The 144,179-nt window shown below is 46.4% G+C and overlaps 2 protein-coding genes, 1 long non-coding RNA gene and 3 other non-coding genes across 14 annotated transcripts; 5 read left to right on the forward strand and 1 right to left on the reverse strand.

The window, feature by feature from the left end:
• Nucleotides 1-30,247: 30,247 nt before the first annotated feature.
• c12h11orf54 (chromosome 12 C11orf54 homolog) lies at nt 30,248-46,115 on the reverse strand. 5 transcript variants are annotated; one of them, XM_038814091.1, is made up of 8 exons: nt 45,830-46,115; nt 44,300-44,398; nt 41,169-41,242; nt 40,263-40,364; nt 37,714-37,890; nt 35,108-35,257; nt 33,132-33,245; nt 30,248-31,909 (listed from the first exon to the last, which is right to left on the reverse strand). In XM_038814091.1, the coding sequence occupies exons 1-8, from the start codon at nt 45,960-45,962 to the stop codon at nt 31,739-31,741; spliced, it is 1,020 nt and encodes a 339-aa protein (XP_038670019.1). In that variant the 5' UTR covers nt 45,963-46,115; the 3' UTR covers nt 30,248-31,738. The 5 variants fall into 5 exon arrangements, with proteins under 5 accessions (XP_038670019.1, XP_038670022.1, XP_038670021.1 ...); XM_038814094.1 differs by having other exon boundaries at nt 44,295-44,398; nt 45,830-45,884; XM_038814093.1 differs by lacking the exon at nt 45,830-46,115 and adding an exon at nt 45,723-45,762.
• Nucleotides 46,116-47,437: 1,322 nt separating this feature from the next.
• On the forward strand, nt 47,438-68,711 carry LOC119974825 (TATA box-binding protein-associated factor RNA polymerase I subunit D-like). 4 transcript variants are annotated; one of them, XM_038814097.1, is made up of 6 exons: nt 47,438-47,519; nt 49,930-50,494; nt 54,493-54,886; nt 62,520-62,692; nt 64,572-64,629; nt 68,090-68,711. In XM_038814097.1, the coding sequence occupies exons 2-6, from the start codon at nt 50,196-50,198 to the stop codon at nt 68,408-68,410; spliced, it is 1,245 nt and encodes a 414-aa protein (XP_038670025.1). In that variant the 5' UTR covers nt 47,438-47,519; nt 49,930-50,195; the 3' UTR covers nt 68,411-68,711. The 4 variants fall into 4 exon arrangements, with proteins under 4 accessions (XP_038670025.1, XP_038670026.1, XP_038670028.1 ...); XM_038814098.1 differs by lacking the exon at nt 47,438-47,519 and adding an exon at nt 47,620-48,089; XM_038814100.1 differs by lacking the exon at nt 47,438-47,519 and adding an exon at nt 48,096-48,240.
• Nucleotides 68,712-85,084: 16,373 nt separating this feature from the next.
• On the forward strand, nt 85,085-93,244 carry LOC119974826. Of its 2 annotated transcripts, none has more exons than XR_005462579.1 (9): nt 85,085-85,204; nt 87,939-88,035; nt 88,327-88,370; nt 89,447-89,516; nt 90,414-90,483; nt 91,359-91,409; nt 91,860-91,906; nt 92,321-92,417; nt 93,014-93,244. It is a non-coding gene; the product is annotated as an uncharacterized LOC119974826 (long non-coding RNA). The 2 variants fall into 2 exon arrangements; XR_005462580.1 differs by lacking the exon at nt 85,085-85,204 and adding an exon at nt 85,207-85,279.
• On the forward strand, nt 88,061-88,187 carry LOC119975309. The gene has a single exon (XR_005462726.1). It is a non-coding gene; the product is annotated as a small nucleolar RNA SNORA40 (small nucleolar RNA).
• LOC119975308 lies at nt 90,173-90,306 on the forward strand. Its single transcript, XR_005462725.1, has one exon. It is a non-coding gene; the product is annotated as a small nucleolar RNA SNORA18 (small nucleolar RNA).
• On the forward strand, nt 91,649-91,780 carry LOC119975305. The gene has a single exon (XR_005462722.1). It is a non-coding gene; the product is annotated as a small nucleolar RNA SNORA8 (small nucleolar RNA).
• Nucleotides 93,245-144,179: the final 50,935 nt, after the last annotated feature.

Here is a 144,179-nt window from a genome sequence, read left to right on the forward strand (position 1 = left end):
CAGGAGTCTTGCAGTACCCGCCCCCATCAGGATTCCACAGATCTGGCCAGAGGCCCTACCCCCCCCCCCCCCCCCCCCCCCCAATCCCTGGTGGGACCAACTCTCACCCACACAGTCCCCTATACTTGACCGTACAAGAACCAACAACCCCGACCTGAGGCCCAGCAGCCCCCAAGGCCCAACACGAACCCGCCCGATCCTCCCCCACCCCCCCCACCCCACTGGCCAGATTCTCTCTCCTGAGGCCTGAAACCACCCACCCCCCCAAGACGTGAGCCTCTCCCCCAACTCCTGCCCATCCCCAACCACAGCCCGACCCACCCACGATTCGCGACCACTCACCCTTCCCCACCCTCACTGTAGGCCCAACCTGACCAAATCCACCCCGACTTCTGATCCCCCTCCCTAACCTCCGATCTCCCCTGACCCCAAAACCTTATCCACTTACATCAAACATGTAACTTCTCCATGGCCTATCAAGGACCTGTATATTTCAATGGGCCTTTAACCTTACCTGTTTCTTTGGCAGTTCGCGCCAGAATAAAATGTTGTGGCTTCCTTCACTTCAACTCTCCTGGACTTTGACATTGGGCCCAGGGTCACAGCGCACCACTCAGATGTCACCCGCCCTGAGTTGGAAGGTCAGGTAAGACAGGCTGGGAAAAAAATTTAGATAAGTAATTGGGCAAGGAGTGGCAACCGGACGCTATTTGCCACACCAAGAAAGTTTAGGCCCATTAAATTAATGACGTAAAAATGGAACTCTGTAAATTTATAAGATTACAATTGTGAGGTTAATAAGATTATTATGTTTTGGGATTGCTCATTTTGGTTTATGATATTACTCTATTTTGGAATAAATATGACCTGCGATGGCATCTACTTGACTGTAAACTACTGTGGTTTAATTGTTAAAGATCTGAGGAAGACTTAGATCATTTTATTGAGAGGGAGTGCAAGATATTTATGCTTGCAAACAATTACATCAGTTTCTAAGTCTGCAATGAGTCTTGAGGCTCCCAGAGTCCCAGAAAGATGTTAAAGGTATCAAATTATAAACAGTGGCACTGCAAACCATCCATTAACTTCTAAGATGAAAGGGATTTGTGATCAAAAATAATCAATTACATTTCTACTTAGATACTAAACTAATATATTCCTGGTGCTGTGGCGAAAAGGGTAGAGGAAGCCATTTTGAGATCAGGTTAAAGACTTCCCAGCAATATCACAGACAACAGTTGTAGATGTGTCTCGTGCAGTCTACAGCTAACCAAGAGGTAGAGAGATAGCAAAAAAAAAAGCAGCCAGATCTTCACCGTAAGCAGAGAAAATGCTGACTCTATTGTTCACCATACAAAATGCAGCTCAGTGCACACCCAGTTTGTGAGGAATTAAAGAAACCTAGAAGATTTGCCTAGCTTGGAGCTAGAGGAAGAAATCTAAAGTTCAACTACCACAATGAGAGGTAGCTCTGGGATTAGAGGTTACATAGAACATACAGTGCAGAAGGAGGCCATTTGGCCCATCGAGTCTGCACCGACCCACCTAAGCCCTCAATTCCACCCTATCCCCGTAACCCAATAACCCCATCTAACCTTTTTGATCACCAAGGGCAATTTATCATGGCCAATCCACCTAACCTGCACGTCTTTGGACTGTGGGAGGAAACCGGAGCACCCGGAGGAAACCCACGCAGCCATGGGGAAAACGTGCACACTCCGCACAGACAGTGACCCAGAGGGGAATCGAAACTGGGACCCTGGCGCTGTGAAGACACAGTGCGATCCACTTGTGCTACCGTGCTGGGATAGTAAAAACAACGCATCCCACTGGAAACATATGTGGACTATTTGCAGTAGGAACTATAATTTTATGGAGAGTGTGAGGAGTAAAAGGAAACATTTACTTCCAGAGTTTAAAGAAGAAGTAGTGTTTAGTCATTAATGTTTTCGCCATTTGTTGCAGTACATTTTAAAACAGAAAACCTCGACACATTATTCTTTCAGCTGTTGCCTTTAAAATCAGAGTTTCTATGGAGATTGTAACAATAGTTGAACATTCAAATATTCTCAACAAACTGAATCCAAAATTAGTTGACATTGTGGCACAGCACGTGAGAACACTAATCCATGGTAACAGGAGTTAGAGGGGTATTGCTCAACAGAAGCCATCACTTGCATTGTAGGGAAGCGCTGGATGGGTGTCAGGCTCTTCCATATTTCAGCGGGGGGGGGGAAAGATCAAAGGAAAAGCATCTGCAGGCTAACCCCCTGGCTTGTTTCAGTGGCTAACCAAAAGAGTATTGGCAATAAGCTGCAAACTGGTAGCCGGACTGTACCTTTCGGCCACAGTTGGTGCTTGGCCAGGGTATCAGGAAACAATTTGAAAAGAAAAGACCCTGAATCTCACACAAAAAGACACAGATAAATTACGATTTGCCTCATCAGCTGCGGTTAGTTTGGTTTCAAACAGGAGTCCTCTCATAATTACTGATTGCTTTCACTACCTCATTATACTTGCAAACAGTAGTCTCTGACCTGACAGCTAAAGTTCCCATTCTGGATGCACCGCCATCCTTCAAGAGAGCCCGTGTGTATTCTGGAAATTGTATAATTAAAAATACCAGAAACAGGCCAGCAAAGGTTCTGGATAATTAAGAAAAATAATTACATGTATTGAAGTTGAACGAGCTACCTAGTAAACAAACTAAGAATACAAAGACCTCCATTACTGTGACATGTAATTGTTAAAGCAAATTACTTATATTGCTACTTGTTTGTTGTTGGCCTTTGTCAAATGTGTACACAGTACCTAAATTGGTATATTTTAAACACAGTTAAACAATGACAATTCTCCACAGCTGTATACTTTTCACTCCTTCTCCATGCTTCATATTTCTCCTCTTGTCTTTATGGTTATTACCAAGACAAGGTTCTATATTGAATGCCATTAATATTAAAATAGCTGCTAAGGGATGACAATCACACATACTAAACCAATTAATAAAGAGATAGCAGAGTCATTATTATGTACTTACAAAAAAAATAGAAAATGATATGTTGCAAGAGGACTGGAGAATCGCTAGTGTTATTTCAGCATTTACAAAGGGAATCAGAACAAATCCAGAGGACTATAGAGTAGTGAGCTTAATATCAGTTTAGGAAATGTAATGACATTTTTATTGAAAGATGTATTGGGAGGGGGAAAGGCAAAAATACAGTGACGAATAAGCAATGCTGATTTCAAAAGAGAAGGTCATGCTTGACCAACCTTATTGAATTCATTGAACGACAGAAAGGGTGGACAAGGGTATTGTGGTAGCTGTACTACATTGGGATTTTCAGAAGGCCTTCAATAACGTACGCATGCTAAACTCATGTTTAAAGTGGAACATACGGGATGGGATTCTCTGTCGGCTGATGCCAAAATCGAGAAAAGCAATTGGGTGGAGATTCGGTTCCTACTCTGAAATCGTGGCAGACGCCGGATTCCCACCAAATTGCAATTCTCCGTTGCCTCGACAGCAGAGTTAATGTGTTCCACTCTACACATACAGTAAACACCATTTACATATCATTAGCAAGCCTGACCCAGTATTCTCCGGGGCCTGTGCGATTCTCCGCCTCCACTGGGGGCAATTCCTGATGACAAGGTTCACTTATGCTTTTGATAATCGAGAAACAAGTGCCACGGCTGAGAGAGAGAGACGAGGTAGGACACACAGAGGCATGACCTTTGGCTGCCGGTCCTGACACTGGCCTGACTGGCTGGTGGGCAGGGAGACGGGGTGCTGCCAAGGCTGGGGGGGGAGGGGGAAGTGACGGGAGCATTGACTGTTGGGCAGGGTGACCCATCATGGGACTGGGATGGTGTAAGCACGGATTGCCATTACTGCAGCCTGCAAGGCAGCCATCTTGCTGACCACACCACTGACCACCCACCTCGGCCCCTGATTCTGCAGAGTGCCAACGCCCATATGAATGCTCCCTCCCCACCACCCCTGCACCCCAGCTCCAACCCCTGCACCCCAGCCTCAGACACACCCCCACAACCGGTCACCACACGCCAGCGGGGCATTACGCAGCATGCCCAAGGGCTATGCCCACAGTAGCCCCTACAGGGGGGTGCCAGCCGACGGGACCCCTAGCAGCAGGGATGGGCACTAGGGCCAGAGGCCCCCACGATGCCAGGCACCGACAGAGTCAGGGGTACGGGGAGGAGTGGGAGAGGCATATGGAGGCAGGGTCCGTGTAGCCCAGTGGACTTGGTTGGGCACTTGTGCAAAGGAGCTGGTTATCGCCGACAACACCTCATGCAGTCCCTGGCTCTCTGACTGCATCTCCACAATCGGTGGGGCTGTCCAGCTTGTCCCTGGGGTCAGCCCACCCGCCGGCCATCCACCCATCGGGAGTTCCCACCTCCACCTGTTGTACCAGAGAGTGCCCCAGGAGCCTGATCACTAACATGGCCCATCCAAGGTGAGTGCTTCTGGGGTGGTGGACGGTGTTGGAGACAGCTGTGATGGGAAATCTGTGTCATCTTCGGATCGAGCTCCAGGGTGTCCTGGAATTCGGGTCGATGGTTTCCGTCCATGTCGGCATCATCCTCGTCACAGGTCGGCACCTGGGGTTCTGGCGGTGGCTGTGGCTGTGATCGGGGGCAAGGGACACCACAAGGGCCCGCCCCATCACCAGCAGGTCTTGCAAGACACAAAGCAAGATGCATGATTAGAACATGGGCCGGGGGGGTGTGGGGTAGTGGAGGTGGTGGGGGTGCATTGGGGAGGGGGGAGGGTTGTGTTCAAGAAGGAAGGGGGAGGTGGTGGAGGAATGGTGGTGGTTGGCTCTTACTGCAATTCGATCAGTGTTTGGTGATTTCTAGAGCTCTTGAAAATTGCTACAAGTCTGGAATGGTACAGGGTTTTATCCTGATTTTCTGCACAAACCACAATGGTGGATGCAATCGTAGGCATTCCCTCTTGCAAAACTCATTTGATCGAATGAAACAAACCTACCAGCATTTCTTCCTGTATAATTATATGAATTCAAAACAATTCTCTCCTGTTATGACTGAGGGAGGAAAGACAAACTGTGTCCCCTTTTTCCAGCCTCCTCACTTCGTCAAAACAAAGGTTTTAAATTTTATTTTCCCCAAAGATGCCTTTTCCAATCCAATTGTATTTACTTTTTAATAAACGTTAATCAAATCATGTTTCCTTGAGCCTCAGACAAAGTTTATTAGTAACTAAATTCAAGAGAAAAAAAGTAAAAGACACAATGAAACACACAAATATTAGAAGTAAGAAAAGTGAGGGTCTAAATAAATAGGAATATACAATTGAGTTCTTTGCTAGTCTTTGAGGCATAGCTTGGTGAACATTGCAGCCGTTTGAAGTTAGCTGGTTGCATTTAAAATCCTGAAGTTGAATTTAACTGCTCTATGCTGCATTTAATTCTGCGATCCGTCTCCAATAAATTAATGGGTTTCTCCTGAGGTTCTTTCTGGTGGACAGTCATTGCCTCTGTGAATGATTTTTAGACTGTTAAGAGATAGGAGGATACTGGGACTTCCGGTGGCGCTTGAGAGCGGGACAGCCGCATCGGGAAGAACTCCTGCCGGTGGCAACACTTTGCGGAGCTCTCGGGGGTTTCCCCGATTTTTCGATCCCCACCCCCCTCCCAACTATTGACGGCCCTGGGGACCGTCACGGGCAGCTAGCGGGGCCGGTTTGAAAACCAGCGAAGAACCTCACGCGGGTGTCGGGCGGCGGGTGCCGAGGCGTCAGGCCCAGCACGCGCACGAAGGGCAGAGCAGCGGGAGCAGAGCCAAGTGGGGGCTGAGGCAGTAGGCCCGAAGGCAGGGTGGGATGTAAAAGAGATGTCCCACGTCGGATGTCTCCCATCAACAGCGTGCTAAGAAAGTTGAAGTCCAGTCCCAGGGAAAGTCTGGAGGGATGCAAAAAAGAAGAGAAAGAAGAAGTTTTAAATAAGTTTGGTGAAAGTTTTTTTTTTCTCCCCCCCCCCCCCCCCCTTTTGAAAAATTTACTGTTTCAAAGGAAAAAACAGATTGAAGAAGGACAGGAGGGTGAAGGGGGGAAAACAAAGGGAAAACAGTACGCCGTTAAAGGATGCTAAAAGCAGCGTCGAAGAAGGGAGGAAACGCAGGCCTCGTCGCTGAATGAGAAGATGAGCAAAAGTGCTGACAGGATGGCGGAGGCTGAACCGCATGGTGGCGCCGCACTACCTACGGTGGAGAAGATGACCGAGGTGATGGCGGTAGAGCTGGAAAAACAGTTTGGAGGCCTTGAGGAAGGACACGGCGGCCGTATTGAAACCAATGGTGGAGGAGGCAATCGCCCCGGTGAGGGTAGCTGTGGCAAAGACATCGGCCGAGGTGAGAGAGCAGGGTGAGAAGATAAAGGAAGTGGAGGAGGCCATGACACAGCACAGCGACCAGCTCACCTTGATGAGGGACGACTGCGGAGGGTGGTGGAGGTCAACAGAGGACTCCGAGCAAAACTTGAGGACTTGGAGAACCGCTCGAGACCGCTTGAGAATTGTGGGCTTGCCCAAAGCGACAGAGGGCACAAGGCCAACATAATACTTCTCGAAGTTGGCGGAGCTGATGGAGGAGGGTGAGAACCCCTCCCAGTATGAGCTAGACCGAGCTCACCGGCCATTAAGGCCAAAGCCCAAAGTGAACGAGCCGCCGAGAGCAGTAATTATCTGTTTCCATAAGTACTGCATGAAGGAGAAGGTGTTAGCTGGGCGAAGCAGAAGCGCGAGGTGCAGTGGGATGGTGCGGTAGTTCGGATTTACCGGGACTTGATGATGGCGTTGGCAAAAAGACGAGCGGCGTTTTGGCAGAGCTGGAAGAGAGACTGTGGACTGTGATTGGGGAGCTGGCAAATGTATAAATGCTACAGCTTTCTGTTTACTGATGTGTATTGTAATTTACTTCTCTTTACATTGTTATAGAGTTCAAGTTAATGGTTGGGTTGATCGGCGTTCTGTGTTGCGACGGTTATATCTTATTTTAGTGAATTGTATGGATTAGATCATTGCTTTTGTTTTTTCTTGCTCTGGGACTGGGTGGGAGGGGACGATATATTTTGACGGGGGGAGCCACCCGCGCTAACTAACTAAAGTCGGCTAGTGAACGGAGGTGAGGTGAAAGGAGGACTGCGGACATTGGAGCCTGGTTAGCAGGTTTCAATGGGCCTACGAGGCGAGCGAGGGGAGGGGAAGCAATTGAGGTTGGGAGATGTTTTTTCAAGAGGAAATGTAGGGGGGGTTCTTGGGAGGGGGGGAAGGGGTTCGATGTTAATAATGGATAGGGGCGGGTCAGGCTTATGAGTCAGGGCCCGGTGGTATGATGATTGTGGATAAGAAGGGTGGGGGGGGGGGGGGGGCAGGGGGTGAGAGACCCCCAGTTAGGATAGTCACATGGAACGTGAGAGGGTTAGGAGGACCGGTCAAGGGTGCTTGCGCATCTTAAAAGTTTGAAAGCCGATGCAGTAATGCTGCAGGAGACTCACTTGAGGGTGAAGGACGAGGTGAGACTTAAAAGGGCCGGGTTAGTCAGGTGTTTCACTCTGGATTTGATGGAAGGGCTCGAGGGGTAGTGGTAATGGTCAGCCAAAGAGTACATTTTCAATTGGAGAATGTGGTGGCAGATCAGGAGGGGTAGATATGTGATTGTGACAGGGGCGCCGGAGGGGAGGTTAGTGGCGCTGTTAAGTGTATACGGTCCCAATTGGGACGATGTAGGATTCACAAAGAAGGTGCGTGGGGCCATCCCCGACTTGGACACACACAAACTGATTGTGGGGGAGGGCTGGAACTTGGTGCAGGAGCCGAGGTTGGACAGGTCACGGCCGCGTTTGCTGGTCCCATCATTGGGGGGGGGGGCCGAAGGCGCTGGCTGGGCTAATGGTGGAAATGGGAGGGGTGTACCCTTGGAGGTTTCTGCACACGAGGGAACGGGAGTACTCGTTTTTCTCAGCAGTCCATAAGGTATACTCGCAGATCGACTTTATCGTGGTGGGGAAGGCTTTGTTTGCTGGGGTTAAGGAGTCAGAATATTCGGTAATTGCTGTGTCAGATCATGCTCCGCATTGGGTGGATAGGGTACTGGAGAAGAGGGTCGCGCAGAGGCCGGGGTGGAAACTGGATGTGGGGCTTTTGGGGAACCAATTGTTCTGTGAGAAAATTGAAAAGGTAATTAAGGAATATGTAGGTTTCAACTGTACGGGTGAGGTGTCAAAGGCAGTTGTCTGGGAGGCTCTAAAGGCAGCGGTGAGATGATTTTGTTTAAGGCCAGTGTGGACAAAGAGGAGAGGGTGGAGCGGCAGAGGGTAATAGATGAGATGTTGGAGGTAGATAGAAGTTATGGAGAAGATGGGGACCCAGCGAAGCTGGGAAAGAGGAAGTAACTACAGGCAAGCTTCGACCGTCTGTCCACCAGGAAGGCTGTGTGCCAACTGAAACAAGCAAGGGGTGCAGTTTATGAACATGGAGATAAGGTATGTTAGCAGGTCAGCTCCGGAGGGAAGTGTCATAATATACACACAAGTATATGATGGTGCACAAACAGGCATTGATTGACACACAGGATGACCAATGAACACACAGAACACAGCAGCCAATCACCAGACAGGACACGACCACTATAAAGCCAGAGGGCAAGGGTTTTCCCGCTCTCTTGGGATCGAGCCTCTGAGACAGTCAGAGCCCGTGAGCAACAACTAGAACATACACCATGTGGCAGTAAGATAGTCTGTTCAGATTAGCCTCAGGTCTCCAGTCAACTCAGCATAGTGTCAACCCACAGCCTGTCTCTCTCACTACTGCAGTAAACGCAGTCCTCGCAGACCCAGCTTACCCAACACATCATGGTACCAGTGAGTCATGCTCGAGTTTGACAGACCGACCTTGAGATAGTCTGCCTTTGACCAGCAATCAACCAGCTGGTAATATGGACAGTGTTCTCCCTCCCCCGCCACTCCGCATCGCCGACAACCTCAGTGCAAACTGGAAGATTTTCAAGCAGAAGTTTCATCTGTATCTTGAAGCCACCGACCTCAAAGCCGCATCGGATGCCAGGAAGATCGCTCGCTTCCTCTCTACAGCCGGGAACCACGTTACCCACATCTTTAACTCCCTCACCTTTGCTGAAGGCGAGGACAAGGCAACGTTTAAGACAGTCCTGCTGAAGTTCGACAGCCACTGTGACATCAAAGTCAACGAGAGCTTTGAACGCTATGTGTTCCAGCAGAGGCTTCAGGGTAAGGATGAACTTTTTCAGTCCTTCTTTTTTTTTAAATTTAGATTACCCAATTATTTTTTCCAATTAAGGGGGCAATTTAGTGTGGCCAATCCACCTAGCCTGCACATTTTTGGGTTGTGGGGGCGAAACCCACGCAGACACGGGGCGAATGTGCAAACTCCAAACGAACAGTGACCCAGAGCCGGGATCGAACCTGGGACCTCTGCGCCATGAGGCAGCTGTGCTAACCACTATGCCACCGTGCTGCCCTTTCAGTCCTTCTTGACCCATCTCCGCATTCTCGCGCAGTCCTGCAACTACGGCTCTACTTCCGACTCCATGATCCGCGACCAGATCGTTTTCGGGGTCCACTCCAATCCCCTTCGCCAGCAGCTCCTTAAAGTTAGGCAGCTCACCCTCACCATCGCCATTGAGACCTGCGTCCTACATGAGCACGCTCATAACCGGTACTCCCATATCAAGGCGGCAGAGACGGCGCGGCAAGGCCACCATGATGCGGAGCGGGTGCAGGCCTTAAAACAGCTCCAGGGCCTGAGTTCGGATGAGGGTGGCCATTTTGCGCACTTTTCCCGGGCTCCTGCGCATGCGCGCAACGACCAAGGGGACGTCAATGCCGACGACCGAACTGCGCAGGTGTGCACATCGTTCGACCGCACCGCGCATGCGCGGTGGTGCACGGAGCGTCCTGACGTCGGCGCACGGAGCGTCCTGACGTCGGCGCCATGACGTGCAACAACTGTGGCTCCGCCCATTTAAAGCGGCAATGTCCCGTGAAATCTCGCGCTGTCTCCAGTGTGGCAAGCTTGGCCACTACGCAGCCCTCTGTGCAGATCTGCTCAACTGCCCAACACACAGCGATCCCAGCTGCAACGCAGGAACGTCCGGTCAGTACAGCAACCCGTTGCAGACTCTGACTCCGACATGGTTCCAGATCCCGACACCGAGGGCCTCACATCCCCATTCCGGGTGGGCATCATCACCGCCAAAAAGGTGAAACAACTCCCAGTGATGAGCATTGATCAGGACGACGAGTGGTGTACCACCCTTACGGTCAACAAATCTCGCATACGCTTCAGGCTGGACACCGGCGCTTCAGCGAACCTCATTTCAAAGTCTGACCTTGATACCATCCGCATCAAGCCAAGCATTCTTCCACCAGCCTGCCAGCTTCTCGACTACAATGGCAATGGCATTGCTGCCAGTGGCTCATGCCAGCTTGCGGTATCCCATCGTTCTTCAAAAGCAACCCTGCGTTTTGAAATTGTAGGATCCAACAGAGCTTCCTTGCTCGGTGCTCAGGCCTGCAAAATCTTGAATCTTGTGCAGCAGGTTCAGACCATGTCACCCACTGAGGCAACGGCCTCGCCAGATGTCAACTTCCAAACCCAATTAGATGACATCATAGCACAATACCATAGTGCCTTCGAAGGTATGGGCACACTCCCCTTCCGATACAAGATACTTCTGAAACCGAATGCCACCCCCGTGGTTCATGCACCGCGTCGGGTGCCGGCACCCCTTAAGGACCGCCTCAAGCAGCAGCTGCAAGACGTCCAGAACCAGGGCGTCATTTCTAAGGTCACGGAACCCACGGACTGGGTTAGCTCCATGATTTGTGTCAAAAGACCGTCAGGGGAACTTCACATTTGTATCGACCCCAAAGATTTGAACCGTTACATCATGAGGAAACACTACCCTACACCTAAATGAGACGAGCTCACCAGCGAAATGGCTCATGCCAAGTTTTTCACAAAGCTGGACGCCTCCAAGGCGTTTTGGCAAATACAGCTGGACGCGTCCAATCGAAAGCTGTGCACATTTAACACCCCGTTCAGTCGTTACAGTTACAACCGGGAGCCCTTTGGCATCATCTCCGCCTCGGAGGTGTTCCACCGAATAATGGAGCAAATGATGGATGCATCGAGGGGGTGCGAGTGTACGTCGATGACACCATTGTCTGGTCCACAACTCCTCAGGAGCACATCGATCGCCTTAAGCGGGTGTTCCACAGGATCCACGAGCATGGCCTCCGACTCAACAGAGTCAAATGTTCGTTCGGTCAAGCAGAAATAAAGTTCCTTGGCGACCATATTTCGCAGTTCGGTGTGCAGCCAGATGCAGACAAGGTGTCGGCGATCAACACTATGAAGACCCTGGAGGACAAGAAGGCGGTCCTCCGCTTCCTAGGGATGGTCAACTTCCTTGGGAAGTTTATCCCCAACCTTACATCACACACCACAGCTCGCCACCATCTTGTTAAAAAGACTACCGACTTCCAGTGGCTCCCCGCTCATGAGCGAGAGTGGCGTGAGCTCAGGGCGAAATTCACCAAGGCCCCGGTACTGCCGTTTTTCGACCCTGCCAGGGAGACGAAGATCTCCACCGACGCGAGCCAGGCTGACATTGGGGCAGTTCTCCTCCAGTGGGATGAATCCTCCTCCTGGGCACCAGTCGCATTTGCATCGAGAGCCATGACACCTACTGAGCAACGATATGCTCAGATTGAAAAAGAATGCCTGGGCCTCCTCACGGGGATTGACAAATTCCATGATTACGTGTATGGACTCCCCAAATTCACGGTCGAGACAGACCACAGGCCACTGGTTCACATCATCCAGAAAGACCTCAATGATATGATGCCACGCCTACAAAATCATGATCCTCCTCAAACTCCGCCGCTACGATTTCGACCTGGTCTACACCCCGGGCAAGGAGCTCATTTTGGCCGACAATATGTCATAATATACACACAAGTATATGATGGTGCACAGACAGGCATTGATTGACACACAGGATGACCAATGAACACACAGAACACAGCAGCCAATCACCAGACAAGACATGACCACTATAAAGCCAGAGGGCAAGAGTTTTCCCGCTCTCTCGGGATCCAGCCTCTGAGACAATCAGAGCCCGTGAGCAACAACTAGAACATCCACCATGTGGTAGTAAGATAGTCTGGTCAGGTTAGCCTCAGGTCTCCAGTCAACTCAGCATAGTGTCAACCCACAGTTAAGGTATGTATGATAGTTAAGAGTTCAATAAAATAGAGTTGCATTTCTTCAAGTGTTGGAAGCCTGTCTCTCTCACTGCTGCAGTAAACGCAGTCCTCGCAGACCCAGCTTACCCAACACATCAGGAAGCAGCAGCAAGGGAAATTCTCCAGGTGAGGGATAGGGCCGGGAAGTTGGTGGTAGCGCCGGAGCTGATTAACAAGGTTTTTGAGGAGTTTTATGAGAGGTTGTACAGGTCAGAAGCACCCGGGGGAGACCGTGAGATGCAGGAATTTCTAGATGGGTTGGAGTACCCAAGGCTAGGGGAGGGGGACAGGGTTACATTAGAAGAAGCAATAGTGGAGCAGGAGATAAAGGATGCAATTGGGAAGATGCAGTCGGGGAAGGTGGCAGGGCTGGATAGGTTTCCTCTGGAATATTATAAAAAATTCAAGGATAAGCTGGCATCCCTGATGGTGAGGATGTTGGAAGAGGCGATAGGGAAGGGGTGTTGCCACAAACCTTGGGGCGAGCATCGATTTCACTGTTGCTAAAAAAAATAAGGATCTGGGTCGTATAGGCCCATATCACTTCATAATGTGGACGCAAAAGTATTGGCGAAGGTACTGGCGGGTAGGCTGGAGGAGTGCCTCCCGAAGGTGATAGGTGAGGATCAGATGGGGTTCGTGAGAGGGAGGCAGTTTTTTCGAACGTTAGCAGGGTTTTGAACATCGTTATGGCACCGGCGGAAGGGAAGGAAACAGAGGTGGTTGTGGCATTGGATGCCGAGAAGGCATTTGACCAGGTAGAATGGGGGTACTTGATGGCAGTGGTTGGGATTGGACCAAGATTTGTGAACTGGGTAAAGCTATTATATAAGGAGCTGAACGCGAGTGTCCGCACAAACAACATCAGCTCGAGATACTTTTCTCTCCGCCATGGGACGAGGTAGGGATGTCCTATGTCCCCCCTGCTGTTTGCACTTGCGATTGAGCCGTTGACCATCGCATTAAGAAGTTCTGGAGCATGGAAAGGAATAGTGCGGGGGGGTGGGGGGGTGGAGGGGGCTGGAGCATAGGGTGTCCTTATATGCCGACGACGTGCTGCTGTATGTGTCGGAACCGAGTGCGTCGATAGGGGGAATATTGGAGCTACTGCGAGTATTTGGGTCTTTCTCGGGGTACAGGCTAAACCTGGACAAGAGTGAGTATTTTGTGGTGCCTTGGCCGGGGGTGGGGGCGGGGGTGGGGGGGGGGGGGGGGGCTGTTGCCATTCCGTAGGGCAGAGACTCACTTTAGGTATCTGGGGGTGCAGGTTGCCCGGGAGTTGGGGAGGCTTTGCAGGTACAATATCACTAGTTTGGTGGGGAGAGTGAAAGCTGATCTGGCAAGGTGGGATGGTCTCCTTCTGTCACTGGCGGGTCGGGTACAGGCGGTTAAAATGAATGTGTTGCCATGATTTCTGTTTATTTTTCAATGCGTACCGATTTTCCTGCCAAAGGCTTTTTTCAGGGAGATTGAGGGAAGGATTACCTCGTTCATATGGGGAGCGAAGGTGGCCAGAGTGAGAAAGGTGCTGCTACAGAGGGGAAGGCACGCAGGGCGTTTGGGTCTCCCACACCTGATGTACTATTACCGGGCGGCGAATGTGGAGAAGGTGCGGGGCTGGGTCAGAGGGGTTGATTCCCAGTGGGCCAGAATGGAGGAGAGTTTGTGCAGAGGGTCGGGACTGAAACCACTAGCAACAACGCCCGCTCCCGATAGCTCCGGGGAAATACTCAGGGAGTCTGGTTCTCATAGATTCATTGAAAATCGGGAGGCAGTTTCACCAACACTTCGGGTTGGGGGCAGGATCACAGATTTGAGCCAGGGAGGTGGGATGGAAGTTTCCGGAAATGGGAAGAGAAGGGGATTAAGACGCTAGTCACGTTCATGTGTTTTGGTCCTGTCCAAAGCTAGAGGATTACTGGAAGGAGGTGTTTCGGGTAATTTCCAAGGTGGTGCACGTGAAACTGGACCCGGATCCCCGGGAGGCCATATTCGGGGTGTCGGACCAGCCAGGGTTGGAAACGGGTGCGGAGGCAGATATCGTAGCCTTCGCCTCATTGATCGCCCGAAGGCGGATCCTGCTGGGATGGAGAGCAGCCTCACCACCTTGTGCCCTGGCCTGGTGGGGGGTACCTGTTGGAAAACTTGACCCTTGAGGAGGTTAAGTTTGAACTGAGGGGAAGGACAGAGGGATTCTACAAGTGATGTGCATTCATTATGCACTTTCAAGAACTGGATAACATCAAACAATAGTTTGGGGGGATGGGTGGGACGGTTGGGGGGGAGGGGTCTGTGTGTATTAAGGGTGACTATGGGTAATCCCTGATTCCTTTTTGTCATTTGTTTATGTAAACATGTGGGTTGATGTTTGGGGTCGGTGGGAGGATGGGATCGTTGTTGTTGTTATGGGGAGTGACATATTTTTTGCTGATTATTGTTTATTGTTGGTGGGTGTAAATTCGAGAATAAATGTGAAAAAGGAGGAGAATAAAAATATTTTTTTAAAAAGAGATAGAAGGCGGGATTCTCCGTAGCGCGACGCCAAAATCGTGATCAGCAATCAGGCAGAGAATGGATTCCTACGCTGAAATCAGGACTGGCGCTGGTTTCACGCCCATCCGCATGCTCCATCCCCTCCAAACTGCCGTCATCGTGACGCGCGGTGCACACCGTTTCGACGGTTGGCGGGTTGGGTTCGCGCATGGCTGGTGCCATGTTGTACGGCGCAACCAGTGCAGGTCATCGGCTGTGCGAATGCGCAGTCCGGGACCCAGCCATTCTCCAGCCACTTTCGGCTAGGTACGCGGGAGTTTCAGGCGGCTAGCCCCTCACCAGTACCAGAATCGGTGAGGGTTTCATGACGATTTTTTAGCCGCGAAAGTCCACACATGCTCCGCTGGCGTCAGCAATTAGTCTCCCAAACGGAGAATCCAGCCAGGCTTTTTCTTCTGAAGAGATAGAGAGATTCCTTACAGCCCCCTTGAGCAGTTTTTCCACGTGACATCACTCTGTTTATGGCTTGGCAAAACCAGTTCTTAAACATCCTGTCTGTATATTCCAAGAAAAGACTTGCATCATTACTGGAGAATAAGGGGCGAAATTCTCCGCTCCCGCGATAAATCGGGAAGGCCGTCGTGAACTCGGCCAAGTTTCACGACGGCCTCGGAGGCCGCTCCTCGCACCTAATTCACCCCCACCCGGGGGGCTAGGTGCGGCGCTCCGTAAATCTCGGCCGCCGGGCCTTGACGCTTGCTTCAAGGCGGCGGGCCGAGAATGACGCGACGGCGGCGCCTATGTGACATCAGCCACGCATGCGCAGGTTGGCCGGCTCCAACCCGCGCATGTGCGGCTGATGGCTGACGGCTCCAACCCGCGCATGCGCGGTTTCCGTCTTCCCCTCCGCTGCCCCACAGGACGTGGCGGCTTGATCTTGCGGGGCGGCGGAGGGGAAAGAGTGCATCGCTTTGAGACACCGGCCCGACGATAGGTGGGCACTGATCGCGGGCCAGTCCCCTCCCGTGGACGGCCGTGGTGCTCATTCCCCTCTCCGCCCCACAAGCTTCAAACCAGCATTTGGTGCCCATGTTCACGATGGCAGCGACCAGGTGTGGTTGCCGCCGTCGTGAACCGGTCGGGAACGGCAGGCCGCTTGGCCCATCCGGGCCGGGGAATCGCCGGTCGCCGTGAAAAACGGCGACTGCCGATTCTTCCGAGTGGGGGGGGTGGGAGAATCGCGGGGGGGGGCGCCATGGGGGCATGTCGTGTGTCGCCCGGCCCTCCCGCGATTCTCCCACCCGGCGTGGGGAGCGGGTAATTCCGCCCAAGTAATCACATTTTTGATATTTTATCTCAGAAACCTTTGACACATTTCAAGATAGCAGGAACCAACAGGAGATCGTATTATTTCATCCTCTTGAGTGCCTGTTGGCTGTATGTGGCTAATTAGCAGTTCCCATTGTCTTGACAGAATTAGAGTTAATTAAAGTCCAGCATGTCGCATTTTAATTCCTTCTTTTTAAGAGACCCATTTTGAAGTGGTCCTTGACACCTCCAAGATGTGAAATTCCATGCAATATGTCAGGGCAAGTCTGCAATGCAATCCATAGAGGACATTTCCAGAAAAGTGGTAAACGTACAAAATCAGATATCAGATGACTGGTGGTAGCCATGTTTGGTCAGATTTTTTTGTCTTGTTATTTAAAAAAAGGTCATAGAATATAGAACATAGAACAGTACAGCACAGAACAGGCCCTTCGGCCCTCGATGTTGTGCCGAGCAATGCTCACCCCACTTAACCCACGTAACCCGTATACCCGTAACCCAACAATCCCCCCATTAACCTTACACTACGGGCAATTTAGCATGGCCAATCCACCTAACCCGCACATCTTTGGACTGTGGGAGGAAACCGGAGCACCCGGAGGAAACCCACGCACACACGGGGAGGACGTGCAGACTCCACACAGACAGTGACCCAGCCGGGAATCGAACCTGGGACCCTGGAGCTGTGAAGCATTGATGCTAACCACCGTGCTACCGTGAGGCCCCCCAAGTCATCTTTAAATACTTTTTAGTTCGCTCGTGAAGTTATTGGTAGATCTCACCCAGTCATATTTCTTCATGACAATACTTATTCTGAATAAGCTTAATAACAACAAAGTATCTGCCAGCAAAAGTTGAAGCAGAGCATATTAGTGTATTAGACCGCTGTACAATGGGAGAGTGAAATATGAATTTGCTCCCATGCCGTGAGGCTGAGACTCTGGAGCCATGTAATTATTCTTTTGCTTGAAAGGAATTAAATACTAAATTTTGGGCTGCATTAAACAGCCACATCCAAATGATAGCTACTTCCAATTTAGGTTCGGTGATTGGTTGGCATGAATTTAAAAACATTTGAAAGGAAATCAGGCAATCTTAACATGGCTTTGCTAATGCTATTTCACACTTCTCAGGTCGCTATATTGGCATGAAACCAAAACAAATGGTGAAGATGTCATTGAGCTCTGAAGTGCACAAAGGTTAGTCACAAAAGCACAGCGCTTATTTAGTTCAGACCATTTTAAAGATGTGAATTTAGTGGTGCTTTTACATGCTTTGAGGGAAATGAATGGTGCCCCAACCTGATTCCCTCTGGTCGGCCAGGTCTGACGCCCCCTGATCCAACTCCTGCCAGCTGTCTATGTGAAGAAATGAATAGATGTACAGCTGAGACGTCAGTATTATTAAAGACGGAGGTATATTTGACAATAATATCATAAGAATTACCGGATTTTTGACGATTTAATTGGTGAAAATAAGTCTATCAGGATTTTTGACTATTTTGGTCGGGATTCTCTGGCCATAGGGATTCTCTGTTCCCGCCAGCAGTGCACCCCCACCCACTGGTTTCCTGACGGTGTTGGGTCTCTCCAATGGGAAATCCCATTGATAAGCGGTGGGGACAGTGAATCCCGCCACCAACGAACAGCGCTCACCAAGAAACATGTGGCTGGGGGTCCGTGGAATCCTGCTCTGCCCAAAAGTGGACATTTAGACATTTTTATTAAAATATTACTTTAAGATAAACATTTTTCAAGGGCTGAAAAGTGCAGAACACACACATTGAGAGTGCAAATTAGACATATTTGAAGCATCAATGCAGGATGATGTTTCGATCTTACTGTGGGAGACGATGAAGTTCATGAACACATTTCAAAGAATAACCTTGGCTATAATGCATTGAAATGGTTACATTAAAATAACCTTGGCGAGTGGCTGCTCCCAGGGAAGTTCTTGCCATGAAGGACTGTGTCAAGTATGATTGGTGCCTCAGTTGGCCAACTCCAAAACATGGAAAGCTAGCAGAGGGTCAGAGTTTAAATCTGTGGTCTAGTTGGTACAAGCTGGAACACAGTCAAGAGAAATTGGTGCAGAAGTCTGGCACAGAAGCTGGGGTCGCCCTTCTTAAATGTAGTGGTTGCTAGTTATAGAGAATAGCTCTTTAGATAAGTATACTTAGCCTACTAACAAAATTATCAGGGCATTTTAAATTATCCCTCCTCATCCTTTTTGACCTATGTGCAGCCTTTAATACGGTTGACCACACCCTCATCTAATGTCTCTGCATTGTACCACTGGAAGGGATTGCCCTCACAGTGTTGCATTCCTAACTATTCAGTTGTAGCAAATTTGGGAATTTCAGTCCACCACCCCCTCCCACTACACCTCCCCTCCCCCGCCCCCACCTTCACTGACTACATGAGTGGCTGGAGCACGGAAAATGCATCCCACTGTTTTTCCCGTGGTTCAAGGACTTCTGAGGTCTTCATTTCTTGATTCCTTGAAACTGGTACCTTGACTCACAAAGTTCTTTGAGGTTTCAGCTTAGCTCTAACGTACATGCAACAACAATTTGCAGCTGTCAGACTTAGGGCGCGATTCAGTGGGAAAGTTGCACCCCGCTTGATGACGAGGCTCTTCAATCTCACGAGAGGCCTCTCGCAATATTCGCAACCCTCAAAACGTCTCGCGAGATCCAAATAAAATCTCGCGAGGTGTCACGATCTGGATCTCGCTCTTGCTGGGCAAGATCTAGACCAACATATTTAACTGACCCAGTAGGTTCATTTAAATATGCCTTCGCCGGATTCACCCAGGGATCCATCAGCCACTCCTGGGAGACCAAAATGTGGACCAGTCATAACGGCACCTGGGCAGGGGGGGTGGGGGTGGGGGGGGGGGGGGGGGGGTCTCCCAGGCAATTGGATACCCCCGACTGGTTGGACACTGGGGAGGGTGGCATGCTGGCATTCCCTCTGGAATCTTGGCACTGCCACCCTAGCGCCATGGCACTGCCACATGGACACCCTGGCAGTGCCACCTTGGTATTAGGGGCACTGTCAAGGTGCTTTGCTGGCAATGCCAAGGGGCCCAGATGCCAGGTTGCCCATGCCAGGGGTCGGGCCTGGGACTCCTTGCCCCTAAGAAGTGGGGTGAAGGGGGGGTGAGGCTTGAGGACCCCAGAAGAGGTAAGTTGGGTGAAGGTTAGGAAGCCGCAGTAGGGGTGCTAAGGGCTGCCGAAAGATTGGGGCTGCCTTTAAAAATGGCACCACAATCCGCCAATAATCTTCCTTCAGGAAATAACTAAAGTGTAGCCTCGACTGGGAGTTCCTCACCAAGGCCAAAAAAAATGTCAAAGTGCCGTTGAATAGCCGGGTCTTTCTCAGCGCTACATGCGCCAAGAAACACCTCGCTAAATACGCCATTCAGGGACTTTAACTCAACTGAATCACACCCCTCATCTCTAATTTCCCAGCCTACCTTAACTGCTGTAGCTGCATGTTTCACAGCTACTTGCTGGGTGCCTTGCTCTCTCTCCCTCTAGCTCAGGAGTTCTCAACCTTTTTTAACCCATGGACCCCTTTTCCTCTTAATTTTTTTTTGTGGACCCCCATAGCCATTCCACAGAAAAAAAAGCTTCTTATATGCGTGGTAAACTAATCCTAAAGTCCATCTACCTTACCGTGAGGGTTGGAAACGGATTACCGGTATTTTCGTACGTTGCCAAACTTACTCTAATATGAAAAGTAATGAAAAAAACTTTTTACTGACTAAATTGAATTAATTTACTCGAAAAATAACCAATTCATATCAAATATACACAGTTTCTAGTGATTACTGTGTTAAATCATTCATTAAACTTGTCAAGGAGAAACGTGGCATAAGCGTCAGGTCAACCGTGGGTATTTAATAAGCTACTTCTGTCATTAAAGATCCTCCGGGCTGTTCCTAGGGGACAATAGCCCGGGCAATCTTCAACAACAACTGTCATTAAAGCACAATAAACCCATCTGTCATCAACCGGTATGGATTTTTTTTTTCTCAGAATACAGTACCACAAAAATAAACACAGCAAATGCACCTTTTTTGGTTCTGAGCCCCTTCAGCCCTCAAGGTAAATTAGATAGATTATAATCTCTCTTTGACCTTTGTCAGTGCGAGAGAGAGAGAGAGAGAGAGAAAGGTGAATATTCATCATGAAAACAAGCATTTTTTTCTTCTACTTGATTCTCAGTAATAACAATTGTTCTGAAGTAGAATTGCTCTATGGACCACCAAAATATCACCGTGGACCCCCAATTCGGTATTTTTTTGTGTGGACCCCCAGTAATGTTACATGGACCCCCAGGATCCATGTGGACCCCGGCTGAGAACCACTGCTCTAGCTGAAAGCAGCTTCCTGACAGAACTGTTCACTTTTTCTTAAGACAATTCCTTTTGCCCTAATATTGGATTCTAATACCGATCTGGATTCTTACCGCAATCCCCAACCTTGTGACAACTACAGTAATGACCTCTGGATTCCATGGCAATCCCCAGCCAATGACAATTTAGTCACTTGTGGAACTTTCCAGCAATCCCCATCCTATGACAACTACTAGTCAACTGGCAATGTCCTCTCTGAATGCTAACTTCCAAGCAAATGCACGACAACTGTCTCCTATCTTTCTCTCGCGGCAAGATTCACTTGAGCAAGTTTCCTGTGATTAATGATTTCCTCTCGCCAGTGCAAAGACCCCTGGCAAGTGTCCCATTTTTATACCTTTTTGTAACTTTCAGCCCAAGTTGAATAACTTCTACCCAAATGTTTGAATCCTTCACCGGTGGGAAGAGTGCTTCTGGTTCCCTACAGCAACGAACATTAACTTATACCCTTCAATATAAATTTTAACTCTCAGGCCATCGTCTAGCCAACCAGCTTCTGTTTACTTCTAATGTCAAACTCACTGGAGCCCAGATGACCATATGTGCCCCAGTTATAACTCCATGTGTTCCTTCATTTAAAAAAAATGTATTCATGGAATGTGGGTGCCACTGGCTAGGCCAGCATTTATTGCCCATCCCTAATTGTCCTCGAGAAGGTGGTGGTGAGCCACCTTCTTGGACTGCTAAAGTCCACATGGTAGGTGTCATAATATATACCAATATATCATGGTGCAGACACACATTGATGGACACACACAGGGACCAATCAACATGTACAAACACCGCAGCCAATCACCAGTTAGAATACACACACTATAAAGGCAGAGGGTACCACGGTTCCCGTTCATTCTGGGTACTGCCTCTGAGTGTAACAGGAACTTATTCAGCCCAGCACGGACTCACAACAGGGGCTAGTTTAGCTCACTGGGCTAAATCGCTGGCTTTTAAAGCAGACCATGGCAGGCCAGCAGCACGGTTCGATTCCCGTACCAGCCTCCCCGGACAGGTGCCGGAATGTGGCGACTAGGGGCTTTTCACAGTAACTTCATTGACGCCTACTCGTGACAATAAGCGATTTTCTTTTCATTTCAACTGGTTCGGACAAGGCTTAGGTCTCTAGTTTAAGTTAGCATCATTTAGACCCACAGTCTTCATGTGTTAGTTAGTTAGAAGTAGTTAATAAAATTGAGTTGAACCTTCAACTGTGTTGGAAGTGTCTGTTCATCTCTCAAGCCTACACAAGCCAACACATCAGTAGGTACACCCACGGGCTGTTAGGGAGGGAGTGCCAGGATTTTAACATAGCGACAATGAAAGAACATTGATATATTTCCAAGTCTGGATGGTGTGTGGCTTGGAGGGGAACTTCCAGGTGGTGGTGTTCCCTGCATCTGCTGCCCTTGACCTTCCAGGTGGCAGCAATCATGGACTTGGAAGTTGCTGTCGAAGGATCCTTTGTGAGCTCCTGCTATGCATCCTGTTGTAGGTACACACTGTTGCCACTGTGCGGTCGTGGAGAAAATCAATGTTTGTGGATGGAATACCAATCAAGTGAGCTAGTTTGTCCTGGATGGTGTCAAGATTATTGTGTGTTGCTGGAGTTGCATTCATCCAGACAAATGGAGAGTACTCCATCACACTCATGACCTGTGTTTGTAGATGATGAGCAGTTTTGGGAAGTCTGGAGGTGACTTATTCGCTACAGGATTCCTAGCCTCTGATCTGCTCTTATCGCCACAGTATTTATATGGACAGTCGGAATTCAGCGATGGTAATGCCATTGAATGTCAGTGTGTGATGGTTACATTTTCTCTTGTTGGAGATGGTCATTGCCTGGCACTTGTGGTGATGTGAATGTTACTTGTCACTTTCAGCCAAAGTTTGGGTATTGTCCAGGTCTTGCTGCACTTGAACTTGTCCTCACCAATCCACTTGTCGCTGTTGCAGCTGTTCGTAGTAGGAGTGACCACCTCAGAGTCCTTGTGGGGCAAAGTTCCATCTTCACATTAAAGATACCTTCCATAGTGTTGCGTGACACTACCATCATGCTAAGTGGTAGAGATTTTGAACAGATCTAGCAACTCAAAACTGGGCAGAAGCAGCAGTAACAGTATAACCATAATGGCCCAGCATATCCCCCACTCTACCATTACCCCCAAGCCTGGGATCAATCCCGGTTCAATGAAATGTGCAGGAGACCATGCCAAGAACAGCGCCAGGCATACCTGAAAATGAGGCGTCAACCTGGTGAAGCTACAATGCAGGATTACTTGCATGCTAAACGGCAAGAGACATCCATGTAATAGATAGCTAAGCAATTTCACAACCAATGGATCAGATCTAAGCTCTGTAGTCCTGCTACATCGTGATTGGTGCTGGACAATTAAACAACTAACCGAAAGAGAAGGCTCCACAAATATCCCCATCCTCAATGAAGGGAGAGCCCAACATGTCAGAGCAAAAGACAAGGTTGAAGGATTTGCAATAATCTTCAGGATAAACTACCAAGCGGAGGATCCATCTTGGCCTCCTTCTGAGGTCCCCAGAATCACAGATGCCAATCTTCAGCCAATTCAATTCACTCCACATGATATCAGGAAATGTATGAAAGACTGGATACCACAAAGGCTATTGGCCCGAACAACATTCCGGCAAGAGCACTGAAGACTGATGTTCCAGAACTTGTCGGCCCATAGCCAAGCTGTTCCAGTACAACTACAACACTGGCAACGTGGAAACTTACCCAAAAAGCAGGACAAAGCCAACATGGCAATAACCGCCCCATCAGCCTACTCTTGATCATCAGTAAAGTGATGGAAAGTGTTCTCAACAGTGCTACCAAGTGGCATTTACTTGGCAATAACCTGCTGACAGACACTCAGTTTGTGTTTGCCAGGGTCACTCAGCTCCTGACCTCATTACAGACATAGTCCAAACATGGACAAAAGAGTTGAACTCAAGAGGTGAAGTGAGAGTGATTGCCCTTGACATGAAGGCAGCATTTGACTGAGTGTAGCAACAAAGGAAAATGGTTGTGGTTGTTAGAAGTCAATTATCTCAGTCACGGGACGTCACTGCAGAAGTTCCATAGGGTAGAATTCTAGGCTCAACCATCTTCAGCTGCTTCATCAGTGACCTTCCCTCCATCGTAAGATCAAAAGTGGGGATGTTCATTGATCATTGCACAAGGTTTAGTATCATTCTTGATGAGGCATATACTGAAGCATTCTATGCCCATATACAGCAAGACCTGGATAACATCTGGACTTGAGCTATTAAATGGCAAGTAACATTCATACCATACAAGACCAGAACAATATTCAGACTTGGGTTGTTAAGTGACAAGTAACATTCACACCACACAAGTTCCAGGCAATGATCATTTCCAACAAGAAAGAATCCAACCATCTCCCCTTGACATTCAATGGCATTACCCCATCACTGAATCCCCAGAGCAGATCAGAGGTTGGGAATTCTGTGGAGAGTAACTCACCTAATGACTCTCCAAAGACTGTCCACCACCTAGAAGGCACATGTGTGATGGAATATGCTTCACTTGCCTGGCTATTGCGCATCTCCAACAATACTCAAGAAGCTTAACACAATCCAGGACAAAGAAGTCAATTTGATTGGCACCCTGGCCACCACCTCGAACCCCAACTCCCTCCATCACCGACACACAGTGGCAGCAGTGTCTACCATCTACAATATGCAGCAGCTTACTTAGACTGCTTGGACACCACCTTCCAAACCGGTAACCACTCCACCTAGAAAGACAAGGGCAGCAAATGCATGCTGAAAGTTTTCCTCCAAACACACATCATCCTGACTTGGAAATATATCACTGTTCCTTCACCATCACTGGGTCAAAATTCTGGAACTCCCTTCTGAACAGCATTGTGGATGTACCTATGCCACAAGGAAGAAGGCAGATCACCAGATCTCAAGGGCAATTAAGGATGGGCAATAAATGGCAAGGCTAGGCCGGAACACCCACATCCCTGAAAGACTATTTAAAAATCTCTTTTAAATCCTTTACTATATTTTAAAAATTAACTTCCGGACTTTCGGTGGGGGCATGGAGAAGGGAAATCGCATGTTGGGTGGCTCTTGCTTGAGGCATATTTTTAGGAGTTTTGTAGTCCGGTCCTGGGGAAATTTGTGAATGATTGGATGTAGGAAGATACAAGGAAGCAAAGAATGTCAAAAGGTTTGAGGAAAACAGCCGTGAAGAAGGGAGGGAGTAAGTGTTTACCATCGAGTGAGAGGGCAAACCAGGGAGCTAGCAAGATGGCGGAGGCTGGGCTGCTGGCTGGGGCTGCACTGTTCACAGCAGAGAGGATGACTGAGGTGATGTCGTTGGACCTGGAGAAGCAGTTTTCCAAGCATATGGAGGTGTTGAGGAAGGAGATGGCAGTGGCCTTGAAGGCGTTGGTGAAGGAGGCAATTGCCCCGGTGAGAGTGGCTGTGGCGAAGACACCAGCCAAGGGGAGGGAGCAGAGCAAGAAGGTGAAGGAAATCGAGGAGGCCATGTCGTAGCACAGCGATCAGCTCACCTCGATGGGGGATGAGCTGCGGAGGATGGTGAAGGCCAATAAGGGGCTTCAAGCAAAGCTTGAGGACTTGGAGAACCGCTTGCGGCAGCAAATTCTGAGGATTGTCGGATTGCCCAAGGGGATGGAGGGCTTGAGGCCGACGAAGTACTTTGCCAAGATGTTGGCGGAACTGATGGGGGAGGGAGATGATCCCTCTCGGTATGAACTGGATCGAGCCCATCGGTCGCTGAGGCCGCAGTCGTGTAAAGCCCCGGGGCTGGATGGGTATCCGGTGGAGTTTTACAAAACATTTGCTGGGGCCGGTGCTGGTCAGGGTCTTTAACGATGTTGTAGGCCACCATCTCGCTCATTCTGAAACGGGATAAGGACCCGGAGGCCTGTGGGTCATACAGGCCGATCTCCTTGATCAACGTAGACGCCAAGTTGCTAGCCAAGATTTTGGCAACCAGAATTGAGGACTGTGTACCGGATGTAATTGTGGAGGACCAAACCGGGTTTGTAAAGGGGAGGCAGCTGGTGGCTAACATAAGAAGGCTGCTCAACGCGATTATGATGCCCCCGGAGAGTAGGGAGGTAGAGATAGTGGGAGCCATGGATGCTGAAAAGGCTTTTGACCGGGTCGAGTGGGATTATCTGTGGGAGGTACTAGAACGGTTCGGGTTCGGGGCGGGGTTCATCAACTGGGTTAGGCTATTGTATCAGGCCCCGGAGGCAAATGTAAGGACGAACAGGACGACATCGGACTACTTTAGGCTGCACCATGGGACAAGACAGGGCTGCCCTCTCTCCCCACTGCTGTTTGCGCTGGCCTTAGAGCTGCTGGTAATTGCACTGAGAGCTTCTAGGGGCTGGAAAGGGCTGGTCCGGGGGGGAGTGGAACATAGTGTCTCGTTATATGCGGAAGATCTGCTGTTATATGTATCGGACCCAATGGTGGGGATGGACGGTATTATGGCAACCCTGAGGGAATTTGGCCGGTTCCCCGGATACAACTGAACATGGCTAAGAGCGAGTTGTTTGTAATTCAGGCGAGGGGGCAGGAGAGTAGGCTGAAGGGGTTGCCGTTCAGGCTAGTGGGGGAGTGTTTCCGATATTTGGGGATTCAGGTGGCACGGGACTGGGGCAAGTTGCATAAGCTCAACCTGTCCCAACTGGTGGAACGAGTGAGGGAGGAGGTCCGGAGGATGCGCTCCCACTGTCATTGGCGGGGAGGGTGCAGACTGTTAAGATGACGATTCTCCTGCAGTTCTTGTTTATTTTTCAGTGTCTCTCCATCTCTATCCCGCGGTCCTTCTTTAAGAGGCTGAATAAAATTATTCTGGGATTTGTATGGGCAGGGAAGTCCTCGCAGGTGAAGAGGGTGATGCTTGAAAGGAGCAGAGGAGAAGGGCGGCCAACATAGCGATGATATGGAAACGGATGGTGGGTGCGGGGTCGGGTTGGGAGCGGATGGAGGCTGCTTCGTGCAGGGGCACGAGCTTAGCAGCCCTGGTCACGGCGCCTCTGCTGCTTTCGCCGGCACGGTACTCCACCAGCCCGATAGTGGTGACGGCTCTTCGGATCTGGGGCCAGTGGAGGAGGCATGTAGGGGAGGTAAGAGCATCGGTGTGGACCCCAATCTGCGGCAACCACTGATTTGTCCCGGGGAACATGGACGGGGGTTATCGACTGTGGAAGAGGGCGGGGATTGTGAGGATGGGGGATCTGTTCCTGGAAGGGAGCTTTCCGAGCATGAGGTCGCTGGAGGAGAAGTTTGGGCTGGCAGGAGGGAATGACTTTAGATACTTGCAGGTGAGGAATTTTGTATGCAGACTGATGCAGTCCTTCCCACGTCTCCCGCTAAAGGGGAGGCAGGACAGGGTAGTTTCTAGAGGAGAGGTGGAAGAGGGTAGAGTTTCAGACATCTACAAGGAACTAATGGGAGCTGAGGATACACAGACCGAGGACCTGAAGCTTAAGTGGGAGGAGGAGCTGGGGGGGGGGGGGGGGGGGGGGGGGGATGGAATTTGGGCAGAAGCCCTGAGCAGAGTAAACACGACCGCAACATGCACCAGGCTCAGCCTGATCCAGTTTAAGGTCATGCACCGGGCCCACATGACGGTGGCCCGGATGAGCAGATTCTTCAGGCTGGAGGACAAGTGTGCTAGATGCGCTGGAGGGCTGGGCCGGCTAACCATGCACACATGTTCTGGTTGTGCCCTAAACTCAGGGGTATTGGCAGGGATTCGCAGATGTCATGTCCCAGGTGTTGAAAACTGGGGTGGTAATCTTTGGGATTTCGGAGGACCCGGGAGTCCAGGAAGAGAGGCCGACGTTCTGGCCTTTGCTTCCCTGGTAGCCCGGCGACGAATACTGTTAGCATGGAGGGACTCAAAGCCCCCGAGGGCTGAGGTATGGCTATCGGACATGGCGAGCTTTCTTGGCCTAGAGAAAGTCAAGTTCGCCTTGAGAGGTTGGCTACCAGGGTTCGCCCGAAGGTGGCAGCCATTTATTGACTTCTTCGCAGAGGAGTAAGCGTCAGCAGGGGGTGGGGGGAGGGTGGGAAGGGGGGTGGGGGTGGGCAAGGGTAGAGTAGAGTAGGGGGATATTGAGGCACGTCCATGCGTGAACAGAGCCTTGGTTCGCACTATGTTTAATTTGTAATTTGTGCCTTGAATTCTTTTTTTTGTACTGTACAATGTCACTTTTTCTATATGCCTAAAATACCTCAATAAAATTGTTTGTTAAAAAAAAAATAATAATTGTCACATTCATCAATCAATGGAAATACAAGAATTAAAAGCTGGAGCAGCCTCAAACTATCTTCCTACTCAGGGTTCCAATTTATCCAGTTGCTAAAAGGAAACTAGCTTTTCAAGATAATATGAACACTTAACAGAGATAGCAACAGCAGGAAGGATTATGTCAAACGCAAAGCAACCTCAGGTTTATTGTAACGTTTGCATCTTTTGATCCCTGTAATGTCCCCGTATCAAACACGACACATGCTGGAAAAACTATCGCTTCGTCTCCATTAATTGTGCTCGACATGTCTGGATTTGAATCGCAGTAGGAATTTAAATTGCTTATTTGTTAGACTTGTTTCTCCTGGATCTGAATTGATAATAATCCCCCTGCTGTGATCTTGACATGTGCTCCCCTTTTTGATCTTCTTATGAACAATTCTGTATGTTTTATTGCATTTTCTACCAGCACAGCTGTAATCTGCGTTTCAAAAAGAAGTACTGTTTGTAAACCTAAAGTAATGTCACACAACACTGCTGCCTCACGGCGCTGAGGACCCAATTTGATCCTGGCCCTGGGTCACTGTCCGTGTGGAGTTTGCACATTCTCCCTGTGCCTGTGAGGGTTTCACCCCCACAACCCAAAAAGATGTGCTGGTTAGGTGGGCTGGCCACTCTAAATTACCGCTTAATTGGGAAAAAAATAATTGGATACACTAGATTTATTTTAAAAACAATGGCACACAAAGTGTGACTGAAGTCATGTGACTGAATGGAAAAGCTAGAACCCAGTTTCCAGAGTTCACAATTATAAACATTTTATTAGCTTTGACTTGATTATTATTAACCAATTATCAATCATTCTTTGAATTATTTCATAAGCATATTCAGTAATAAATGTTTGCTTCAGTCAAGATCTGTACAAAGGAATTTTGCAGACCTCGTTTTCCAACATTTCCTCAAAATAACTAGAAAAATAAAAATGGCTAATAACAAAAACTAAGTAGTTCAAAAGAATTAATCCAAATCACTTATCTGGATTGGATTGGATTGGATTGGATTTGTTTATTGTCACGTGTACCGAGGTACAGCAAAAAGTATTTTTCTGCAAGCAGCTCAACAGATCATTAAGTACATGGGAAGTAAAGGGAATAAAAGAAAATACATAATAGGGCAACACAAAATATACAATGTAACTACATAAGCACCGGCATTGGATGAAGCATATAGGGTGTAGTGTTAATGAGGTCAGTCCATAAGAGGGTCATTTAGGAGTCTGGTGACAGTGGGGAAGAAGCTGTTTTTGAGTCTGTTCGTACGTGTTCTCAGACTTCTGTATCTCCTGCCCGATGGAAAAAGTTGGAAGAGTGAGTAAGCCGGGTGGGAGGGGTCTTTGATTATGCTGCCCACTTTCCCCAGGCAGCGGGAGGTGTAGATGGAGTCAATGGATGGGAGGCAGGTTTCTGTGATGGACTGGGCTGTATTCACGACTCTCTGAAGATTCTTGCGGTCTTGGGCCGAGCAGTTGCCACACCAGGCTGTGATGCAGTCAGATAGGATGCTTTCTATGGTGCATCTGTAAAAGTTGGTAAGGATTAATGTGGACATGCCGAATTTCCTTAGTTTCCTGAGGAAGTATAGGCGCTGTTGTGCTTTCTTGGTGGGAGCGTCTACGTGGGTGGACCAGGACCGATTTTTGGAGATGTGCACCCCTAGGAATTTGAAACTGCTAACCATCTCTACCTCGGCCCCGGGATGGAGTCTTACAGGGAGCAGGGTGTGAGGAGCCGTTGGTTGAGGGAGCAGTGGGGAGTCGGTGGGTTTTTAAGTTTTTCCAATTAAGGGGCAACTTAGCGTGGCCAACCCACCTACCCTGCACATCTTTGGATTGTGGGAGTGAGACCCGCGCAGCAACAGGGAGAATGTGCAAGCCCAACATGGACAGTGACCTGGGGCTGGGATTGAACCCTGGTCCTCGACCGCATGAGGCAGCAGTGCTAGCCACGGTAATGAATATTGGTGGTCAATCTATCCCTAGAAATGGAGACAGAGAGGTCAAGGAAGGGAAGGAAATGGAGCTGTCAGGGATGGTCTATGTGAAGGTGAGAGGGGGAGGGATTGATTTTGGAAGCAAATTGTGCCTGGGGCAGTGTAGGCAATGTTCCTTGGTTGGGGGAGGGGGAGGTTGCATGGGTAGGTGTTCCTCAGGTAAGGGCTGCTCCATGTCCATGGGAAACCTTCACTGGGTGGGGGGTTGTATTTTTTTAAATGGGGAGCCATTTTGAAAACCTACATTTCTGGCTTAAGCAGAGCCCACACTGCCAACATGATATTGTAGGTCCCACCCCTAAAGGATCTCTTAATCTATCTTCTAATAAGAGTCAAAAGTCCAGTTGATTGGAAATGTCCAAAATACAACTTTTATTGCTGATTATTCACCTTAATACACTTGCATCAAAACTGAATCAAAAATGTAGATCAAAATGGTACATAAACTGGTCAGAACATAGTGAAAAGCATCAACATAAAGCATAGGAAAAGTGTAAAGAGATTACTTAAAAACAAAGTAAATCGATAGATGGTTCAAAAGATTCATGAAAGCATAAATTCGGAACAGCCGCTTAACCACGAGGAAATTCTTATCGCTGGTCTCATCCCTCATTCATTCTCATTGGTTTCTAATTCTCGGCTCCTGGTTTGTTCAAATAGATGTCTGTCACTTAGAAGATGATTTATTAATTAAACATTGGTCGTCACTTAAGATTCACTGATGCCCATCAAAATGAATTCAGTATCTACGTGCGCCACCTTACGAAGATAAGATGCTCACGTCACGGCTAGCCATTAACCTTGCTATTGCTAATTATTTGATACATTCCTATTTCTAATTGCGCTGGAATACAATGGTCTATTCATTATATGAAACATTTTATGAAACAATGTCTGAATTTCTGCAGACACGACACCAAATTTCAATAGTTTACTCATTATCTGAAACAGTGATTATCCTTTTGCAGACAGGGGGCTGGATTCTCCGCCCCGCCACGCCAGATTTCTGCCTCGACCCGCTGGCGGGATTCTCCGTTACGCCGGCTGGTCAATGGGGTTTCCCATTGTGGGGCAGCCCCACACCATCGGGAAATCCCAACGCGGCGGCAAAACAGAAAATCCCGCCGGCAGAGAATCCCACCCAGGATGTTTTGAATTATTTTGTTCTCTGGGTATACACTCAATAAATCCTTAAAGGCACCAAATAAATCAATGAATCAATAATCTAGCAACCCCTTCACTCGTTTTTTTTTTAAAGCTAAGAGCCGAAAGATATGGCGGAGGAAGCTGCACTTGGGGCCAGCAGCTTCCACTCTGTTTTTCATGCCCGCTGGTCCACTCTGCAAAAAAAATCTGAAGCGCCCGCCCAACATACCCACGTTCTTTTCATCACAAACATAACTTTCTGCAAAATTCTGAAGATTATTCATTACAAATCAGAGAACTATATATAATAGTGGTCCGGTATTGTCTTGAAGCTTCATGTGCTGGCACCCATAATCCACTGCAGAAATTACACAATAACGTGCACGGATTCTCCTCATCCCCAGTGATAAAGCCTGTAACCACCACTCCTCCTGCCGTTCCCACTTATTTCACACAAAATTCACACCTTTCAAAATGCTCTCTCCAAACACAAAGAGGATAAATGCGCCATTATACTGTTGACTCATTTTCACAACTCAAATTGACATAGTAGGAAAATTTAATATATTCATCATAGAACATACAAATCATCACACTTTTCTGATATCCTAATGACTTTGCAGCATTATTGAACAAATCACCCAGGGCCTTGTTACATTTCCAAAATGATTGTCTGGAAGTGTAACTAATCACCACCCTAGTTTGTGAATTTGCTCCGGCCGATCAATTCGATAAAGGTGTTCTGCTGGCAGGAAGTAGCCCAGGTATTCCACAGTGTCTGGGGTAGTGTCGTAGTGATAGTGCCCACCTTCTCCATGATGGCTGAAACAGTGGGTATGCTCCACTCGCAGGTCAAATCCCTTGTAAAGGAAAACAGGTCAGCTGGTACAGTTTAAAACTGGAGGCAACACTAAAACGGCATACAGTGAGTTCCCGTAAAAGTTCTAGTGGCCCATTCCTGTATTTTGCTTCTAAAAATATTGCTAAATTACCACTCCGGTCTTGCACATCATCTTTGTTTAACACCATTAGGGAAATGGCAACATGGTTCCATTTTTATCAATGCTAAGAAGTGTAAGGAAAACAGCAACAAGTATTGAAACAATAATGAAGTATTTTAACCTTGACTGATCTCAGTGTTACAGTTTTAATCTCTAAACAATGTCCACCCAAATGATTGGAGAGTGCCAGATCAGCTAGAAACCTGGGTAGAGTGCTCTTTCAGAGGGTCAGTGCAGACTCGATGGGCCGAATGGCCTCCTTCTGCACTATAGGAATTTTATGGAGTAACATACTACCAAATGGACCTCTATCTGAAAGACAAAAATATAACTAAAATAAGATGATTGTGTGTAAAAACACATTTATTTAAATGGATTCTGCTTGCACAAGAGTTGAGTCCCAACTTTTCTCCTGTTGTTTATGAGGTGAATAATCAGGTAATACAGCTGCATAAAGCAAATGTAGTTACTGCAACAAAAGGTTTAAGTTCCCATTGTAATCAGTATGTTCCTAAAAATACTTTTTTCCCCCTTTTAATTTCCAGTAGTCTCCCGCCCTTATTTTGCTACATCCTCTCATTGAAGCACCAACACTTGCTGGGTTATCACAGGCACTAACATCTCTGACGTACTGACATCTACACAGGCACACAATTAAGCAAGAATTGTTACATGGTTGTGGACAGCTGGAATGGGAACTTATAATATTCCCTCCACAGCCCTGGAGAACCTGAACCAACTATAGCCCACCTGGACCAATTAACTGCTGCCTTGGCTGAGATCTGCTAACTCAGCAGAGACAAATATTGAGTCTGATATCTTCTGATCTGCATGGCTTTGTGTAACGACACATGTTGCATTTACCCATCAAAAAAAACCTCGTAAAATAAATTGTAGGAAGTATACTCTTCACTCATAAAAGATCACATCAAATTAAAAAGGTAATTCAATTAAAATAAACCCTGAAAAAATATAAATCAGATATGGATTAAACATCAAATTGAATCTTTACTTTAAAAGTTACTGAAGGACAATAGGATACCTGACAAACATTTACAAATGTCTAGACTTTAATACATACCAGATCCCGGGACACATACACCGATTGGCAGATGAGAGGAGCACTCATGTCAAAGAACTTCAGCCAATTGTTTACAGCCTCATCGCCGTTCAGAGGACAGGGAGAAAACTCAGGCTAGAAATAAAGTTCAACAACTTTAAAACCAAAAAACATGGCAACTAAAAAAGTCTGTGTATATTTGTACAGCTTCCATTCATTAAAAAAAAAGATAGTCCTTCAAAATCCCTCTCCATCCCAGTTTAAGATCTAGCTATTGGCAGGATCCCTCCACCAACAGGTTAGCTTCCAATACAAGAAGCCCTTGTTCAAGAGGAGTTCATGGGAGAGTCAAGGGTGTTTCTCTGCACCTAGCAACCAGTCCAATTTTGAGTACAACACTGATCATCAGCACTGCTTCTGACAGTGTGATTCAAACTGGACAACCATGGGAAAAACAGGTCTAGGAAGCTTTTTCCTTCAATAAATTTAGAGTACCCCTCAGTTCTTTTTTTTCCAATTAAACACGGGGAGAATGTGCAAACTCCACATGGACAGTGACCGGAGGCCGGGATCAAACTCGGGTCCCTGACGCCATGAGGCAGCAGCAGTTCTTGGAAGCTACTTGACTGCAGCTAGATCAACTCCAGCTGTATTCCAGGACACACTTTCAGACATGAACAGCGGCTATCAACTTGCACTGAAGCTCTCCCAATTTCAGCAAGTAAGATGTGTACTTATAGAGAAAGGATCTGTACTCCCTATTTGGGCGACAGGAATTTTGTAGGTCGGAGTGGATGCCTCCACATCTTGACTTGGGGGCTCTTAAACATAATGTATTTTGATGTGTCAGGCTGACAATAAATACAACCGTTGCGAACAATAAACCTTACGGATGAATGATTGATTTTTTAGAAGTTATACAAATTATTCATGACTCCAACTAATATAGGAGTGTAAAAAGATTTGCCTGAAAAGTAAAGAGCTTCAACATCAACCGTTCTTACAGAGGGCATCGTTTTCAATTAACCAGAGGAACTTGCAGGAGTTGTAGATGAGAGCATCTTGAATTCAACCATATACGGTTTAACTAGGCAATTCAGGCGTATCATAAGTAAACCTTCAGGGGTAGATGCTCCTTTTGTTATGCGGTTGTGCAATATAATACTTATTTAAAATGTGGTATTGATTTTTTTTTGTAAAGAACACTTCTGTAAACCAAAAGGACACTGGCTTACAGCAGCTCCTATGTTGTGATGCGAAGGACACAGGCTGCTTTGCGGAGACACAGGCCAGGATTTTCCGTCCTCAGCAGATGTGGCAAGCCGGTCAACGATCCGTTGTCTTCCGCGGGACCAAAAAGTCCCGTCAGTGGGCAGATTGGGACAATCATGTCCAGATTTTAAGGAGCCTAAGAGACAGTGGCTAAGATAAGCCTGGAAACTGGAGACCGGTCACATCACCCAGCTCTCGGGTGTAAGGTACACTGGATTTGAACTAAACAATCTGGGGACTGCCACAGGGACAGAAGGAGCAACAGCCTTAACCTCTGCCCCCCCCCCCCCCCCCACCCCGCCCTGCCCAGCTCTTGAGACCTCTTTATCAAAGCTGAACTATTTGTGGTCTGCAAACCCACCAGAAGACCTCACAGCTGCAAAACAAGAGCTCTTAAAGGATTATTTCTAATCAATACCACTGTGTCCAAGAGAAAAGCGAATCAGCCACAATAGCAGAACAACTGCTGTAGTTCTGCAGTGCACCGCAGTGATTCTAACTGCACCAGTGAGAAACCCAATACCGGCAGCTACTGTGGATAGTTCAGCTAAAAACCAGCGTCCAGACAATCCATGAATAAGGTTTTTTCTGGGGCTTTACCTTTGATTTCTGGTCCGAATAGAAATCTGTACCCTCTCTGCGATATTCATAACCACCTTACTCTGCCTGTCCCTCATATCCAATTGCAGTACTATGTAGAAAACACTACATGCATTGGTACTCACCATAACATGAATCTTGGCTTTTCCTTTTTGAATGAGGAAAGTGCCCCCCATTCCTACAGGCTTCTTTCCATAGTGCCGATCCAGTGCTTCCCTCATACAGCTCACAAAGTTACTCTGCCCTGTTCTTCTGCTGCTTCTTACTTCAACAACCTAGTTAACAACAGTAGTGATCTGGTTATACCATAAGTAAAAATATCCCTCTGAAGAATCCTGTACATTTTATTTATATCCTTTAATATATTTTGGATCCATGCATTGAAGTTGCACTGCGCAATATGAAACATAAATGCACCACCCCATTTCTTAAAACCATATTATACAATATAACTTCAAACCCACATAGAGAAAATTTGCTAATGCAACCAAAATTGACCACCACAAAGGAATAAGTACAGTAATAGGATCTAAACCTGATGCAAAGTGTGGCAAAAGCATTAGATTTGAAAATACAATGCAAAATCCAAATGCCTTGGGTGCTGGAAATCTGAAATAATAACAGAAGGTGTTGGAAACATCCAGCAAGTCTAGCAGCATCTGTAGCAAAGGAAACAAGAGTTAATGTTACAGGTTTATGATCTTTCACCAGAACTGACTTTATTTTACAATAGCTGGAGGCATGGTGGTGGAGTCATGGACTGGATAAACAGGAGGCACCGTCAGAGGGGATCGGGAAGTGTTTGGCCCTCTGCCAGTCACAGCTCCGTTTGCCAAACAACAGCACCACCCTCGTCAGCATGAAACATTAACTTTGTTTCGTTCTCTTATAGATGCTGCCAGGCCTGCTGAGCATTACTGGCATTTTCTGTTACCTATGATATAAAATGTACAATGCAGTAGCTATTAACTGCCCAGTGCAATACACAAATCAGAATACCAATAGAAAAGTCTGTGGCAAAAAATTATGTTACCCTTTTGAGGTAATATTTTATTTCCATACACACAAACATTCAACAGCAAGGACCATTGGCCCTTTTAAGAGTGGTGCTACAGCACAGCGGTTAGCACTGTTGTTTCACAGCACCACCGACCCGGGTTCGATTTCCAGGTTGGGTCACGGTCTGTGCGGAGTTTTCGGGCGGCACGGTAGCACAGTGGTTAGCACTGTTGCTTCACCGCGCCAGGGTCACAGATTAGATTCCCGTCTTGGGTCACTGTCTGTGCATAGTCTGCACTTTCTTCCAGTGTCTGCGTGGGTTTCCTCCAGGTGGCTCCAGTTTCCTCCCACAAGTCCCAAAAGACGTGCTTGTTAGGCGAATTGGACATTCTGAATTCTTCCTCAGTGTACCCGAACTGGCGCCCAAGTGTGGCGACTAAAGGATTTTCACAGTAACTTCATTGCAGTGTTAATGTAAGCCTACTTGTGACAATAATAAAGATTATTATTATCTTTGACATGTCATTCCCTGCACACCATCTAGATCGCCAAATCCTTCAACCAATCGCTTCAGCCGCATGTCCAAACTCTCAGGCAATGACACGGCCTGCAAATCATTTACATGCACACTCTTCATTTTGCTTCCCAGATCACATGCTGAGAGGGATGGCAGAGGAAAATACAGCCTGCCCCATTTCCACGGGTCAGACAACAGGAACGCAAGCATGTATAATTTGAAAGGTCGCTTTCTGGAGCTGTAAAGTTGAGTAGTGGTTGATTTCAAAGGGTCATAAGAAACCTACCAAACCCTCTAACACATCAGGAGCAACAGTTATATTCAGCACTGCAATATTATTCCTCTACATAAAGCTCAAATATTGCGGGTTCCTTATAAGTGGAGGCTTTCCAGAAAAAACCTACTGTAAGTATTCACTCACTCACTCATTCAGGTTAAACTGGATTATCTATTATCTTTCTAGGCATGATTCTAGACTCTGAACTGAACTTTATACCACACAAACTAACTCCATCATCAGAACTATTAACTTCCACCTCTGCCAGATTACACTCCTACTTCAGTCATCCTACCACTGACATTCTTATTCATACTGATTCCTGGTCCCATCCTCTGCACCATATATTCTATCCATACCTAATCTACTCACCTGTGCCCTCCATTGGTTTATACGGAATCCTGGTCTCCCAGCACCTTACATTTAGAATCTTTGTGCTCTTATCTTAACTCCTTACAAATTCTTTTTGCAATTTCTGACAGACATACATCTGCCTCCAAGTGATCTGTCCCCCCCTCGCTCTTGCCTTCTATGTCTCTTTGTCCCACCAATGGTAGCACAGCATTCAGCTGCCTTGATTATTATTTTTTAAGAACTCCTATCTAAACACCTTTTTCTTTCACTGAAGTTTTGGTCACTTCTTCTCACTCACCCTTCCGACTTGACAGTCACCTGTGACGCGCCTTGGGGCTTTTTCCTCACATTCAAAAGGTGTCATAGAAATATGTTGCTGCACTTGTCTGACCTCAAAATCATTCATCTATGAAAAGGAAACGCTGGGGATTTCCCCATCCATTTGGATAAGTAAAATCTGAATTTGACAGACATTTAACTGAAGGTTTGTGTCTTTCATTTCATTTTTTTTTAAAAACACACTGATATAGAACTCGCAACCACATTAACAGCATAAATGGAAATATGAAAGGAATTCCACTCGCCTTTCCTGGTTTCCCTTCACTAATGTACAGGTTTGCCAGCAACGCAAAATCGCAGGTCTTGTACTTTTCACCATAATTCTCCAGGATACACTCACCCGTTGCAGGGTTTAATTTGGCACTATAACTGTGGTTCACTTCAGGTTTACCATCTCCTCTGGTCGAGACATTGGGCATAAGCTAAAGTGAAACAAAACGCACAGAAATCAGTGAGCAAATGATCTTCCATCAGGAGATATATAGAATGACATTCCAACTGTACTCAGTTACCAGTAAACCATATGAACTGAAATGGTCTCAATACAAAGAAGAACAAAGAAAAGTACAGCGGGGGGGGCGGCATGTGGCGTAGTGGTTAGCACTGCAGCCTACAGCGCTGAGGACCCGGGTTCGAATCCCGGCCCTGGGTCACTGGCCGTATGGAGTAAGCACATTCTCCCCGTGTGTTTCACCCACACAACCCAAAGATGTGTAGGTTAGGTGGATTGGCCAAGCTAAATTCCCCCTTAATTGGGAAAAAAAATTGGGGGAAATAAATTTATAGAAACAAAGTACAGCACAGGAACAGGCCCTTCAAGCCTGTGCCGATCATGATGCGCTAACTAAAAACAAAATATTCTGCACTTATTCAGTCCGTATCCTTCTATTTCCTCCCTATTCATGTACCCATCCAGACGCCTCTTAAATTATGCTAATGTACTAGGTCCCACCACATTCTACGGCAGCGCGTTCCAGGTACCCCACACTCTCTGTGTGAAAAACTTAACATAACTTCATAATCACTGGAACTTAAATTGCAGCCACTGCAGTCCTCACCATGATCACAAAGGGCATCTGTTGGAGTCCTCACTTTGTGTACAAAAATGCTAGACTCCCCTTATAGTGAGCTGACAACTTTATAATAATCTACAATTTTTTCTCCGTTCTGCGTGGGTCTCACCTCCACAACCCAAAGATATGATGGGTAGTTGGATTGGCCACGCTAAATTGCCCTTAATTGGAAAAAAAAATAATTGGGTATTCGTAACATTTTAAAAAAGTAATCTACAATTTTTACCAATTTACAAATTGGGCCGGTACATATTTCATAGAATCGTAGAATTTACAGTGCAGAAGGAGGCCATTCAGCCCATCGAGTCTGCACCGGCTCTTGAAAAGAGCACCCTACCCAAGCCCACACCTCCACCCCATCTCCATAACCCAGTAACCCCACCCAACACTAAGGGCAATTTTGGACACTAAGGGCAATTTAGCATGGCCAATCCACCTAACCTGCACATCTTTGTACTGTGGGAGGAAACCGGAGCACCTGGAGGAAACCCACGCGAACACGGGGAGAACGTGCAGACTCCTGAAAAGACACAGTTGGTTGGCCAGGCCATTAAGAAATCGTCGCAGACATGCCCATAAAAACAAGAGTGCTGCTTAGCTGCGACAAGCTAACTCAAGGATCAAACTTGAAGACCTGCCTCCTTCGTTTGGTTTAGCCAGGTAGTGTAATCTCCAACCAAATCACTGGAACATTACATCTAACTGAATTTCTACAATGATTTGAAGCCTCTGTTAATGTCTGACATAATTTTCTTAAGAACGTACGAAACAGGAGCAGGAGTAGATGATACACCCCTCGAGCCAGCTTTGCCATTCAATACGAGCACTATTGATCTGTTGCCTCAACTCCACTTCACTGCCCACTTCGCATGTCCCTTGATTCTCAGAAATTAAATATTTCTCCCAGCCTTGAACATATTCAACGTTGGAGCATCTACGACCCTTTGGGATAGAATATTCCAAAGATTCACAATCCTTCGAATAAAGAAATTTCTCCTAATCTCAGTCCATAATGCCATTGAATGTCAAGGGCCGATGGTTAGATCCTCTTTTGTAGGAGATGGTGATTGCCTGCCACTTGTGTGGCACGAATGTGACTTGCCACTTGTCAGCCCAAACCTGGATATTGTCCAGATCTTGCTGCATTTGGACATGGACTGCTTCATTATCTGAGGAGTGGTGAATGGAGCTGAACATTGTCCAGTAATCTGCAAACATTCCCACTCTGGCCTTATGATGGAAAGGAGGTAATTGATGAAGCAGCTGAAAATGGTTGGGCCTAGGACACTACCCTGAGGAACTCTTGCAGTGATGTCCTGGAGCTGAGATGATTGACTCCGACCATCACAACCATCTTCCTTTGTACCAGATATGACTCCAACCAATGGAGAGTTTTCCCCAATTCCCATTGACTCCAGTTTAGCTAGGGCTCCTTGATGCCATACTCGATCAAATGCTGCCTTGACGTCAAGTGCAGTCTCTCACCTCACCTCTGGCATTCAGCTCTTATGTCCATGTTTGAACCAAGGCAGTAATGAGGTCAGAAGCTGAGTGACCTTGACGTCCATGAGCAGGTTGTTGCTGAGTAAGTGCTACTGACTGTGTCGCATGTAAACTTATGATGGAATTAATTTGCATTATGAGGTATTTTCAATGATGACCTAAAATACAAGGTAACAATAAATAGTTATCATACTTAATGGAACATTTATAATGTTTACCTCTGCATTCACACCCACAGCTTTAAATGATGCTGCTCCCGCTCCAAGGATGAAGGCACCAGGTAGTTCCACTTCCTCAGCAACAGTGTTGAGATTATAGATCTGTAATGGGAAATAAAAATATACCTGTTACTTTATATTGGAACAAACCTCTTACAGTGTTATATGCTCTACATTGAAGAAATATGTGTGTCTAAGATCAGGAACGTTGTACCATGGTGTAAGTTTGTGTTCCCTTCAGGCAACTAAATATGGATATATTGAGTACATAGAGTTCAATTAAGAATGTACTGCTGCTATGGCCTGATACATTTTCGTGTGTTAAAAGATGTTATATGAAGGCAGGTTCTTGTAAAGTCCTCTTAACAGATTTTCTGGGTGGAATTTAATGGCTTTCCCCCATCGGAGGTAGGTTTGGTGGAGGGTGGGGCAGAATTTAATCACTGGAAGGGTGGTGGATGGGGGCCCCACTGCCTTCCCACCAGTGCGCTGATTAAGTTTGTGGCGGGAAGGCTCATGGAGAGCTTTCCTTCCCCGTCGCCAATTAATGCTTCACCCTGCCACCACTGGCATTCACCCAGTAGATGGCAGAGGACTCACCACATGGAAAGATTTCCTTGTGGGCTTCGCAAGGTGGCGGGTTCCTTTGCACCCCTGCCCTTACTGCCAATCTGCCCCTGTGCCTGGGTCCCTCGGCAGTCCTCATCCTCGGGTGGGTGTATTACCAGCAGCACCCACCACCTCCCAGTGGTGCTCCTGAGCAATGCAGAGCTGCCAGCCTCCGAGTGACCAGCAGGTCTCGGCAGGAGGGGTCCTTGATCCTGCGGCTGGTGCTGCTGCTCCCCAGTTAAGTGCCTGATTTGCACTTGCCAAGCCCAAAGAATAAGATTTATCAATTCCCTTCACCTTCTCAGTGTTTGGAAGCGGTAAAAGATAAGCAACTCCTCCCACATCTGCTATTCGAGGTTTCCCACATAGCCCTGTCAAATAAAAACAAACTGCAGTGAAGGTTAACTCTAAAAATTCAATAGGTCAAATAACCTTTGATTGAATTAAATGCTAATGTCAACCCTGATGGAAAGCAAAACTAATTATGTTAGAGCAATGGGAAACCGAATTTCTCTTACTGTGTTTGGAAGACCCAACTCAACTGAACTGATAAACAAATATATTATAGGTACATGCCGATTTTCTCCATGGGTTTTGTCACTCATCATTCATGTCTTCGTCACTGGCATATTCTTCACCTCCTGCTCTACCATGAACACCAATTCTTTTAGCCACCACTCACATCTGCTGCAATAATGTTTAAAATGTGATTTGCACAACATGCAATGATTAACAAGTTAGTGGAACAGGCAGATAGTTTTCAAACCACTAACAGATCAAAATGCATGCGATTCAAAGATCTTTTTCAACTTGAGTCAGCAGTGTACTAATACGAAGAACATTAATGCAATACAATGCAATATGGATGGCATGGTGGCAGAGTGGTCAGCACTGCTGCCTCACAAGGCCAGGGACCCGGGTTTGATTCTGACCTCAGGTGACTGTCTGTGTGGAGTTTGCACTTTCTCCCCGCGTCTGAATGGGTTTCCTCCGGGTGCTCTTGTTTCCACCCACGGTCCGAAGATGTGCAGTTTAGGTGGATTGGCCATGCTAAATTGTCCATAAGTGTCCAAAGGTTAGGTGGGGTTAAGGGGATGAGGTGGGGGTTAGGCCTAGGTAAGGTGCTCTTTCAGAGGGTTGGTGCAGACTCGATAGGCCGAATGGCCTCCTTCTGCATTGCAGATGTTCTATGAATACAATTTTAGTTCAATACCGCAGCTATGTGTTAACACAACAGATTCTCAACTAACAGAGAAGAAGTTCAACTGTAGACCCAATGTCATGCCAATTAACCCCTCCCTGTAGAATAAGACTGTCTTTAACAGGACAAATATAAGTGGGAATAGTTCCTTCCAGGACCAATCGGCCATGATCCAAATTAGGCTGATCAAGACACACCATTAATCGTGTCCCCGGAAATAGCCATAGATTATAATATTTTACAAACCAGACTCTGGGATCAGACATTAAATGGAGAAGGAAAATAGGATACATTTACTAAAAATATTTAATTATTTCTTGTTTTCACAAATGACAATTCTATATTCAGTAACTAGTACTAGTTTTACTCCCTTTTACAGATAAAAAATAAAGACGGCACGGCGGTGCAGTGGTTAGCGCTGTTGCTTCACGGTGCCGAGGACCCGGGTTCGATCCCGGCCCCGGGTCACTGTCCAGGTGAAGTTTGCACATTCTCCCAGTGTAGGCATGGGTCTCATCCCCACAACCCAAAGATGTACAGGGTAGGTGAATTGGCCACGCTAAATTGCCCCTTAATTGGAAAAAAAAACAGATAAAAATAAAACATATGGGGCGCGATTCTCCCAAAACGGGAGAAATCGTAAAGCTGGCGTCAAACCCGGGCGGGTTTGACGCCAGCGCGCCCCTTCCCGACCGGGAACCGATTCTGGTCCCCGGTCGGGGCTAGCAGCCCGACGCCGTAGGCTCCGGCATGACGGGCTTAACGAATATCGTTAAGCCCGCTTGCCGGAGTTAGCGCCGGCTGACGCATCATATGACGTCAGCCGCGCATGCGCGGATTGGAAGACTCCAACCCGCGCATGCACGGATGACGTCATCGCGTATTTGCGCGAAACCCGCGCATGCGCGGGCCGGGTTGCCCCTCAGCCGCTCCGCAAATGGATACTGCGGGGCGGCGGAAGGGGAAAGAGTGCGCGGGCATCGGGCCCGCGATCGGTGCCCACCGATCGCGGGCCCATGGCACCCTTGGCACGGCCGTGGTACTGCCGTGCCAATCGGTGCCATGGTTATGAAAAGCGAGTTTGTGACGCAGTTTTTACGAATGGCCAGACCAGGTGTGTTTGCCGTTCGTAAAAACGGCGTAAAGGGCTGGGACTTCGGCCCATCGAACAGCTGTGAATCGCTGCCGTCCGTAAAAAAACGGCGGCAGCGATTCGGGTCGGGAGTTGGGCGGGGGGTGGGGGAGAATAGCGGGAGGGCGGGAAAAATGTCGGGAAGGCCCTCCCGCTATTCTCCGACCCGTCGTGGGGGTCGGAGAATTTCGCCCATGATTGTCATGCTGACTGGACACAAGTGCACTGCTTAGGCAAATTGATGACCGATTCTGGTGAAATTCCTCTGCACGCTATTTTAAGATCTAATAATGAGTTCATTTTGAACAGATTTAAAACTGTTAATACAGAGAGTAATTTATACCTACTGGTATTGTGTTTCATTGCATCTATATCTGTGTGCCAATGCTATATTCTTCACAAATATATGATGCAAGTCAGATTTGCAATCCAACTAACATTCTGTTTAGAAAACAATTGTCGAGGCAGCATGATGGCGCAGTGGTTAGCATTGCCGCCTCACGGCGCTGAGGTCCCAGCTCTGGTTCATTGTTCTCTTGGAGTTTGCACATTCTCCCCGTGTTTGCATGGGTTTCGCCCCCACAACCCAAAGATGACCACGCTAAATTGCCCCTTAATTGGAAAAAATGAATTGGGTACTCTACATTTATTTAAAAAAAACAATTGTCTTTTTTTCTCTCGCAGAAGGGCTCATTAATTCTTTGTTATCTGTGTCTTGCATGGGCGGCAAGGTAGCACAGTGCTAAGCACTGTTGCTTCACGGCGCCAGGGTCCCAGATTCGATTCCCGGCTTGGGTCACTGTCTGTGCGGAGTCTGCATGTTCTCCCTGTGTCTGCGTGGGTTTCCTCCGGATGCTCCGAGTTTCCTCCCACAAGTCCCAAAAGACGTGCTTGTTAGGCAATTTGGACATTCTGAATTCTCCCTCTATGGAGCCGAACAGGCGCCGTAGTATGGCAACTAGGGGATTTTCACAGTAACGTCATTGCAGTATTGGTGTGAGCCTACTTGTGACAATAAAAATTATTATTTAAAGTTAAGAATTTTCTAAAGTGTCGTCACTTTCAAATGCTCTGGTAATAGGAACTATACCTAACCTGCAGCAGCAAAACCGAATGGCTCCCGTGAGAGGTCGGGGCAGTCCACTACAGACACCTGAACATCTGCAAAATTTCTCTTCAGCCCATCCTGCAGCACTGAAAGATAAATAGCAGATCTGAAAAGACATATTTTACCTTCAAGTATTTTTCCCGTCCATCCGCAGTAGTCCAGAAAATAATGAACCTCTTTTGCATCCAGCAATGTTATTATGATCCAGGTTAGCACCCTTAACTTTGCCTCACACAATGATCATCATGGGTTTTTTTCTTGACAATTACCTCACTCCTCTCTTCTGAAAGTACAGACTCTATATTGAGACAGAGTTTCTTGATCACCAGATAGCCGTAAATGTCTGGCTTGGGGAGGACGAATGTTCACATACCTGTCTTAACAGTGAGTGCTGGAAGACTGGCCAGCTGCTGAGTACATTTCTACCTCGTCCAACAAACATGAGGAGTTGCTAGCCTTGGGGTGTCATTATCCCCTCTGTAACAAAGTGGAATAAAGGCCAAATTTGTGTCCTATCACAGCGTCGGCTGAGATCAGCTAGTGCAGCATAAACTAGCGATCAAAATGCAAATCTTCCTGGCCTCAACTATTATTGAACAAACCCGTTGAGCCATCCAGAGAGCTCATCGCTAGCATGGATTCAATCAGATCTAGGAGGTTTCAGTTAACACCCTGCCATTATATATTTGCCGGTTAGGTAAATCTTCCGGGGTTCTTTGGGGACAGGGAAGTTGGCATCGCAAGTCATTCACGTTTGCACAGTGGTTAGCACCATTGCTTCACAGCGCCAGGCACCCAGGTTCGATTCCCAGCTTGGGTCACTGTCTGTGCGGAGTCTGCACGTTCCCTCCGTGTCTGCGTGGGTTTCCTCCGGATGCTCCGGTTTCCTCCCACAAGTCCCGAAAGACATGCTGTTAGCTTAGGTGAACTGGACATTCTGAATTCTCCCTCAGTGTACCCGAACAGGCGCCATAGTGTGGCGACAGGGGGATTTTCACAGTAACTTCATTGCAGTGTTTATGTAAGCCTACTTGTGACAATAATAAAAGATTATTATTATTATTCATAATTGCAATTTCTATCTGAGTTAACTATTATTAATCACATTTTGCTTGTCGCAATGGTAAACATCTACGCAGTTTACTCGGTTCAGAAAACTGCAGAAAAAAAAGCCACAGTTGCAATGTTTAAACTGCAGCCCACGGGGCTAATCCAGCCCCCAAAAGTCGGGCAAATCAGTTCTATTTGCATCAGAGGTTAGAAGCAACCATCCTCATTCCTACAGAACCACCAATGAATAGAGACGTTGCATGTTATTGTTAATAGCAAGGGTTCCAGGATTTTGTGCTGGTTTTGTGAACCCAGTCTAATGATACCTGGATCCCCGATCCTGAATACGATCCGACCCACTGTTATTATTTCGTTTGCATTGCATCCGCATTAAAAGTATTTTACTTTTACTGCATGGTTTCTTGCGGCACTGCAAATAATGCACGAAAAAAGATCCAATGCTTCACCTTCACAAAGTTCCTCCAATTTTGGGACATGAAATGCAGATTTCTCAATCCGTGCAGCCATTGCACTTAATCCTGACCGACCATGAGATTGCCCAGCAAAAGCCAAGTGTTTCATTGGACCCTGGTTAATCATTGCTGGGTCTGGTCAAACTTGGTGCAATCTGGACACTCTTGGTCAGACATCGTAATTTGGACTAGGGACTCCGAGGTGGTTCTTAATGAGAGAGGTAGAATTTGGAAGACTGATTGGAGGAAACACCCAAATTGAGAGGAAGCAAAATGAGATGGACTGATGAGCTGCTGGATTCAGATACTTAGCATAGACAAGTGGTAACCACTGCGCCACCCAGTGGTACCCCAAAGGAATGTTTCTTTATTTGTTCTTTGGATATGGGTCTGTAATTCCTCCCAATATTGGCAGGCAAGATGGTAAAGAGTTGGAGTTTCCTGATCAGCCATACTGCCAGAAGTCAATGGCAAACCACTGCAATACTTTGCCAAGCATAATCATGAAAGCCCATGATCACCGATGCTCTCTTGGGGCAAGGTACCAGAATAAAAGAGGAGGAAGGTACTATATCTGAACAGCTGGTATTCATTGACTATACCAGCAATATTTGTTATAGAAGTTCAATAAATTTGTTTTTAAAATAAACAACAAATGGGGAAGGCAAAGTCCTTGTACTTAAAATGTTAACCATGATGTGGAGATGGACTGGTGTGAGCACAGTAAGAAGTCTTACAACACCAGGTTAAAGTCCAACAGGTTTGATTCAAACACGAGCTTTCTCCGGTGAATGGCGAGGTATGTTCCAGAAGCATTTATATAGACAAAGTCAGAGATGCTGGACAATGCTTGGAATGCAGGCATTTGCAGGTAATCAAATCATTACAGATCCAGGGAGAGGGATAATCACAGGTTAAAGAGGTGTAAATTGTCTCAAGCCCGAACAGTTGGTAGGGTTTTGCAAGTCCAGGCCTGATGGTGGGGGGTGGATGTAATGCAACATGAATCCAAGATCCCTGTTGAGGCACTTAAAATGTTAAGGGAGAGAAAACAACTTACAGCGATGAGGTACTTTTTGAAATGCAATCACTGTAAACTAGGTCAAAAATGTAGCAACCAGGATGCTCACAGCAAGCTCCTAGAAACAGCAATTAAGACAATGGTCAGGTAATGTGTTTGGGATGAGGGAATGGATATTAGCCAGGACACCAGGGAAAAGTGAGAATTCCCCTCCTCTTCTGCAAAATACTTCTGCATCCACCGAGGAGAGCACAAGGGGCCAAAATCCACCAAGGACCATTCGAAAATATACCCCCAGCCTTGTTTGCCAGATGGTGCAAGGGTGAGAAAGGAGAGGGGGTGGGGGGGCACTTTGGTGGAACTAATTAAATCACCAAGTTTCTGACCAATTTTTCTAATTGAGTGGAAAGCTGTGCTTTCATGTCCAACAGCTTGGGTGGGGGGGGCGTTTGAAACGAAGGGACGTTCTCAGTTCATCTTCAATAAAGCGCATTGAATCTCAATGACTTTGTCTTTTTTTAAATTCTGCCTTAAATGATTTTGCTCTATGGCTGCTCACTCGTCCGTGTGGGAAAAGTCATAGTCGGCCGAATGTTGCAGCGGCGAGGCGTTGGGAGGCGGCGCTTGGATCCGCTGCAGTTGGGCAGGAGGGTGAACCGCCGGGTAAGGTTTCGGTCGTGCGGTTCCTTCGGATTATAGGGGTAGGAGGGGGAGGGGTAGGGGTAGGGGGGGGGGGGTGTTTTTTAAAAGATTGATTTAGCCTCAAACCTATATACAGCTCTCCTTCTGTGAACATAGGAACAGGCCATTCGTCCCGTCGAGCCAACCCCGCCATTTTAATGCCATCGTGGACCCCCCCCCCCCCCCGACAATGCAGAGGGAGACCATTCGGCCCGTCGAGTTTGTGCCGACCCTCTGAAAGCCTTTCCCCAAACCAAGGGAAGCATTTTACCTGCACTAACCTTGTCTATTCCTTTTAAGTATTTTGAACCATACAATCCCTACAGTACAGAAAGAAGCCATTTGTCCCATCGATTCTGCACCAACCTTTTGAAAGACCACCCTTCCTCGGCCCTATTCCCCATCCTGTAACCTCACCCTAAGGGACAATTTAGCATGTCAAATCCATCTAACCTGCAAGTCTTTGGACTATGGGAGGAAACTGGAGCACCTGGAGGAAATCCACGCGGACACGGGGAGAAAGTGCAAACTCCACACACACTGTCACCCAAGGTCAGAATCGAACCTGGGTCCTTGAGGCAGCAGTGCTAATCGCTGCGCCACAATGCCGATTCAATGAGATCACCTCTCATTCCTAGAAACTCTCGAGAATACAGATGCAGTTTGCTCCAATCTCTTCTTAAGACAGTCCGGGACAAGTCTGGTGAATCTTTGTTGCACTTCCTCTACGGCAATAATATCCGGAGCACCCAGAGAACCTATGTGGACACGAGGAGAAAGTGCCTTCCTAATAGCTTGCTGCACCTGCATGCTAGTCTTTAGTGATTTATGGACAAGGACACCCTGGTCTCTTGGGACATCTACGCTTTATAATTTCTTACCATTTAGGAAATGCTCTACACATTTGTTCCTTCTACCAAAATGGGTTACCTCACATTTTTCCACATTATATTCCATCTGCCATGTTCTCGCCCACTCACTATGTCTTCCGTATCTGCTTTATATCTTCCTCAAAGCACATATGCCCGCCTAGCTTTGTATTATCCCCTAACTTGGAAATATTACATTTGGTCCCCAGATCTGGGTGGCATGGTAGCACAGTGATTATCATTGCTGCCTCACAGCTGTGTCTGCGTTGGTTTCCTCTGGGTGCTCTGGTTTTCTCCCACAGCCCAAAGATGTGCAGGTTAGGTGAATTGGTCGTGTTAAATTGCCCTTTGGAGTCTAAAAGGTTAAGTGGGGTTACAGGGATAGGGTGGAGGTGTGGGTTTAAGTAGGGTGTTCTTTCCAAGGACCAGTGCAGACTCGATGGGCCGAATGGCCTCCTGTACTGTAGGGATTCTATAAGAGATCAGTTCTAAATCATTGATATATATGTTGTGAACAGCTGGGGCCGTAGTACTGATTCCTGCGGGACCTCACTATCCACATGCTACCAACGCGAGAATGACCATTTAAATGATTTGACCAGGTCTTCTGTCTCACATGCAGAGTGGTGAATATAAGGGATACTTCCCCTTCCTCTGTCATCGTGTGAAGTAGGCAAATGATTTGTTGTAGATGTCCTGTGCCTCGAGCTGGGCAGTAAAGTGTGGTAACATCCAAAGGGAGAGAACATCCTCAACATAAAGCTAATATTGTTAGAAGTAAATTGTTGGAATAGAGCTGTCAGGTCTCAATCCTTACATTTTGATTTAAGAAATGTTTCTTTATTTTTGACTAACTCATTAAACAACACTTCACATGTTTACAGTGCACTTCCTTCTTTGGGATCATAAATCTCATTTCAAACGTTTGATATTGACGGCTTTGCATTTGGATTATTGCTGGGCCAAAGTACACAAGTAAAAATTACATTTACTGTGCAACGTTTAATGAAATGTTAGCCAATTTCCACAAATATCCCATCATTGCAAGCCTTATAATAGATTATAGGCTGATCAGATATGTTGTGCTGCAATCTTCTCAACATTCTGACATCTGCACCTTTATATATAACACAATTCTGGTAAAGAGCGGGATTACAGGCATTAAGTCTTGCTTGTTACTGTACTTCAACCTGTAATTTTTAAATAGAAGTTGTTAGCAGTACTGTTTCAACTCTCTAGTTCCAGTTTAGCAATAATTGGGGATTACAAGATCCACACTGTTGTTCATATTGAGTGTGTATATACAGAAATACGTATATATATATATATATATATATATTACACCAAACCAGCTGTAAATTGCTAGACCAAACTACTAAAAAATGCTGTAAAGATAACTGCATTGGGATGAGAAAATGTATTGGAATGTCTGGATGATTGACAGAAAAGCCATTGATTTAAACTTGAGTTTTGCATTAAATACAGGTTTGTACTGGCAGTAATTGAAGTTTATTTTTCTCCAGGTTCAGCTCAAGAGGGAAGGACTGTGTCTGCAAGCTTACTTGCTCAATCTTTCCATGAAACTGCAATGAGCAATTGGAGCAATTCAATCTGCAAGAACATCAACCTTGTTTACCTCCCACTGTACAACAGAATATAGACATCTACATTTTCACTGTTGCACAAAATGTAATTTAGATCCCTTTTATATGAGTTGCAATTCTAAAATTAGAAATACCTGGCTTCCTTGATCAGATTTGCCCACGGCTGAAGAAAACTGCAGAAAGAAATGGAAGATGAAATGAACATGACGGACTCAAAGGGCGAGAGTGAAAATAGCGTTTTGTTATTTTCAGAAGGAGAGGATGAGATTGAGCAGTTGCTGCAGAAAATTAGCAGGGAAACAGTGAAAAAAGTTACTGAGCAAGTGGACACGACGATCTCCATACACAGCTCAGAAGGAGATTGCATTCCTGATACTGTTCAACATGAGTCTCAGCTGGATGTGTTGAATTATCAACCTGTGTGCCTCACTTCATTTTCTCTTTCTGCCCACGACGGAAAGAATGCAGTGGAGTTATCAGAGCAGTAAGTCATTGGATACTTATAAGAATGTAACTCTTGGTTGCTCATTGTTAACTAGTGAGCAATTGAGTAATTTTTTAAATTGTTGCAAATATTTTTCAAGTGTGCATGATTAAAGGGTCACATGTAATATACAGTGCATCCCAAATGCTGGTGCCATTAAATGATCAGAAAGCCTAATCCTCCTCCTTCAGGTACCATGCCCTAAGAGGACATTGGCAACAATGGAATATCCATTGGATTAGTCCATGATTATGTTTGGCAAAGCAATTCAGTGGTTTGCCGTTGCCTTCTGCAGTATGGCTGACCAGAAAACACTCTCGCTTACCGCCTGACATTAGGTGCATTGCAAGGATCTACTGGTTGATAATCAACTGGTTTGACCACAGTATGAATGGCCATCAAGTTCTTAAATGGGACTTGAACCCAGAGCTTCTGGCCCAGGGATAGAGACACTACCCAATGTGCCACATTGAAAGTACAATCTGGAGTTAAAACGGCCAGAATTTAGGATGGTGGGTATTTGCTTGACTATCAAGCTTTAAAATTTTATCGAAGTAGGCCATTGTGGTAGATCAAGGTTTTTCAAAGTGGTGGGTCACGGGCAGGTGTTGGGAGGGTCGCAGAGTGATCGGTCACTGTGTTCCCGTTGTGGTCCCGATCGCTGGAGAAGCATTCAATGGCTGCTACTGGCATTTTTGTTGAGAATGGCAGCTGCTGCCGTCTTTTAAATAAGAACAAAATTATGCTGTGTTCAGTCTTCCGGCCATAAGTGGCAGCAGTGAACAGATCAGTGCACCCTGCACGTACACCTGACGACAAGTGCCCTGTACATGCATGTTTTTGGCACCAAATCGCAGAGGAAAGCTTCTTTCATTTTCTAGCAGCTGGCAAACAAGGCAACATGACTATGAAGATTAATTGTTTTCTTACAAGTAAGAGATAGCCAGAGACTCTCACAAGGTAGTGTACCTACTGTCCAGGAACTCTCATCTGAAACTGCTGGAGAGAAGCTCAGGAGAGTCCATGGCAGGACAGAGCTCCAAGGCCTTTGGTTTACCAGAACCAAACTATATAAAGATGATGTCTTGAGGTATGGTTTTGTCAATTGTGCCAATGCCAATAAGGATACAGATCCCATGGGTGTAATATGCAGGGAAGTACCGGCAAATGAGAGGCAAAGTTTTAGATTTTGAAAGAGGAGTAGTGGATGAAAAATCCCTTCATGAGATTGAGGCCCCAGAGTCAGTTATTAATTTAGAGCTTACTCCAAATGAAGATTACGCTGCTGTACCTGACCTGTGATAGCACATTTAAAACATGCCAAAAGCCCATGAGGCTGTCAGCATTCTGGAGGAGCATCCAGTGCTTAGTAAATCGAGCATTTTCTTGCCATTACCCTTCACGGCGACCTATATGTGTGCGGTTGGATTTTCTGTTCTGACAAAAGATGAAGAGGGCAGAAGGAATGGGCTGAAGTCTGCATCAGATATGTGCAATGCCCTCGCCCCCTGTGAACCTGATTGGAGTGAGAATGTGAGGACCAAGCAGGCTTCTCTTTCGCATTGAAGCTCAGCCAACGTGGGTCTTGAAGATCAGCCAGTTGGCAAAAGTGTGTCCCAAGAAGAAAAGTTTTCATTAGAACTAGGACAAAATCAAATTATGCTCCATCATACTTTCCAGAGGTTAAAGTAATAAAGGTATTTAATCAGGAAGCGAATGGAATCCAGGGTGAATTCATTTCAAATCTGAATGAAAAGGTTGCATTATTCACAGGGGTTTACAGAGTATGAGCCCTCAAAGTATTCTGGTGTAAAATGTTTGTTAATTTCCCCTGGAACCCAAGCTCATCTCAATCTTGAAGTGGATTGTGGATAGCAAGCATTTTGGGACATTTACTTATATGGTTTTGAAGTGATTTATTTTAACCTACAAATTTTCTGTAGGGGACAGTTGTTTTACAAAGGGTTAACTCATAATGTATTTTCTTTAGTTAATACTTTTGAGTTAATATTTGTCAGTAGATGCCTGAATGATTGGAGATGTTAATATGCTACCCAAAAAGAGGGAGACCAGCCATCCAGCTGTTTATTTTTGCATATTGCTTTAGTTTTCAGTCATTGAGAATTGTTGTCGGTTGTTCTTATTTCTTGTCCTTATGACGGAATGGTTTTCATTCACTGCTAGTCTCAACTAAACTACTTCAAAAGAAACAGAGTGATGACAGACAGCTTGGTGTGCCAATCCCCTACATTCATAGTTAAGGGAAGGACCGTCAGACTGGCTCCCTTTTCCATTCTTCCTCTTTCTTGATGCAGAGACTTGAGGTGGACACATACAGCTGGTAATAGGACTACAAGAGCAGTTAGCTTAGGAGCAGCTAACTTGTAAGTCGCTTTTTTTGTCACCGACAGTGGAGAATTAAATTTTATTGTGTTTCTGATAAGAGGAGCTGCAGGAAATTAATGAAACGCAACTATGAAAATGATGAGTGTCAATTTGTACATGTAAAACAGTTTATTGATTTGCGTTTTCTCACGAGAATACTCTTCAGACTGCCTTCCATAAAGCCAGAAAAAAGCCGGAGGTGAGATATACAAGAACAAGATTACAGATCCCAGTAGATGCAACAAGAATTCTATTTTACAACCTTTGGATCACAAAACTGTTAAACTAGATATTTGCTAATACAAGTTAACAGAAGCTCACAGATGATATGAGCTTATGGGATTAGTCGCCGAATGGCCTCCTTCTGCACTGTAAATTCTATTCTATGTTGAATGTAAGGAAATATCCAGCGCTAAAACTAGAATTTGTAACCATAATCATGGTCAGATTTCCTGAAGTGGATTTACTTTGCTCTTAAAATCTCTTTCTGATGGACTGTTGTAAGATGTCTACTTGGGTGGTGTTATGGACTGGAGGGCTGAACTCAAACAATACTAATTGCGCTTATGTGCTCATCCATAAACAGAAGGGTATTTCTGATTTGTTTCTTTCTTTATAAGCAGCGGTGTATCCCAAACCATTGATTCTTTGTGTAATCCAAAGGTCTATTAATAACCCCACAGCTAGAGATAGGATGAACTCAAAGGGTTAGTTTATTTACACACACTGAATGTGGGAAGGAGGGTTCGCAACATCACCTCCACACTCAGTAAAGAGAGGGATAGAGAAAAGAAAGTTTCACCGTACATAGAGCACAGAAGAAATAAATGTTGGTTTACATGTGTTCCAGAGTCCAGAATCAAAGTCCAATGTGGTATTCCTCCACGCAGGTCAGCAGGCTGAAAACCGATATTGTAGAATTCACTTTTCCATCGGTGTTGACTTCACAAGATGAGATGGGCATGCAGAGATGAAGCATTTTTGTAGGCGATGGCACAGAACTTCCAACAGAAGCGGTGTAATTGGGGCCAGTTGTCCAGCCTGGCCAGAACTCCGCCTGTGTGACCTGCTGGTCAAATGTTAAAGCAGCAGACTTGGCTAATCAGCTCAGCAAAGTAATATTAACTTGTTCAACAAGCCAGAGACCTGGCTCACATGAACCCAACTGTCCACCAGGTCTTCAACAAGGGATGTGTATCTATCGTCTGGAATTCGGTTGTGCCTCAAAGACTGCTAAACGTCCCAGCCATAATGATTTGAAAGGAATGCTTAAGGGAATTTTTGTCTCAGTACACTCTGTCTCCTACAGGCCAGCTGGGTTATCAGACGCAAATGGCCTTCCTGTATCATTATCTTTGACATTGGACTGTGCAGTCCCCGGTGATCATTGGTGGTTCTTCAGATATTAAAACGTGTGTGTTTCCCTAAATCTGAAAAGTAGCTTATTTTGTTCAGAGGTCACAGACAGAAGTAGGTTCAACCAAGGATCTTGTCCAACCAAGGTCCAATTTTAAAGTTTAGAAATAACAATGAGTACATATATGTACAGTGTGATGTCTTAGTCCATCACAGCCATGTAGTTCTTTGTTCAATTCTTTTATTTTTATTTCTAGGGATAGCTCCGATTCGTTGAGCAATTTATTTCTAACGCAGTGTCCATCCATACCAGTAAGAAAGGCAAGAAGACGAGGGAGAGGACAATTTCCAACCAGATCAGCCATCAGGAATCAAATTGTAGAAACTACTGACAGCTCGTCTGATTCAGATGGAGCCCTTGGGCATCCAGATTTTGTGATGGTTGGTGAAGTAAGAAGACGCCGACGACGCAAAAGACCCAAAGTAAATCCTATCTATAAGAAGACTGGGCGTCCAAGGGGAAGGCCTTGCTCATCCACAACTAGAGCAGAGAAGAGGAAGAGGTTGCGAGAACGAGGTTTGCAGTTTCCATTTGTGCACAAGGAATATGGAAGGAAGGATTTGCCATTTAAGATGATTTTTACATATGAGGTAATAGTCTAGTGTATTATGTAATAATGGTTATAGTCATTTTCCTTATTAAATATTTTTTCCAGAAATATTCTTCAAACTATTGAATCACAACAGTTTTTCACAATTGTTTTCATTGAAAATAAGAGGAGTTGGCCATTCGGCCCTGCAAGCCTGCTCCGCCATTCATTATGTTCATGGCTGTTCATCTAATTCAGTAGCCTGTTCCAGCTTCTCTTCTTCCCCCCCCCCCCCCCACCTCGTCCCCCCACCCCATATCCTTTGATCCCTTAGAACCACAAGAACTATATCTAACTCCTTGAAAGCATACAATGTTTTAGCCTCAACTGCGTTCTGTTGTAGATAATTTCACAGGCTCACCACTCTGGGTGAACAAATTACTCTTTATCTCTGTCGTAAATGGTTTACCCCATATCCTTATACTGTGAACCCTGGTTCTAGACTCCCCCACCAGTGGGAACATCCTTCCAGCATCTACCCTGACTAGTCCTGTTAGAATTTAATATGTTTCACATTTTTCTTTGTATTATTCAAACTTTTTAAAAACATTTTGTGGTTAATTTTGTTATAAGAATCCATTGCAAGCTATTCCGAATTGCACTTTTGACCAGATTTAGATTTTTATTTGCATGTTCAAGTCCCTAGTGATAAAATGGTTTTCAAGGTATGCATTTAGCACAGACAAAATGGTCTAACTTTAGGGTATACAAGTTGAGCACCCCTTATTCGAAAGTCCAAAACTCAAGAAGCTCTGAAATCCGCACTTTTTTTGAGTACCAAAATCATGTTTCTCGTAAAAAATAACATGGTGTTCACCTGAGATCCGCTAGCTATGCGACGTTTCACAACTATACCTAATACAGGTATTCCAAAATTCAAACAATTCTGGAACCCAAAACACACTCAGTCCCAAGCATTTCAAATAAGGGATGCTCAACATTTCTTAAAGCACTCAATGTTATTTTCACTGCAGAAGTTGCTAATGTGTTATTTTATTCAGAGGATGATGAGGGTCAGGAGGACGTTGCTTGTTTGGGGCTTTTCACACAGCACCACAAATTTTCATTTCATCAATAGGTCCGTTTAATGTCAGCCAAATTTACTTCCATTTGGTGGTTTGCTTGCTTTGAATCCTCGCCTTCGGGTGCTGTTCTCAGTAAAATAATCTTTACTATCCTCAACTTCCCTACAGTGGCGGAGATCACCGTCCTTTGCTTAGACAATCACTTGGGCACTCCATTGCTGTCAGAGCTAAAACCTGAGAAATTAGGTTTTTACACTGCCTTGCTTTACAATTCCTCTCATTTCTTTCCTTGCTGGTGTGTTTGCAGTGTCAGTTATGGATCAGTTGGTAGCACTCTCAACTCATGAGTCACAAGATTTCAGTTTAAGACCTACTCCAGACATTGAGCATAAAAATGTACGGCTGCCGACTTTGGGATAAGATGTTAAACTGTGGCACCATCTGCCCTCTTTGACAGATGTAAACTCTTCTATGCCACTATTCCATAGAAGAGCAGGGGCGTTATCCTTGGTGACCTTGCCAACATATATCCGTCCATCAGCAAGACTAAAACTGATTATCTGATCATTAGCACATTGTTGTCTGTGGAAATTTTCATTGTGCAAATTGGCTGCCGTGTTTCCTATATTACCACGGAGAAAATATCAAAGAAGACATTGAGGAAAGTCAAGAGGGAGGAGTAACCCTTCCCAGTACGAATCCTAGTGGGAATATGCTTAAATATACACAGGACCTAACAAAATTTGAGGAAAAGGATATAGAGGCATTCTTCATGGCATTTGAGAAAATAACAACACGAATGGGGTGGTCGAAGGAAAATTGGACATTACCCATGCAAAGTAAACTGACGCGGCAGGTGCAGGAAGTTTATGCTTCCCTGTCATAGTGGGTATCTAAGGATTACGACGAGGTAAAAAAGTCTTCAGGGTGCATATGAATTAGTTCCAGGCGCATATGGGCAAAGCTTTGGAATTTAAGGAAACAACTGGGACAAACTTCTTATGTTGAATTTGAAAGGGTTAAGCAGAATAATTTTAATAGGTGGGTATGAGCATTGGGAGTCAAAACTACCTAATGAGGCTCTAAGAGAAATAATTATTTTGAAAGAATTTAAGAATTTACTACCCTCTGTGATAAGAACCCATGTTGAGACAAGTATAGCCGCTAGACAAGCAGCAAAAATGGCTGATGATTATGAGCTGATCCATAATGTTTCGTCAACTCCATAATTTTGAAAGAGATAAGAAGTGGGAAAGCGAAAGGAAGGCAGGTAGCCATGGTAAGGACTGGATAACTGGGAATGCTCCGAGATCCCCTCCTCAGACCAGGAAGGAAGATACTGAGAGTGGAAGTGAGACTCGAAGGCTTAAGTGATACCATTGCAATAACATGGGACACGTTGGTTCGGCAAGGTGGAAGTTACGAGGAAAGCTTATGGGACTTGTTGTGGTTCATAAGGAGGATTCAGAAAAGGGAGCAAAGGTGGAGAATACTACAGGGCATAATATAGCTCTGGCGAGAACTAGGAGACCTGAGGTAAACATTGCTGTGGGGACAGGTGTGGCAAATGAGGTGGGAGATATGCAGGGTTTTTGTCTAAGGGGAAGATCACCCCATTTCCATCCAATGATGTAGCCATACCCAAAATTATTTTCAAGGTCACCGGTGTTACGCAAGCTATTTTAAAAAATATTTAGCGTACCCAATTAATTTTTTCCAATTAAGGGGCAATTTAGCATGTTCAATCCACCTACCTTGCGCATCTTTGGGTTGTGGGGGTGAAACCCACGCAAACACGGAGAGAATGTGCATACTCCACACGGCCAGTGACCCAGAGCCAGGATCGAACCTGGGACCTCAGCGCCATGAGACTGCAGTGCTACCACTGCGCCACCAGGCTGCCCTCTACACAAGCTATTTTGCTGGAGATTGATTTGTTTTTTCTTCCGGAGAGTTCACTGGAAGCTAAGGTGTTAGTGAACGTGATAAATAGAGATTATACCCCAGTTCCATTCTATAACGCAGGGTTTTAAACTGCAGTTCTCGATCCACCGGTGGGTCACACGTGGGTGTCGGGCGGGTCGCAGAGCGACCAGTCGCAGCTTTCCCCCAGTCATCCTGATCACTGGAGAAGCGCCCAACAGCCGCTACCGGTATCTTTATTGAGAATGGCGTCGGCTGGCCCCTTTTAAATAAGAACAAAATTAGGCTGTGTGCGGTCTTCCATCCAGAAGCAGCAGCAGTGAGCAGATCAGCACATCCTGCGTGTACACTTGACATCAAGAGCCTTGTACGTATGTGCTTTTGGTGCTAAATCATGGAGGAGAGCTTATTCCATTTTGTAGCTACTAGCAAGCAAGGCAAGAGGATTATGAAGATTAATTGTTTTCTTACAAGTAAGAGATGGCCAGAGGCATACATAGGCAGTGTACGTACTGGCCAGGATCTCACATCAGAATCTGCTGGAGAGAGTTCTCAGGAGAATCCTGGGCTGGATAGAGTAGTGCTAGTGTTAGCAATGTACAGAGCTCCAGGGCCTCTTGTTAACAGCCTACAAGGAAGAAACATAACCTGGGAACCAAGCAGTATAAAGATGATTTCTTGAGGCATTGTTTTGGCAATTGTGCCAATGCAAATAAGGATGTAAAGCCCATATGTGTTGCATGCAGGGAAGTACTGGTAAAGGAGAGAAGTTTCAGATTTTGAAAGGGAAGTGCTGGGTGAAAAATTCCTTTTGAGGTTGAGACCCCAGTGTCAGTAATTAACTTAAGCTAACTCCAAATGGAAAAACTACGCTGCTGTTCCTAACCTGAGATAGCACATTAAAAACACATCAAAAGCCCATGAGGCTGAGGCTGTCAGCATTCAGGAGTAGAACCTCTCATGAGTATCCAGTGCTGAGTAAAACGAACATTTTGTTGTTATTGCCCTTCACAACGACTTGCACGTGCCTGGTTGGATTTTCCATTCTCACAAGAATGAAGGTGGGACAAACAAACTGGCTGAAGTCTGAAGTTTGGGGAATGATTTGGCGGTGATGAAGGTTATAGCTTCACCCATGATTAGGATAGTCCAAGGGAAGATAAAGAGACAGAACAGTTACAGGAACTGTCTCCAGATATATTTCCATTACATGTGGTGACAAGGGCAATCAATGGCAAAACAAAGTCCACCACCAGGGATTGAAGTCACACCACCATCGGATGGTAGAATAGCTAAAACTATCCTTAAAGATAATTCCGTGGAAATATCCTCATAGATCTGCGGACGAAGAATGGACAGGTGTTCATCGGTTAGTGGTACCACCAAAAATATGATCGGGAAATACTACGGGTGGCACAATGGCAGGATATGTGGGGATTCAGAAAGCTCAGGCAGCAGTCAACAGACATGTTTCCTGGCCAGGTCTGCATAAGGATGTAGTGTAATTCTGTAGAACCTGTCTATACTGTCAGATAATCGGTAAACCACAACATGTGATTGGACCAGGACCATTGATACTCATACCAGTGTTTGAAGAACCATTTAGTCATGTGCTGGTAGATTGAGTAGGACCATAAGGAAGGACATAAGTGCATTCTTACGGTCATGGATATGACCACCCAATTTCCGGAAGCCAAACCTGTAAGAGCAAGTATAGCTAAGGTTGTAGTGGAAAGGTTGAAACAGTTCTTCACATGCTATGGCCTACCCTTAGAAGTAAATCTGACCAGGGTTCTAACGTTGTCTAAAATTTTCCAGGCCATAATTCGTACTTTAGGTATCAAGCATCTAAAGTTGACCGCCTATCACCCACAAACCCAAGGAGCTTTGGAGCAATATTATCAGATTACTTTCACCTGTGTAGCGAATCTGGGTCGAGTGAGGCTGGAATTGACTGTGGACTGGCCCAGGGTATTGTGATAACAGTGGCTACACTCCCAAAGTTCTTCGTTGGCTGAAACTGATTCCAGGTATTCCATGGTTGTGAAAAGGTCTGGGGCGGCACAGTGGCTGGCACTGCTGCCAACGGCGCTGAGGACCCAGGTTCTATCCCTGTCCTGGGTCCGTGTGGAGTTTGCACATTCTCCACCTGTCTGCATGCGTTTCACCCTCACAACCCAAAAGATGGACAGGTTAGGTGGACACTAAATTGCCCCTTAATTGGAAAAAATTGCGTCCTCTAAATTTATAAAAGAAAAGTGAAACGGTCTGAATAAATACGAGTCTTTAACATGTATAGTGTTTGACAGCTCCCTCAGTTATTTAGCTGATAAGACAGTAAGTAACTGAAGCCCCAAAGGAATCCCCAGTTTGTCTGAATTAGTTTGTTTCAGCTGCGAGAAAGGGGAAATTTGACCAGAGCTCCTCTGCTTATTACCGTCCAACCAGACAGATTGTTGAGTTCACAAGTATAAATGTTCTCTGTGTCTCTTGCCAACACAAGATAGCCACCTTTATCCGTCTGCTCGCGCCCACTGGTCAACGCATGCACAGAAATCCAATGTCATCACTCCTCTGTACATGCATCAATGATGTCACCATCCTCTTTCTCCTCGTCACACCATATCCACCTTCTCCTCATGCCCCCACCCCCCTCCTCCTCCTCCCACCGCCTACTCCTCTCACCGCATCCCCACCCCTAACCTCCTCATACCCCCACCCCCTCCTCCTCCTCCCACCGACCAGTCCTCACACCACATCCTCATCCCCCCCCCCCGACATTCCCTCCCTCCTCTTCCTCCCACCACCTCTCACCGCATCCTCACCCGCAGCCTCCTCCCCTTCCTCCTCCCGTCTCCTCCTCACCTCCCCACTCCCTTTCCTCCTCCTCGCACCGCATCCACCTCCTCCTCACACCCCCACGATCTCCTTCCTCCACCCCCCAATGCCCCTCCTCCTGCTGTCCTACTCCGACCGAACGACTTCTTTGAGGTGCGGGTCTGACTAGGGTCACAACCCGGAAATCTGTCACCTGAGTGTGACAGGCTCTCAGGCCAATCTATTTCAATTTGGAATTCAAGGATGCTGCCTAAAACACAGCTGTGATGAATGAGTAACACCATCTTTGTTCCTGGCTGCTGCCTACTCTATCGCTCACAGTGATATATTGGAGTAAAACACTAGAACTGTGCACGTCCAGCAGTGGCAACAAAAACAACCGTATAACCCGACAATAATTAACCTATCAGCAATCAGTATTTGTATTTTATGTACGAATGGTCAATTAACCAAATAACCCGTGAAACCAGGTTCTCTACCCAATTACCACGTGATCTGAAATTTCCATCATTTCCCTGCAGTATTTCTCAAGCACTTACTGTTCTTTTGGGTAGGTTGTGGTCTCTCAACCTCTTTTTTCCCCTCCTTAAAGTCCTCGTGTCTGCTAACCCTTTTTTAAATTTAAATTTAGAGTACCCAATTATTTTTTTTTTCCATATCAGGGGCAATTTAGTGTGGCCAAACCACCTAACCTGCACATCTTTGGGTTGGGAGGGTGAAACCCACGCAGACATGGTGAGACAGTGACCCAGGGCCAGGATTCAAACCCGGGTCCTCAGCGCCGTAGTCCCAGTGCTAACCACTGCGCCACATGCCACCCTAACTCTTTGGTGTTCTGTAACGTTTTCCTCCCGGAGACTGTTCTCTGTTCTCGTCAGTGAAACTCTACAGCAACTGACTTTTCTTCTACCTATATACTTTCAACCGTCACCTAAGTTCCCTTGTGATTTTCCTGCTTTGCGTTCCTCAATAACACTTGTTCCTATTGTCTCCCCTACTCACAGTACAGGCATTCCTCCCTGATATTACTGTCATACATGACCATGCCATTACTGTGGTCACGATCACTGACGAGGCCTTTCAATTATTACCTTTAGCTCTCCTCACCATTCACCTCTCCATGCCTATCACTACCTCTGCTGGCCTTGCACTTGTTCTCAAAAAAGAACAAAGAATGTTTATAGAGTTCAAAGTACAATTAGGAACATACGTATGTTTGCCTGCACCCAACCTGCTCACTTACCACTCTTGTCATTTGCCAATCCCGTGGTTTCTCATCTTTCAGCATGCTGATTCCAAAATTCACTGGTTTAATAGTTGTCCAGAAATTGCTTCATAGTTTTTTTTGCCACCCTACCTCTGCAACCCTCCTAAAGCCTTCCTTCTGATTTATCACAGACTCACCATGGTTAAGAAGGAGGCCATTCGGCCCATCACATCTGCACTGGTTCTCCAAATGAGCATAATGACTTCAAGCCATTCTCTTGCCTTTTCCCGGTGCCCTGCACATTGTTTCTATTCAAATAATCATCTAATGCCCTCGTGAATGCCTATAAGACCTATCTATTCGATCTACTCTGCCCTATGCACTTGCAAGCTTTTCACAAGTTCATGCATTCATATGAAATGGCTTTTTGCCTATTTATAAAAACATTAATAAGCTAAAAATAAGTGACTGTACTCTGTTAACAAATGGACAAAAGAATTTCACAGACAATTGTTGATATATTTATTACTAATATCAATATTACAGTGCAATTTCAAAGCATGTAAAAATAATAAAAGAGCCCTGGAACTTGGAGGATATTTTGAAAAAGGTTCTAACATTGAATTTCTCTTACTTTATAGCATGCGGCTTTGTGTGGATTATTTACTTACATGAAGGAGTTAAAATATCAAAAGAAACTCATAAACTCTTTAAAAAAAATTAATGTGGACAATCCAGAGGGAGACAACCGCCCAGTAAGACAACACAAGTACTTGGATGAGAAAAGATCAATTTCGCCCATACCAGAAAGCGGGTAGGCCTGTACTTTGACGTGTAAAATCACACCTTCTTTCCTGCTTGTCTGTGTTTATGTACTGTGTTAAGGATGCCATAATGCCAACAGATCAGAAGAGGTACTTTAGCTAGTCTTAATTATGTTCAGGGTATAGTTCAGTTGCCTCTCCGTAGGAATTGAATTGTGCAGAGCGGAAAGGTCCAAGCTCTGACCCCAAGTCGCTGCCAGGTTAACTGATGTCAGCCATGGAGGTGAGGGGAACACTCCACTTGTTCTGCACACTACTGGGCCAGGGAGAGGAAAATGACCCACGGCTCCCACTTCTGATCATTAGCTAGTGGTTTCAGCTGGGAAATGCACATATATCTGATGAAGAGAGAATTGTGCCCAGCAATAATGTTCCTGCAGTTGAATAGCTCACTGACACTCAACATTTAGTTGTACAAATGAAAAATGGCCTCTTGGGTGAGATATTCAGACAGCTACACCTGTTTGAACTTACTTCAGTGTGAAGCAATGGTCTCTGGACAGGAGTGAAGCAAGTTGGCTCGGAAGACTCTTAACTTGGTGGCACAACTTAATGCAATACCAATGCATCAGTAGGGATAAATTCAGTCTCCCTTGTAATTAAGACTGCAATAGGGGCAAATACTAAGCATATTATTGGAGAATGATGGGGGTACGTGGATCTGGAAAAGTATTTTTCCCGAGGTTGGCTAAGACCAATATTGGGAGAAGCAGGTTGGGTATCCTTCCACTGATTCAGACACCAATTAATCCCTGTACCAAACTGGCAATGGGAAGAGTAATACTGACCGATGACTAGCTTCATGTTGTAGTCACCAATGCGGATGAAAAATGGTGTTTCCTGTTTGGGGGCCTGAAAAATGTATTTATCTGTCAATATCTGGATTCACTATCGTTAATGTGACATTCGGTGAACCATGTCTAACAGATATATGTACACAGTGGACTCCTGTGCCCTGCCACTCTTTAATCTGTATCCTCAAATTTGCACATTTGCCATTGTACCAATTTTGAATCATTTGAGTTGGGAGCAGTAGTTCTTGATAAGTCCTGGCAAAATTGGTTAATATTGATTTGATGTGTTAATTACAATGGTATTCATTTATCAGGATGAATGGTGCCGCGAAAAAGAAAAACATTTCTGTTCTGTTGGAAGTATCATTCAGTTGTTTGTGTGGTGCTCCAGTATTTTGCACCAGACCACTCGAGTATTGGTATCATTAACTCACTGAATGACAGAACAGGCTTGAGAGCCTAAATGGCTTACTCCTGAACCTCGTCGATTTAATTTCTACCTTTATACATTGGGATCCCAGTTTGCTGAGGGTGATTCCATACTGCTATTGGATAACTATTGTCAGACCTAACCTTTGTTGACTTATCACGTTATTTTCTCTTGTGTATCAATACATATATTTTTTAATACCTTTTGGGTAGCTGACATGTTTTTATTTATAGAAAAATTAAGATAGATTGGTACATACATGAGTATTTGCAGTGGTCCACAAGAGCATACGGGCATTTGCAGGGAACAGCGATAAGTTTGGAGCTGCTTTCAGTTTAAAGCATTCAATCTCAATTCACTGAAAGAATCACTGAATGATATAGTTTTTTAAAACGTCCATTGCAGTCCAACTATATAAATAAGGATTACATCCTGTTTTACGTTGTCAGGCCTGGTTTACTTATTAAGGCGACACTGCCTCAGGAATTTCGTTTCAGGCAAACTTTTTTGAAACAGTGTACTGCTTGTTGTTCCTACCTGTCAATTAAGTAGCAGGCCCTAAAGTTAAAGGAACGTTTTAAGTTATTCTGTCAATAAATGCACTTTCATATAAATAACCGTGACAGTATTTTTGTATTATTATAGTGATGAAACTTGCATTGAAGACGCTGAAAACGAAGACACATTTGATGTGAAAATTGTGGTGACTAAATTTTTTACATTGAAAACATAGTCTCTGGAGTATGAAGTTTAATGGTACTTTGTATTTCTAAGTGGAGTAGAGCAATAACTGATCCTATTCTCAAAAGCCGTGTCCTAGATTTATGAATTAAGTACATTGGATCACAAAGTTTATCTGCATGTAATTGGGTTTTGTTACCCACCTTCAAAAATATACCCAAACTTACTGAAGAACATTTATTTAAATATTTACATCAGGATGGCAAGCATCGTCATTTGAATCCAGGTATCAGAAAATGTATTCTGTGAATGGTCTGCACAGTTATCCTTGTGCTTTGGCCCAACACAAGCCACGCAAAACAGTTTTGTATTTGAAGAACTGTCTCACACTTAATCTTTGGACTTTTCAGCACTTTTTGCTTTACTCCATTTAGTTTACTGCTGCTTTTCGGTAAACACTCCCATCAGCCTGCTCCAAACTCTGCTGTTTCTTTCCCATTCTGTACCCAGTTGACCCATCACCCCTGGCCTCGCTGACAAGCATTGACTCTCATTTTGCCCAACTCGTAATATTTACAATTCTCGTCTTTGTCTTTAAATCCTTCCATGGCGTTACCTCTAGCTACCTCTGTAACATTCCCCAGTGTGACGATTTCCCATTTTGTTTTGGGTGACGGGGGAGGGAAACAAGAGGTGGAGAATTGTACAACAGATTGATAGGGAAATGCTTTTTTTTTTAATGTCTATTTATTGAGACTTTCAATTTTTAACAAAAAATGTGCATCAAACAAGCAAAAGCCGAAAGGTAGCTATAGGTATCGATGTACAGCACAAAACAATAGTCATTACATAATTGAGAACCTATAAGACCAGATAAATTAGGGACAAAATCCGCAACCTGTTCCTTCCATGGGTAAATGACCTATCTGCACCCAAACAGTATACAAGCGACATTATAGACCTATAGCTATAAAACTAAATGACAGAAGAACAATATCCCGAGAACCCCAGTGCTGAAGGGGAATTGACTAACTCGTAAACAGCGCAATTTAAACTCTTCTCCAGATCTAGACAGGCTGCCACCCTATACCATCAAGATAGCAAAGTGACAATAACAAAGACAAAGAGAGTACCGGACACAACAAACCCTTAATACTCAGCCTAGGGTGTCCCATGGATGAATTAAAAAGAGCGCAAGTGCAAGAATCCAAACTTCTATAATCTCATCTCCCAGCTCCAGATCAAAGGATAAAACAGATCACTGGACCACCAGTACCACCCTCAGGAGAACAACAGGATATTGCTGGGTCAAGAACCAAAAGGAATATAAACTGGTCCCAATCGTAAATGTGGGGAGGGGCCATCAAGAACAACGGGAGCGCTTTGGGAGGGAGGGACAACTACCCCCCACCCCCATCCGCGCACAACTAGAACCACAAAAACAAAAGATTTGGCCATCCAAAATCTAATGTAGATCCGCAACTGAGTGTCCCTGACACCAAAGCTCACCATCCAACTCCACTACAACCAGTCCTCACAGGCAGCAACACTAAGAGAGAAGTAGAAGGAACGGCGGCAAAACCTCAAAGTCAGGAGAGTGAACTAACCCCTCGGACCTTACGTCACCTCCTAAAATATTACGACGAGACAAGAACTGGCCAACCGACCACTAAGTGGGCCCCTTCTAACTCCCAAGACAAAAAGAATAAAGATAATTTTTGGATAATTACTGATGATTCGCACCCTTCCCCAATCTTCACCTCTCGGATGTGGACCTACCCATATCAGACTCCCTTCAAGAAAGGAACCAACGTCCAAGGCGCAATAAGATACTGACCGCGATGCTGAGCCTGGCCTCGCACAGCATCGCCACAAAGAAGAAACATCGGAGAACCAGCTCCAAAGACTCCCATGACACCCCAGTTCCTATACCCCTCTGAAACTGAACCAGTTCATTTATGTAGAGGGCACAATACCTCTCCTCCCCACCTACAAAACCACCAATATGTATACCAAAAACAGGACCCACGCCCCAACAGGAGAAGAGAAAGAAGAAACTCTCTTGGAAAGGACAGGCTGGACAGGGTTCCCTCCGTCCTCATCCAAAATCCTCAAGATGGACAACAGGCCATGTAACAGGAACTCAACTGCACAGATGTAAACCTCCATCAGAGACAGTGCTGTCTGCTACAAGAACCTGCTCGTGTGCTGCCATCACCTCCATAAAGACGCCTCGCAACTCTTGAAATTGAACTTTAACGTCCTGCACCACAAGAGCCAAGACCATCAGACGGATCACCTTCGTCGCTAGCAGCCATCATCCGACAGTGTACACAGTGTACAGTGTGTATCGCCAGGGCGGAAAACCTCTCAATGGCAACTGCGCCACCAAAGACAAGGCCCCACACCAACTTCCTCCAGCCACCACGAATCAATGAGGATTAAAGCATAATGTCTCAACTCAAAAGTGCTGAAACATTGAAAAACAAATCTCAGTACATAGTAAAAGCCTCGTAAACTGAAAAAAACCGTAAGAGAGATGTACACAAGGATAAAAACAAAGACTGAAAAATGAGCAAAGCCGGAGCTCGTGAAAACGCAACTGCTACCCCCCTCACATCACGTGATCTTCCCATCAAAATGCTTTCGATTTGAAAGTCTAGATAATACTCTAATCACTGGAGCTGTGTAAATGATCCAGTGTGAAAAGATAGCATTTTAAATATATGTTTTCAAAATAGGGCCCACATGATCATAAGACTGTCTGGACTGGATATGTCTTGAATTATATAATATATTTTTTCTTTCCCTATTCTGGTTAACGTACTGGCACATTTATTTAGGTTTCTGTACACTCCAACACTGTGTTACAGTACATAGGTAGCTCATTCTTGAGCAAAGGGTCTCAGGGAGTGTACAATTATTTCCAAGTTTTCCCTAGGTGTGTGCAGAGGCTGCCTCAAACAAAACGTTCTAAGCCATTGCCGATCAATCGATGCATAACTGAGCTTAGAACTAAAATTTAACCAATGATTTATTTTGCCCGATTGAATTTAAAATTTATCATTTGTATTGAAACTATTGGATTAGATTTTACCATACTTTTCTCAGTGGCAGCTGTCACAGATTACAAACTTCTACTCGAGAATCATGATTCGAATTGGAAAAACTTTGGGTTTGATTTCACTGAATATTTAGTATATGCTAATTTTTAATACTGGATGATTTAGAAACATTTGAATATGTGTATCAAAAATACACAACATTATGGTAATTTTTGTTCATTGAGACTTGATTATCATGATGCTTTGCAACTTATTCAAATCTTCATAGCTTGTTCTGATTCCTGATCTGCGGGTATTTTGTTGTCTAGCCCTTACCTTGCTAAATCTACCTCAAGGCTAATGGTCATAGACACTATTTAAGCAATGTAGGTACACAGCTTTTTTGATGTTTGTTCATAATGTTTGTTTTATTTGTAGGAGAACAGCTGTTTCGTAATGGAAAATAGGTTTCTAAAGAAGAAAAAATGTCTTCGGAAAAAGAACTCCAATCACAAAAATAATCACAAAGGCAAGCATGTAACCAATGCCAAAAGTAAAGACAATCCAAATAATAAACGAGTAACAGTTCAGCTAGAAAAATCGCGCTCTGCAAAAACTTCTACTCTTAAACATTTCAAGCACAAAACTAGATGCATTATGGCAGAACAACTATCAGACCAGGTTACACCAGACAGCCCATTGCTAAAATCAGCAACTCAACAAAGTACTTGTGAGCCACTGGAAAATGAGAGAACATAGGCTTCCCTTTTTGCTGAAGAATCCCGAAGACCAGTAAACGCTCAAAGAATATAACAGAATGGAGAAAGCATATCAGCACAGGAAGAAAAGATTAAAGAGGGAATGGAACGTGAATCAATGTACCAAGTCCTTTTGCAACAGCATCTCTGCAAGAAATGTTTCCTTGGAGCACAATGACCCAATGGAACTGGTTAATAATGCTGTAAAGAGAATGAATAAATGCTTCTGGGAATAATTATTTAATTGGCTAACCATCATAAACTGATTTAAGAATGTGCAGATTTCCTGCTGCACTGAAAAATTTAATGAATGTATGTCATGAAGACACTCCCGTAACATTCTGGCTAGCGATGGCTTTTCACTGCAGTGTGCGCATGTTCATAATTGAGATCAATAACTTTTAGTTGGTTAGACGGTCAGGAAAAAAAATATTTTTGTATTCATTTTGAGGACATTCTATTGTCGGAACATAGCAGTAAACAAGCTGTGCAGCTGAAATATACAGGTGTCATGTTGTGGGCGGGCCTTGTGCAAGATGTAGAATATACTCGTACTCAACACACTGAAAACCTGATGTGCTGTACAGATTAGTGGTTTGACAACAAGAGACAGCACCTGAAACTTTGTCCGAAAACTATCGTGAAAATAAACCATCAAAAATTATAATCCAGTTCTACAGATCATGGCAGTTAATTATTTAACATTTAACTTTATTTAGTATTTGACCACTAATCATTTTAATAAGAGATTTATTTTGGAAGAAGTCGATTTAAAAACTAGGACTGCAAAATTAGAGTTTGGATTAGATTTGGTGTGGTATGCTTTTGCCGGCACTGTGGTAGACAGTGATAGATAGATAGCAAGTTCTTCTTAATGACCCACGTCATTTGAACTTGGAGTGACACTCAATTTTATTATTTTGAAAGTTACAAAGAATCACCACGAATAGCGGACAATGAATAAATAGATGATTAATATGGGCGGCACAGTATCACATTGGTTAGCACTGTTGCTTTACAGCGGCAGGGTCCCAGTTACGATTCCCGGTTTGGGTCACTGTCTGTGCAGAGTCTACACGTTCTCCCCGTGTCTGCGTGGTTTCCTCCGGGTGTTCCGGTTTCCTCCCTCAAGTCCTGAAAGACGTGCTTGTTAGGTGGATTGGACATTCTGAATTCTCCCTCTGTGTACCCAAGCAGGCTCCGGAATGTGGCAACTAGGGGCTTTTCACGTCAACTTCATTGCGGTGTTAATGTAAGCCTACTTGTGACAATAAAGATTATTATATAAAGGTTATTTTTTGAACTTATGTGGGTTATTTTGGTTTTGTGTGTGCACATCATAAACATAATACAGTTGAGACCATTCTTTTCTACCTGGAGACGTCATTTATAAAATGTGGTTTTAAAGATTGGAGTGGAAGTGCTCTAATTCTGAAGACTCCACCATAATATCTTTCTCCTTTCAGTTTACTTTTCAATACAGTAGACAGGACGGAACTCAGCATTTTTAGTTTGGGTTTGTAATGTTTAAAATAGCCCACATCAATTGTAGTGTCAGAATGTTATTAAGATGTAGCATGTCATTGTTTCTCGACCTTTTGGCTAAGATCAAGCGTCAGATCAAGCCCAGGATGAGGTGCAATGCCTTTTCTTGTCCGCTTGGATCTTGTATGTCTCTTATGTGGAGACCATGATTTGGATTCAATTTGAATTGATTTTTGGAGCAAGCAATGAGATGGATTAAAGGTTTGCCCTGTCCACTCTGTGCATTGACTTTGTAGTTTTAAGGATGACATTAAAAACATTTTTTTAAAGATGCTGCATGTCATTAGGTAAAATCGACAGTTACTTCATGTTTTACTTTTGCACAGCTCTCTGGGGGGGAAAACAAATCTCCTGTTTCAGTTCTGTCCTTTGGATTAGCTATTTTGCTTTTTGTTTATACTGATTTATGTAATGTGCTTACTTAATTTACACATTAAGGTTGTGAATTTGCCTGTGTTTCTTTGGGGTTCCACATCTATACATAAAGCATTCCTGTACTAAAATGTGTAAGAAAACATGAGAAATTAGTGGAATGATAAAAGTTAATTTGCTCCATCAAACCTGTTCTTTTTCACAAACTACGTACAATCTGCTTCAGATGTAACTGCTGTAATTCCATGATATTCAATGCCGTCATTGTTTACAATGAATAGCTTCCACAGCCCTTAAGTCAGCAACCCTTTAATCCGAGCATTACCCATTTGGTGTTCCTAAAGTAATATTGTGTTGTGCTGAGGAACTCTTATTTGATGTCCTCAAAAAATGTCCTGCAAGTTGAATGAAACTGCAGTGCGCACATCTGGCAGACTTTCTCCTTTGCCTTTGACATTGATATTCATATATTTAGAAACTATTTGCTTCTAGCCTCCAATCCCTCGACTTTCTTAAAGGCCATAAGATATAGGAGCAGAATTAGGCCATTTGGCGCATCGAGTCTGCTCCACCATTCAATCATGGCTGATATGTTGCTCATCTCCATTCACCTGCCTTCTCCACATAACCCCTGATCCTCTTATTAATCAAGAACCTATCTATCTCTGTCTTGAAGACACTCAGTGATTTGGCCTCCAAAGCCTTCTGAGGCAATGAGTTCCACAGATTCACCACCGTCTGGCTGAAGAAATTCCTCCTCATCTCTGTTTTAAAGGATCGTCCCTTCAGGCTGAAGCTGTATCCTTGGGTTCTAGTACCTCCTACTGGTGGAAATATCCTCTCTGTGACCATTCTTATCTAGTAAGAAGTCTTACAACACCAGGTTAAAGTCCAACAGGTTTGTTTCAAACACGAGCTTTCGGAGCACGGCTCCTTCTTCAGGTGAATGGAAAGGCTTGTTCCAGAAATGTTTATATAGACACAGTCAGAGATGCCCCGGAATGCGAGCACCTGCAGGCAATCAAATCATCAAAGATGCAGAGAGAGAGGTAACTCCAGGTTAAAGAGGTGTGAATTGTCCCAAGCCAGTATCTAGGCCATTCCGTATTCTGAGTTTCAATAAGATCCCCCCCTTATCCTTCTAAACTCCACTGATTAAAGACACAGAGTCCTCAACCTCTCCTCATATGACAACTTCCTTCCGGAGATCATTCTTGTGAACCTCCTCTGGACCCTCTCCAAGGCCAGCACATCCTTCCTTAGATATGGGGTCCAAAACTGCTCACAGTGTTCCAAATTGTGACTGCCCAGAGCCTTATACAGCCTCAACAATACATCCCAGCTCTTGTATTCTAGCTCTCTCGACAAAAATGCTAACATTGCATTCACCTTCCTAACTGCCAACTGAACCTGCATGTTAACCGTCAGATTCCTGAACTAGGGCTCCTAAGTCCCTTTGTTCTTCTGAGTTCTGAAGCCTTTTCCCATTTACAAAATAGTCTATGTCTCCATTATTCCGACCAAAGTGCATAACCTAATACTTTTCCACATTGTATTCCTTCTATCACTTCTTTGGCCACTCTCCTAGCCTGTCCAAGTCCTTCTGCAACCTTCCTGCTTCCTCAACACTACCTGTCACTCTACATATCTTTGTATCATCTGCAAACTTAGCAGCATTGCCCTCAGTTCCTTCTTCCAGATTGTTAATGTGAATCGTGAATAGTTGTGGGCCCAAAACTGATTCCTGCGGAACACCACTAGTCACCAGCTGCCATTCTGAAAAAAAAAACCTTTGTCTAACTTCCTTGTTAGCTCCTCAAAGAATTATAACAGATTTGTCAGGCACGACCTCCCCTTAACAAAGCTGTGCTGATTCAGCCCTATTTAACCATACACTTCCAAATACCCCGCAACCTCATCCTTAATAATAAACTCTAAAGTCTTACTAACAACCAAAGTCAGGCTAACTGGCCTATAATTTCCGTCTTCTGCCTCCGTCCCTTTTTAAATAGGCGTGTTACATTAGCCATTTTCCAGTACTCTGGGGCCCTCCCTGCCTCCAGTGAACCCTGAAAGATCGCCACCAATGCCCCCACGATCTCGGCTATCTCCTTCAGAACCCTGGGGTGTAGTCCATCCGGTGCAGGTGGTTTATCCACCTTCAGACTTTTCAGTTTCCCCAGCACCTTCTCCTTAGTGTTGGCTCTCCTCTGCTCCGGACTCTGGAAGTTCTGATATACCACTGGTGTCTTCCACTGTGAAGACTGATGCAAAGTACCTATTTAGTTCCTCTGCCATTTCTTTGTTCCCGATTACTACTTCTCCAGCCACATTTTCCAGTGGTCCAATGTCCATTCTTGCCTCTCACCTTTTATATATTGAAACAAACTCTTGCAATCTTCACTAGCTACGTCACACTCATATTTCATCTTCAAACCCCCCCCTCCCCCCTGCCTTATTGCTCTGTTGTTTGTTTTTAAATGCTTCCCACTAATCCTTGCCATCTTGAATACTTTTTCCTTTGCTTTGATGCTGTCTTTGACTTTCCTTGTCAGCCATTGTTGCCTTGTCCTGCCCTTAGCATGTTTCCTCTTCCTTGAGCTGGAATTCTGTTGTGCCTCCTGAATAACCCCCCAAAACTCCTGCCATTGCTGTCCCACTGTCTTCCATGCTCGGCTCCCTTTCTAATCAACTCTGGCCAGCTCCTCCCTCATGTCTTTGTATTTATCTTTGTTTAATTGTAAAACTATTACATCTGATTCCAGCTTCGCCCTCTCAAACTGCAGGGTAAATGGGGTAAATTCTATTATATTGTGGTCAATGCCGCTTAACAGTTCCTTCACCTTTACTTCCCTAATCAGGTCTGCCTCATTACACATCAGCAAATCCAGAATTGCCTGTTCTCTCATGGGCTGTACCACAAGATGTTCCAAAAAGCCATCATGTCGACATTCCACAAATTTATTTTCTTGGGTTCCACTACCAATCTGATTTTCCAAGTCCACCTGCATATTAAAGTCCCCCATGATTATTGTAATATTGCATTTCTTATATTTGCCTTTTCTATCTGATTTATTTTCTGCCCCAGATCCTGACTACTGCTGGGGGGCCTGTACATAACTTCCATCAGGGTCTTTTTCCCTTTGCGATTCCTCAACTCTACCCACACAGATTTGACGTCTTTTGTTCCTATATTGCTTCTTGCTCTCGATTTAATTTAATTCCTTACTAACAATGCAACCCCGCCCACTCTGCCTGCCCTGTCAATAGGACCAATATCCTTGGATATTTAGATCCCAGCCCTGATCCCCTTGCAGGCACCTCTCTGTGATGCTCACAACATCGTCCCCACCAATTTCAATGTGTACAACAAACTAATTTACCTTGTTTCGTATACTGCACACATTTAGGTACAACACCCTGTCCTGCATTGACATGTCCCTCTTCTCATAGTTGTCCCCTTTTTTGCTATGCCTGAAGTTAGATTCCTACAGCTTTCTATATTTTATATATTACGTGTTCTGGAAACTTTGCAAACCAATCCTGAGACCTTAGCCACTTCACCTAGTTTAAAGTCCTCATCATTAACTTGCAATCCCATCTTCTCCTTTAACTTTGATTTTCTAATTTTCCACACAACTGACCCCCCCCCCCCCCCCCCCCCCCCCTCCCCCCACCCCGCCATCACCACACTATTTAGTTTAAAGCTCTATCTCCAACTCTGGTTATGTGATTTGCCAGGACTCTGGTCCCAGCATGATTCAGGTGAAGACAGTCCCATCGGAACAGCTCCCTTCTTCCCCAGTACTGGTGCCAATGTCCCATGAATTGAACCCCATTTCTCCCACATCAACATTTGAGACACCTGCTGTTTCAAAAAGTTGGTTTGCAGGTGCAGCAGGTGGGGTAATTAAGAAGGCAAATGGAATTTTGTCCTTCATTGCGAGAGGGATGGAGTTTACATACAGGGAGGTTATGTTGCAGTTGTATAGGATGCTGGTGAGGCCACACCTGGAGTACTGTGTACAGATTTGGTCTCCTTGGGAAAGGATATACTGGTACTGGAGGGAGCGCAGAGGAGATTCACTCGGTTGATTCCGGAATTGAGAGGATTGGCTTATGAGGAGAGACTGAGTAGACTGGGACTATACTCATTCGAATTTGGAAGAATGAGGGGGGGGGATCTTACAGAAACATATAAAATTATGAAGGGAATAAATAAGATAGAAGCAGGGAGGTTGTTTCCACCGACGGGTGAAACTAGAACTAGGGGGCATTGCCTCAAAATAAGGGGGAACAGATTTAGGACTGAGTTGAGGAGGAGCTTCTTCACCCAAAGGTAATCTGTGGAATTCCCTCCCAGTGAAGCAGTTGAGGTTATATCGTTGAATTTTTTTAGGGCAAAGATCGATAGATTTTTGAACAGTAAAGGAATTGAGGGGTATGGTGAGCAGGCGGTTAAGTGGAGCTGAGTCTACAAAAAGGTCAGCCATGATCTTATTGAATGGCAGAGCAGGTTCGAGGGGCCTGATGGCCTACTCCTGCTCCGTGTTCTTATGTTCTTATTATGTCAGGAAATGCTTTCAGCTTCCACAACAGTGCCTGATTCCACCCCATTTTTCTCCTACTGATACCAAAACCCTACTGTGTTGTCTTCTCCTCAATGTCTTACTTTTGCAAAGGTCTTTGAGCTGTCGTCCAGCTTCAACCCTGCATTATAAAGGTTGGAATTTCTTCTGAACCCATGGGAACTTCGATGGATCTTGTGTGTAAGGAATCTGGGCTCTTGTCTCTCATCTATTGAAGTCTTTGATAATGCAGATCAAGAAAGATTTAACACTGGCTTGAATCAAGTAATCTGGAGAACGGTGTTATGATTCACGGAATAGCCATTTCATCCCTTTTGTGTGTGGGAAATTTTGATTTGTCATCCACTGGTATTGAGATTCAAGAAATAAATTTGAAAGGTCATTTTTTTCTTTGTTCAGCTATTATTCAATTATAATTAATTCCATTAAACTCCCAGACATAGTCAAACCAAAGCAATTGTACAGTGTATAAGTTAAACCAGGGGTGGGCAAACTTTTCCATGCAAGGGCCACATTCAGAAATTCACAATTTTAAAGGGCCGCATAGTATATTAAGTAAAATAATTAATATTTAAAATAGCCAAAATAAAAGGTTTTTAAAGAAAAAAAGCAATTAATTTTTATTAATTATTTTAAAGTAGAAACTTCACATGAAACACATGTTGTGCAGAGCAATGGTCACCCTACTCAAGTCAACTTATCCACCCTATACCAGTAACCCCCCCCATTAACCTTAAAATTAAAAAAAAAAATTTTTTTTAATTTTTTTTTTAAATGACTTGATCTTGGTGGGCCGCATAAAGACCTTTGGCGGGCCGCATGCGGCCCACGGGCCGTAGTTTGCCCACCCCTGAGTTAAACACTTCTAATTTTGAATGATCAAATATTAACCAAGAATTTCTATCTCAGGGTACCAATCATCTTATTGGTGTTAGAATTGGATGAACTGGCTGCTTTTATTTTATTCTGTAAAGTGCTTTGACTAGTTGGTCTCCTGTCCTTGCCCACCCTCGTTCACATACAAGGGTTGCCGTTAAGTTTTTTTTTAAATTTAGAGTGCCCAATTCATTTTTTCCAATTAAGGGGCAATTTAGCATGGCCAATCCACCTACCCTGCACATTTTTGGGTTGTGGGGGCGAAACCCACGCAAACACGGGGAGAATGTGCAAACTCCACACGGACAGTGACCCAGAGCCGGGATCGAACCTGGGACCTCGGCACCGTGAGGTCGCACTGCTAACCCACTGCGCCACCGTGCTGCCCTTGGTTGCAATCAAGTTGTACATTTGATACCTTTTGCACATTTTAGGTTTTGATTACTTTTCATTTCAATTTGAGGAACTGCATTGGTGAAAACTGTGCCAGCGTGACCCAGAACTGGCACTTACCACTGAGTCAAAAGGTAATAGGTTCAATCCCTGCTCCTGTGAAATCTCGGCCAACATATCCAGTATGGTGCTAAGAGTGGTGCACTAAGAAAGTGGTGCACTGTCAGAGGTGCCATCGTTAAGGCCCTAGATTCCTATTCACATGGCTGTAAAATATATCATAGTACTAATTTAAGAAGTGAGAGACAGTTGTACCTCAAACGGAAATTATCAATAATTTTGTTATTCTGTCAGGGGCTTGCTGTGCTCAAACTAGTGGCTATTTATTAACTGCCAAGGACTTCGGGACATGCTACAAACATAAAAGGTGCTGCATAAATGCATATTCCTTTGATAATCTCATACATACTGTAACAATCTTAAAAACAAATACTTTAAAAAAATAAGTATTTTTATTAAGAGTTTTTCAATTTTGACGAATATCGTAACAAACCCTCAAAACTGGTACAGTGCACCATAAATGCTTGTGTACGTGAATACAGAACAATCCCCCACCCCCAGTTAAACAGACAGAAAAAGACATGAGAACACCAGCACAGTTGGTTCAGCTTAATCATTAAATTTGGTGCTCCAGATTATACAAGGGAAAACAGTGGACAGATAAGCGAGAGACTGGGGGAGAAGAGGAGAAAGTCATGAAACCATGTGTAGTGATTCACGTGTAGCGATTGCTCATACAGCCAAAGAAAATATCAAATGGGATCTTTGGGGCTGTTCAGGCGCGTACAAACCTTCCCAACTCCAATTATATCAGAAGCACCAGTGACACATTATAACATCCTATTCTTGGATATGAGACTTGCCTGTACCTCTGCAGGAGCCAGTTAATAATGTTTTAATCTCACAATGAAGAAAATCAAATACAGGAAAAATTCCTGAAGACATTGGGCAAGATTTTGCCAAAATATTTCTAAGTTAATTTGTGACGGGTTTTTCCAGAGAGTTCCAGCAAGTTCCCCACCGCTATTCAATGACACTTAGTCACTATTTTGGGCCCTGGGGAGTTTCTCACCAGTTTAGCCCACACTTAGAATTTTATTTAGCACTGGGGAGCTGAACTCTGAGATCAGGCCGCCATTTTGAAAGGGTGCCCGATCTCTAATAATAACAATCTTTATTATTGTCACAACTGGGCTTACATTAACACTGCAATGACATTATTGTGAAAATTCCCTACTCGCCACACTCCGGCGCCTGTTCGGGTACACTGAGGGAGAATCCAGAAAGTCAAATTCACCTAACAAAACATGTCTTTCGGGATTTATGGGAGGAAACCAGAGCACCCGGAGGAAACACATGTAGACATGGGGAGAACGTGCAGACTTGGCACAGTCAGTCATCCAAGCAGGAATTGAACCTGGCACTGTGAAGCAACAGTGCTAACCATTGTTCTACCGTGATGCCCATGAGCTCCCCCACCCATGGGCAATGTCATCCCCCACACACATGTATACTACCTAACACCACCCCCCCCCCCCCCCAAGTAAGGTGACCCCGCTATGGGGTCCCTGTGATCCCCTCTATTCAGGCTCGCCAATCCCCTCACAGCATCACCTTCCTTCTAGGACCCCCATCCATCATCCCCCCCCCAACCTTCCAGAGGCCCCTACATACCTGCCCTGCACTCTCCCACGCTTCAACCCCTCCCCCCTCATTTTATGGGCATGGCCCGCCTCACCCCCTGACCCTTGGCAGTGCCACTCGGGCACCTTTGTACAGCCACCCTGGCACCCAGGCAGTGTGGCAGCTGACTTGGTAATGCCATCCAGGCATCATGGAGGCTGTCGGGAGGTCCGCTGGAAGCCTCTCCCGCCACTCTCCGGCCGCGTTGTGCTCTCGCTTGACCGTAATGCAACCGGAGAATCGTGCCCACTAGGTCCAAGGGGATATTTTACATATCACCACAAGGTGCAACACATCCCAGGAGCAGCACAGTGGTGCAATGATTAGCATTGCTGCCTCACGGCGCCGAGGACCCAGGTTTGATCCTGGCCCTGGGTCACTGTCCTTGTGAAGTTTGTACATTGGCACCGTGTCTGCGTGGGTCCCACCCCCACAACCCAAAAACATGTGCAGGATTGGCCACGCTAAATTGCCCGTTAATTGGTAAAAAATAACTGGGTACTCTAAATTAATTTTTCTAAATGATGCAACACATCTCCAAAATCTGGCACAGTACTGAGCGATCATTATTCCACATATATATACACAGAGAAGACAAACAAATAGCCACACAATTGGTTTAAATTGTCAAACAAAATCATCATCATAGTCAGCATCTCCCCTCATATGGAAAATGAAAGGATAAAAAATATCAAAAAGAGCAGGCCATCTCACGGTAACAGGATAAAGCCATGAGCACGTTGCTCTATGGTGCACAACCTCCTCCATAAGGCAAAAAGAGAAAGCTACACAATATGAGAGATCCCTTGTGAGGTAAAACAATAAGCAATACCTAACCCAGCCTCCCTATATCTCCAAGCCATGAATGGATGCCCGAGGAGAAGCGGGAGCAGGGAGGGAAACAGGCTGCTACCATCGGTTCAAGACGTGGCTTGGCAATGTACACTTTTGTAAACAGGAGGCAGTAAAGGATACTTACACCATGCCAAGACTCACTACACAACAGACCTCATTCCTCTCCAGCCAAATCAGAGGCACCGTTTTGGCCCTACCAATACCGGAAAACTTAAATCATTTTCCACTGAGGAAACCACACCACAAGGATATGAATAATCATCAAGATACCCATCCAGGGGATGTCTCGGGAAGGGACACGATTCTCCTCTGCACCCCTGGCAAAATAAGGGAAACCCTCTTGAATTAAATATAATGAATTAGAGGCTGTATCAGCAGAAAGAGAGGGTTAAAGGGGCGAAGGAGGTTGAGGGGCGACCTGATAGAGGTCTACAAAATTATGAGGGGCATAGACAGAGTGGATAGTCAGAGACTTTTTTCCAGGGTAGAGGGGTCAATTACTAGGGGGCATAGGTTTAAGGTGCGAGGGGAAAGGTTTAGAGGAGAGGTACGACGCAAGTTTTTTATACAAAGGGTAGTGGGTGCCTGGAACTCGCTGCCAGAGGAGGTGGTGGAAGCAGGGACAATAGTGACGTTTAAGGGGCATCTTGACAAATACATGAATAGGATGGAATAGAGGGATACGGACCCCGGAAGTGTAGAAGATTTTAGTTTAGACGGGCAGCATGGTCGGCGCAGGCTTGGAGGACCGAAGGGCCTGTTCCTGTGCTGTACTTTTCTTTGCTCTTTGTTCTTTGAGAGCAACACCAGGATTAGTCAATGGACATCATACAAGGTCTAGCAAAATACACTTTCACAAAAAGGATATCACGGATAGAACTGCATAACCTCATAAGAGACGGGACACTGTATCCACAGGGGAGCCCATGCCTGAAGAAGGAGTACGGTCTGGAAATCCCGATATAAGACCACTTGGAGGAAAGCGCTCTGCTCCTCCACTCAGCCTAGCCTCCAACCGAAAGACTAACAATGTTCAATCAAAGCACATCCAGTCTCAGCACAGACAGTGACCCAAGCAAGGAATCGAACTCGGGTCCCTGGTACTCTGAAGCAACATAGCTATTCAGTTCCTCTGCCATTTCTTTGCTACCGTGCCACCCACACCAATCTAGGCAGATCCTTATGTGGATTTTGGCCAAGGGTTTCACGCTGTATAGCTTTTCCTGAAATACACCTACTTGTATGATGTCTTTGGCTGCAACTGTTTCTCACTCTGATTCTGGGATTCCTTCTCTAAACCTCTCTACCCCCCTTGTCTCCATCAAGACGCTGCCCGAGTATCTTGAGTGGCTCACTACTCAAAGAGCAGTGTGAGCTGGAAAGCAGTCATTGATCATTACACAGGAAATCCAATACAGGAACAGGTCATTCGAGCCAATCAGACCATACTGACAGTTGTATGTCATTCCTCTATCTGCTATTTTAACAAAGGTATTAATTAACTGGCTATTCCTAAATTATTGCTTTACAAAAATTGTTTCCCTGGAAGGATTTAACCTGAATAAATGCGGGTTAATGCATTTTGGTAGATCCAATACAGGTGGGAGCTACAAAATAAATGGCAGAACCATCAGGAGCATAGAGACACAGAGACCTCTGGGCGTGCAGGTCCACGGATCCTTAAAAGTGGCAGTACAGGTGGAAAAGGTGGTAAAGAAAGCATATGAACTTATGGCCAATGTTAGAAGGTTCTTAAACGTTATCATGATGCCCTTAGAGGGTGGGGATGGGGGGGATAGAGGTGGTGGTTGCGATGGATGCGGAGAAGGCTTTTAATCGGGTGGAGTGGAATTACTTGTGGGAGGTGTTAGGAAAGTTTGTGTTTGGTCAGGGCTTCATTGACTGGGTGCAGTTGCTGTATCAGGCACCAGTAGCAAATGTGTGCATGAATTGGTTGATGTCGGGCTATTTCAAACTACACCGAGGGACAAGGCAAGGGTGTCCCCTCTCCCTGTTGTTGTTTGCTCTGACCATAGAGCTATTGGCTATGGTGTTAAGAGCTTCTAGGAACTGGAAAGGGCTGGTTCGGGGGGGGGGGGGGGGGGGGGGGGGGGGGGGTGGAGTGGAACACCAGATCTCGCTTTACACGGATGACCTGCTCCTGTACATTTCGGACCCGTTAGAGGGGATGGGGGAAATTATGCGGATTTTGGGGGAATTTGGCAGGTTTTCAGGGTATAAATTGAACATGGGTAAAAGCGAAATGTTCACGATCCAGGCGCGAGTGCAGGAGAGGAGACTGGGAGAGCTGCCGTTTAGAATGGTAGGAAGGAGCTTTCGCTATCTGGGAATCCAGGTGGCTCAGGAATGGGAGACAAGTTAAACCTGTCCCAACTAGTGGAACAAATGAAGGAGATGGGCTATGCTCCCGCTATCACTGGCGGGGAGGGCACAGACCGTGAAAATGACGGTCCTCCTCAGATTCCTGTTTGTCTTTCAGTGCCTCCCCATCTTCATCCCAAGAGCCTTTTTTAAACGGATGAATAAGGTGACTCGTGCTTTGTGTGGGCGGGTAAAACCCCGCGAGAGAGGAAAGTATTATTAGAGCGCAGTCGGGGGGAGGGTGGGTTAGCGCTGCCGAACTTTTGTAACTACTACTGGGCGGCTAATATAGCCATGATCAGGAAGTGGGTAGTGGGAGGGGGTGGCGGTCGGCGTGGGAGCGAGTAGAGGCAGCACCATTCAAGGACACAAGTCTGGGGGCACTGATAACGGCACCTCTCCCATTCTCGCCGGCCGAGTACTCCACAAGCCCAGTGGTAGTGGCGGCTCTGAGAGTCTGGGGGCAGTGGAGGAAATATAGGAGAGCGGAGGGAGCATCGGTTTGGGCCCCGATCTACAACAACCATCGGTTTGTACCGGGTAGACTGGATGGAGAGTTCCGGAGATGGCAGAGACCAGGAATTGAGAGGATCGGAGATCTATTTATGGATGGGAGCTTCCCTAGCTTGAAGGCTTTGGAGGAGAAATTTGAATTGCCAGCAGGGAATGGGTTTAGATATCTGCAGGTACAGGATTTTTTGAGAAGGCTGGTTCTGACCTTCCCGCTCCTGCCACCACGGGGGATACAGGACAAGGTAGTTTCCAGAACATGGGTGGGAGAGGGGAAGGTATCAGATATCTACCAAGAACTTATGGAGTCGGAGAAACTCGGATAGGGGAACTAAAGGGCAAGTGGGAAGTTGAGCTAGGGGGAGAGACAGAGTCGGGTCTGTGGGCGGATGCTTTCAGTAGTGTTAACACATCCTCATCATGTGCCAGGCTTAGCCTGATACAATTCAAAGTGGTCCACTGGGCACACATGACGGTGGCCCGGATGAACAAGATTTTTTGGGTAGAGGACAGGTGTGCGAGGTGCGCGGGAGGTCTACCAAATCATGTCCACATGTTTTGAGCATGCCGGAAGCTTAGAAGGTTCTGGCAGGGTTTTGCTAAGGCTATGTCCAATGTACTTAAAACACGGGTGGTGAGAGCAGCACGGTGGCTCAGAGCATTGGCACTGCTGCCTCACGGCGCCAAGGTCCCTGTCCGTGTGGAGTTTGCACATTCTCCCCGTGTTTGCGTGGGTTTCGCCCCCACAATCAAAAGATGTGCAGGCTAGGTGGATTGGCCACACTAAATTGCCCCTTAATTGGAAAAAATGAATTGGGCACTCTAAATTTATATTTTAAAAAACACAAGTGGTGCCGAATCCAGAGCTGGCGATCTTTGGAGTGTTGGAAGAGCCGGGAGTCTAGGGGGTGAGAGAGGCTAATGGTTTGGCCTTTGCCTCCCTGGTAGCCCGGAGACGGATACTGTTAATGTGGAGAGAGCCGAAGCCCACAAAATTAGGGACCTGGGTTAGTGACATGGCTGGGTTTCTCAGTCTTGAGAAAATAAAGTTCGCCCTGAGAGGGTCAATGTTAGGGTTTGTCTGGAGGTGGCAGCCGTTTGTCGACCTTCTCGGAGAAAATTAAAATGTCAGCAGAGGCAGAAATCTAGGTCGGGGGGTGGGGTGCTAGGCTATTGTCTTTCTGTTAGGGGTACGAAGAATGGGAAAGGGATGGAATTGTTTAATGTACCATGTTTATGTTGCTGTTATCGTTATTATTATTATATAAAGTACAAATACCCTAATAAAATGTTTTTTTTTTTAAAAATCATATGGCATGCTTGCCTTCATAGGATGTATGACGGGGTATCGAATATAAAAGCTTGAAAATTATGTTAGTTATATAGAACGTTGGCTGGGCCACATTTGGAATACTGTGTCCAATTCTGGTCACCACACTACCAGAAGTACGTGGAGGCTTTGGAGAGTACAGAAAAGGTTTACCAGGATGTTGCCTGGTATAGAGAGTATTAACTATGAGGAGAGATTGAATAAACTGGGATTTTTCTACCTAGAAAGACGGAAGCTTGGGGCAACCTGATAGAAGTTTTTAAAATTATTAGGGGTACAGATAGGGTGAACAGTTGGAGGCTTTTTCCCAGGGTGGAATTGAAAATCACAAGGGGGCACAAGTTCAAGGTGAGGGGGGACAGGTTCAGCGGAGATGTGCGGGGAAAGTTTTTTACACAGAGGCTGTGTAATGCACAGCCAAGTGAGATGGTTGAGGCAGATACGCTAGCGATCTTTAAGACTTATCTGGATAGGCACATGAATAGATGGGGTATAGAAGGATACAGGCGGTTGGTCTAGATAGGAATCATGATCGGCACAGGCTTGGAGGGCAGAAGGGCCTGTTGTTGTGCTGTACTGTTCTTTACTCTTTGATTTCAAATATTTCAAGCATGGACATGAAAGTATTTCTAGAGACTCTAATACAGTCATTTCCAACCATATTTTTTAACCACCTAAAGTTTGAAATACACAGGAAATTGTTCAAAGTTTAGTAATTTTTTCCTTATAACTTGTCTGTTTTCTTTGTCTTGCATTGATTCATGCTTACCTCTTAAACCTACCCAAAAACAAGTGATAGTTAAATCAGCACTTGACATTTAATTTGTAAAACCGATTATTGCGAATGCCTTGTGTGAAATTTCAATTCACAAATTTTGTACAGGAAGTTTACCAATGAGAGAAATTTCACCCTGCAAATTTGTATTACATTCCATTACAGCAGAACAACTGCTTTTCCACGGTTCAAAAAACAGCAACATGCATCCAGGAAACTACTGTAGCATGAAATAAATCACAGAATTGGAATCCGCAAGCTGAAAAACTCCAAAGAGATGAAAAATTATTATTCTTTTGACATTAGGATGTGTGGTTCGGATCTTGATGGATTATTTTGTCTCTTCAGCGCCATATCTCCCATCACTAAGGTATAAATTCATCACTATTGGATACCGCATGTCTCTGAATACTTCTTAGTTGCCTTGTCTGCAATAAAGCAGATGTTTGGTCTGCCGGTCATCTCGACATAGTCTTTACAGTGCAGGAGGCCATTTGGTCCTTTGAGTCCATACCGGAAAGATCAATCCACCTAGGGCCACACCTCCACTCGATCCCCACAACCCAGTAACCCCACCCCACCTTTTGGATACTAAGGGCAATTTAATATGGCCAATCCATCTAACCTACACATCTTTGGACTGTGGTAGGAACCTGGAGCACCCGGAGGAAACCCACGCAGACACGGGGAGAACGTGCAGACTTCGTACTGACAGTGACCTAAGCTGGGAATCAAACCCAGGACTCTGGAGCTGTGAAGCAACTGTGCTACCGTGCTGCCCCTATAAGTAAAATAGTTACAGGTGCCTGTCTCAGTGCACTTTCAGTTTAATTGTGGCATGTGGGTAGATTTTGTTAGTTTTCCTAGGTTGGTGTATGTGGACTCTGCTGGAAGTGATTGCACATAGGAAGAGGATAAATTTTCAGCGTATAAAGTAATAGTCCCAGATGGCCATAGACTGCTTTCCCCTTTAAGGCGGCCAGAGCTGGCAAGGCAGGGCCCTCCGCGAATTTTGACAGTAACTTCATTGCAGTGTTAATGTAAGCCTACTTGTGACAATAAAGATTATTATTACCACCTGAGCAGATAAGGGAACTGAACCCAGGCTGCTGGCCGAGCTCTACATCATGACCCTGCTATCCAGCCAGCTGAGCTGTGAGGTGAACTGGGCACGACTGCGGCTGCGCGGCAAAGGGGAGCGGCGGGAACATCGCGCAAAGTATTTTGGTCATTTTCAAAAATTAATTATTTTTTTCTTAGAATAAAAAACTGCTGGGCTCAGGCTGGACTTTTATTTTATAAACAGTAAAATACCAGAGTAGGGCGGCGCGATTTGCAGGCGGTTTCTGCGCAGCTCCAGGCGCCTATAAAAGGGCCGCTCCCTGCTCCCCGCGCTCTCTTTCTCTGATGACAACGGAGAGGATGGTAGGTAGGCAGTTGCGGCGGAGCCCCCACACGGCGGCCTATCCAGGCCCACTTTCCAGACCCCAGCGGTACCAAGTGAGACTGCAGTGATTATTAACACCCCCATCTAATCTGGGAAAAAATATTACGACCGGTTATGCGGTTGGTGCCTCCTGGAGGCCTAATTTTCCATGGTGGCAGCTGGTAGGGATGGGTGCTGGGTTTCCATGGTGGCAGCTGGTAGGGATGGGTGCTGGGTTTCCATGGTGGCCGCTCGCTGAGGTGGGGGCTGGGTTTCTATGGTGGCCGCTCGCGGGGTGGTGGTTCCCATGGTGGCCGCTCGCGGGGATGGTTATTGGGTTTCCATGGTGGCCGCTCGCGGGGATGGTTACTGGGTTCCCATGGTGGCCGCTCGCGGGGTTGGTTACTGGGTTCCCATGGTGGCCGCTCGCGGGGATGGTTACTGGGTTCCCATGGTGGCCGCTCGCGGGGATGGTTATTGGGTTTCCATGGTGGCCGCTCGCGGGGATGGTTACTGGGTTCCCATGGTAGCCGCTCGCGGGGTTGGTTACTGGGTTCCCATGGTGGCCGCTCGCGGGGATGGTTACTGGGTTCCCATGGTGGCCGCTCGCCGGGATGGATGGATGGTTACAGGGTTCCCATGGTGGCCGCTCGCGGGGCGGGTGGGATGGGGGGGTTCGGAGAAGAGTTAATTTCCTGCTGCACGGCCCCGCCAGCTGTCCCCGGGGTTTCTGTGTTTCCTACCCCACCACTCCCTAGACATACTCGGCCGGGTCTCTTAGATCGGGGCGCTTCTACGATGGAGCCGCTTCCCCCTCTCCCATGACCCCGGCTACACTAAGACGGGCATTGCTTCCATCTCTGCGCACTGACCATGGCATTGATGACAATGAGGCCCGTGACATATCCACAACCCGCCACCATATCTGCCTTGCAAAGGGCCGTGTTAGATTTACTAGGCATTGGTTTCAACTGAGCCGGGAAGTTAAGGTTTTGGATCCGGGCCAGGCAGTTCGGGACTCGCTCCTTGTAATTCATGCCTGAACTTCAGTCCACCATGTGCCTTGGGGGCCACGTGGGTAGGAACATGGGAATTGGGGGCAGAAGTAGGCAGCTCAGCCCTTCGAGCAGTTGCTTAATTACACCTCCCAGCAAGAGTGGAGCTAGGATAGAATATTGTTTGCCTTGTACAATGCAGGGGTGAGGGTTTCATATTCTTATATACTGGTTTTGAGCTTGTGGGGCTTTTTACAGCCTTCAATCAGATTATTGCAGATCTCTTCTGGTCTTGAATCCACTGTTTCCCTTTGCTCAAGCTTCCTGACCTTGGTGGGCGGCAGCTGGAATTGCTGGAAGGTCGTCATCCCACCCCAGTGTTAAAAGATTGGTGTCCATCCAGAAAGTGTCTTTTGAGCTGTGTGCACCAATCACACAGCAGTGGAACTAAGATAGAATATTGTTTGCCTTGTGGTACAATGCAGGGGTGAGGGTTTCTTAGTCTTGTAGAACTGGTTTTGGAGCTAATGGGGCTTTTTACAGTACTTAATCGTAGTGTTGATGTAAACCTACTCCATAGAAGGGTCATTTATTTCATATTACAGTGCAGAAGGAGGCCATTTGGCCCATCAAGTCTGCACCATCCCCAAGCAAGCCCCCACCCTCCCAATCTTTGAACACTAAGGGCAATTTAGCATGGCCAATTCACCTAACCCGCACATCTTTGGACTGTGGGAGGAAACCGGAGCACCCGAAGGAAACCCACGCAGACACTGGGAGACCATGCAGACTTTGCACAGTGACCCAGGCTGGGAATCGAACCTGGGACCCTGGAGCTATGAAGCAACTGGTAACCACTGCTGTCACATTACTTGTGACAATAAAGATTAGTATTGTTTGAAAAAGGGTGGTTGTCCCTCAATGGGGCTGGGATCAGTTTGAATTTGGGGAGGCCTGCTAGTGTGGGGCTCAGTCGGCACCAAGCTGGTGACTCGGAGGTACAGAATGGCAATGTGAAGTGGTGACAACTGGAATATGGCTTAAAGACTCTGGGTTGGCTGCTTAAAATTCACAAATACCATGTATTCAGAATGGGAGGTGAGTTGGCAGTATTTCGGAAGATGGGAGGGAATGTCATTGAGGGGTCATTTAGTAAAAAGATGATTGTGCTACTGCAGTATTGAATAGGCCTCGGGTGGAGGGACGATTTGTTCATTCCCAATGTTGGGACTTTTGTAGCATCCCATGTCGAGAAACATCAGGTCCTTTTCTCATTGCCTGGCCTGGTTCTGTATTAACAGATGGCTTGTGTTCACACAAACCACTTGGAATGGTGTAACTTTTTGAAGAGAACTGAAATACTGATAGACCTTTTCTTTATGGGGTATGGAAAGGGCAGCATTCATTGCCCTTGGGAAGGTGATGATGAGACATCTTGAGCTGCTGTGATGTACATAAGGAATTTCATAATGTTGACAGTGAAGGGATGGTTGGATGCTGTGTAACTTGGAGGGGCAGCTTTTCAGATGCGTGTCTGCTGCCCACGTTTTGATATGGGTATGGAAGGTGCTGGGCAAATGCATCTTGTAGATGTTGCACACTGCATGAGTGCACCAGTGGTGGAAAAGTGAAAGTTGGTGGATAAATAAGCTATTTTGTTGTGGATAGTGTTCAACTTTATGATTAGTTGTACTTTAGTATTGGATGTTTTGCAAGATATTGGAATTGTGTATTTCAGGTTGCTATACTTGGAATTCAGCAATTCTCAGCAGGACATGGTTAAATGCGAATAGTTCAAGAAACTGAGCTATGGAGATAACCAAGATAAAATGCAGGTGAGAACTTCTGGATTTTATGATCAGCACTTGATCACGGTTTTGTCATTTAACACGGCAGAAACCTGGAATAGAGTGCTAAAAGTAAACTCTTCTTGCAACCCACAACTGGTCACAATCCACCAGTTGTGTTACTAAAAAGAAGGGACAAGTGCTTTACTACTAAGTTACTTGGGTGCTTAAAATAAGTATTGGTATGGTTTGTTGGGAGCTTAACCTCACTCAGCAGCAAAAATAGTTCAAGTTAAATATTTAATAAGACTTGATTTTTTTCTCTGTTTAATAAAACAGGTGGGACCTGAGCAAAGATGCCTTGCAACACAATGGTCTAAAAGGTGTGAATGTTTTCTATCCTGTATCCTAAAGATTATTTTATGTGCATTTTTCAACTGAAACTTGCTGGGAAGCAGGGAACGAGGAAGTGAAATGTGATTGCTGACTACGTTAGGTTTTATGATCGGGTCAGGGGCAGCAATCTTAGCAGTTATGAAATACAGTTTGAGCATCCCTTATCCAAAATCCTTTTTACCCAATGGGTGCTGCATGCAGTATATTCCCAAAAGATCCAATATATGCTTGGCCCCAAGCATTTAATTGATGCTTTAATGAATTGTTTAGCTTTGCTGGTGCCCAGTCTTAATTTTACTTTAGAAAGCTCTGCAAATACCCAGAAAATGTAGATTTATTGTCACTGTATTTTTCTATACAGTCCAGGAAGATCGTTTTCTACATAAAAACTGGACATACAAAAAATGTATAGACATTGGGTGAAGCATATGGAGTGTAGTGCTATTCAGTAGAAAAGATGCATGGGGTCATTCAGAAGTCTGGTAACAGCAGGGAAGAAGCTCGGGAATCTCCGTGCCTGTTCTCAGACTGGTGGAAGAGGTCTTTGATTATTCTGCCTGCTTTCCCAAGGAAGTGGTGGGTGTAAACAGTCGAAGGATGGGAGGTGGGCTTGCATGATGGTCTGGGCTATGTTCATGGACGCTGTAGTTTCTTACGGCCTTTGGCCGAGCAGGTGCCATAACAGGCTCTGATGCATCCAGAGCACAAGTGGAATAAAGAATGAACTTTTCAAGATGTCCAAATTGACTTACAAATTGGCAGTCACTGCTTTCCCTTGACTTTCATGGATTATCTTCTGTATAATTCTTCTGTAGAGTTAATTAATTGCAGACTGCCATTCAAGTTCTGAATTGTTACTCCTCATCAATTTTTTAGCTTTTGTCTGTAGTTAAGTTGTGATGAGTGCCAAAACGTTCAACTGCTCTGATTGACAATGAATGACATGGCCTTCTGAACACCCCACTGACTATCTTTTGAACATTAATACCTGACTGACCCAGACAAAATCGTCATCTACCATGAATGTGGCAAAATTAATCTAAATATTATTTTCTGCCATTAGAAATTCCGACGGAGATGGCTTTTTGCAGGTATTGGAATTGTGGCCATCCCAGGGCAGCTTGACTACGGAGGTGAGTTCGGCTTTCTTTGGTAACTTTTTTTTGTTGAAGTAATTTACAGAATCTGTTTTGGGGTGTAAAATATCCTGTGGCATTGTATGGAGATTGAACCATGCAGGTACTGTACAGGTGGTAGAAACAGTAGACCAACTCAGTCAGGTGAATAAAGGTGTGTGGAAAATGGGGTTTAAGGGATTGCAAAGGCAGTTGGGCAGGGTTTTGGAGGGATGGATTGATGAATGGCTACATGTCTTTTAAGCAGAGGTGATGGGTAGATGACTGGATGTGAGGTGGCTACAGTTTGGATAGAAAGGTAGGGAGCTGATGTGGTCACAGGACTTGTTTATAATTCCAACTGTATGGGCACTCCCCTGTTCCCCTCTTGTTTCCAACTATGGGAAGGAGAGATAGTCAAATTTAGTATGGGTGGTTTGGGATGATTGTGCACCTAATCGTCTGAAAAGTAGATATTTGTTTTGACTATCCGTCACTTGTAAAAACTGAATCACTAGGTTAATTTATTTGGTGTTTGGTGTAGAAAAGATGGAAACGGTAACTAAAATGTATGGTGATGCTATCTGATCCAGTTTGTCTTGTATACATAACATCAGATATACTTTCCTTTAAATTTCTACACTTTTACCAGCAATCTACTTAAAACCTGATGTACTGAGGTCTATCCCAACTGAAACTCAACAATAGATTTATGTTGTTGGAAATGCCTCAAAGAATAAATATGTAGTTTTTGCTTTGCTCACTGGATTATGTGGTTAAACCAGTGGGATTAAACTACAAAACAATTGCTTACTGGGTCTATCCCATGGGTATTTCATAAAGGAAAGTGGAATGGGGTTGGTGGATTTGGAGAACATTGGATTTTCAGTGTATAAGATTTCTCCATATTTTCAGGCCTTTCGGTGCTGTGAAGATGAATTTGGAGCAATATTTGGCCTGGATCGGGTGGATTTCTGACAACTGGGTAAGGAGATTAAAGCTATCCTGACATGTGGATTAGGAGGCCATTCTGCTCATGCCTGCCCTGTCATTTGATACAGTCTTGGTTAGTCTGAACGCATGCTGCCTCAACATTACGTTCTGTCTACCCCATAATATTTGACTTGTCAATCTAGCTCAGCCTTAATATTCACTGATCCTGCCTCCTTTGCTCCTCTTGGGTGAGACATTGCTTTTTGAAAGTATGTCACTTCCATTGGCAGGTTGCTGCTCCAAAAGCCATTGAATGGATGTGTAAAATCCATTCACAGGACAGCTGTACAATTAAATCTGGATAGATTGCAGGACTACTTGCAGTATTAAGCCCGACAGAATTAATTCAACCCATTTTTTGTATCCCATTCTCCTTTCCAGATGGCCACAGCTAATGTGAAGGGTTATTGCTCAAATAATCTTTATTGTCACAAGTAGGCTTATTCTTAACACTGCAGTTACTGTGAAAAGCCCCTAGTCGCTACATTCCGGCACCTGTTCGGGTAAACAGAGGGAGAATTCAGTGTCTGATTCACCTAACAGCACGTCTTTTGGGACTTGTGGGAAGGAACCGGAGCACCCAGAGGAAACCCACGCAGACAGGGGGAGAACGTGCAGACTCCGCACAGATAGTAACCCAAGCCAGGAATCTAACCTGGGACCCTGGTGCTGTGAAGCAACAGTGCTAACCACTGTGCTACCGTAATGGCAGTTCTGTAATGATGATTTCTGTTCAACTGCTATGTGAAAATTAATGAACATAAATTTATTTTCTGAACAGGACTGTATTTGTGATTCGATGTAGCAAAGATTGTTCCACGTTTTGTTGTACATTTTGAATCTAATATGTCTTCTCTTTCCCTAAAGCTGTCAAGAATGCTGAGGAGTAAAACCATTCCTGCTACCTTTTAACATAAGGTATGTAGGTTTGTTCTTGACAGCGCACTGGAAAATGCCGTCTTGGTAGATTTGTGTATACTGAATACTAAATAGTGGTAACATTTGGTTTAGCTTTGTTGGCAAGTGCAGCTAAAGTAATTCCATCAATAGTGCACCGAGTTATAGAACAATGTTTAATATTGAATGCAAATATGTTGCATCATTTCAGAAACGTTAGAACTGATCTTGTGTATATATACTTCTGATGAATTTTCAATTGCACTGCTGTATCTGCATCCAACAGTACTTCCTGATGGATGTTCAACAAGCAGTGCTATACTAATTCAGTTCGCATCGTTGGTTAGCTTGCTGATCATGCTTGTTGGCCTGGAATTTTTGCTGATACATATGCAGCACTACGTTAAACTGTCATGATGTAACATGTTTCCAGTAGAGCCAGTGACTCAATTGTTATCTTTTTACTTATAGGTGCATCAGCTTGTGGCTGCAGGGATCACTGCACTGAATCTGAACAGGTATGTTAGTTCAAGGAGAAGCTACAGCCTATGAACAATGTTTTATTAATAGCAGTTTAGTTAACCTGTTGAATGCCTAAAAAGTTACCTTGTGGCATTTGAGTTCAGTACTGAAGCTAAATTGGCAAATGCTATTAATATAATGTTTGACATAGCTGGTCACATACCAAGGCTACCAGGATTCCAGTATCTGGTCTGCTGTGGAAATGACCATAAAGTAAAAGACCATCCCAGCTGGTTGTAGTTGCTGTCAGTAACGCAATTGGCTGGGAACATCCCCTACTTGTAGAGTTATGCTCGTCGGTCAGGCATCCCCATGTGGAGCTGTTCACCAATACCAATCGGATTTTACTTTTGAAGCAGTACACGTCACGTTTACTAATTTGTGCACCATTTCACTTTGGTTCTCTTTAGGTTAAAGAGTTGACAACCTGTACAAGACTGTTGGGTGAAGTGTCCTCAAATTAGCATGTGTTCAAATGTCTGGAAATATCACTGCTAATGGAAGAATGTAAGTTGTGTGTGCAGATTCTATAGTGCTTGCTTAAAAAGGCAGTCCTGGTCATTTCAAAGAGGGGTTTTTTGGCAAACATCCAACAACTCTTTAACGCAATGACCAAAGAGTATAATCCTGTGTTTAGTTACTGTAGACCTATGTTTTGCAGTCTATGCTCATAGGATACATTTTGTAAAACTTCTTAAACAGTGGGGCTTGAATAGTCTGGCCTGCTTCCTGTAAAATTGAGTTTTCTGATTGCTGATGTGGGAGCCACACTGTTCTTAGTCAGTTGTTTGGATTGCTCCACATGGACACATGCTAAATTAGTCATTTTTCAAAACATCCTCTGGTGCTGATTAGGATGGGGAATAAATGCTGGCCTTAAAGGATGTGAGCATCACAGTGATTATACAAACCTATGCCATGAAAGTTTCTGAAAAGGTTATGCTGCAATGAAATGGATTTTGTTATAAATATACGTGCCGTAGGTGGGACCTGACTTAGGCATGTAAATGCAAAAAGCGCAATTTGATGTCATATCGTCTTGAATGTTGATTTCTTGCTCTTGTCTGGAAACTTGTATCTTACTATATTTATTCTGATTTTAGGAATGTTATAACAATGGACAGCTGGACTGAAGATACCAAATCAAAGTATTGCTTTCCTTTTCTACAGTATTTTGCATGTAGTAAAGTACATGTGCAAATTCAATTTGTTTTTGTATTGCTACATTTGGATCACTCAAAGAATCTCATCTCTAGTTCAGTAAATATTGTATAAATTTACACTAGCATTCATTGCATTTCAGTACTGCATAATAAAGGAATTAATCAAGATTACATTTCCTGCTGCCTCTTGATTGTATGCATCTAACATTGTAAAATATTCTCATATTTGCCACAACTGCAAGGCGATAATGCATATTCAGAGTAGGTTTCAATTAGTCCTTTTGGAGAATCAGAAATTCCCTTTGGTACCTTCGCAAAAGGATCAAAAAATCTCCAGACTGTTTTGGATGTCAGGTGCTGTCAAACCAGGGTGGATAAGTGAATGGGACTTGATGTGAGCAAGGATGAGGATGGTTTATTGTAGGTGGCTGAGAAGGAGCCAGAAATGTGCTTGGATCAATGGGGACAATTACAAAATGTAGACTGTTTGGGTGGGGTGGAAGGGAGAGGAGCACTTGCTGCCTCTCAGAGCTCAATTCCAACCTTGAGTGGTTGCAGTTTTACACCATGTCTGCCTGAGCTTCCTCCCCCAAGTCCACAGATGTGCTGGTAAGGTGGGGATACTCGGTAGGAATATGGGGTGGGATTCTTGGTCGGAGAATTATTGGGGCGGCGTGTGAAACCTGACCTGCTCCAATGGTGGGATTCATGTGGTCGCACCAGGCAGAACCTTGGCGTTCTGGCTGGGGGCCCTCCACAGTGGCCAGGTCCATGATTGGGGGCAACCAATCGGTGGGTGCACTCTGAGCCTCCAGTTTCTTGGCACTGGGCCCCTGTAGGGCTCTGCATGTTCTCCGGGGGCCAGTGCAGAGAGGGTTGGCTTTAGGTGCCGGAGCAGCACCCAGCACTCTGGCACTGTGCTAACACCCCAAGGAAGGAGAGAATGGGCCTGGAGTCTTGTTGATATTGGCTTGTGCAGGTTTTGATATCAGGGTTAACACTTGGCTGGGATTTTGGAGAATCCTAGCCATGGCTCTACATTGTAAATAATACCTTGGGTGGGATTCTGCTGGACTTGCAATTGGCTGTAGAATAGATTCCGATGCCAACATCACAATTATCCGTCACTCAAACGGTCAATGTTTTTCACTCTGCACATACAGTAAACAGTTTGCATATCATTAGTGGGTCTGTCCCAGTATTCTCCAGGGCCTCCACGATTCTGCCTCTGCAGAGTTCCTGGTGACATGGTTCAGTTTCAGAATCGTGAAACTACTGTGGCTGCTGAGGGTATGGAAAGCATCCAACATTGCCATAGTTTGCTGACAGTTGTGCTGCTGGCCAGGGGCCTCTGTCAGGGCTGGGGGGGGTAGTGGGGGTTGCCACGCAAAGTGGACAGGCACGGAATACCATTGCTGCAGCGGGAAAGGTAGCCATGCAGCTGTGTACACAGCTAACAACCCACTTTGAGCCTGGTGCCATGGGTTGCATAGACGACATGTCAGCTGTATGGGTATGTTCCAGTACCAGTGCAATCTTTTTGGATGGGGGGGCGGGGGGGAAGTGTAATGTGTATCTGTGGCTGCACCTTGTCATCCTCCAGTGTGTCGATCAAGGACTCGGCAAATCCTGCCAAGTTTTTCATAATGATTTGTGTTCCACACAGCATTGATGCAAGCCCCTTAATAGTAACAAAATCGGTGCAGGTGTCCATGTTTCTGTTGTGAAAATCCACCGATTATGCGTTGGAGTCAAAACAGAATCCTGCCCCGTTCCTTCATGTGGGCCAGTGAGCAGTGTTATAGGTAAATTGAAATTGCTGTCAGACCAGGTAGTGGTTTTGGATGACATAAATAATTCTTCTCCAGTAGGGGAAAGATGTAAGCAACAGTAGTTTTAGAATATCGTAGACTCAGCAGGCAGAATTTGAGAGCACTTCCTGACACTTAGTTTGTAGGCTGTTGAAATGGTGTCCCAGCTGCAGAAATTAACACTGCCCTCTGGGACTGAAACTCCAAGTCAGGTCAATGGCTGCAGATCTGGAAGGTTGAAAAGGTTTGCTGTTGGCAAAAGTACAATGAAATCCCAAATGACATCTTATAAATTGAAGGTAAACTTTCCACGAGAGCTGCTGAATTTTTCCAAGATCTGCTGTGAACCTTATTGGAACTGGAGGGCTTCAGACATTTGCATTTGGGAAAATATTGATCATTTGGAGAGGGGAGAGGGGGGGGCTGGAGATGGACTAGTTACAAGGATAATTCTATGCCCCAGCAACCTGTGATTGATGGAGATTAGCTTGAAATGTGGCTAGGATTTGCTCTGTTATGCTCATTTCTCATCTTCGCATTGCTGGTAATATGAGCAAAGTGCAGTTCCCTGCGATTCAGGATTGTTAACCTCCAATCTGGGGAGGGTGAGTGAAGCTGGGTCTGGGTGTTAATTCTGGTGCCTGGCCCTACTTTGGGATTGGACTTCACACTGCAGATGAGGCAGATTGTAGAAATTGACCTCCGATCAATATATGCTCTTTGATTCATGACACTGTTGGCAGCATGTTGCTGCCAATAGCTTTTCTCTTGAATGAAAACATCAAGATCATTCCTGACAGGTGGGCATCTATCCAGAATGCTCTGCATTGTTCTGTCAATTATGTGAGCAGATGTTCTTGCTTGGCACAGTAGTCAATGACAGATTGCTCATTAAATCAGTATTCAATTTGGTCGTGAGGGCATAAACTAATAAATCAGTTGTCTTGTTTGAAGCTTATAAAAATGTAACTTTTTTTGTTTTGATTAACTAGTTAAATTCCAAATGCCTTACCACAATTTACTCACCAATCCTGCGAAGAAAAAATGGGCACCCCTGTTACCGAGACAGTTTTGCCAGACGTGCTAGTAGACGGGCGGGGTCTGATAAAAGTGATCAGATGGCCATTTTGCAGTGAATGGGCGGATGGTTAATCAGTTGCCTTGCCATATCCTTTTAACTTTGCCCCTTTGGACTTTAGCATGTCATTCCTGGGGAGCATAGAGTAATCATTTTATTGGGAACTAAAGCATCAAAGCTGGAGATGAAGGTAGGGTTGAGCAAATCGGGAGCTGCCGAAATAAGTAGCATAACGGGCTGGCTGACTCAGTACAGCAGTTGCCCAATTGCCTCAATCAGTGACTGAGCTTGCATCAGGATACATGAATAACAGGAATAGATGGTCCCTTTGCCTGTTCCACCATTCCGAGAAATGGCTGATTCCTTAACTAACCCTTTATACCCACTTCTGCATAACCTTTCAATATCCTTGGATAATAAATCAACCTGAGATTTAAATTATTAGCCTATAATTGCCATTGGAGAAATAATTCTAGATTTCTACCATCCTTTAGTGTGTAGTACCATTTACTCATTTCACTCGTGCAAGGTCTGACTTTAAATTTTAGACTCTGCCGAGCAGATATAGTTTCCATATATCCAGCCTGTGCCCTTTAACATCTTGATTTTTGCTCAAATAATCACGTGACCTTCTAAGTTAGAGGGAATACAAACCTATTTTGTGTCATCTATTTTGCTGTTCTCCCTCTAAGGTCATATTCTTAGTGTGGTGCCCAGAGCTGCGGGCAGTACCCCAAGCATGGTCTAACCAGGGTTTTGAAGCCCTCCTATTCTAGTCCTCTCAGTGTAAAGGCCAGCATTCCCCTTGTCCTTTTGATTATTTTCTGTACCTGTTTGTGGCATTTTAGTGATGTTTTTAAACCTAGAATCGCCCAACCCTCCACACCAACATCTACCCTACCCCCCTCCCCCAACCAAGTCTCTTTGGAGTTCCATTGCTTCTAGCTTTTCATCATTTTGGAAGTACCTTGTGACATTCATTGACTGAAGGGACAGCACGGTGGTGCAGTGGTTAACACTGCTGCCTACGGTGCTGAGGACCCGAGTTCGATCCCGGCCCCGGGTCACTGTCTGTGTGGAGTTTGCACATTCTCCCCATGTCTGCGTGGGTTTCAGCCCCACTACCCAAAGATGTGCAGGTGAGGTGAATTGGCCATGTTAGATTGCCCCTGAATTGGAAAAGAATAATTGGGTACTCCAAATAAATTTTTATTTAAAGCCAGACTGAAGAAGACTAAGCGACAGGTGATGGCTTGTATAAAACGTTACAGATAGATAACAGATTTTGAGTGAATTTATTTACAAATGAGACTCCACGGCCCATTTTGAAATTCAATGAAGGCCGAGCAAGCAAATAAATATGAATGCAACTTCATTACTATGGTTTCAGGTACTGGCTTTAGCTTGGGTACCTGGAATAGTGAGTGGGACTGATCATATCTGGCATACCAGAGAAATAGTTAAACCACTAGGGGGCAGCAATACACTGAATCCCACAATGCTGTAAGATTATTAAGTATCTTGAAATAATGGGAGTACACTTCGTAATTAGTGTTTATATATATGTTTTTAGAAATATTTTTATTAAACTTTTTAACATTTTATACAAAACTATAAAACACAAACAATACCTTTAACCAAGCAACCGGCACCATAAGAATCCCCTCCACAACTTTCTAACCCGTGAAAATATAAAAAAGAAAGGAAGGCCCCTAGCTCATCCCTCCTCCCCACAAAAGCTAACAGTGACCAATTCTCTGAAATATAATATAAATGGCTGCCATCTCTGGTAGAACCTTTCAATCAACCCCTTCATGGCGTATTTGACCATCTTGAGGTGCAAAAACTCCAAATCCCTGAGGTACTTGGTGGCGTTGCCAACCTCCAGCCCAGCAGGATATGCCACCAAGAAGGCAAGGACATCTGCCCCCTCACCCGTCTGAAGCTCCGGCACATCCGAAACCCCAAAAATAGACACTAGGGGGCAGGGCTCCAGCTTACTATTTAGGATTGCCGACATGGTGTTGAAAAAGGACCTCCAGAAACGCACCAACTTAAAACTGAATCAAGACATGTGTGTGGTATGTGGGCTGGGCTCCCTCGAGCAAACCTCGCATCTATCCTCATCCCTCTCTTTGCCGGCACCAACGGAAGTGGTGCTGTTACCAAAGCTCCCAAACTCATCCCTCTACATGGCCCTGACTCTATCTGGAACCAGAGAGCCTCCAGGCCCCCGCACGACCCTGGCATCTCCGCATTGGCCGCCCAATAATAGTACAAAAAATTTGGTGATGCTAGATTGCCTGACTGTCTCCCGCTGAAGCACCCCCCCCTGCGAATCCTCGGGGCCTTACACACCCAAATAAAACCGTTCCACCCTTCGGAAATACGACGTGGGCAGGAACACTGGGAGACAGTGAAATAGAAATCTCAGCAAGGTGTTCCATCTTAATTGGTTCATGCGCCTCAACCTGTTCTCCAGATCTTCAACTTTGGCCTTCAGGCCCTTAGTCCTGTCGGCCATGAGCAGTATCTCAGCTCCAATGATGCAAGCTGATCCTTGTGTCTCTATGAGGCCTCTCTCCTTGCTCCTTCACAGCTGTGACAGTCTTTTAAAAAATATTTTTATTGAAGCATTTGCAAAAAAATTTATAATAATAACAAACAAAACAATAATGACATAAACATCAACATGGTAAGCTAGACAATTCCCACCCAACCCCTTCTGTACATCACTTAACCATATTGCACCTACCCGCCCCCCCCTTCAGAATGCTACTTCTGCTGACTTTTTAATTTTCCCCGAGGAAGTCGACGAACGGCTGCCACCTCCGGAAGAACCTCAGCATTGACCCCCTCAAGGCAAACTTTATTTTCGCCAGCTTGAGAAAACCAGCCATGTCACTGACCCAAGTCTCCACACTCGGGGGCTTCGAGTCCCTCCACATGAACAGGATCCGTCTCCGGGCTACCAGGGAGGCAAAGGCCAGAACGTCAGCCTCTTTCACTCCCTGAACTCCCGGGTCTTCTGACTCTCCAAAGATCGCTATCTCTAGACTCGGCACCACCTGCGTTCCTAACACCTTGGACATTGCCTTGGTAAACCCCTGCCAGAATCCACCAAGCTTCGGGCATGCCCAAAACATATGGACATGGTTTGCTGGGCTTCCCGCACACCTCGCACATCTATCTTCTACCCCGAAAAACTTGCTCATCCTTGCCGCCGTAATGTGTGCCCGATGTACCACCTTAAACTGTATTAGACTGAGCCTGGCACATGATGAGGAGGGATTAAACCTGCTTAGGGCGTCCGCCCACAGACCTGCCTCTAACTCCCCACCTAGCTCCTCCTCCCACTTGCCCTTCAGTTCCTCCACCGGGGTCTCCTCCGCCTTCAACAACTCCTGATAGATAGCCGATACTTTCCCCTCCCCCACCCAGGTACTGGACACTACTCTGTCCTGTATCCCAGGTGGCGGGATCAACGAGCTCTGCCAGTCTTGCCCAGCTGCTCCCATTTCGGGCCAACGCCTCCTCGTGGTGGCTTTAGTCGACTCTTTAATCTCTGTCCCTTGTCGCCCAAATTGGCCATCCATCTGCCTGCCAAACCTCTCCAATTCCTAGGCCATCATCCCAGCCAGCGTTTCTAACGTGACGTGTGAAGTGTTGGGCAGTGTACACTTGCGAAGCTAACATATGCCACCAACACTGAAGAAGGTTCAACTCTATTTTATTAACTACTTATAAAATAATAGACATACGAGAACTGTGGGTTTAAATGATGTTAGTTTAACTAGAGACCTGTGCCTGTCCGAACCAGTTGAATCTCTCAGCACGTGGTGTGTGTCTGTACTAAACTTGATGAGCAGTTGTGCTTCTGAGAGGCAGCATCCAGAATGAGCGGGAAGTGTGATGCCCTCTGCCTTTATAGTGTGTGTATTCCAACTGGTGATTAGCTGTGGTGTTTGTGCATGTTGATTGGTCCTAGTGTATGTCCATCAGTATGTGTCTGCACCATGATGTACAGGTGTATATTATGACAATGGGTGCGGCCGCCTCTGCCATCTTTTCTCCTCCAAAGGTTCCTTTGTCGGGCTGCTAGCCGGGCCTTTCTTCCCCGTGGCCTTTTTCGACAAGGCTTCTGACATTCCTCAGTAGCCTTTCCGTTCTCCACACCAATCTACTGGATTAAAATCTCCCGAAAAAATCTGTGCAAAAAGGATCAAAATGCTGGGACCTTGGCATGAGCTTTCGTGAGGCCTGCTTTCACATACTATGTATTCAACTTCTAACTTAAGTCTTGCATTGCCCTTTACAACTAAAATTGACCTGCGTAGTTTTCTAAATAAAAAGTATGTGAGAATGATAGAGGGTTCTTCTGTTTAATGAACTCCATTCTTTGCCTGAGGGATCTTAAGTGCAAATCAGGGTTTGGAAGGACTAGAAAGATCAGAATAAATGCTGGATAAACGCAGCAGGTCTGACAGCATCTGTGGAGAGGAAAATACAGTTAACTTTAGGATGTGTGTCCATGGAGGCCATTTATTTTTTAAATTTAGAGTACCCAATTAATGTTTTCCAATTAAGGGGCAATTTAGCGTGGCCAATCCACCTAACCTGCACATCCTTAGATTGTGGGGGCGAAACCCACGCAAACACGGGGAGAATGTGCAAACGCCACACGGACAGTGACCCAGAGCTGGGATCGAACCTGGGACCTCGGCGCCGTGAGGCAGCAAGGCTAACCCACTGCGCCACCGTGCTGCCCTCCAGGAGGCCATATTAAAGCCATTATAATCTTGATGACATTAGCTGCCAAGTTCTCAATAAACTAGCACAAGGGCAGCATGGTGGCCTAGTGGTTAGCACAACCGCCTCACGGCGCTGAGGTCCCAGGTTCGATCCCGGCTCTGGGTCACTGTCCGTGTGGAGTTTGCACATTCTCCCCGTGTCTGTGTGGGTTTCGCCCCCACAACCCAAAAATGTGCGGAGTAGGTGCATTGGCCACGTTAAATTGCCCCTTAATAGAAAAAATAATTGGGTAATCTAAATTTATTAAAAAAAAATAAACTAGCACAAACGGGAAGACCCACATGTGTAAGTTGCCACCAACTCCCGTTTTCCCACTCTCGAAAAACCGGTACATGAAGCATTCAGAATTATGTTTGCCTTTCTTAAAGGTAATCCTGACAGTGCTGAAGGCTCATAGTCAGAAACCTTTTTGAATGTCATCTATGCTTGGTTTTCAGGAAATAGTATGCACACCGTTCATTCTAGAAATACATTTCATACAAAATGAGCAACGGTCTGGATTTAAAGATCAGAAAATGGAGGCTGAAATTGTCAATAGGATATTCATTAACAAGGGGCATCACAGCTGATCCCCGTGTGCTCACAGGTATACTCCCCTGCAGGAATTACTGCGTAGTGATCAATAATGAGAAATCTGGCTAACCTTACTTCTGCCTAGCTCAGAGGCCAATTAGATAACTACCTAAACCAACAAACAATGGGGACCCTCCTGGATTTTATGACTCTGCTACATCTAGGCACTTGTCAATTGGTTCTGGAGTGCTATGAAAATCTCCCTTCCATAGTAATCCTGTCAAACATTTCAGTATCAAGGTTCCCTCTACGTTTTCTTTGCTTTGCACAGCTGTTTGTTCCACTACGTGGTACATTCAGTCAGGAGTGCACCCACACAGCATTATTGATATAAAGAAAAAAAAGGCTTGCATTTATACGGCGCCTTTCACAACCTCAGCAAAACACTTTACAATGAAGTACATCTGCGGCGTCATCGCTGTTGGAATGTGTGGGTGATTGTCCCTTTAAGGGCAACATAGCAGAGTAAAGATCACATGGCCTGGATGACCAATCGGGACTCAGTGTGGGGAATCACCCCATGGGGAGGAGTTCTCCTTGGCAGAGGTATTTGTGAATTAGGTGCAATCATGCAGCTCTATAAGGTCACTAAATAAATCCCTGTTTGTCCAGGAATGAAGGACACAATTTAATGGGAAAAAAAGAGTCCCGTATTGGGCGTGTTTAGTGGGGTGTTTCTCGCCGCCTGCAGTGCCGAGGATGACCCCGCTTTCAAACGGGACTCTTTTTTTTTGGCCTTGTTGAGGAACGCCCTGCTGAGACCACATTTACCTTCATTGCCAAGGTGGCAGTGCCAAGTTGACAGTGCCCAGGTGGCAGTGGGAGTATCAGGGTACCACCTTACCCAGAGCCTGACCACCCAGAGGCCTCCGATGGCCTTGGAGACCCCCTTGCAGGTGCCATTATGACTGGACCGCGTTTGTGTGGACCAGTGCTAAACAGCTTCGTGGCAAGGTCTCCCGGGTGCAGGAGGTCTTTCTCGGGCCTTGGGAGAATCCGGCGCAGAGATGTTTAAGTGAGGCTAACTGTTCACTCAAATATGTGAATCTGGAGCAAGCCCAATGAGGGCGAGATCCAGATCGCGACGTCTCAAGAGGTGTTCCGAGCATTGCGATTTTTGTGAGAAGCCCCCCGCGAGATTTAACGGCCTCGTTGCATCACTGAAACGGGCACGACAAGGCCGTTTGATCGAGCCCAAAGTCTCCGAAAGTGCATCATTACACAATGGATGCTAGACAAATGATCATGTTGGTGGCACACGTTGGTATGGTAACTAGAGTGCTTTGACAATACCTGATAATTCGTTCATAGATGGGAGTGTTGTGACAGGGGTTCTCGACAGCTCTGGCTGACTGTCGTTCCCTTCCCTGCCAAGACAAGCCTCCCTGGATTTAATGGGTTAGACGCCAACAAGAAAAAACATGTAAAGAGATAAATTAATGTATGTTTTGTTCTGCCACTTGGCGTTGCTTATGAAACAAGTACAGTAGTTTGTTTTCCTGTCGCCCCATTTGATGAAGAGAAAATATTTAATCTAATCGCGTTGTTTTGGCAGTGAGAAGAAGGTGTGCCCCTCGGATGGATTGTCATTTGGAGACTGGCGTCTCTTCATCCTTTGAAAGGAATATCCCACAGCAATATTGCAGGCCCAGAAATGTACATCATGCTCACAATAGATGGCACCATCTGGAAAGAATTACAGCTCCATGAATCACAACGGCCAACAAAAAACTGACCTGAGAAAGATCAGCTCGGAGAAAAAAAACAGGGTGTGATACCCGATCTGGATTGGTAGCTTGCACCAAAACCATGCACTTATACTGTGGGGGATGGGGCGTAGGGGCTGAAGAAGTGAACAAAACCAATGTTAGTCAATGTGCTGTTCAACGAGCAAACCGTTTTATGCTTCCATATAGTTTTGAACAAGTTACAGTACCAGTGCTGGGGAAAACTCTACTCCTTCCTTGTTTGTGTTGAAATGTCATTGATAACGTTTTTCGAGGTTTGTGTTCAATCCATTCCATTTCACAACTCTGGGTTTGCTACGGGGACTTTGATAGCATCCTGCGAGCCAGGAGATTATTTTTTTAAAAGGAGATGTAATGTGTTTAACGGTTTAAATTCAGTGAGCTTTTTGAAGTTCCGCTTCGTGGGTTGTAATGTTTGAAATTCCAGGCACCTCCTGGAATGCACCTAGATGATAAAGGAGGATCCTCACCTGAGCAGAATAATTGTCCAGTAATTTAGTACGATTGGAGTTGTCTAATTAAGTGATCGGTGATGCCATCTAAGTAGTCTCCTTTAGAATATAAAATATTGAATGGAAATCACTTTCTTCCTCTTCCATTAGTTTTTTTCCTGCTTGCCCTCTTGTTTGTCGGAATGGTTGTTCTGCAGGCCCTTTGCTGCTGTCTGCTACCTCACTCAAGTGACCATGTTTGAGGCTAGAGATTAAAGCTTAGATTTCCGTCCAAATCTGGGTATGGTTGGCAGGGCCAGCATTTTATTGCCTATTTGCTTAGTTGCTCTTCAAAAGGTTATCGCAGAATTGTTACAGCGCTGAAGGAGGCCATTCGACGCATCATGACTACTCCGGCTGTCCAAACGAGCATCATGACTTTGTGCCATTCCCCTACCCTTTGCCCACTCCCCTGTTCAGTTTAAGATTCCTGTTTGTGATTGACATTTGTCGCTTTCAAATTTAACATGGAATTCAGATTGTATTACGATCACTAGTTCCCAATGGACTTTCAGCCAAGTGACGGCTAATTAATCCTGCCTTCCTATACAATACTAGATCTAAGATAGTTTTATCCCTGGATTGCTCTGCAATATATTTCCCCTGCAAACTGTCATAAAAACATTCGACAAGTTTATCCTCTAGAGACTAGACCACCCTTGCCAATTTGATTGGTTTTGTCCATTTGAAGATTAAAGTCCCCCACGACCACGCTCCCCGGTTCCACCCCTGCTCCAAGTTAGTAAATTGTCATTGTTATAAACCCCAATAATTTCTTGATTAATCCTCTGTCCAAATGGTAGAACCATCGTTCGGGGGCCTGCAAACTATGCTCGCCAGCTTTTACAGACTCTTGCTGTTCCTAATTTGCACCCATGTTGAATCTACTTCCTGACCTTCTGAGCAAAGAACTACCCTATTAATGCCCTCCTGTCATCCATTACTATCAAAGCTACCCACTTCCTTTGCCATTCTGTTTCTCTTCTCAAAATATTGTGTGCCCTGGAATAGTTATTTCCCAACCTTGGTCACCATGTGACCATGTCTCTGTAATAGTGACTAAGTGTCACGATGCACGCTGATGTTATTGCTGAGGATATCCCAACGTGGAACACAGGTTTGTGGGGGTCCTATAATTTTATGTTGTTATGGTGCAAGGAGACAAGAGAAACCCCAGTGAGAATAAGTAGCCCAGTCGTTGTGTAACAATTATTAAAAACTATTTATTAAAGTAAAAACAAATACACACAACTTTACTCTCACGCAATTTAAGATGTATGAATTATTAAATATGCAGCTTCGAAAGAACGTACCCTTGTTACAAAATGCATCTACGGTACCTGAACTCTGTAAGGCTTCCCCTGTTTCCCCAAACAACATCCAAATTGAATACCCAGCAAAGGTTACCACACAATGCAGGGATGATATTCAAATCTGGGAACAGTCTTTTCCCGGTCTAGCAAAGATATTTTAAACCGCTGTTATGAAGGTTTTCTGCACTGCCTTGGCTCTGATGCTTAGAAGCTAGTTTGTTGTAAACCTGGCCTTCGGGCTTAGTGACTGGCAATTGGCCTGTCCACTTTCGGAAATTATTAGATGGTAACTATCACTCCTGACCTTTCAGGGTTCTGGGTAATTATACCATTGTTGATCTTTGATTATGCCTTCTGTGTATTCGGTTGACCGTCGCCATCAAACGTCCTTGACTGTACATTAACATTTGTATATCTCCGGGACCTTCCTATTCGTCTATAATCCGCTTGTCCTCCATATGCTATTCATACTTGATTATTATTTAAACTGCTGTTCTAAACCCGTCACTGGAAGGTGTCTACCATTGAGGCCCCTTTGAATACTGTCTATGCTGTCTTAGGACAGGTTCCTAACACTAAGTGCATTCCATTTACCTCCATTTGTGCCATTAGTTAATCGACCTTACTGCAGATACTTTCTGCATCATTTGATATAATCACATCTGTTATCATCATATCCCTGTTATCTCATTTAAATATGCCCCCATACTTGAGAAGATGCTTTTGGATGTAAAACTGCTAGGCATTAGTCTGCGCAGTGATCTGATGGAGCGGATCCCTGGACCATCTCTCATATCAGCCGTCCCAAATGCCACCTTTAATCAGATGGTGATCAGAGAAGAATTAATGCTCAAGTAGTAAAGAGCTGAAGCCACAGCTGAAATCAGATCTATTTTCACCTGACAGCCGCAAACATGTGCTTTCTTCTAGTGGTTAAAGGGGAGAGCAGGCGACAGTGAGAGGGGAGAGCGGACAACAGTTAGAGGAGAGAGCAGACAACGGTGAGAAGGGAGAGCGGGTGACGGTGGGAGGGGGAGCGGGTGACGGTGGGAGGGGAGCGGGCGACTTTGGGAGGGGGCACCAGGGGGCGGGGCAGCGGCCTATGGTGGGGGGGGGGGTGAGGGAGCGTGTGACAGTGGAGGGGGGATGCTGCAATGGAGAGTAGGCCATCGAGCAGGAGGGACAGCAGGGTAAGGGGGAGAACAGAGACCACCAGCATGTTGTGGGGTGGGGGGGGCGCAACCACCAGACGTTACTATCGAGCCACCCACTTAAGTTGCCAGCCCAATAGTGGAATTTGGGACAGTGAGAAGGGAGAGCGGGCTACGGTGAGAAGGGAGAGGATGACGGTGGGAGGGGGAGAGTAGGTGATAGTGCGAGGGGAGAGCAGGGGATGGTGAGAAGGGAAGCGGGCGACGGTGAGAGGGCAGAGCACGTGAAGGTGAGAGGGGAGAACGGTCGACTATGAGATGGGGAGCTGGTGAAGATGAGAGGGGGAGTGGGCGACGATGGGATGGGGAGTGGACGATGGTGGGAGGGGAGCGGGCGACGGAGGGGGTGGAGCGGGCATCGGTGGGAGGGGGAGCAGGCGACGGTGGGGTGAGGGGGCAACGGTGGGATAGGGAATGGGCAACAGTGGGAGGTGGAGCGGACAATGGTGGGAGGGGGAGCGGACAAAGGCGGTGGGGGAGCAAGCGACGGTTGGAGGGGGAGTGGCCGACGGGGAGGGGGTGACGGTGGGAGGGGGAGGGGGCGACGGTGGGAGCGGGTGTGGGCAACGGTGGGAGGGGGAGTGGGCGACGGTGTGAGGGGGAGGGGGCGACGGCGGGAGGGGGAGCAGGCGATGGTGGGAGCGGGTGTGGGCGACGGTGGGAGGGGGAGCAGGCGACGGTGGGAGGGGGAGCGGGCGATGGTGGGAGGGGGAGCGAGCGACAGTGGAAGGGGGAGCGGGCACCGGGGGGGGCAGCAGGCTACGGTAGAGGGGGAGTGCACGATGGTTGGAGGGGGAGCAGATGTCAGTGGGAGGGGGAGCGGGTGATGGTGGGCGGAGGAGGGGGCGATGGTGGGAGCGGGTGTGGGCGACGGTGGGAGGGGGAGTGGGGGAGGGGGAGGGGGCGACGGTGGGAGGGGGAAGCGGGCGACGGTGGGAGCGGGTGTGGGCAACAGTGGGAGGGGGAGCGGGCGATGGTGGGAGGGGGAGCGGGCGACGGTGGGAGGGGAAGCGAACGACAGTGGAAGGGGGAGCGGGCACCGGGGGGGGAGGGCAGCAGGCTACGGTAGAGGGGGAGTGCGCGATGGTGGGAGGGGGAGCGGACGTCAGTGGGAGGGGGAGCAGGCGACGGTGGGAGGGGGAGGGGGCACTGGGGGGGTGGGGGAAGCGTGTGACAGTGGGGGGGGATGCTGCAATGGAGAGTAGGCCATCGAGCAGGAGGGACAGCAGGGCAAGGGGAGAACAGAGACCACCAGCATGTTGTGGGGTCGGGATGGGGGGGAAACCGCCAGGCGTTACTATCGAGCCACCCATTTAAGTTGCCAGCCCAATAGCGGGATTTGGAATAAAACCCTTGTATTCTCTGCCACGGATAAATTTGCATGGCGAGGGAAAGGGAATTGCTTCTGTGCATCGCTCCAAGCATCAGCACGAACCAGAAGCAATTTAGTTCCTGCAGGAGAACAAAGTCTCCCAAATGGAGAATCCAGTCCCAAATGTCCGTGTCGGGAGTGCAGGGGCAGTGCATCCCAAGGCTGTTGAGCTAAACACTGCCCCTGTGATATCTGAGTGATTGGCAACCACCAGGTTTGACCAACAACAAACTACTTATTAGTATAACTATACAGAGGGCTAGAATGTGCTGCCGAATTCTACAGCTCCACGATTGAGTCTGCGTGGGAAAGCCCACCCTCAGCCGCCAGAATCCACGCTCTACGGCCCAGCTGGCCGATCGGGGCACAGGACTCTTTGAAACCTCACCCCTTCAAAGGGCCCCACCTCAGCCCCAATTTCAGCAGGATGTCCAGTCAAAGGCCAGGGGGTCATACCTCATGTCGGCAAAGGGCCTGCAGGTAAATTTGGACCCAGAGTTTCTTTTCCCCCAAATAGATTTTATTCATAACATTTATGAAAGTAGACTTTAATTTGAAAGTTACAGAAAGTGTCATAAAATTCGACTTGCCTCCATAGAGTATATGTCAGTCTGAGGTGGCAATTGTAATTCTTTTGATATTTTCAATACACATTCCATGTCAGGCAGATAGCCAGAGGGAAACATATTTCAAATTGAAAAATTCCGAAAGGTATGATTGAATTAAATTTTTCTCATACAACATGTTCTTCTGAAATGCGTCAATGCAAATTGCTGTGGCCCCCCCTGGGCGTGTGCGTGGTCGATCCCAGCCCCACAGACTCCAGAGACCCAACACAAGTGAATTAACCAAACATTTGTATAGAAGTTGCAGAATCTTTGGCCCCTTGACTGCTCAATAAAGTTATACCCACCAGGTTTGTAAGTTGAACACAGTAACTGTTTATTTATAATGGAAACAAAGTTGAAATGTGCAGTGATAACAGCAAGCTAATCTGCTACTCCCCTTTTACCGTCCCACCCTCTACCCAAATATACACAAGACATACACAAGGCAGGGGGGTGGGTTGAAAATATTAAAGGATTAAGAAGAAACAAAAGTGAGTGTCCTTGCTTCCGATGTTGAAGTCTTTGCAGCAGGCTGTCTTCCCAGGATACTTAGGGATCAAAGCCACTGGTATAGTGTTAGAGATGATCTTCCGGCAGTAGTGTTCAATCAGTACTCCCAGATAATAGGACTTCCTCTGGTGACTCACTTTAACTTTTATTAACGTGGCCTCTCACTCAAAGGAACAACCCCAGGCCTGTTTAATTCTTACTTGGTTCCCAGCTGGTTGACCTACAGCCTTTCTGAGCTAAGAACAGAGTTCCCCACACGCAATGTTCAGAGGGTTTTAAAAATCTGAACCCTGCGCGGAGCTGGTGGATTAACTTGCCTCCCTTGCCGTTCAGTCCGGCTGTGCAGAGAGAGGGTTTTTTACCTCGGATCTTGAGAAATAATCCATTTGATGAGAGAGAGAGTCAGACTGCCTCCTTCTGGGCTTCTAAACCAAAGTCAAAGTAAAACAAAACCTGGTCACACTGAGGAACATTCCAGAGACAGAGGCACCAATCATGGCCTGCGCCTGAAAATAACCCAGCTCCTGGGGACAGCTCATTGGCCATCAGCCAAGCCAGTCAGTCCAGGTCATCACTGATGTCAGACCAAACAGCACACCCTGTTTTAAATAAGGTAAGCTGCTTGTTCTTAAAGCCATTAAACATCCATGGACCAAAATTGCAATAGCGAAAGATAATAGAAATTAAAAGGAGAAAAAGGAAACAGACATGGGTTAAGCAGGAGGATCCTTACAAAATCCAATAGTTTTATATCCGTATGCAATGTCGGGCAGTCGTACAGCCCCTCAGTGTACTATGGCTGAAAGGCCTCAGACGGTGGCCCATTGCGCCTCAGCGACAGGCAGGACCACGTGATGTACCACTGAAGCAAGCAAATATCGACCATCCCCTCAGTTTGTGCACCTTCATTCGGGGACAGACAGTTTAGGCTGTTAACCACTTAAGTAACCTCAAGTAGCTAACTTCATTTTGCAGTTTACTTCAAAAGTTTAGAAAATGACAGGTGGTATGAATTCTGTTTTTAAAAAATGTGGACAGGGACGGACAGTGGTTTTCACGATTGCTGCTCAACATTCAGGCGGCCCAGACCATTCACAGACCTGGGCCAGAATTTTCTAGTTCGGCAAAACTGAACGGAGATCTAAATGGCTCGTCACATCTGCCAGTGGGAGTCCCACCGCGGTGGGGCAATATAGTCCTGTCCCTGGTTACCCTAATGTCTGGCACTGGATTTGTTCAGCCAACCCAATTTTAGAAAGCAGTCTTCAAACAGATGTAAGGGCCCCCACTTGGAATGCAACAGAAAATGGCCACCCCCCGGTTGAATTCTGGGAGGTCCTTTCCAAATGACTACGAACAGGAAACAACCATAATTTCTCCGGAAAAGGGTGTTTCCAGAGTCTGGTTTGTCCAGAGGCTTAGCAGCTTCATAATGCCTTGTAGATGAAAGAAAAAAACTGCTTGAGCTCAGATTATAGCTCATTTTATGATATGCTGTAAGCATATTTTAATTAATACAATGCTACATGTGAGCAGCACGGCGACACAGTGGTTCGCACTGCTGCCTCACAGCACCAGGGACCTGGGTTTGATTCCAGCCTTGCGTGACTTGTGGGGTTTGCACATTCTCCTTTGTGTCTGCATAGGTTTCCTCCGGGTACTCTGGTTTCCTCCCATATTCCAAAGATGTGATGCACTATCAATTACGACGAGACGAGAGTAGAGTGTAATCGAGGCTTTATTAAACAGAGATGTGTTGCCTCCTGCAGCTGCTGCCGAAATGGCTGCAGCTCGGTGAGCACACACATTTATACTCCACCTACTGGGTGGAGCCAGCAGGCAGGGATCTACCCCGTACCTGTACTACAGGGGCCTTACCGTATTACTTCTCATGTATGTGATATATACAAACACTGATGACTACCACATTCACCCCTGTTAAAAGAGTCCAACGGGGGTGGTGGGAAAACTATTTACATGTATGTGAGCATTTTTAACGTGTAGTTTGGGGAAAGTTCACAAATTTAGCCGGTCGGGTGCCTTGATCCTCCGTTGTGAGCACCGCAGTTCCGGTGGCGATGCAGGCATCGGCTTGGTCGCCGGTGACTCCGGGAACGTGTAGTCCTCATCTTCATCCCCGAGTGGGACCAAGGGGAGGATGGATCGTCCTGGAGCGGGGGCTGTGGTGAGGTGCGCTGGGGGAGGATGGGTGGCGCCGAGGCAGTTGGGGGGGGGGTGGGGAACCAGCTGGTGCCAGGTCCCTGAAGGAGACTGTGTCTTAGCAGCTAACGGGGTATGCCACGTAGGCGTACTGCGGGTTTGCATCGAGTAGCTGTACCCTCTCGACCAACGGGTCCGCTTTGTGGAGCCGTACGTGCTTGCGGAGGAGAACGGGTCCTGGAGCTTCCAGCTACGTTGGGAGCGAAACCCCGGAGGTGGACTTCCTCGGGAAGGCAAGGAGACGTTCATGGGGGGTTGCATTAGTCGCAGTGCAAAGTAGCGATCGGATGGAGTGAAGGGCGTCGGGGAAGACCTCCTGCCAGCGGGAGACCGGGGGATTTTTGGACCACAGGGCCAGCTGGACGGCCTTCCAGACCGTCCCATTCTCCCTCTCCACTTGCCCGTTTCCCCGGGGCTTGTAGCTGGTCGTCCTGCTTGAGGTGATGCCCTTGCTGAGCGGGTACTGACGCAGCTCATCACTCATAAAGGAGGATCCCCGGTCGCTGTGGACATAAGCGGGGAAACCGAACAGAGTGAAGATGCTACTGAGGGCTTTGATGACTGTGGCAGACGCCATATCAGGGCATGGGATGGCGAAAGGCAATCTGGAGTTTCTGTGCTTCTGAGGGTTGTTCTGTCGCTGATCCGATGTAGGCTTCAAAGTAAGCTAGCCAGTGGTCGAAGGCCGACGTGGCGTTGTCTGCTTGAGGGTGCAGCTGCAGGCAATCTGGCTTGCTGCGTAGGTCCATTGTTGTAAAATCGCTGCTTAATAAATTGATGCACTATCAATTATGACAAGACGAGATTAGAGTAATCGAGGCTTTATTGAGGAGAGATGTGTTGTCTCCTGCAGCTGCTGCTGAAATGGCTGCAGCTCGGTGAGCAAACATATTTATACTCCGCCTACTGGGCGGAGCCAGCAGGCAGGGATCTACCCCGTACCTGTAGTACAGGAGCCTTACCGTATTACTTCTCACATACGTAATATATACAAACAGTGGTGACTACAACAAGATGTGAGGCAGGATTCTCCATCGTCAGGGTGCTCCATTTTGCCGGCGAAACGGAGCATCCCGCCAGCGCGTTGAACCAGAATTCTGGCGCGGTGGGACGGAGAATCCAGCCCATGTAGTTCAGGTGGATTGACCATGATAAATTGCTCCTTGGCGTCCAAAGATGCATAGGATAAGTGGTGTCGCGGGGATAGGGTGGGGAGTGGGCCTCGGTAGGGTGCTCTTTCTGAGGGTCGGTGTAGACTCGATGGTCCGAATGGCCTCCTTCTGCACTGTAGAGATCCTATGGATTCTATGATAAATTTTATTTCTCGAGCTTGATAGGGGTGAAGGACTATCATCGTAACTGCATCTCCGTGATATTTTCTTTGGAAGTGACTTATTTTGGTACAGTGTGTGTAATCATTCTTTTGGGGGAAATTGTTGGGAACTTCCCCAATGAGCAAAAGCGGATGAATAAAAATGATGAACCGACTCAGTGGCTGCAATAATCACTTAAAGGACATACATTTACTGTTAAGATACACAGTGAGTGTCTTTGTCTAACTGTGTAGAATACATGTAGTCACTGTCTGTGCATGGGGTCAGTCACAAAGACTGCAGGGATGATACAGGAGGAATTTCACAGATATATTCCACTTCCAGGATCTATTGCAGAGACTCCATAAATTACAGTTACTGAGAGAGTGGTTCTGGATTAATGGTCAAGAGCTCAATTTTCAGCAGCTGTCTGTCTTTCTGATATTCCACTCCAGCCGCAATCGTTGTCTGCTCGTTTTGGAACATGGACACACCAGACCATTTTGAAATCAGCAATCTCAGCAAGTGAGAGATGGAGAAGTGTGGGGCCTTATGATTTTGGAGCCCAGTAATATATCTTATCAAGAGTGGCAAAATAATAATCTCCTGGACAAGTATCCACCGTTGCCTAGAATACCTATTGATTGTGAGTCCGTCCTGCCTTACAGAAACCCTTAGGCCCTGCTAGTACTCAGCCTTTCCTGGGAAGGTAGTGAGCAACCGTGCTACCAAAAAGATGCGACCACCCCCTGAACACTGCTGTCCCATCCCACACTCCCTCCATTGGCTGTCCAACTTGTCCATACTCAACCGACCTTTCCAGAACCAGTTGGACAATTATTGGACACTTTGTTATCCTATTGGATGGTACGTGAGTGTCAGTCAAGCAGACCTTTCACCCCCATGTCCAATATTTTTCGAGAACTGTTAAGGAAAGACACATATGTTTTGAAGCCGCCTATTTTTTAAATTTATTTTTCTGTCTGGGTTGTGCACTGCAGTGTCCTGGAAGTTAGTCTTTAATTCCCGGAATCTCCAGGGCAATCCTGCAGGGTTGATGAAATTTGCTCAGCCGCGATTGCTACTGCTGAAGGCCCATGGCTACTGTATTTATTCATATCCTCAAAATGGCGGAAGTAGCAATACAATGTTAGGAATTCCTCTGTCATATCTGAAGCGGTCCCTAAATTTAGATACTGGCATCTGACTGGCCTCTGTTAATTTAACATCACATGGTTTCCATTGACCAATCAGTTCTCCAGAAAGTAGTGATATGCATGAGGATGGGCAATAAGCAGACAGAACAGGGACAATTTTAGCCCAGGCCAGAAGCAACACATGTTACACACCACTCGATTTTACTTTCCCTTGAAGTCAACAAAGACCAATATTTGGCAGGGAATAAAACTCACATTATGCCCAATCCCATGGGTAACCCCTTTAATGAGTTAGGTTTAAATGACCTCTATTATTTAATATTATACATTTGTAGACCATACTGTTTATTGATTCTCTACTTACACCATTCTCTGATCCAAGTTATAGTTCCAGAGCCATCCATTTTAGTAATCCTTTTGAGTAAGTAATCCTTAGTAACTTCCCAAACAACATCCAGAAGACAGAAGAAATACCTTTCAACAGAAGCACATTAGGTTTACATTTACTACTGAGAACATTTATAATTCTGAATTCACCAAATGATCAAAAGATAGTCTTTTGATGGCAGAGAGAACAGCAGTACACCTGCTTGGTCTGGCTTCAGCTCCAACACTGAAAACGAAACGAAAACACACCCTGCAGCCTGCTCAAAATTCAAAGTAAAAAGCTGACAGACAGCCCAGCTCCACCCACTCTCTGACATCACTGCAGTAATAAACACCCATTTCTTAAAGGTACTCTCACTACAGATACTTATATATACACCCATTTATAAACACCCATTTCTTAAAGGTACTCTCACATGACACCTTGTCTGAAATGTATTTACTGCAGTAAACACAGAATGCTTGCTATGATTTATAAAGTGCAATACAGATTTTTAACAGAGTCAACAAGAGTCTAATGTAATTACATTTTAGATGTATCCCTTTTCTATCTGATTAGCGCTGCTTTCTGCGAGTACTTTAAAAAAAATTGCAGGAGGTATCCTAACTCCCTTGCATGACCTGGGGAATAGGCGGAATTAAGATGGAGGTGGCATGGGGGGTTTAAGATGGCAAGACTGGCGGCATAGAGGTGCGGTGGTTAGCACTGCTGCCTCACGGCGCCAAGAAGCCGGGTTCGATCCTGGCCCCGGATCACTGTCCGTGTGGAGTTTGCACATTCTCCCCGTGTCTGCGTGGGTCTCGCCCCCACAACCCAAAGGTATGTAAAGGTAGGCGGATTGGCCGGCTAAATTGCCCCGTAATTGGAATTTTTTTTTTAAAAGATGGGAGGTTTGGCATGTTCATGCCCCCCACTTTCATCACTTTAACTAGCCTTGAATCTGAGATGGGAAATCTACCCACCCTGGAAGAACAGGACCTAACTTAAATGGAAAATCAAGTCCTGATGTAATCGTAGCGATGCACACACTATTTTAACATGGGTCACTCTGAGGCATGCAGTCTCAAACCTGCTGGGGAAAGCTGGTGGCAGCCAGGACATTGGCTAGTGGTAAACATCTCCTCACTCCACAGGGATAAATTAGAATTATCCTTCCCTCGGATTCATTCCCCACTCCAACACCCAATCACAGATTCTCTCAATCCTCTCACATTCCTCTCTTACTTTACGTCTGCAATGGTTGCCTGACCCCACCACCCATCCCACTAATTCTGAGGTGCATCTACTGCCGATATTGCTATTTCCACTGACTACTGCACCGCAATATTTGCCACCCATTTCTCTCCCTGTCCCAGCCCAAGTTAAAGTCAGGCTTAAAATTCCCTCTGAACAAGTAAATTTTCTACAACCAGCCAACATTATGAAACATTAAATTGTGTTTAACTCAAACATTGCGTTTCAATTTCATATTGAATTGCACGTGTTCGCTGAAAAAAAAGATTGTCGAAGTTTCTCATCTTGCACTCATCAGGATATTCACAAGAATACCACATGTAAAGGGAACAACAATATATATGTCATAAGAAGAGAGTGCTAATTGGTTGGCAAGCGGACTCTGATTGGCAGAGGTGTTACTGTGGCGAATGCACCAATCAAATTACATGTCTTAACGTAGAAAGATGCTGGAGTAACATTTCTGGTCCTGCATGCTACGGGAATCATTGTGGGTGGGATGGACAATTTGACGGAGCGTTTACAGGTCCATTGACCTCAGACGGGAATTTCAGCTCTTGGAGTGGGCATGATGGGAAAATCACGCCTGCTAAAACTGCTTTTTGTCTGGACTCGAGGTAGTTTCTGTCCTTTCACGAACAAACTTTTCATAGTTTAAGCTTTAGTCTTCCATAAAATCTCCCCGAAAATCTCCCCGATAAAGACTTTGATTGGTTTAAATTCCTTTAACATAGATTCCTTTCTACAATGTGGAAAGATGAAATTAAATCCATTATTTGACATTGCAAATACAGATATAAGGTAAAAACACTAATTCTTTCCCCTTGCAATCAATACAATGGGAGAGACAATTTGTTGCCATAACAACAGAAAGTTGTTAATTATTAAATTGATCTTCTCCAAGGAGAAGATAGGGGTCCTACTATAAATTCTGGGAAGAGTTGAGCAAAGAATGTCAAGTTAAGGCCTATAATTAGATTATAGCTCTTAGGAAACACAGCAAACTTTACTGCAATACAAAAACGTTTAAGTGATAAGAAGTTCCAAAATAAATTTAGTGTTTGACAAACCAGACTTTAGGTGAAATTTTGACTAAACGTAAATAATATTTATAGCGAATCCTTTTACTGTTAAGCAACAATAATAGAGTAAGCTTAATGAATTTTGTGATGCAAATATTTTTGCCAGTAAACAGGAGGAAAGTTTGAACAGATCAGTCAACGTGACCCTGTCCAGAGGCACAGATCGTCAAGTTACTGTTTGGCTTCTGGGGAGAACACAGATGTCCTTTCATGCAGTGAGCAAGGCCACAAATTGGCAATACCATTCTCAACATTTACACCCTTAATGCCAAGTATAAGGGATGCAGTGTGTCCTTATCGTCCAACATTTCTGCGGCATTGGAGATATTTTTTTTAAATTAATTTTTTCCAATTAAGTGGCAATTTAGCGTGGCCAATCCAGCTACCCTGCACATCTTTGGGTTGTGGGGGCGAAACCTAACCAAACACGGGGAGAATGTGCAAACTCCACATAGACAGTGACCCAGCGCCGGGATCGAACCTGGGACCTTGGTGCCGTGAGGCAGCAGTGCTAACCACTGTGCCACCGTGCTGCCCTGGAGATATTTAATAAGCTGTATAAAATGGGTTATTTTGCAGCCCTGCTAAAGTTGGATTTTACCCCACAAGGTTCTCCCGCAGAACATCAACTAGCTTTAGTTAAAAAAAACATTTTCATTACTTTTTCAAAAACTCCTCAGGGTGTGGGCTAACGCTGTGGTGGACACTCTGGCCCAGATTTTCTCTCCTGGGTCTGGTGTGCACAGACTGGTGAATTTGTGGATCCATGAACCAGGCCGTCTACAGTTCTGATTTTCGTTGCGGGTGGGTGCAGGCTGGACTAGAAGTCGGGCCTACTGTCCCTGGAATGAGTGCAGAAGCTGCCGGGGTGAAGGCAGGCTGGGTGGAAGGTCTGCCTCCGTGCTCCAACATTTTGTTGAATTAAATACAAATGTGATTGAAACAAAAACAGTTTTCCAGCCTTCACCCCTCACAATCACCCCCCCCCCCCCCACTCCCAATGTCCCATCCATACCAACCTATGCCTCTTCATGCCTCCCACCCATCCCCACAACCCCCATACTGCCATGCCAACAATGTCTCTCTCTCTCACCCCCACCCTCCCTGGCCCCTCATTCCCCTTGTTCTCCCATGTCCTCATGAAGCTTTGTAGCTCCTATGCCAATTCACATCAACTTATGGCCCCCCACCCACCACATTTTCCCCTTACCCCCTCAAAACCAGCTCACCGAGCATCCTCTGTTGGTTCTTTGACAGTGTTGAGATATTTGACAGCTGAACAGTTCTTTGACAGATTTGCCAGTTCCAATGGGTTTATGCACTTTTTACGTACACTCATGTTTACATTTCGCAGTTGCAAAGGGTGCCTTACCTCTCCCAAAGGGTGCCTTATCTTTCCTAAAGGTGTCCTGAGACCATATCCCGTACCAGCCATACCAGCCTCCCGTTCATTTCCCGTACCAGCCTCCCTGAACAGGTGCCGGAATGTGGCGACTAGGGGCTTTTCACAGTAACTTCATTTGAAGCCTACTTGTGACAATAAGCGATTTTCATTTCATTATAATTTCATTTCATATCCAAAGGGCACCTTACCTCTCCAAAGGGGTATAGCTGGCTATGCAAAAACATCTTCCAAGTTCAGGCCTGTTCTTACCTGGAATAATCTGCACACTCCAGATTTAACACTCCTGGCCAATCAAAATCTCATTCCAGTGGAGGAGACTAGTCATTTAAATGATCGGCTGCCTCCACAAACCGCGTATGCACGAAACCCGCTATGACTCCAGTTTTGTCCCCGCAAAAATACGAAGTGCTGTATTCAGTGGAGGACATGGGACCTCTGGGCCCCTAACCATGCTGATAATAGGGTGCGTGCCTGCTGGACGCACAGCCCAGGAAATTGTGGCCGACTCAGTCACTACTAGTAGGCAGATAGATGTTCAGCCTCTGATCGAGGGACCCGAAATTGGGAAGGGAACTGCCACTGTGTGTCCCTGCCCTTGCTGTCAGCCCACTCCCTCCTCTATGACACCCCCCCCCCCCCCCACCCCCACCTCCCACCACGCCCTACCCCACAATCCATCTCCTACCCCAAGATTCGGAAAGCCGGCCACGACAGTCAAGTGCCTGATTGGTGGTTCATGTGGTGGTCTTCCTGAAAATAGGTGATGTGAGGCTCTCGCCGGCTCTCTAGCCAGCGGACAAGACCCCCTCACATAAACAAAGGTTCACTAAATTGAGATGAGTAGGTTTGTCATATGATGAGAGGCTGAGCAAATTGGGCTTGCATTCTCTGGAATTTGGATGGAGAGGCAATCTCATTAAAACGACAAAATTATGAAATGGCATGATGGGGAAGACAATGAGAGATTGGATGCAATTTAACCAGAAATAATTTGTGTCATGTTTTGGGCGTGTTTAGCGGGTTGCAGCACTGAGAAACATCTCGCTATTTAACAACACTTTCCCGTTTTTCATGGCCTCTCTGGGAGTTTCTCTCCGCCAAGGCCACACTTGAGTCATTCCCTGCCGGCGGGCTCAGCAGGATCGGCACGCCATTTTGTATGGCAGCCCAGATCATGTCCCCCCCTTTTTGTTGACTCCCCCTCTCCCAACTCCCCCCCGCCCCCCAACTGCAGGAGGTCCCCCGGAACACTCCCTTACCCTCCCGCACCCACACCTGGTAGGGCACCACCCCCCCGCCCCCCCATGCCCTATTCCTGGCAGTGCCAACCTGGCACCTGGTTACCCTGGTTGTGGCACCCTGGCAGTACCCCTGCCAACCTGCCAGTGCAATGCAGGCACCCTGGCAATGACATGGTGACACTGCCAGACTGCTAGACTGGCAATGCCAAGGTGCCCAGGTTCCAGAGGGAGTGCCAGGGTGTTACCCTGCCCTGTTCCTGACCACCCGGTGGTCTCTAATGACCTTGGAGGACCCCCTCCCAGGTGTCAATATGACAGGTCCTCATTTATGGAAACCAGTACTAAACGGCACCCTGCCTAATGGCTCATATGAATAGGCTCTATCTGGATCATGCCCAGTGAGGGCAAGATCCATATCACGACATCTTGCAAAATCTCCTGAGGCGTTTTGAGCGTCGCCAATCTTGCCAAAGGTCTCTCGTGAGATTCAACAGCCTCCTCCAAACACCATGGCCGGGATTCTCCCCGACCCGGCGGGGCGGGGGGGTCCCAGCGTGTTGGAGTGGCGTGAACCACTCCTGTGTCGGGCCGCCCCAAAGGTCCGCAATTCTCCGCACCTTTAGGGGCCAAGCCCTCACATTGAAGGGCTAGGCCCACGCCGGAGTGGTTCCCACTCCGCCGGCTGGCGTGAACGGCCTTTGGCGCCACGCCAGCCAGGGCCGAAACGACTTCGCCGGCTGGTGTAAGTCCGCGCATGCGCCGGAGCGTCAGCGGCTGCTGACGTCATACCGGTGCATGCGCAGGTGAGGGGGTCTCTTCCACCTCTGCAATGGTGAAGACCATGGCGAAGGCGGAAGAAAAGGAGTGCCCCCACGGCACAAGCCCGCCCGCCAATCAGTGGGCCCTGATCGCGGGCCAGGCCACCGTGGGGGCACCCCCCGGGGTCAGATCGCCCTGCGCCCCCCCCCCAAGGACCCCGGCGCCCGCCCGCACCGCCAATTTCCCGCCGATCAGGTAGGTGGAGCAGCTGGGTACATGACAGACAGGAGCATGACCTTCTGTCGGTCCTTTCCACTGATGCCTGGAAAAAAATACCTCATTCGCTCTGTGTACTGAGCCCAATCTTTCAGGCCTGCATCGAAAGCCTCTAATTTCCCAAAGAGCGGCATATTTAAAAGTCAGTTCAACGCATTGCCGCACAGCAATATCCCGGAGCGACTGGGACATCCAAAATCAGAGTTAAATTCATTTGACCTCATCGCCTGCATTAAGACCAGAAGCCGAGTGATAAGGTGAATGCCAATTTACTTACAGTCACAAAACGTCTGACCACGACTGGAAGCAAATATGTTTACAGAGTAAAGCCCTGTTGGGACAACCAAAATGACAGTCCTTGTCTGGGCCGGCTTTCATACTCAGTTCCTATGAACCCCAGCTGGGTGCCCAATAGCGGAAATGCTCATATTCCCCGGGTCCCACAGAGAGATCAATCAGGGTATGCCCGTGGGCTTCTTGGGGGTCATTACATCAACATATGACGCATGGACAATTTAGATCTGATGTACTCAGTCATTCGCCCTTTGGCATGTTGGGTTACAAGTTACTGTGCGGCAAAAATAATGTTCACATTAAAAGCAAAATACTCCAGGTGCTGGAAATCTGAAGTAAATCTGAAAATGCTGGAAACACTCAGCAGATCAGGCAGCATCTGTGGAGAAAAGAAGGTAGCGTTTACGTTTCGGACCAGTGAGCTGAATGTTTCCAGCACAGCTTCCCAGTGCCGCGTACAGGTGAACTTAGCGTCTAGCATAATGCAAAGCGATTTAGTTCTCAACTGGGCTGAGGGAGAGAAAACTGTCAATCTCCCTTTTTAAAAAAAAAACGTATTTCGTTCTCCAGCTTATGCATTAGTTTGTGCAATAAAAGCTGAAAATTAAGCTGAAAGGTTGTATTTTCAGAGCTCCCGTGGGTTTCAAAGCTAATGCATATTGCACACCAGCATCTTTTGTAGGAATATTCTCTCTGCTCTATTTAACAAAGGTTAATGTTGAAATGTAATACAAGAAAGACATTTGCCTCTTTAACAGGCAGTGTTAACCTTAACAGGCTGTGTCTTCTGAGGTAAGTACTGCAAATTACACTCCAGGGGTTGTTGCTGTGAAAAATATGAACTAAACCTTCAGTTGCCCGAGGTTATTGGCAGTCATATTATTCGGTGCACCTTTCCCCATTGTGTATCATACAACTGTTGGCAAATCCATCCCGAAGGTACGAAAACTGAAGGGCCAACTTTAACTTGATGAGAGGGTAGGTTTCCACAAGTCTGTGATCTCGGGAGGAGGAGAAAGCAGGGATTGAGGTGGGGCTTAAGGTATTGAAAGAATCTGTAACGGTTTAAATAAAATCACTGACTTGGGCCTCCTGTGGTTTAGATCCGTATTTGTCGTTGGCTTTCATTAGTGGGTTAGCAACGGCCCAGGTTATCCTGTGCCATATTTCAGACCAGTGGAAATGATGTGAGAGGGATGGCACGGTGGCGCAGTGGTTAGCACTGCTTCCTCGTGCCACTGAGCACCCGGGTTCGATCACGGCCCCGGGTCACTGCCCGTGTGGAGTTTGCACATTCTCCCCGTGTCTGCGTGGGTTTCGCCCCCACAGCCCAAAGATGTGAAGGGTAGGTGCATGGGCCACGCTAAATTGCCGCTTAATTTTTTTTTTTTTAATTTAGATTACCCAATTATTTTTTCCAATTAAGGGGCAATTTAGCGTGGCCAATCCACCTACTCTGCACATTTTTGGGTTGTGGGGGCGAAACCCACGCAGACACGGGGAGAATGTGCAAACTCCACACAGACAGTGACCCAGAGCCGGGATCGAACCTGGGACCTCAGCGCCATGAGGCGGTTGTGCTAACCACTAGGCCACCGTGCTGCCCCAATTGCCGCTTAATTGGGGGAAAAAATGAATTGGGTACTTTAAATTTATTTTAAAAATGTGAAGAGATGGTGTGAGGCTGCGCACAAGGCTCCTTTAATAAGGACATGGGGAATCCACATCGAGTAAAATAAGACACAAAGTTTATTTACAAGAAAGATATGTACACTGTCTGATAGATCCCATTGGGTTCTCCTCTGATCAGTTCTCTCCTTACTGGCTGACTTCTTGTATCGTGATTAACGAGATCCTGCCCCTAGTGGTGGAGCTCATACTCCGCAAGAAGCACGGGGAAGACAAGCAGTCCCACCCTGTACGTCCCGTGTGGGATATTACAGCTCCGACCACCCCATTAAAATCAGCCCTTAAGTGTTGGTATCATTTCTTTAATCACCTTGTTGCCTTCACTCAATCAGTTCACATTCTAAGTCCACAAGAACAAATACATTCAGAAGCAAGAATACTGAATGGAGGAACCAGTGGAGCATGAGACCCGATTTACATTTTCTTATATTCTCTCTCCATCCTAACACCAGTGACTCATGATGGATCACAGTTCAATGAGTATTGATTATTTCCTTCTGCTTTGCCCAAGTAGTAATTCATCATATGCAATCCTACACTTTACCAACCCATAAATCTGTACATTAATGACACAAGTCTTAAAAATCAAGGCCATTTTGCAAGACATAAAGCGATGAACATTCAAATGAATTCATACTTACATTATTGTGCACTTATTTATACACTACTGTACCAGTGTCAATATTCCTCTGTTGAATTTATTGTTATTGCTTCCATAAATCCAAATTAAGAAGACCCTAATTATTTAAGAAGAGAAACCAATATAAAATGTTGTGGCCAGGAACAAGGCAACGGCTTGTTACTGACTGTGTTCTGGTTTTCCACTTTCCCAACAGCTATTAGGTTTGGCACCTGGTCAAGGGAAACTCATGGGGCTGGATTCTCCGATTTTGGGGCTAAGTCCGGAGGATCCGTGGTGTTTTCCATGTGAAAACTTAGCGCGGCCCCAGCATCAATCCTCCAACCTGTGAGGGGTTAGCAGCTGTGCCACGTAAAACGCACGGCCTTCCCAAAATAAACGTCTGCAAAATTGCTGGGTCCGTGGCCGTGAATGCGCACGGCGACGACCTGCAGTGGTCGAGCCGTACAACATACGACCTGCCAGATAGTGCACCCCTGGACACCCCCTTGTCACCGCTGGACCACCCCTCATCAGTCCCTGACTGTTGGCAGCGCTGGACACAGTCCGGGTTCCCGACTGCTGAGACCGCACGTCCCCCGCGCGGTCGGAAACTTGGCCCATCGGGGGCGGAGCATCGGGGGAGGGCCTTCAGGTAACGTCCTGAGGCCGTCCCAACGGCTTGCGCCGTGCTCCTCAATGATTCAGTTTTGGAGGGGCGGAGAATCTGAAAACAGGCACCGCCCCCAATTAGGTCGTAAAAAGGGATTCTCCGCCCAATCGCTGGAATCCCGTCCCTGGTGAGCAGCAGCAGCGCTGTCAGCAAGCAAGTGGAAGCAGCCAACCACATTGTGGTACTCTCACTGATAGTAAAGCAGGAAGTTAAAAGCACAAATCCCTTTGCTTCGAATATGCATTTTTAGATGCATTACTTTTAGAAGTAAGTGATTATGATTCTGGATTAAGATAGATACCAAAATGTTGCAAAGAAACCTCTAACTACTAAAAAAAAAAAATGTCCTTATCATAATGGAGAAATTTGACGTTACAGTTTTTCAGCACTGGTGGGGATGTTGAAAAGCTAAAATGAAGTAGTATGCCATTAAAAACCTAGTTATCCCTCATTCAACAATGGTTTCAAGGTTTTTACAGTTAGACTAACATGCAAAAGTGGATGTTCATGCCTATTCACTGAGATTAGGGATTGCAGGCTTGGGCACTTTCTGGGGGTATGTGGAATCACTGACAGCAAGTTCTGGATTTCCAGGTGAGAGGAACAGCAAAGTTGCTGTCAGTTTCAGTCCAGCAATGACGGTGAACGTTGTCAATTTGAAGAGTGAGAATGTGGAGTTAATAGTAGTTAATAGGCAAATGGCAGATTAAATGGACAGGTATTTTGCGACTGTCTTCACCATAGAGGATACAAGAAACATTCCAGTAATAGCTGTAAATCGGGAGGGGGAATGGAGAGAGGGTCTTGGTGAAATTACAGTCACTAGGGAAGCAGTACTGAGCAAACTGGAGCTGTGGCTGACATGTCTCTGGGTCCTGTTGAACTTCACCCTCGGATCTTAAAAGCAGTGGCTAATGAGATAGTAGATGCAACGGTTCAATCAGATTGGAGTGTATCAAATATTAACCCCTCAATTCAAGAAAGGGAGGGGGGAAGAAAACAGGAAATAATCGATTAGTTAGCTTGACATTTGTCATGGGGAAGGTGTCAGAAATGACCATTAGAAAGGTTATATCTGGGCACTTAGACAAGCTCATTGGGTAGAATTGGGAAGAATCAGCATGGTTTTGTGTAAGGGGAATCACGGGCGGGATTCTCTGACCACGGGACGGGGTCGGAGAATCGCTGGGCCGGGCGCAATTCACGTGACACCACCCCGACGCCGATCCGCCGATTCTCCGGTGACTGGAGAATCAGCGCCAGTGCCGCTGGTCGGGGGCCGCTCTACGTGGCCTCCCCGGCGTTTCTCCGCGCGGGATGGCCCGAGTGGCCACCAAGATAGCCCGAGTCACGCCGGCACCGTTCACATGTGGTCTTACCCAGCGGGACCTCGGCATCCATCCTGCGGGGGGCGGCCTGTTGGGGGGGGATCCGATTCCGGGGGTGGCCTCCACCGTGGCCTGGCCCACGATTGGGGACTACCAATCAGAGGGCCGGCTTCTCTTGGTGGGGGCCTCTTTTACTCCGCGCCGGCCCCTGCAGCTGTCGGCCATGTTGCGTCGGAGCCGGTGCGGAGAAGGAAGCTAGCACGCATGCGCGGGTTTGCGGCGGTTCCAGTGCGCATGTGCGAGTACGCGCCGTTCGCAGGGCACATGCGTTTCACGTCGGCATTGGCAGCTGGAGCTGCGAGAGCCTCTCCAGTGCCATGTTGGCCCCCTGTAGGGCGCAGGATCGCTGATCGTGGGGGCCTGTTGACGGCATTGAAAACGCGACGCGTTTACGACGGCGTCAACACTTAGCCTCAGGATCAGAGACTCCCACCCCATGGCCAGATTGGGAGTCTATGGGCGGGATTCACCGATCGCTGAAATTGCATTAGGCGATTGGCCGGAGAATCCCCGTTTACGTCAGAATCGGGGGCGGTGCCATTTTTGCGATGCTCCGCCCCCTCAAAAATGGCTTACTCTATCGGCGGCCTCTCCCGATGCTCCGCCCCAAATGGCCGAGTCCCCGAAGGCATGGGTCACGTGTGCTCACAGTGTTCGGGGACCCCGCATGGCGACATGCGACATACGACGGCCACAGACCCAGTCATTCTCCAGCCATATCCGCAGGTAAAGCCGGGGTCTTTACCCTGCACGGCTGCTAGCCCCCCCCCCCCCCCCCACCAGACGGAGAATCAGTGCGGAGGCGCAACGACTTTCTGGTCGTAAGACCAGACTGATCCTGCGGACATAGCCGCAGGATCGAAGAATCCAGCCCTATGTTCTCCCGCCCAAGTTGAATTGCCTCTGATTTGCACCAGTGGAGGAACGGAGCATCGGACGGGATCGGCGCATCGAGGACTCTGCTACCGACGGTGTATGGCAGAGAATCCAGACATGTTTAACCAAGCTGGGGATATTCTTCTGAATAAGGAGCGTGGTGGGAGCAGGGATGATCGATGATTTAAAAGGGAAAGTGGATAAGCACTTGAGGGAAATTAACCTGCAGAGCAGAGGATAGAGTGGAGGATTGGGACTGCATGGTTTACTCTACAAAGAGCTAGTATAGACTCAGTGGGCTGAATGGCCTCTTCCCGTGTTGTAAATTACCCCGTGAATATGAAAATGAGGAAATAAATATCAAACCTTTCAAATTACTAGAAGGAGTGGAAAAAACATACAGAATTACCTTAATAATGAGACCTGTCCCGCCTCCAGGTTACATGCAGTGATCTATTTGTGTAAATAAATATGTCTGACGGGAATACATTCAATTATCTACCTGGGGCATTTATTTGTAATCAAAGGGCACTTACTTCAGTATCTCTGGAAAATTTCTTACCGCCTTTCCAAATCCCTATAGTTGAGATGTGCCTCCCCTGGTCTCCAACAAGTTGAAGTCAATCCCCATGTCACAGGGTCATTTTTTCTTGTCACAAGCAATGCTTTTCAATGCAGAAATGGCATTTTATGAAGTAACCTACAGGAGCAGCATTTAATTGCAACTAATATGGTACCAGTGGGCTGAAATCTTTGCCTAATAACTTTAGTTAAAAACTAGGTGCATGGAAAGAGCAGTATATTTATTCACATCCGTTTGCTGTTAAAATTATCAAAAGCTGCGATCTGAACTCTCAGACCCCACCCTTTTCTACTTATTCCTCTCTTTCCCCAAAGTTAACCCTCTTTGTGCAAGCTATTTTCCTTTGAGCTGCTTGATGCATTATCAATTACGACGAGATGGGAGTAGAGAGTAATCGAGGCTTTATTACACAGAGATGTGTGGCCTCCTACAGCGGCTGGCAAAATGGCTGCTGTACGGAGAGCACACACAATTATACTCCGCCTACTGGGTGGAGCCAGCTGGCAGGAATCTACCCCCGTACCTGTAGTACAGGGGCCTTACTGTAATACCAGTATATACAATATAATACAACTCTGGTGACTGCCACACTGCTGAAGCAGATTTAAATGTTGGCAATTCACAAAGTAGGATTGGTGTAGATTTTCAAACATTGAAATAACGAGGACAAACTTCCAATTTCTCCCTGCACTTAGTGGTGCACACAAAGGCGGACCTTTGTCCATTTCCATTGTTTTTTTTATAAATTTAGATTACCCAATTATTTTTTCCAATTAAGGGGCAATTTAGCATGGCCAATCCACCTACTCTGCACATTTTTGGGTTGTGGGGGCGAAACCCACGCAGACACGGGGAGAATATGCAAACTCCACACGGACAGTGACCCAGAGCCGGGATCGAACCTGGGACCTCAGCGCCGTGAGGCGGTTGTGCTAACCACTGGGCCACCGTGCTGCCCCATTTCCATTGTTAATCATTCCTGAAACAGGTCACGAGGCACTTATAGCTTGAGAGGCGCCACTCCACATCAGGTGTGGCTGACCAAACGGCAGCATGGGTGCAGTGGTCAGCGCTGCTGCCTCACGGCACCGAGGTCCCAGGTTCGATCCCGGCTCTGGGTCACTGTCCGTGTGGAGTTTGCACATTCTCCCCGTGTTTGTGTGGGTTTCGCCCCCACAACCCAAAGATGTGCAGGGTAGGTGAATTGGCCACGCTAAATTGCCCTTAATTGGAAAAAATGAATTGGGTGCTCCAAATTTATTTTTAAGAAAGTGTGGCTGACCAGGAGTCTCTCCCGCTCTGGACCGATCAGACCGTGTGGGCCTTAGTCAGGGCCCTGATAAAATATCATGTACATCCTGATTATATCATTGAACACTACCGTTTTACAGTAGGCCACATTTTCTGGGCTACAAGATGGTGGCGGGTGGCAGTCAAGTGGGAATGAAGAGATAGGGTTGTCACGGTGATTTTAATTGCAGCTCCCCTCCATCCCTACTAGGCTGGGATTGGGATTTGGTTTTGGCATGACGCTGTCAAGTAGAACACAAATTGGCATAATTATTGAACAGCTACAGAGTACAGCTCCCAAATTAATGGTGAGACATTACTACCGCAGTAAGCCCTCAGCATTTTCTTTTCATAGAATTTACAGTGCAGAAGGAGGCCATTTGGCCCATCGAGTCTGCACCGGCTCTTAGAAAGAGCACCCTACCCAAAGTCAACACCTCCACCCTATCCCCATAACCCAGTAACCCCACCCAACACTAAGGCCAATTTTGGACACTAAGGGCAATTTATCATGGCCAATCCACCCTAACCTGCATATCTTTGGACTTTTGGACATAACAACATACTCCTGGTCGTTTCTGGAATCCTGAAGTTGGTTATTTTTGGATAAAGTTGCGACTGCAAGGGTTAACAGCAACTGTACATCTTTTCTTTAAAATTTAGAGTACCCAATAATTTTTTCTTCCAATTAAGGGGCAATTTCGCATAGCCAATTCACCCAATCTGCACATCTTTGGGCTGTGGGGGTGAAACCCATGCAGACATGGGAAGAATGTGCAAACTCCACACGGGGCCAGGATCGAACCCAGGTCCTCGGCGCCGTGAAGCAGCAGTGCTAACCACTGTGCCACCGTGCCACCCCCAGCAACTGTACACCTGAGGAGAAAATCTAACCGTCCTGTCCTCTCTGCGTCTCACGCTGAAGTTGACCAGTCTGACCCTGGCTTGATTTCATTGGGTCATTAATAGGAGTTGAACGGGAATATTCCAATTCAAAACCGTGAGGGACTGAACAGGTCCGGCTGGAAAAGTGAGAAAACTTGATGCCACCCCCACGGTTCTGCTGCATTTGCTACGTAAAGAATGTCACCTGGGAGGGCTTTGAAAACAGGGAACTAAAATAATAATTTTGGATGAAAACATGAAAAGGCAAACCTAAACATTTCAACAGCACGTGCTTTCTCGTGTAAGGCCTTATTTAGAATGATTAAACACCAGAAAATCCAACAGCAGGAATGAAGAAGTGGAACACTATATTACAGTCACTCAAATAAAATGGGTTTGAAGTGTATGCCAACAACAGCAGCAATTCTCAGTTACGCAATAATTAGACAAATGCTAAAAATCCATAAGTACTGTTGAAAAATAGATTATTGTTTAAACATGTTGCTTTTGATGAATGTAAACTTGCCAACGTTTGTCAAAACAATAGTTTCAACTATGAAACCATATCATGGGTTGAAGAGCTATTGAGTTTGAAACAAAGAAAGCACTAAAAACAGACGAGGGAGATTTTCTTTGGGAATTAGGTATAAAAGTGAGAGTTGGTAGTACTTTACTGGCCTCTTATTTGGTTCTTAATGGATTTGAACGAGGGAGTGGGGAGAGATCAACATTTACAAAGGTTTTCTTTTATATGCCTCATACAATATGCATTAAATCCTATCCGCACAGAGGTTTCCATTCTTTGATTCATTCAATTCACACAGAAATATTTTTTAACTTTGCAAAACACATTCCTTTAGTTCAGCAAATGGTTCTTTGTTAACAAGAAGGTGCCCTCTTGCCCTGCGAGGCTATAATTAGGTCACAAACCTTGTTCGCATCAATAATAAACGCAGGCTATCTACTCAGGGCCCGTGAGCCCTTACTTCACTTCTCATGCTTGACTCCGGTAGTTTCATCACTAGTTTCAGAGCTTCACTCTACCTAAACTCATCTTACACTGTGATTCGTCCTGCCCACCTATTGCCACTCTTGCCAACTCTATTAGCTCTCCAATCTGTAATGAATTAACTTCAAAATCGCATCCGCATTTCCATCAAGGCTTCACTCCAACCTGTCACCCCTCTACATGAACTCACGTCCTTTACTGCTCCAATCTGACTTTAAGCATTTTTTTATTCCTTTCTCAAAGTTGCAAAGGAAATGCGCAGAGTCGGCACGGCAAGCTGTGAATCCATCTCCTTGCTCCGAAAACCCATTCAAATTCAAATTTAATCTAATTCATAGTCTCCACAAGAGAGACATTCTAGATCCAAGATGACAGGAAAAGGCATTACACTTGACCGCAGGCTTGATCCTACGTTTGACGTTAGCCAAAAGGCCGAGAAGCGATCTGACTGGTGAGTGTGTCCCCCTTCTCCTGCACAGAGCTAAATCGCTGGCTTTGAAAGCAGACCAAGCAGGCCAGCAGCACGGTTCGATTCTCGTAACAGCCTTCCCGAACAGGTGCCGGAATGTGGCGACTAGGGGCTTTTCACAGTAACTTCATTGAAGCCTACTTGTGACAATAAGCGATTTTCATTTCATTCTGTCTCTTCCTACGCTTTCCACCTTTCAATTCCTCTCCCCACCTTTGAAAATAAAGTGCCACAGGGAGCAATGCTTGGACCCCAGCTATTCGCAATGTACATCAATGATTTGGATGAGGGAACCAAATGTAATATTTCCAAGATGGCTGTTGACACAAAACTTGGGAATGTGAGAGGTGAGGAGGATGTTAAGAGGCTTCAAGGTGATGTAGGCAAGTTGCGCATCCAAATACATGGCAGATGCAGTATAACCTGGATAAATGTGATGTTATCCACTTCGAACGGAGAAACAGAATGGCAGAGTAATATTTAAATCAGTGGTTCTCAACCGGGGTCCACATGGACCCTGGGGGTCCATGTAACATTACTGGGGGTCCACACTGTTGCGCGTTTTACTTGACTGTATTACGCGTTTATTGGAGTGTATTAACACGCCTCCGTTTAAAGGCCGTGTGCTTAACACTACTACAGCTCTGTGTATGTATTTTCAGCTCGGAGTCGCCAGGTGCCGTATTTAGACACCTCACAAGTATATCAAGGTCAGGTTCAAAGTAATAAAACTATACACTGATCAGTAAGTTCAAACGATTGATATTTATTATACAAATATAATAAATACGCATGCATACGCTAAAGACTAATACTTATTTCTGCTATTAAACGACTAAATACTTATCTAAGTAGGAACCAGCAAGGTCAGGGGACAAGGCCTTTGTTCCTTTCTGGACTGCACCTTCTGTTCACTAATAGTCGGCTAGAGTATAGGTAATGCCGGGGTCACCTAGCGAGCGTCGTTTGGCACTTACTGAACGATGGCTGGTGCTCAACGGCTGGTGATGAAAGACAGGATCTGGAGGCTGGAGTCGGAGTCGGAGTCAGAACAGCAGTCCAAGCCGGAGCACCAAAGTCCGTGCCTCTTCGGGGCGGGCCTTTACCTGCCATGTATCGATTGGGTCATTTCCCAATCGATATCTTACAAATCCCCCAATCTGAGGGTCTCTTCTCGATGGGTGGGGCGGTCTCTATGGTGCTTTGTGATGGATACTTCTGGTGCCGTTTCATCTGGGCGTCCACTCAAAGTATCCATTCAAACTCAAATGTTGCTATTGTGTGGGCCTAGATCTGGATCACCTCATTACTATGCAAATCGTTGTTGCCATTTACACCTTAAGCTGAGATCCTGCACCTGGCCATAAACTGGTTTCGATACGTGCAGAATGCTAATTAGCCTTCTGCAAACTGCTTGACCTGGCTAAGACTGTTTTCTCCCTGCAGCCTTAGCAGTTCTCCATTTTGGTAGCCCAGTGTCCATCTTAGGTGGCTACAACACAAAAAGAATAGCGAATTGGGGGTCCACGGTGATATTTTAGTGGTCCATAGAGCAATTCTACTTCAGAACAATTGTTATTACTGAGAATTAAATTTTTACAGTAATCTACGCCATATTACAATACTAAAAGTAGAAATATTCATGTAGCTATGAATTGTTTATGGCAATCAAGTAGAAAAAAAAAACTTCATATTAGAATAAGTTTGGGAACGTACGAAAATACCGCTAATCCGTTTCCAACCCTCACGGTAAGGTAGATGGACTTTAGTCATCGGACAAAATATAAGGATTAGGAATGGCTATGGGGTCCACAAAAAAAAATTAAGAGGAAAAGGGGTCCATGGGTTAAAAAAGGTTGAGAACTCCTGATTTAAATGGTGATAGATTGGAAAATGTCGACATACAAAGGGACCTGGGTGTCCCGAGTACAGAAGTTACTGAAAGCAAGTATGCAGGTACAGCAAGTAGTTAGGAAGATAAATAGTATGTTAGCCTTCATTGCAAAAGGACTTGAGCCCAAGAACAACAATCTCTTACTGCAGCTGTCCAGGGCCTTGGTGAGAGCACACTTGGTGGATTGTGTGCAGTTTTGATCTCCTTACCTAAGAAATGATATACTTGCCATGGAGTGAGTGCAGTGAAGGTTCACCAGACTGACTCCTGAGATGGCAGAACTGTCCTGTGAGGAGAGATTGGGTGACCGGTAAGCCATGGAATTTAGAAGAATGGGGAGGGTTGTAATTGAAACATATAGAATTCTGACAGAGGGCTGTACAAACTGGATACAGGGATGATGTTTCCTCTGGCTGGGGTGGGGGTGCGGTTTGAACAAGGAGTAACAGTCTCAGGATGTGGGTTAGGACATTTGGGGTTGAGATGAGAAATTTCTTCACTCAGAAGGTGGTGAACCTGTGGAATTCTTTACCACAGATGGCTGTGGAGGCCAAGTCACTGAATTTATTTCAGAAGGAAATAGATAGATTTGTAGACTCTAAACATGTCAAGGGGAGAGCGCAGGAGTATGGTGTTCAGATGGAGGGTCAGCCATGATCATATTAAATAGCAGAGCAGGCTCGAAGGGCCAAATGGTGTACTTCTCCTGGATAAAAGCAAATTACTGCAGATGCTGGAATCTGAAACCAAGGAGAGAAAATGCTGGAAAATCTCAGCAGGTCTGGCAGCATCTGGAGGGTGAGAAAAGAGCTAACATTTCGAGTCCAGATGACCCTTTGTCCTTTGACAAAGGGTCATCGGGACTCAAAGCGTTAGCTCTTTTCTCACCCTACAGATGCTGTCAGACCTGCTGAGATTTTCCAGCATTTTTTCTCTTTGGTGTACTTCTATTTTCTATGCTTCTACGTCTCAGCTCCTACATCTGGTTCATCTGCCGCTGTGTCTTTGATGCATTTGACACATGAATTTCTGTCAAGTAGTGCGCCTGGCGACTTCATAAGCACACTGTTTCCTTTCTTGGTGAGGACAGTATATGGCTTGAGGAAATAGGGTGTAACTGTCTTACTTGGGCTTTCCCATCACAGCAACACTTCATCACGTGGCATCACATCAGACTGGCTGTGGTCGGCATAAAACTTTGCAGCATCCTTTTTCTCAGCGTCAGTATATCTCAAACCTCCTGATCAACATTGATATCCCTCAGTTCTGGCATCCTGATGCACATTTTGCATCAAATAGCAATTCTTTCTCATTGTAGTGTGTAGTTGCTCTATAGATGACCACATAAGACAGCCACGCCTTCTTCCAATATTTGCCCTCAGCCTGAGCAATTTTCATTCTTTTGTCTAAAGGCTGGTTTTGTTGTTCCGCTTCCCCATTTTCCCGAGGTCATGAATAATAATAAAAATAGTAACCTTTTATTGTCACAAGTATGAAGTTACTGTGAAAAGCCCCTGGTCGCCTCATTCCGGCGCCTGTTCGGGTAAGCTGGTAGGGGAATTGAACCCGCGCTGCTGGCCTTGTTCTGCATCACAAACCAGCTATCTAGCCCACTGAGCTAAACTAGTAAAGGGTCACTCGGTGGTGGTGACGGCCTGTGACTTGCATGCAATTTGCAACAGTCAGTGAAATAAATTGTGGCCCATTGTCTGAATACAGGGTAGACTGATAGACTGTGCCCTGCAAATATTTCAGTCGTTGCAGACACAGTTTTCTCTGCAGTTGTAGACTTCATCACAACATACTCACAATAATGATTGTACTGTTCAATCACCAATGGTATGGACTCTCTTTTAATGGAGGTATGAACGTAAGAAGTCAACTGCTACACCCTGCCATCATCCAGCCAGTAACTGTGTGTTGCTGTGGTTCTCCTGGATTGGGTCTCCACAAGTTGACGTCCATTACATGTTTCGACAAACTGCTCCACATGTATTTCCACCATCGACCACCATACTGTGGTTAGCAAGATTTTTTTTGTATCAACCATTCACAAGTGACCCTCATGAGCCAGTGATACCAGTTTAGACCTAAGCTTTTCCCCACAACCCAAAGATGTGCAGGTTAGGTAGATTTGCCGCGCTAAATTGCCCCTTAATTGGAAAAAATGAATTTGGGTACCCTTAAAAAAAATGTTTTTAATTTACAAAATAATAGACCCTGGCATTATCCCAGCCGCTGATGTTAAGCTAATTGGTCTAATTCCTTGTTTTCACCCGAGGAATAAAGCTAACATCTAACAATCCAGAAGTCCAAGCTATTAATGCTGATGCCAGGCAGACAGCTTGCTTTCCCAAGGGAAAAATATTAGTCCAGGAGGACAAGAGACACGTTCTAACCCTGACACAATGACCAGAGCTCCTGAGACAACAGGCAGACTGCTGTGTGAGAGGGGGCCATCAAAGCAATATGAAGATTTGGGGTGATTTAGCAACAGAACCTGAAATTGGAAATCAACTTTGCGCAATGATTTGTGAAATCACAATGTGATTTTAAGTTGAAAAACAACAAATCTTGGCACAAGCATGTGCCAGGATGTGAAGTTTTATGTGTTGTGATTGTGTTCAAAACAAAAAGGATGTTCGCTGAACACTGCCCTTGTGATTTTGAAGTTCCTGTTTGTGATGTTTGCAAGTACACGAGAAAGCAATTGGAGTGGATAATTGGGAAGCATCAAGCGATGTATTGATGACTATCACATGGGATGCCAGAGATAAATAATGAAAGGGAAGTCAGAAGTTCAGTTTACCCAAGTTGAAGAAACAGCAGCTCCAGAAAGTGAAATACTGAAGAAAAAACTGAAATGATATTGGACTGTGATGTACTGAACCTACCCGACATTCATAATTGAAGAAATTCATTTACTCAGTGAGTTGGGAAAAGAATGATTTGTTAAGCTTGTTTGCAAAATTTATTACGGTATGTTTAGTAAGGGATGGGAGCCCCAGCTACATCCACCAAACAGAAAGTCTTGCATAAAATTTGACTGACGCGTAAATGTCATATTCAAATTTGCAACGTTGTGAAGGAAGTTTGACTTAAATGTAATTGTTAGATTTTGAGAATTTACATCATTGGCCGGAATTAGAGTCATGGAGTCAAAACGTTTTACAGCACGGAAAGAGGCCCTTCGGCCCATTGTCTCTGCACTGGCCATCAAGCACCCAACTACTCCAATCCCATTTTCTAGCATTTGGCTCACAGTCTGGTATGCTGTGGCATTTCAAGTGCTCATTTAAATACTGATAAAAAGTTGGGAGGGTTCCTGCATCTATCATCCTCTCAAGCAGTGAGTTCCAGATTCCAACCACCCTCTGGATAAAAAAGGTTCCCCTCACATCTCCTCTAAACCTCCTGCCCATGACCTTAAATCTATGCTCCCTGGTTATTGACCTCTCTACTAAGGGGAAACGTTTTTTCCTATCCATCCTGTCTATGTCCCTCATAATTTTATACACCTCAGTCAGGTCCCCCCTGAGCCTTCTCTGCTCCTGGGAAAATAACACCAGTCTATCCAGTCCCTATTGAAAGCTGAAACAGTCCAACCCCAGCAACATCCTGGTGAATCTCCTCTGTAACCTCTCCAGCACAATCACTTCCTTCCTATAGTGTGGTGACCACAACTACACACAGTGCTTCAGCTGGGGCCTAACCCAACATTTTATACAGCTCCAACATAACCTCCCTGCTCTTATATTCTATGCCTCAGCTCATAAAGGCAAGAATCCCATGTGCCTTCTTAACCACCTTATCTACCCCTGTCCTGCTGTCTTCAGAGAGCTGTGGACAGAGACACCAAGGTCCCCTTGATCCTCTGTACTTCTTGGGGTCCTACCATCCATTGTATTTTCCCTTGCCTTGTTACTCCTTCCAAAATGCATTACCTCACACTTTTCATGGTTCAATTAATTTTGCCACTCTTTTGTCCATCTAACCAGTCCATCTTTTTCATCCTGTAATCTAAAGCCTTGCTCCTCATTATTTATCACACCACAATTTTTGTATCATCTGCAAACTTACTTATCATGCCTCCTACATTCACATCCAGATCATCAATATGTACTGCAATCAACAAGGGGCCCAGCACCAATCCCTGCAGAACACACTGGACACTGACTTTCAGTCACAAAAACAACCTTCAACCATCACCTTCTGCCCTGACCACTAAGCCAGTTTTGGATCCAGTTTACTAAATTGCCCTGGATCCCATGGGCTCTTACCTTCTTCATCAGCCTTCCATATGGGATCTTGTCAAAAGCTTTACTAAAATCCATGTAGACTACATCAACCACACTACCCTCATCTACACACCTAGTTACCTCCTCCAAAAATGCAGTCAAGTTTATAAGACATGGGGTGAGATTCTCCGACCCCCCCCCCCCCCCCTCCGCCGGGTCATAGAATTGCCAGGGGGCAGCGTGAATCCCGCTCCAACGTTGGCGGCCAAATAATCCGGTTTTTTGGCGGGGGCGGGGATCATGTCGCGTCGGTCAGGGACCGTTTTACGGCCGCTCCCGCCGGCGTGAAATACACAAGGTCCATACCGGCGGGACCTGGCTCTGAGGGCGGCCTGCGGAGTCCTCGGGGGGTGTGGGGGGATCTGGCCCTGACTGGGGGGCCCCCATGGTGGCCTGGCCCGCGATTGGGGCCCACCGGAGGATTCCGCAGCTCCCGGGTGGCCCGACGCCGGAGTGGTTCACGCCACTGTTTGGCGCCAGTACGGCCCACCCGCCGGTTGGGGGAGAACCCCGGCCGTGATCTCCCTTTGAAAAAAACATGCTGATTATCCTTGATTAATCCTTGCCTCTCCAAATGGAGAGAAATTGAATCAGACTTATTGCTCCCACCCTTCACAATCATGGGAGTATGTTGGCCCTGTACACGATCTATTTCCTTTTAGAATGAATCCCACTGCTCTGGTGTAGATTTTCCTATAAATACCAATCCTCCCATGTGCCTTATCATACCCCTGTGTGCTCTGCCTACTGGGCATGTCTGGTTTATCCTCTATATTTGACTCCACCTTCTCACCCACTGTACTGTTAATTTGGATCCCATCCCCCTTCCAAATTAGTTTAAACCCTGCCCAGTCGCATGAACAAACCTCCCTGCTAGGACATTTGTCCTCCTCCAATTCAGGTGCAACCCACCCTGCTTATACATATCCCACCTACTTCAGAAGCGATCCCAATGCCCCAAGCCTTCCCTCCTGCACCATCCCTCTAACCACACATTTATCTGACCTGTTCTCCTATTTCTACACTCACTCGCCCATGGCACAGGAAGTAATCCCAATATCACAACATTTGAGGTCCTGTTTTTTTAACCTTCTGCCTCACTTCCTAAATTCACCTTGCAGGACTCATTCCTCTTTCTACCTATGTCATTTGTACAGACACTTACTATGACCTCTGGTTGATCACCCTCCCCTTTCAGAATGCCCTGTAGCCGCTCCATTACATTCTTGACCCTGGAATTGGGGAGGCAACATACCATTCTGGAGTCATGCTCACAGCCACAGAAACGCCCGTCAGTTCACCTCACTATTGAATCCTCCACCGCAGCAGCTCACTTAGTCCCTTTCCTTCCCTACTGTCCAGCAGAGCCAACTGTGGTGCCACAGACTTGCCTGCTGCTGCTGCTTTCCCCTGAGAGGCCATTCCCCTTCCCCTCCCAACAGTATGCAAAATAGCATATCTGTTTTGATGAGAGCATAACCACAAGGGATTCCTCCACTGCCTGCCTAGCATTCTTGCTCTACCTGGTGGCCACCCATTTCCTCCTGCATGTGGGGTTTGAACCTGTGGTGTGGTCACCTCTCTATATTCTTCAGCTCACAGATGACCCACAGTGTCCCCAGACATCGCTCCAGCTCCGAAACCTGGGCTTCCAGGAGCTGCAGCTTGAGACACTTCCCGCACACATGCTAGTCCTGGAAATTGGAAACATCCCAGGTCTCCCACGTGCAGCAAGAAGAGCAGCCCACGGTTTGGAGCTCTGCTGCCATGTCTTACACCTTTAAGTTAAATTAACCCTTTGTTATCAAATATTAACTAGGTTTACTAATATTAACTAGGCTCCTTCTTCCCTGTTCCTTGTTATTATAGAATATATAGTAGAATATATACTTGTCTTGCTTTCCTTAGGAGTTATAAATTTGCATTACTCTTTCTTACAGTCTTTTTAGCTATCTGGTGCTGCTCACAGATTCACTTTCTCTTTACTCCTTTATTCTGCCAGCTTTGTTCCCTAACTGTTATCTTGTTCAGTTATTTAAGTTTGAGCTATTTAAAGATGGTCCCTCCGCTAGGTGCGCGGGAGGACCAGCGAACCACGTTCACATGTTTTGGGCATGCCCTAAGTTTAGGGGGTACTGGGAGGGATTTGCGGGCGTCATGTCCCGGGTGCTAAAAACAAGGGTGGCGATGGGTCCAGGGGTGGCAATTTTTGGGGTTTCAGAAGACCCGGGAGTCCAGGGGAAGAAAGAGGCCGATGTGTTGGCCTTTGCTTCCCTGATAGCCCGGCGACGAATACTATTGGCGTGGAGGGACTCAAAGCCCCCAAATACTAAGTTGTGGCTTGCGGACATGTCGAGTTTCCTGGGTATGGAAAAAATTATGTTCGCCTTGAGGGGATCTGTACAGGGGTTCGCCCGGAGGTGGCAACCATTTATTGACTTCTTTGCGGGAGAGTGAGCGTCAGCAGCGGGGGGGGGAGGGGGGGGGGCAGTAGAGTAGAGTAGGAGGGATAAAATGGTGGGTAGTACTGGTGGGAGAGGAGAGGGCTTGTGCAGTATGTTACGATTGAAGTATTGAATGTACGTGGATGTTTGCACATTTTTGCCTTTTTTGCTTTCTTTCTGTTGATGTCTGTAACTGTTTACAAAGCCAAAACCTACCTCAATAAAATTGTTTATTAAAAAAAAAGATGGTCCCTCATGTCAGTTACTCACCAACCAATCAGTTAAGCGCTTTCCTGTGACGCCAGTTGTGAACTTGTTTCAAACTGAGCTTTGAGAAGGCTGTCCGTCGCAGGTCCGGCTACACTCCACTCTCAAGGGTAAGTGAAGGCCCCGAGCCTCGCACTATATTTACCCTCCTCCCGGTTACAGGCTGGCCCTCACAGGTCCAGCTGCTCTCTGTTCCCGAAGGTAGGTTTCTGCCCATTTGCTTACGGCAGACCCCCTGCCCACGGGTTTACCGGCAGCGTGAGGTGGCTTCAATGGAAAATCCCATTGACAGCAGAGCGAGCTGAGAATCCCGCTGCCAGTGAAGAGTGCGACACTTCCCGCTGCCAAGAAACACGCATCTGGGAGACCAAAGAATCCCACTCATTGGGCGAAATTCTCCGACCCCACGCAGGGTTGGAGAATCGGCCAGCAGCGGCGTTAATCCCGCTCCCGCCGGGTTTTTTATTCTCCGACCGGCCAAAAACCGACGTTGTGCAAATCCCGCCGGCAGCCTCTGAAAACAGCTGGCGCCGGCGGGATGTCATTATATTTTTCTTTCACCAAATCTCCGGCCCGGATGGGCCGAAGTCCCGCCGACGTGGCCACGGGTCACGTCGGCGAAAAACAGAGTAGCTTTAAAACGGCGTCAACCATTGATGATGGTTGACGCCGTTCAGTATCCGAGGGCGAGTGCGGGGGAGGGGGGGAGTGCGGGGGGGGGGGGGTTGCGTCGTTGGAGGGGGGGTTGCGGCGTTGGAGGGGGGGTTGCGGCGTTGGAGGGGGGGTTACGGCGTTGGGGGGGGGGGTTGCGGCATTTTGGGGGGGTTGCGGCGTTTGGGGGGGGTTGCGGCGTTTGGGGGGGTTGCGGCGTTGGGGGGGGGTTGCGGCGTTGGAGGGGGGTTGCGGCGTTGGAGGGGGGGGTTGCGGCGTTGAGGGGGGGTAGGGGTGGTGGGGAGGGGGGTAGGGGTGGTGGGGAGGGGGGTACGGGTGGTGGGGAGATGGGTAGGGGTGGTGGGGAGGGGGTAGGAGCGGTGGGGGGGGTAGGGGCGTTGGAGGGGGTAAGGGGTGGTGGGGGGGGTTTGGGGGCAGCGGCGTGCAGAGAGGGGGGGGGCGACGGATGCCCGGGGTCAACGCACCATCGCCCCCCCTCTGCACGCCGCTGCCCCCTACCCCAACCACCCCCCTCACCACCCCTACCTCCCTCCAACGCCCCTACCCCCCTCATCACCCCTACCCCCCCAACCACCCCTACCCCCTCCAACGCCCCTACACCCCTCACCACCCCTACTTCCCTCCAACGCCCCTACCCCCCTCACCACCCCTACCCCCCCACCACCCTACCCCCCTCCAACGCCGCCCCCCCCCCATCTCTCGCAACGCCGCAACCCCCCACCCTCTCAACGCCGGGTCTCTCTTCCTCCTCCCCCCCTCCCCACCACCCCTACCCCCCTCCAACGCCGCCCCCCCCATCTCTCGCAACGCCGCAACCCCCCACCCTCTCAACACCGGGGTCTCTCTTCCTCCTCCCCCCCGCCCCCAACGCCGGGTCTCTCTTCCTCCTCCCCCCCCCCCCACGCCGGGTCTCTCTTCCTCCTCCCCCCCCCCCCCAACGCCGGGTCTCTCTTCCTCCTCCCCCCCCCCCCCCCACGCCGGGTCTCTCTTCCTCCTCCCCCCCCCCCCCCAACGCCGGGTCTCTCTTCCTCCTCCCCCCCCCCCCACGCCGGGTCTCTCTTCCTCCTCCCCCACCCCCCAACGCCGGGTCTCTCTTCCTCCTCCCCCCCCCCCCCCCCCAACGCCGGGACTCCCTTCCTCCCCCCCCCCCCCCCCCCCCCCAACGCCAGGTCTCTCTTCCTCCTCCCCACCACACAAATGCCGGGTCTCGCCACTTCCGCAGCTGGTGAAACTGGCGCCTATCGCGTCAGTCCGCTGCTGGCCCTTTCGGGAACGGAGATTACCGGCTTAAAAGAAGGCCCCGACGCCGGAGTCATCCGCACCGCTTTTTCCCGCCGGAAATGGGCGTCACGTCGGTCCGCGGAGAATTTCGCCCATTGTTGTCACGCAGGACAATCTCACAAATTCTGATGAAGAAGGAAAAAAAAAACAAAGGGTGAAATTTTCCCATGTTTTGTGATAGTGGGCGGGGAAAGCGACATTTAGCTTTCCAGCGGCGGCGGTGGGTTTGTGTGCCATATGTTTTTAGCGAATTAGAGAAAATTAATTCTGTACGGGTTTCACGCCACCTCCGTAGCGGTTGGCCTCTGATTCACCCACCCTGCCATCAGCTGAGCACTTTAATAAGCAGAGCGCTCCATTTAAAGGCCACCCCAGCACTCCCGAGCAACTTGTTCAAGGTCCAAGGCAGACAATGGCTGTAAAGAAATCTTCCCCTTGATTTGCAGGGACCTCCCTGGCCAGACTGTTGGATGCCATAGAGGAGCGCACATCCTGTACCCATGCAAAGGGAGGAGACCCTCTAACGCCTTGTATGGGAAGCTCTGGCAGTGATATTATGCGGCAGCTCCATGTGGAGGAGGATGGGCACGCAGTGCCGGAACGAAATGATTGATTTCCTCCATTCTGAAGGGTAAGTCACTTTTATCATCACTCTTGACTCACATACTGACAAACCCATCACACATCCACAGCGACTTCACTCGCTACCAGCTCAAGGGGAACGACCACTCTGTCTCCCACACATACCTTCATCTCCCCTGCGGCTCATCTCCTCATCACCTGCCTGCTTTCCACTCGCCATCCACACATGCCAGGTGTCCTTACCATCTGCCCTGCCATGCATATGCCTATACTTTTTCCACCTGTTTGCATGCCAGACAAGCTGGCTTATAATTCAAGGGAGAGATCCCAAATGGGCAGAGGAATGCCCAAGTTCAAAGTCCACTTGGCATTCGAGGAGGGAGCCCTCCAGTTAGGCCGGGGAGGAAGGCGACTGCTCCTACACCGAGGGTGAGGAGGATGACAATAAACCAAGTGAGGAGCTTGTACAGCACAGTGGCGCAGTGGTTAGCACTGCTGCATCACTGCGCTGCGGTCCCAGGTTCGATCCTGGCCCTGGGTCACTGTCCATGTGTTGCTTGCAGGTGTATAGAATGCTCCCTGTGTTTGTGTGGCTTTTGCCCCCATAGCCCAAAGATGTGCGGGGTAGGTGAATTGGCCACATAGAACATAAGAACATACAGTGCAGAAGGTAGGCCATTCGGCTCATCGTGTCTGCACCGACCCACTTAAGCCCTCACGTCCACCATATTCCCGCAACCCAATAACCCCTCCGAACCTTTTTGGACACCAAGGGCAATTTATCATGGCCAATCCACCTAACCTGCACGTCTTTGGACTGTGGGAGGAAGCCGGAGCACCCGGAGGAAACCCACGCAGACACGGGAGAACGTGCAGACTCCGCACAGACAGTGACCCAGCGGTGAATTGAACCTGGGACCCTGGTGCTGTGAAGCCACAGTGCTAACCACTGTGCTACCATGCTGCCTAAAGTGCCACGCTAAATTGCTCTTAATTAGAAAATATTTGAACTGGGTACCCTAAATTTAAATGTCTCTCCATTATAGATGATAAGGTCAGTCATGAACTCACAATCACAACCCCCCCCCCCCGACATGTTAGTTGATCCTTCAGCCTAGGCTCTTTGGCTGCTTCCCCCCCCCCCCCCCCCCCCCCCCCCCATAGCCAGCAGTCCTTTTCTGGTGCCACCTCGCTCTCCGGCCCTTTGGTGGTTAACTCTTCATACCACAAGGCCCTTTACGGTTAACCCAAAGTAAGTCTTCAGCCCTTTGCCATTAACTCCCTGTACCTGAGGCCCTTTGCTGATGACTCCATGTACCCTGAGGCCCTTTGGCAGCTCATGCTCTGTACCCCGCGGCCCTAAGCCAATGACCCCCTGTACCCCAAGGTCCTTTGTCCGCTCACTGTATTCCCGAGGTGCTCTACGGTTCCCCCTCGCCCTTGCAAGTGCCTGATCTTCCTTTGTAGGCAGCAGTGGTGCATGATAAGCTGAGCACTCACCTTCAAACTCATCTCAGAGGTGAGCCTGCCAATTTCCCATTATCGAAAAGCTGTAGGAAATCACACCATTGGACTTCATGCCACCATGGGTATGGGTGGACTTTCAAGATGGGTTGATGGTTGCTGCGGGGAGGCCCAATAATGAGATGCAAATGTATTAAAATGGAATCCTTGACATTGCAATCATTGGCAGAGGGTGGGTTCAATCGCCATGGCATCTCCCACCAGCATAAATCACGTTTGTGAATCTCGCAATATTTTGTGCCCCCATCGTCATTGTTGCCCACTGTGACTGGGGGCATAATTCCCAGCCAAAGATTACATGCTTTAAATTTGGTAAAGGAGGAATGTCATAATGTCGGGGAGAGAGATTGCAAGTTCTTGAGTAAGTTGACATAGGAAGTGGCAAGGTATGGGAGGTGTTGCCTGGCTTAAAAATGGACAAATCTCCAGGTCTGGACGAATTGTGTCCCAGGCTTCTGTGGGAGGCAAGGGAGGATATTGCAGGGGCTCTGACCCAAATTTTTAATTCCTCACTGGCCACGGGGGAGGTTTCAGAGGACTGGAGAGCGCCTAATGTGTTTCCATTATTTAAGAAGGGTTGTAGAGATAAGCCAGAGAACTAAAGACCAATGAGTCTTACATCAGAGATGTGACAGTCCTTCACTTCATTCCACGTGTCCTTCAGGCACGAGAGTATGAGAACATCTCTCCTCCATTCTGTAATGGCTTCCTGTTTCCCATTTGCATCTTCAATGTCTCACTCTGTACTGTCAGAGTGAATCCTGCCTGCTCCATTTAAATAGGGATTCTTTGTTGCTTCTTTCAGCACATCAACCCACCTGCCATCCCTAATTGGTTGGAGACACCCTAGGAGGGATGATAATGCCGCGGGTCAATGAAGGAGCCTCGGTAAAGCCCAATAGATAATCAAACTGGTCCACCATCTGGAAATGGCCGCACCATTCTGTCAGGGAATAAATTGATAAAATTTTACCCATTTAGAGATCCTTGTAGAATATAACTAAGTCATTGAACATTTTATTTAGAATATTTCTCAGTCATAGCCCAAATTATAGCTAAACATTTTCACTTTATTTCAAATATCCAATAATGTATATTGAAATGTAGATGGCCTCTATATACGGTTTAACTAACTGGCATTGATTTGTATCTAACAATATTTTAACTTTTGATGTCTTTCTATATCAATACCTTAAAGAACGGACTGGAAATGGCCAGGATAAATACAAACAACAGCCTGCACTTGACTTGAGTGTTGAAGAGCTAAAGAGTTAAGGCAAAACTAGTGTGGAAACATTTCACTGTGAGCCACTTAATGCACCAAGTTTTGCCCATAATTCCGACTGGCAGCTCTACACAGCAATTACCAACAATCAATCAAACAGAAACGTACATAGCATTTGCAGCAGCAAAACAGCCCATTTTACCAACAGGTCTCTGTGTTTATGCTTCACACGTGCCTCGATTCTCCCTACTTTACCTCACACCATCAGCACATCAATCAAACAGAACGTGAACCCAAAGCAAGGAAATCAATAATTTCCATTTTATGGCCACGGTATCAAGGCAATGTAATATCTTTGCAATTAATCAGTCAGTGATGACCTATAATAGCATTTATGAAATAGGATTATAATGTCATGTATGATCTATAATGTCCAGTAACTGTAAACAGAAGAGACACTGCCAGAGTTCCCAGCCATTTATAGTAATGGGTAGCAAAACAGCCTGGTGCAACTAAGTAAAACATCTCGAGAAACTTCAAAGC

Source organism: Scyliorhinus canicula, chromosome 12 (assembly GCF_902713615.1).
Source record: "Scyliorhinus canicula chromosome 12, sScyCan1.1, whole genome shotgun sequence".
Classification (NCBI taxonomy): Eukaryota; Metazoa; Chordata; class Chondrichthyes; order Carcharhiniformes; family Scyliorhinidae; genus Scyliorhinus; species Scyliorhinus canicula.

Excerpts from the sequence above, each read along its gene's own strand:
- c12h11orf54 (XM_038814091.1), bottom strand. The coding sequence starts at position 45,962 with ATGATTAACCAGGGTCCAATGAAACACTTGGCTTTTGCTGGGCAATCT. Across the intron at positions 40,365-41,168 it reads CGCTTCCAAACACTGAGAAG|ATCTATAATCTCAACACTGT; the intron begins GTGAAGGGAATT and ends TTCCCATTACAG. Across the intron at positions 37,891-40,262 it reads CTGTGGGTGTGAATGCAGAG|CTTATGCCCAATGTCTCGAC; the intron begins GTAAACATTATA and ends GTTTCACTTTAG.
- LOC119974825 (XM_038814097.1), top strand. The coding sequence starts at position 50,196 with ATGGAAGATGAAATGAACATGACGGACTCAAAGGGCGAGAGTGAAAAT. Across the intron at positions 54,887-62,519 it reads AGATGATTTTTACATATGAG|CATGCGGCTTTGTGTGGATT; the intron begins GTAATAGTCTAG and ends CTTACTTTATAG. Across the intron at positions 64,630-68,089 it reads CATTTGATGTGAAAATTGTG|GAGAACAGCTGTTTCGTAAT; the intron begins GTGACTAAATTT and ends TTTTATTTGTAG.